Here is a 143681-nt window from a genome sequence, read left to right as displayed (position 1 = left end):
ATGTATCTAATTTGTTTTTTTTTAATTGTGTCACATACAAAAATATAGGTTTCGAATTCTAAACTGTGGCTAAAGTCCATGGTTGTAAAACCCAAGCTACAAAGGGTCATGGCTATTTATAGGAGGGAGGAGGGGGTATGTTTTGGCAGAAGGCAGAACTCTCCAGGGGACTGCTTTTTTACATTCCTGAGTTCGATGTCACTCTCACAAGTGGGCGTTTTGACAAAACCATCTGCTGACCCCCTTTCTGGTCTCTAGGTCTGTTGCGGACCATGTCTCATCTCCAGCAAAGGGATGCAACTTGCCCACCTCTACAGAGATAAGATTTGTAAGCCAGCTTTGAGCAGATAACTTTTATCCTTGGTTTAGTCTTTAAGGATGCTTGCCTGGAGCGTGACACATGAATCTGGGTTCCCTTAGATTGCTGGAGTTAAGAATTTCAGTTCAATTTCAGTTGATTGTTATCTTATTCCCTGTATTATCTTAAAAGAAGTTTTTAATCCTCACCAGAGGATATTGATTTGAGAGAGAGAGAAAGGGCGAGAGAAACATAATCAGTTACCTCCCATATGTACACCAATCAGGGTTTGAACCCATGACCTGTACAGGACCCTCTAATCAACTGAGCCACCTGGCCAGGGCCCCTTCATTATCTTCTTTTTAAAAGATTTTATTTGTGCCCTGGCTGGTGTAGCTCAGTGGATTGAGCTCGGGCTGCGAACCGAAGTGTCGCAGGTTCCGTTCCCAGTCAGCCACATGCCTGGGTTGCAGGCCACGGCCCCCAGCAACTGCACATTGATGTTTCTCTCTCTCTCTTTCTCCCTCCCTTTCCTTTCTAAAATATAAATAAATAAAATTTGTTTAATTTTAGAGAGAGGGGAAAGGAGGAAGATAGAGAAGGAGAGAAACATCAGTGTGTGAGAGATAACTGTTGCCTTTCACAAGGCCCCCAACTGGGAATTGAACCAGCAACCTTTCAGTTCACAAGCCAGCAATCAGTCCTCTGAGCCATACCAGTCAGGGCTATCTTTTTAAACCAAATGGACAAGTATTTATTTCCCAACCTGCTAAAGCACAGTGATGCTGTACAGCATTACCTCTTGTTCAGTCCGCCTGAATCAGAATTTATGGATGGTGGGGCCCAGGAATCAATATTTTAACAAAGCTCTCTAGGTAATTCTAATGCAACCAAGGGTTAGAATCACTGGACTAGACCAGCCTGTTCAAAGCACTAGGATTTTGTGCTCCGGACACACCCCCTATTTCGGTGACATAACTGAGATCCTGAAATACCTGAAGCATTTAATTGTCTTGACAATCTGACTGCCAATGCCATGCGAGTGGGACTCTTTCCCTGGGAGAGTTTTATGTGCATCTTCATTGGAAATGACTCACAGATTTGTTTGAATCACATATTCATCAAAATATATTTGGCCTGCCCTGGCTAGTGTGGCTCAGTGTATTGAGTGCCGGCCTGTGGACCGAAAGGTCACTGGTTTGATTCCCAGTCAGGGCACATGCCTGGGTTGTGGGCCCGGTCCCCCAGGTGGGGGCATTCAAGAGGCAACCGATTGATGTTTCTCATTCTCTTTTCTCTCTCATCAATGTTTCTCTCTTTCTCCCTCCCTTCCCCTTTCTCTGTAAATAAATATAATCTTTAATATATATACATATATATTTGGCCTGAAGTACCCTTACATCATTAATTCTCTTTTTCAACTCCGACAAACTTGGTGCCACTGTTTTTGGCACCAGGAAATCACATGAAAAGAGCGCTCTCCCGCTCCTCCCTCTCCACCCGCACTTATTTTTAAATTTTAGCTTCAGAATTCTGGCTTGTTCTCTGATAACCACTTATTGAGACTGCTATAAATACATTACACCTTTGGGTAATGGACAGACTTGCCACATGGAACATTTTAGGTTTCCTCTCTTATTTAAAAACAAATGTAGCCCTGGCCAGGTGGCTCAGTTGGTTAGAGAATCGTCCCTTACACCAAAAGGCTGCAGGTTCAATCCCGGTTGGGGTGCCTATGGCAGGCAACCACGTCTGATCCTTGTTTCTCTCTCATATTGATGCCTCTCTGCGCCTCTCTCTCTCCCCCCACCTTCCCAAAATCAATAAACATATCCTTGGGTGAGGATATTTTTTTTTTCAAAAGTAAATCTCAAGATATAAAAGGAAAAAATGTAACGGCATTTTCACTAACTGGCAGTTGGGACTTGAATCTCCTGATAGGGAGATTTAAGCAACATCTTTCTACCACCTAATTCCACCCCCTGGTTTACACACTTCAGGAGCAACTTGGAGCCAAAGAAAAACTTAATGCATATCCCCATTGCTTCAGGTTTGATCACTTTGCTGCCACAGCCACAGAACTCAAAGAAACATCTTACTTACTAGATCATTGGTGGTTTATAAAAGAATTAACCCAGGAACAGCCAAGTGGAATAGATGCGTGAGAACACGAGCTTCCACATCCTCTCCCAGAATCTCCACGTGTTCACCAACTCCACACCCCATCCTCCTGGGTTTTAATGGCGTCTTCATTACAACCGATTAAACTCAATCTCCAACCCCCCTCTTCCCTCTCCAGAGGCCAGGGGGTGGGACTGAACATTCTAAGCCTCTATTCACGTGGTTGGTTCCCCTGGCAACCAGCCCCCATCATTGGTGACCTAGGGGCTTCGGAAAGTCACCTCATTAACATAACAAAGACACCTCTATCACTTTCATTATTCAAGAAATTCCCAGGGTTTTAGGAGCTCTGTGCCAGGAAAGTGACAAAGACCAAATTTATTATTTCTCATTATCAATCATAATATCACAGATAGCAAGAGAAGAATTGCTTTATTGAGAGAGAATAATAAGGGGTTGTTTCCTTATATAAGTTATTGATGGCATATAAAAGTACCTAATATTAAGCACACAGCCTGAAAATTTTTACAATATGTAGGTACTTGTGTAACGGTCTCAAGACATGAAACATTACCGGCTCTTAGAAAGAAGGCTTGTTGGTTCCCCCCAAAGGATGACCGTTATTTTAACTTATCATTATAGATCAGTTCTGCCCATTTTAACCTTTATATAAAGAAATCATAGGGCCTTAGCAGGGGTAGCTCAGTTGCTTGGAGGGTCATTTTGGACACCAAAAGGTTGTGGGTTTGATTCCAGGTCAGGACACATTCCTATGGCTGTGGTTCCATCCCTGGTCGCGGTGGGCGTGGGAAGCAACTGATCGATGTTTCTCTCTTATATTGATGTTTCCATGTTTATTTTCTCTCTCTCTTTCTCTCTTTCTCCCCCTCCCTTCTCTCTCTTAAATCAATTACTAAAAAAAGAATTTAAAAAGATTGCTATAAGCCTAGAGTAGTGGTTCCCAACCTTTTCGGCACAAGAAACCAGTTTTGTGGGAAATGATTTTTCCACAGACTGGGGGTAGGGGTGGGGGAGGGGGGAGGGATGGTTCCCGGATGATTCAAGCACACTTGTAGTACAAGTTCACTGCCCTGAGGTTGGGGAACCCAGCCTAGAGGACATTTGATGGTGGGATTCCAAAAAAATGAACATACAAACAGAGAACATAAGTGGTCCTTTTCCAAGTCATAATCACCCTGGAAGTGCTCTTCTTCTCCAAAGACAAAAATAAACCAAACAAACCCAAAAACAAAGCCCGGGTGAGCTATAAAAACCCATCACATAGTAGCTAAGGACACCACTGCTCATTTGAAAAAGGGGGTTTGGTTGTGAGTATAGTGTTGTTGGGGGAGAGTGAACGTTTAATGTTTCGGTGTGACAGTCATCTATCTGCAGAGGCAATAGGACCAGGAAACTAGACTGACTCAGACAGTCGGTGGGATTTATGAGTGGAGACCAAGAGCCCTTCCGAATCAGGATGTCCACACCGCACCCATGAGTCCTAAGGGTTCAAAAACAGTGCTTGGCATTGTAAGGATTTACAATGAGTCAGCCCCGGGCTGTGGCACGTGGACTATTTTGAGTGAAAAGCAACTGAGACCCGTGGGCTTATGAGAAACGTTTGCTCCCACCTTTTGACGATCTAGAAGACTTTAAATTAGGGCCTCGCCCATAAAATAAGAGCTATCGCCAGAAACAACTTTTTATGCCCTCTCTATGGCTTGGGCAAACTTCTCTCACTACTGAACATCTCCCTGCTCTTCGTCTCCTCCTGAGAATGACCTTCCTCCCCTCAGAAGCCCCAGGTGCCCCACCTCAGCCTCAGCCCACAATGTTTACATAGACCTCACTTGAGCTTTCTGTTCCCCAAACCTCTCATGTAGGGGTTCCCATATATATGTAAGTAATTACATTTGGTTCTTTTCTCTTGGTAATCTGTTTTCTGTAGATTTCATGATCAGACCCCCAGTAAAACATAAATGGAAAGAGGGATGTTTCTCTCTCCCCCACAGCACCACACAGGCATTCAACCAACACCTGCTAAAAGGGTGGCAAATTAAATGAATAATGAATAAGTTTGAAGGAAGATTTCTACTAAATAATTATCATATCATGTTTCTACCACCCAGAAAGTGGGAATAAGCTGAAGGACAAAAACTTTATAAAGCTTTTTACAAAATATCCCAGTTCTAAGTCTCTCTTGAGCAAATAACTATAAAACAATATGAATGCAATTCCCTAAGCACTTTTGAAATACCTAACGGCCCCTCCGTTTATTGGTTCAATATTTTCTCTGGGTACTAGGGCAGATTTTTCCTGGGAAAATGTAATCCAATATTGTTTACTAAATGGCTACATTTGGATATCATCTCAACATGCAAGTATGTTTGGATCAGAACGGAATTGCTATATAAATTTTTTGTTGTTGAGCACACTGGATGAATTCTTCAAATTAAAAGAATGCCACAATTAAATATGCTGTGGTATCCTTGATTGAATTCTGGGACAGGAAAAGGAAATGAGTGAAAAAAACTGGTGGACTCCAAATAAAATCCGCAGTTCAGTAAATAATAATGTACCAATATTCATCTCTTAGTTTTGACAAGTGTATTTAGTTATGGAAGATATTAGCCTTAGGGGAAGCCACACATCTGAAACTAATGCAGCACAATGTTGAATGTAAGGTATAATTGAAAAAAATATTGGTAAGATAGATGCTTGGAGGTCTGTTTTATAAAACCAACACTGTAGTGTCCTTTGTATGGCTTTAACAGAATCTAAATCAAACTCTGCTAAGGGATGTTCCCAGCTGCTATGTTGATCTTCCAGGAGAAGGGGCAGCACAGGTTTAAAGAAAGATGAGCTGAAAATATGCAGACCGTTCTTATGTTGGATGTTTGTCTCAGTCAATTTTATAGGGTTTTCCAAAAGAGGGGGAAGAACATTAGGGGAAGCCAGGTGAAAGGTATTTGGAACTCTGTACTGTCTTTACAAGTTTTCTGTAAATCTACAATTATTCTGGCCCTGGCCGGGTGGCTCTGTTGGTTGGAGTGTTGTCCCCAAACGACAAAAGATTGCAGGTAAGATCCCACCCAGTCAGGGGACATACGGAGGTTACATGCCTGGTAGGGGTGAGTATAGGAGGCAATTGATCAATGTTTCTTTCTCGCATCGATGTCTCTCTATGTCTCTCTCTCTCTCTCTCTCTCTCTCAAAAAATAAAAATAAAACAGCTCTGGTTGGTGTGGCCTAGTGGGCTGAACACTGGCCTGTGAACCTAAGGGTCACCAGTTTGATTCCCATTCAGGGCACATGCCTGGGGTGTAGGTCCCTGTTTGGGGGTGTGCAAGAGGCAACTGATTGATGTTTCTCTCCCTCTCTGTATCCCTCTCTTTCTCTCTCTCTAAAAATAAATAAATCTTAAAAAAACAAAACAAAAACAAATCCTCAGGTGAGGATTTTTTCTAAATTATTCAAAAATAAAAAGTTAAAAAAAAATAAAGCAGTAAGCCCCACTAGCCTTTGCTGTAGAAGATCATGAATGTTTGCCATTTGTATGATCTTATTAAGAAGAATTTGACTTTCTAATCACTTTACTCACTAATGTTAAGGGAGGAAAAGAAAAGGATCCCTTACTTCATTTTGTAAAAAATTTATTTATTTATTTTTAGAGAGAGAAAAAGGGACGGAGAAAGATAGGGGGAGAAACATCAATGTGTGGTTACCTCTCATGTGCCCCTGACCTGGGACATGGCCTGCAACCCAGGCATGTGCCCTGACTGGGAATTGAACCAGCAACTTTTCGGTTCACAGGCCAGCCCTCAATACTCTAAGCCACGCCAGCCAGGGTAGGATCCTTTACTTCTTGTATGGTAGGACCACACATTTGACAAGATGCTGGTTTCATTAAATATATATATATATATATATGCATTGATACATTGAAAATAGTGCTCACAGCTGTGTGTTAAGGTGGGGTGAGCATGGGAGGGAGTGGGCGTGGTTATAAAAGGGAACTGTGATGTTGGAAATGTTCTGTATCTTGACTGTAGCGATATGACACAGTTATGACATACTTACACACACTATAGTTTCCCAAGAGGGGAAGAAACTGGCAAAAGGCTACCCAGGCGCCTTCTGTATTATTTCTTGCAACTGCATGCGAATCTACAGTTGTCTCAAAATAGAAACTTTAATTAGAAAGATTTAAAGACAAAAATGGTAAAGAAAGAGAAAAATAGTTGTGCCCAAATAAAATATTGACAATGTTACAGATATAAGATTTGATCATCATAATAAGCCATTATTGATTTTCATTTTTTGGCCAAAGCGAACTTGTAAGGAGAAGAAATTATTAACCATTGTACTTTTCAGAATGCTTAGAAACAATTTCTTTTCCAATTTGTAGTTTATAATATGTAATGTAACCCAAAGGCAACAAAAGCAACATTAATAAGTGGGACTACATCAAGCTTAAAAGCTTCTGCACAGAGAAGAAAACCATCAACGAAATGAAAAGGCAGTCTATGGAAGGGGAGAAAATATTTGCACACCACGTATTCGATAAGGGGTTAATATCCAACATATACAAGAAACTCATATAACTCAAAAGCAAAAACAAACCCCCCCCCCCCCCCCCCCCCCCCCCCCCCCCCCCCGCGCGCGCGCGCGAGCAAATACTCCAGTTAAAAACTGGGCAAACAAAGACACACAAAAGGCCAGCAGATACAGGAGAAGGTGCTTAAGGTCACTAATCACCAGGGAAATGCAAATGAAAATCCCAGTGAGATATCACCTCACACTGGGTAAAATGGTGGGAATGTAAACTGGTGCAGCCACTGTGGAAAACAATATGGAGTTTCCTTTAAAAATTAAAAATAGGGCCCTGGCTGGCGTAGCTCAGTGGATTGAGCGCGGGCTGCGAACTGAAGTGCCACAGGTTCGATTCCCAGCCAGGGCACATTCCTGGGTTGCAGGCCATAACCCCCAGCAACCACACATTGATGTTTCTCTCTCTCTCTATCTCCCTCCCTTCTCTCTCTAAAAATAAATAAATAAAAACTTTAAAAAATAGTTTAAAAAAATTAAAAATAAGGCCCTGGCCGGGTAGCTCAGTTGTTTAGGGCATTGTCCCAATATGATGAGGTTGTGGGTTCGATGCCCAGTCAGGGCACATACAAGAAACAACCAATGAATGCATAAATAAGTGGAAAAACAAATCAATCTCTCCTCTCTCTCTCTCTCTCTCTCTCCTCTCTCTCTCTCTCTCATCAATAAACAAATCCTCATGTGAGGATTAAAAAATAGAACTACCACATGATCCAGCAATTCCATTTCTGACTTTATATCTGCAGGAAATGGAATCACAATATTTTACATTCCCATCAGAAATACATAAGGCTTCCAATTTCTCCACATCCTTGCCAACACTTGTTATGGCTTTCACGATACGTTTTATTCTTGGATGGAAACAATTCAGAAAAGACTCCAACTTCATTCCATCTCGTTTATTGTGGAGTCAGTTCCTTAGGCTGTCGCATCTGAAAAAGGGGATAACAAGAATATCTATAGCACAGGGCCTGTGAGGACAAAATGAAATACTTTCACTGAAATACTGCCTGGCCAGAATTTCATCAGCACACAATACAGTGTATGGATGATGTGTTGTAGAATTGTGCACCTGAAGCCTGTATAATTTTTGAAAAGATTTTATTTATTTCCTTTTAGAGAGAGGGGAAGGAAGGGAGAAAGAGGCAAAGAAACATTCATGCAAGAGAGGACCACCTACTGATTGTCACTTTTACGCACCCCAACTGGGAATCAGATCAGCAACCCCTTGCTCTGGGGATGATACCTAATCCAGCTGCACGGGTCACGGTAAAACCTGTATAATTAAGTTAACCACTGTCACCTGAATAAATTTTTTTTAAATATCAAGGATTTTATTTATTTTAAAACCTGTGATGCTTTGGTTTGCAGCCCGAGCTCAATCCACTGAGTTACGCCAACCAGGGCTCACTTGAATAAATTTAATAAAAAGGAAATAAAAAGAGATACTGCTTGGTCATACATAATAAATGCTCAAAAAACCATTAGCTGTTACCATTACTATTATTATTTTTGTTATAATTACATATAAAAATGGTGTTTTTTTACTTTTCTCAAGATGGTATATTTCTCATTTCAAATCTCCTAACTTCTGAGTAATGTTCAGGTTACCCACATTGTTTTCAGTTCATGAGAGTGTTAGGCAGGAGTACTTGTCCAATGCTCCTGATGTAGCTTTACCTTTGGAGGAATCAGTCCATGAAAGCAATATCCCTGGCCTTTCGCTGAGGGTGGTGACTTATCTGTTGGTAAATCTGGGAGAAGGAACTTGCTCATCTTGACATATGTTTTTCTCCCTGTCCTCAGGTACTTCCTTCCTATACAGAGGGCATATGCTCTACTCTTGCTCCTACCTGCTCTAAATTTCACAGTGGCTGCCTTCTCACTCTGCGTTCCCCAGAGTCTTTCAGTTCAGCCAGGGGCTCTGAGTGAGGTGCAATTCTCAGTCTGTAGATCAGTAGCATCAGGTTCGTAATCTAGGGCACTCCCTCCATTACAGTGAGAGTTTATTCTCCTTTTCTTTTACTCTGGGGCCACTCACTTAATTGGTTTTAAACTTGAGCGGGAGATTGAAGGGAAGGAGGTGGTTATTGATTTCCCTCCAACTCCAACACACAATCTATTTTTGTCATACCCAACTATAATTTCAGTGACTGGTTTTTCAGAATCATTTTCATCTTTAAGCCTCACTAAATTATAAAAGAAATAAATGTGTAGAAATGCAGATATAAAAGTGACAAAATGAACTAATGTATTGCACTTTAGTCCCTTAGAAGCAGACTGTGTCAGGTAGCTATTGCTGTGTAACAAACTACCCTGGAATTTGTTGATGTAAAAGAATAATCATTCCTTTAGTGTAGGATTCTATGAGCAAGTAATTTGGACTGGGCTCAATAGGGAAGTTCTTGGCTGGGTTCATTCATGTTTCTGTGGTTAGCTGCCAGGGTGACTTAGAGCTATTTGGTTTTAGGGGACGGCAGCTAGGACAATTTACCTCTGCTCCTTTGCCTTTTATTCTCTAGCAGGCTAGCCCTGGCTTGATCACGTGGTGGTGAAAGGGTTCCAAGAGCCACAAGAAAGCAAAATCTGTAAGGCTTCTTTAATCCTAGGCTCAGAACTTTGCACATCTCTTATACTGCATTTATTCAATGAAACAGGTCACTTGGCCAGCCCAGGCAGATGGAAGGGGTGAGGAAACAAACTTCACCTCTTGGTGGGAAAAGCTGCAAAATATTGTGGCCATTTTTAGACTTGACTACATAAACACAGCAGAATAAAAGAAAATTGAAGGCACCTGGAACCTTACCTATGCAACATAAAATTATCTGGAGTAAAATTTAGATAGCTTAAACAATATTCATTTAGTACCATTAAAGATTATAAGCCAAAATTTAAAAAATTATCCTTGAATTTAAGCAACATGGAAAGGATATTTTAATGATGTTTAGAGTTTACTTTTTTTAAAGCCATATTATGAATTTTGAAATTGAAACCTGCCTTATAAATGCAAGGACCAATAAGCATAAGAGTAAATATCAGTGGCAATGAAAATGTTAGTCCATCATAATTTTAAAGCATTTTTATTTATTGATTTGAGAGAGAGAAAAAGAGAGAGAGAAACACCAGCTTGTTGTTTCACTTATTTATGCATTCATTGGTTGATTCTTGCATGTGCCCTGACCAGGGAATGAACCTGTAACTTTGGTGTATTGGGATGATGCTCTCACCAGCTGAGCCAGGAGGCCAGAACATCACAACTTTTGGTTAGTTACATGATTTGAAAGTGAGACATGCTGTAATAATACAAATGATATGGAAGAGGAATATCCAAAATAACATTTTTGGTATATAGTAAATATAAAATATAAAATCGAAATATTAAAAATGTAACAACTTATTATTATAATCATAAAATTGAGTCCTTTTTGAAAGATAGACTGCTTAGGATATTTTCTTCACCAAAAAATTATTCTCTACTAAAATGAAAAATGATTTTTGAAAAATAATTTATTCTTTTTTTAATCCTCACCCAAGAATATGTTTACTGACTTGAGAAAGAGAGGGGGGAGACAGAGAGAAAGAGAAATGTTGATGCGAGAGAGAAACATCAACTAGTTGCCTCCCAATCGCGTATTGCTCTGCCCCCTCTCACCACCCACTACCAGCAACCAAGGAGGTATATGCCCTGACCAGTGATGGAACCTGCAACCTGTTTGGTGTATGGGACAGGGTAACACTCCAACCAATGGAGCCACCCACCCAGGACAATAATTTATTCTTTAGAAAGAAGAAACAGCCCTAGCTGTTTTGGCTCAATGGTTGAGTACCAGCCTGGGAACCAAAGGGTCACTGGTTCAGTTCCTAGTCAGGGCACATGCCTGCAACCCAGGCCCCCAGGTCGCCAGCAGGGGGCACGCAAGAGGCAACCACACATGGATGTTTCTCTCCCTATCTTCCTCCCTCCCTTCCCCTCTCTCTAAAAACAAACAAATAAAATCTTTTCAAAAAAAGAAAGAACATTTACCTTGTCACTCCTACTTATATCATGAACTTGTTACCTTCTTTTTTTCTGTTTATATTTTTTGTTTCTATTTCATAAACTTCTTATAATTAAAAATTGTAAAATGATTCCAAGATGCCATATTGTCATTAATTCAATAGTAAGCAACAGTTTAATTCTTAATACTATTTTCATATTCTAATTTCCTGATGTTCCCATCTGTCCCATTATTGACCCAGATTATCAGATTTTGATTACTTTTGCTCTGGCTCTCAGATTTGTCCCTTGTTTTCTAAAATCCTCTTTGGTCCATTCACTACACGAACTGAATCTTCCCTAAATCTTTGGTCTCAAATGTTGTATATTATACAAAGGATAGATTTGATTTTATAGTGAAAAGAAAAAAAAGAAAGAAAAGACCTCATGAAAAACATTTGTTCTAAATTGGGGGCAAGTGAATAAACTCTGATTAGCATATAGCTTCTAAATGTTTCTGGGATAGGCCCTGGCTAGTGTATGTAGCTCAGTGGGTTGACTGCTGACCTGCTAACCAAAGGGTCGCTGGTTTGATTCCCAGTCAGGGCACAGGCTTGGGTTGCAGACCAGGTCCCCAGTAGGGGGCGAGGGAGAGGCAACCACACACTGATATTTCTCTTCCTCTTTTTCCTTCCCTTCCCCTCTCTCTAAAAACAAATAAATAAAATATTTTTAAAAGATTTCAATACAAAAAACATTTTTTAAAAATTAATGCTTCTAACGTCGCAGGTTCAATTCCCATTCAGGGCACATGCCTGGGTTGGAGGCCACGGCCCCCAGCAGCTGCACATTGATGTTTCCCTCTCTCTTTCTCCTTCCCTTCCCTCTCTAAAAAATAAATAAATAAAATCTTTAAAAAAAAGCTTAACCATTTAAAAAAATGAATGTTTCTGGTATAATCTGAGTGTATTTGTTTGTTTCTGAGGTTGTCACAGCAACTTTTCTTCAGCCAAACTAGAAGTGTTCTGTTTGCCCTAATTAGAACTGAACCGTTTGGTTTTCATCAAATATAAAATGACACTGCTCACTGTGTTTCAACTTGCATTTTACAGAATCACTTATGATTTTGTACTGGATGACATATCTGGAAAAACAAACAAACACCTTAATCCTTATTGAGGTATATATCAGTTGAGTGTAGGACCTTCTTTTTTTAGTAGTTTAATTTTTTATTGTATTTTTTCCATTGTTTTTAATCTTCACACAAGGACATTTTTTCATTGCTTTTAGAGAGGAAGGGATTGAGAGAGAAACACCTGTGTGAGAGGAAAACATCAACCCATATGTTCCTGGATTGGGAACCGTATATGCCCAGAGCAGATATCCAATCAATAACCTAGGCATGTGCCCTGACTGGGATTCGAACCCACAACTTTTTGGTTACGAGATGACACTCCCACCAACTGAGCCACACCACCTGGGGCAATTGCAGGTCCTTTTTGAGATCATTCATGCAAAATATCGTCCGTGGTTATCAATGTGCTTAAGAAAATGACTACACTGTAGACTAGTCCCAATAAATTTAATTCAATTAATGAATGGATGAGTAAAATATAAAATGGAACATTAAGTAAAGAGACAGATTCATATTCTAGTAAAAGCACATGAATTAAGATTACTGAGTTCAAGCCTTAGTTCCTTGATTAAGTGCATGTGTGGATTTAGTAACAGATCTCAAAGGTACCGTTAAGTTAATTATACTGGTCAAATAAATTCGGCTAAACCATAGCACCAAACTAGAGGTATCTATGGCATCTTAAAGGCTTATAGACTCTAATGGTTGTGATACGGCTGCTGCAGCTCAGGCATTACCCTCCTTACGTGCCTTGTTCCTTTTGTGAGGGAGGGTAGCATTTCCTAGAACCTCCTAGAATTCTGCTTCTATGTCATTGGCCAGAAATGCCCCCTACAGCTAATTCTGACTGCAAAGTTGGTTGGCTAAGTGAAAATTTGGCATTTTCAGCCTCTGTTGGGGAGGTAGGTGAGGAAGAAGGTGGCTGGGAATGGCAGGCAGCTAGGGAACCAACAGAGTAGGCTACAGTCCAACTCCCTGGTTTCACAGATGATGAAGATGGGCCCAGAGATGGAAAGGGACTTGTAGCAATCCAGTGTTAGGGCCGGAACCGGAACCAGAACCTATGCTTTCTTACTGTGCAGTTCCGAGCATCACCCAGTAGCCACCCTGTGCTTCTTCAAAGGTGCCATAGCCTCACCTCTGAAACAAGGGGGCTGACTAGATGCAATTAACTCAGCAATTTATACAGGACATTCACTGAGCATTTAATATATTCTATGCACTGAGCAAGGTGCAGGTGATACCAGGATGAATAAGGTATGGTTTTATTCCCTGAAAATTGGAATGACTGCTAATATTCCAGATTCATAGATCATGTCAACTAACTTTTAAAAACATTAAAGTAACTACTCCAAGAATGGGTTTAGAATGTACATGTAAATAAAATAATATCACTATTAGCTTCTCTAATTAGTTAAGGCTGAGGTTAGCAAACTGTAGCCTGTGGACCAAGTACAGGTCATTGTCTGGAGGTAAACATAGAACATAGCCATTCCCATTTGTTTATGTATCATCTATGGCTGCTTTTCAGCTACAATGACTGAATTGAGGAGTTGCAACAGAATTCAATAGTTGTGATCGAAACTGTAGAGCCTGCAAAGTCTAAAATATTTACTATCCGTCCCTTTACAGGAAAAGTTTGCCAACTCTTTATCTAAGGGGGAAAAGAAGCATGTTTATATAAAATATAGATAACTGTTATTTATTTCATCATGTCCTCCAAATGTTTTGCCTGCATGTGACTCGATTTTGGCTTCCTGCAAATTCAGGAGACAGTAAATCAGCATGAGTAATATAAGACCTTGATTACTTGTGCCACTGTTGCCTTGAAAACATTAAAAGAATGCTGCAACTAACGTGTTATTTTTGGTGGAGAGAAAAATCAACTCACTCTGCTCAAGGTGATAAAGAATTTGTAACAGTGGAAAATTGTAACAGGGAATTGTAATGCACCCCACCATTCTCTGGACATTGTTTCTGTAAGTGCTGACTCTCATAGGTAGCTTGATCCTCTGCAAGCTTGCAGAGGAACAGCGTGTTTGTATAAGAATCCTAGGAACTCATTTCAAAAGACAGACTCCAACCTTCAGTCACTCCAGCTCTGGGAGATTTGCTGAGCTTCAACCTTGGAGCCAGGGTTATGTAAAGTCAGGATGGCGTGAACCCAGGATGATGTGAAGGCGGGATAACTAAGCCAGGATGCTGCACACCGGACCATCACTTGCCTTATCGGAACGGACTGTGCTCATCTGCACGTAGAGGACTTTGCAACGCCTCCCGTGATCTCTGTGTTCTGTTCCCCTCTCCCTCCTTGTAAAAACCTCTGCGTGCACTGAGAGGTGGAGATGCACTTTGAGACATGAGGTCCCCATCTTCCCACGGAGGTGGGTTTGAGACAAGAGTTCCCATATTCCCAGGAGATGGGCTTTGAGACATGAGTCCCCCACCTTCCAGGTGGCCAGCATGTGAATAAACCATTCTCCTTGTACATCAGCACCTGCCTCTAGAGTACTGGCTTTTGTATCAGCAGGCAGTCAGACCTGCATTCGGTTACGATTCGACTTGGACGGCTTGGATGAAATTTTTTGATAACTTCCCTAGAATCCAAGATATGCATGGTTTTACTTAGAAATGAATTTTAGTTTTTTAAAAAAGAATGGCAAGTCATATGCAGCGACCCCAATTTGCTTTCTGGCCTTTCCCCAGATCCTCAGGAGGAGTCCCTGTTCCTTCTGATGGCTGACTGTTCACACCTGAATGCTTGCCGGTGCCTCGGGCGCAGAAGGTTTCAAGTTCAACTCAACTCTTCCCTAAGTGTCCCAGGCTCATGATGCCACTACTCCCCCACCCAAACAGATGTTACACAGGCTTGGGTCCCAATTCTGGCGTGAAATGGAGCACATTTTTCAAACTCTCTCATGCTTGGGTTTTCTCCTTTGTATAATGGGAAGAATAATATTCACCTCATTTTGGACTGGTGTAAAAAATTAAGGAGGACACTGAGTGTGAAGTGTGTGGCACACAGAAGATACAAAAAGTTACTTCCCCTTCCATACACTTTTTGAAATGTTGGTTCCCCACATGTCTTCTCTGGGTTTCCCCCTGCACACCTACTTAGTCACTAAACCTGATCATTCAGCTTTGATCTGGTGCATCCTTTCCATCAATGTGGCTAGCCATTACTGTGATTCTTCCACAAATGGCCACAATTATTCCCCACCTCTTCTTTTCTTCTAATTGATTTTTAAAAGATTTTCTTTATGTATTTGTTTTTAGAGAAAGGGGAAAGGAGTGAGGAGAGAGAGAAACATCAATGTGTGGTTGCCTCTCACGTGGTCCTCACCGGGGACCCAGCCTGCAACGCAGGCATGTGCCCTGACTGGGAATCGAACCGCCAACTCTTTGCTTTGCAGCCTGTGCTCAATCCACTGAGCCACACCAGCCAGGGGTGACTGCTTGCTTCTTGAGCCATCTTACAATTTTGCTTAGAAATCTTATCTGTTTTTCTATCGAATCAAATACCATTCTTAGTGTGTTGATCAAGCCTATTCAACCATGATCTCCAAGCCCATCTTCTACATCTTACAGGGCCTTTGCACTTCTTTGCTAATGTCCCATTGGGCACAGCAGGTCACGTGGTCTGGCATCAGTGTGGATGAAAGGGTATATATGCAAGATGTACTCCTTTGGTGACCATTACCGCAACAACTGAGCCCAGTCACTTTCTGGCTATATGACAACAGGCATGTCATTTACCCCACTGAGTTTTAGTTTCTGTTTCTTTTTTAAAATTTTTATTTATTGATTTTAGAGGGAGAAAGGAAGGGAGAGAGGGAGGGAGGGAGAGAGGGAGACACATCAATTCGTTGTTTCACTTAGGTATACATTCATTGGTTGATTCTCATATGTGCCATGACTAGGATCGAACTTGCAACCTTGGCGTATCAGAACAATGTTCTAACCAACTGAGCTGCCCGGCTAGGGTCTGGGATTTAGTTCCTTTAATCTGTAAAAATATGGCTAACATTTATATCATAAAGTCCTTATAAAGAAATAATTGTTAATTTTTTATATGTATCTACATATTAAGCCTTTGTATCCCTTGCAGTGCTTGCTTAGCATTGTGACTTACACTTAAACCCTTTATCATGTTACCTAAGTAGGAACTGTGGAGGATGTCAAGATAAATAGAAGGTGGCAGTAAATATCTGCTGTTTATGTAAGTGAACTAATTGCCCTGAGAAAAGGACTGGTTTTTAAAACTTTTTTTAAAGATTTATTATTTATTTATTATTTTTTAGAGAGGGAGAAAGAAGGGAATGGAAACATCGATGTGTGAGAGATACATGAATTGGTTGCCTCTCTCATGCCCCCTACTGGGGACCTGGCCAGCAACCCAGGCATGTGCCCTGACTGGGAATCGAACCAGTGTCCTTTCACTTCACAGGCCAGCACTCAGATTGCAGGTCGGCTCTGAATCTACTAAGCCACACCAGCCAGGGCAGGACTGGTTTTTAATATGGCTTTTGTCAGACATGTTTCCCATTTTAATGTCTGTTTCTCTCCTGATTTTGAAATAGATCTTCATGGAAGAAAAATATAGGAAAGGACAAACATTAAAGTAAAATCAAGTAAAATCCCATCCCTAAGAGGGAACCACTCATAACATCAGATGCCTCTTCAACCTTGTTTTCTATGGATTTTTGTCCTGTGGATTTCAACCTTGTTAATAATGTACAACCAAAGGTAAAATATCATCTGAAAAGAATGGATTTAACTATCCTCCACTTAAAAAATGTTACAGACATTTGTGTGTTGAAAGAAAAACCAACCTAACTGACATACCATTTAAATTTGTGTTAATAGGACCCAAGGAATGGTGGCTGAGAGACCGTGAGGACACAGAATGTTCATGTGCTCATTTGGCAGCCAACAAGAAGTCACAGCTATCACACTAACAACTAGTAACAAGGTATACATAAATATGCTTTATTTTCCGTCTTTAAAAATCCTCATGTAGCCCTGGCTGGTGTGGCTCAGTAGATTCAGAGCCGACCTGCAAACCAAAGGGTCACTGGTTCGATTCCCAGTCAGGGCACATGCCTGGGTTGCGGGCCAGGTCCCCAGTGGGGGGTGCATGAGAGGCAACCACACATGGATGTTTCCCTCCCTCTCTTTCTCCCTCCGTTCCCCTCTCTAAAAAAATAAAATCTAAAATAAAAATAAAAATAAAAATCCTCATGTTATCAGAAACATTTCTTTGACTCATTACAAGGGCCTTGCACCAAGAATACTCCTCCATGCAAGAGTCAAAGGCAACTCCACTTTTTAAAAAAGGTTTCTTTCTTTTTTTTTTTTAACAGACTATATTCTATTCTGTCAGCAGCTTCTGGTTTTTCATGTGCTCCTTATTCCGCTCTTGGCCGCCCTGACCAATTTCCCATTGACTTTCTCACTGAACTTTCAGCAAGTGCATTGGTGTGTCCTTGGGGTCTTTCCCATTCAAAATTGTTACAAATACACATGAGCCACATGAATGCAGTTGAAATTGTTTCAGTTTACCCAATTTCTACTTCATTGCAGACTTTACACATGGCAAAAAAAATCATACAGGCAAAGGCAACCACACATTGATGTTTCTCTCCCTCTCTTCTCTCTCCCTTCCCCTCCCTCTAAAAATAAATACATGAAATCTCTAAAAAGATAATATGGGCAAACAGATCTTTACCCTAATTACAAACCTGCCATTGATTTAGTGACCTGCTACTAATATAAACAAGATGATTGCAGAGGCATTACATTTCTTACTAACTTGTTTAAAGAAAAGATGAGCAGGAAGGGGGAGGAGGAAGGACTAGGAAACGAATTCTAACTTCCCACCATGAAGCTTTAGGTGATCTCTATAAGTCTATATATGTAAACATGCATCTTTTGGGAATGAATTTTCAAAGGTAACACAGTGAGCTGGGACTACTCAGTGTTAGTGTCACGATTATGATGGAATGGGTTTAGAGAGTGTACATAGCCAACGTGGTAGGGTCATAGACAAGAATTGATTTTAGGGAAAAAAATTGGGGGGTGGGCAACCGTTTGGAATTATTTGGCTGGGGGACGTTAGGCATATACTTTCATAGTAAAAAGACATCTGCTGAGTAGCTATCAAATCTCTACTTCAAGTAATTATCAGTTTCACTCAGAAGCACTCTGTGAATAAGTGAGGGCCATTGCCCAGAGTTTCTGTCCATTGTTTAGTTTTTTTTTAAGAAAATATTTTAGGCCCTGGTTGGTGTGGCCCAGTGGATTGAGCACTGGACTGCCTACCAAAGGATCACTGGTTCACTTCCCAGTCAGGGCACATGCCTGGGTTGCAGGCCAGGTCCCCAGTGCGGGGTGCATGGGAGGCAACCTCACATTGATGTTTCTCTCCCTCTCTCCTTTCTTCCTTCCCCTCTCTAAAAATAAATAAAGAAAATCTTAAAAAAAAAGAAAAGTTTCCCATAAGTAAATTCTGTAATCAGTGTTATCAACGAAGAGGTCAAAGTTTAACTTATTGGTAACATAATGTATGCAAATAATAATTATGAAAATGCCCTTCAAAGCCAAATTGCCTGTTTCAAAAAGATATATCCATTGAGCAGAATCAGAATCACTAATTTTAAACCATATTCAAAATTTACAGATACAGAGACTTTTCACATAATATTAAGAGTAATTCAAATACTATTTAATGCAAAATACCTCTTTAACACACTATTAAATAAACTTCATGGTATGTTATGCTTTTTAATTATAATAAGACTTATCTCTTTTAGTACACCACATTTAATCCAAGAATAATTTACTAAAGAAATTAAACAAAGAAGACTTTTTGGTACATATGCTGACTTTAAAAATAACATTGTCTTGTTCTCTTGTTTATGGTCATGGTGCATGACTATGTATTTATGAGCCCAGATCTGGTACTGTAACGATTCTTGTTTGTAATTATATTCTCCCTGTCCTTTAGTCTTGGCTTTCTATTTTATCTGGAAGAAAGGAATGAGATAAAGAGAAGCAAGTTGCTAGAGCACTTTATACCAGAGTAGTGATTTGAACCTAGCAGTCAAATGCATGACCTTAAGTGCTTCTAGACCTGATCCCTTCCATCCATTCAGTTTTTACTACAGGAATATTAGGTAAGCCAAAATCACTGAAATATATACCTAAATGTGCTATTTATTATCTCTTTAAAGCAACACGTGCATTGATGTATTCAAATCTTGATTGTATGTAGTGAATCCAACTTTTGATGGTGATTTTTTTTGCATGCAGCTTTTAAATACTCTGTTTTATACTAGTAAATCAAGAATATGCCCTAAATACATACCTGGCTGGGTAGCTCAGTCGCTTAGAGTATCATCCTGATACACCAAGGTTGCAGGTTTGATCCCCAGTCAGGCCACATACAAGAATCAACCAATGAATGTATAAATAAATGGAACAACAAATCTCTCTCTCTCTCTCTCAAATCAATAAATAAAACAATATACCCTAAAAGTGATATTTTGGAAGCAACAAGCAAAGTATTTCCTAGGAAAGAACATTTTTAGCAGTTTTTAGCTGACTGTACTTCATAGATTAGCTATTCATAGCATTAAGATAACTAAGAATGCAAGCCTTGGTATAGAGGACACCAATTAGCTTTTGTAAGTTCTCTTTTCCAGAATCACCTGTGCATTTCTGTCATGGAAGGATGAGGAGAAAAGCTACCAGGCCCTGAATAGGAAACGTCTTCTATTAGCAAGGATAGTTAGCTTACGCTGCAATAACAACTCCCAAATCTCAGTGGCTAAATGCAACAAAAGTTCTACTCAGAATGGTCACCTGGGGCTAGGCTGACGAGCAGCTGCATCGCGACACTTGGTGCTACCGTCAGGACAGCAGGGCAGGAGAGCGAGGCGGTGTCCCCTACAGGTTATCAAATGTAACCTGAAACTCGGGCAGTTGTGGTAGTCGTAATTTGAACCGTGTGAATTAGAAACAGATAATGCTGGTCTGCAGTGACAGAGAATAAGGATCTTTGCCTGCAGAGAGATGAAAGAGTGACAGGGACATGAAGATGACCTAGATCTTGGCTGAGCTGCCTTTCTGTACTTGGGGTCTGAGATATAACCTAAAGTCTATCCAATAAATGCATTTGTGTTTTTGTGTTTTTGCTTTTGGGGGGGGGGGGGGCTAGGGCTAGTTTTTGTTGCTTACAACCAAAAGCTTTCCTACAAAATCAAAATGCTGTTTAATTCAAGTGTCTCCTTGCTAAGCAGAGGGAGCTCCAATCACAGACTCAGGCCCGTGCATTACTGATGTATATACACTGTCATCTCATTCCGAAAGAAATAAACCATGTAGAGATGTAGACATCTCTTCTGAATTATCCTAATGCATGCTCATATAGACTATGAGGTTTTTCCTCACACTTTCAGAGATTAAAGCTTCCTTTATTAATGCCCTAATTAATATAATAGCTGAGGTATTGAGTGTTTACTGTTTTAGACATTATTCTAGTTAAAGAAATCTGTAACTTGGTTGGGTAAGTACAATGTCAGTGAACTAGAGCACAGGTGGCAAACACAAGGCCTCCAGGCTGAATCCGGCCCTCCGCCTTGTTTTATCCGGCCCGGCACCTTGTTTCTACCCAGCGGCAGCGCCGAGCTCCTTGCCCCTAGTTAAGGAGCAGTTACATGTATACAGTCCTCAAGTTACCTTCGGCCCTTTGAAGGCAACTGTGAGGCTAATGTGGCCCCTGGTGAAAATGAGTTTGACACCCCTGAACTGGATCATGACATAGATAATCTTCAACCTTCTCTGTCAGACTCCAGAGCCCATACTTTTCTTATGGTCCTCTAAACCTCAACCTAAACACCTGTACCTCAAAACTGTGAAGACACATGCATTTATATTCTCCCCATTAAAACTTATTTGTGTTGCCCTGGCCAAGTAGCTAAGTTGGTTACAGCGTTGTCTCTAATACGCCAAGGTTGTGGGTTCCATCCCTGCAGGGCACATAGAAGAATCAACCAATGAATGCATGAATAAGTGGAACAATAAACCTCTCCGTCTCAAATCAATCAAGTTTTAAAATAGATTTTTATTAAGAAAGTTAAGAGCATCATGATGGCATAAGATGCTCCTCCTTTCTGTTCCCATTTTCGACAAAAAATTAGACATCTATCCATGAACAAAAGCCCTTTTGTAGGAGCTGTGGGAACTAACACCAGCACACCAAGGGCCCTGCGGGGACTCTTGTTCATTGGCACTTCTGGAACTAGGCATACGAACGTCAGTACAGAGGCTACAGAACCAGTGGAGCAGCAAACCTGCCCTAAGCTCTCCCGTCACAATTGAGAAAAAACCTGGAGAGGACTGACCTGGGCAGACACCCAAGGAAGAGAGAGAAACTGCCCAAATCCAGCCTTTCAAAGGGGAGATTCCACCATGCTATTGGAACAAAAACATACATATACGTGTATACAAGTTTGGACACAGGAGAGATAGTAAGAACTTTACCAGCACCACCTCCCCGCCAGGCAACACTGTACAGGGCTGTACTACCAGGTGATGCCAACGTTTCCTGCAGCGGGAAAGGAGAGCAGTGAGTGAGTGCCCAGCTAGTCCAGGGGTGTGGGATGCAGTTGGAGCAGCACCCAGAGTACAGCAACTGGATCTCCATGACTGGGAGTGAAGAGATGGAAACAGAAAAGAACATAAAACAGCATTAAAGGGACACTGTTCTGTTGACCACACTCAGCAGGGAGTCCACTCAAGAGCCTTGGGGGGTACCACACTCAGGGAACTCCCTACAAGATCCACTGGCACCCCCAATACCTTGAGTCTAAACACATACGTTCCCGCACTTGACCGCTGGCTCCTTGGGCACAGAGACCGCAAGCAGCTAAAGCAGCAGCCTGAGCAGGAAAACAGGCTTTATGGGCTGGAGAGAAACCACAAACTTGAGGTGTAGCGCCATCTTCTGGAAAACAAAAGAGGTTGCTAGTAGCCAGCCTGGGTAGTTGTTATAAACCAGAAAAGATATAAACGCTTAAGAATTCAGCCACAAGAGGGAGCAAGAAAAGTGTAGCTGGTGTACGCAAACGAAAGCGGAGAAAACTCCACAAAATAACTCCAAGGAACAGAATCCCCCGTTTGAAGGCAACCAACAAATATTTAAGGAGGTATCTGTTGCTTTGAATATAAAAGCAATGATGCAAAACTACAAGGAACATGAGAAATCAAGGAAAACATGTTATCACCAAAAGAATAATCATTCAATAATTCGAAAGGCGCAAATTTTGCTATCTAGCTAATAAAAAATTCTTAAGAGCTGTTTTGAAGAAACTCAAAGAGCTACAAGAAAGTACAGACAATTCAGTGAAATCGCAAAAAAAAAATCTAACAATGCATGTTTAAAATGAGATATTTACCAAAAAGATAGAAATCATTAAAAACAAACCAAGCAAAAATTCTGGAGTTAAAAATAATCGATGGAAGAGATGCAATAGAGATCATCTTCTGCAGGAGAGAAGGGCAATGAAAGACATAATGAGAGTATAGAAATGTTGAAGTACTCAGAACAACAACAAAGAGAATAAAAAAAGAGAAGAAAACCTATGTAATGTGTATGATTCCATCAAAAAAACCCCACATAAGTATTAGAATAATCAGGGTTCCAGAAGAAGAGGTGGGAAAAGGGGCAGAAAGCTTATTTGAAGAAATAATAGCTAGAAAGTAAATGCAAACATTAAAAAAAATGGAACTCCATCAAATTAAAAAGAACTTCTACACAGCAAAAGAAGCCAACAACCAAAGAAAAAGGCAATGCCAACAATACCTCGGATAAGGAACTGATACCCAAAATATAGAAAGAACTCATACAGCTGAACAAAAAACCTTCAAACAATCCTATTTACAAATGGACAAAAGACCTGAATAGACACTTTTTCAAGAAAGACATGTACATACACAACGGACACATGAAAAGATGCTCATTTTCACTAGTTATATGGGAAATGCAAATCAAAGCCACAATGAGACCACCGCACACCTGTTAGAATGGCTACATTGGTAAATCAACAAACAACAAGTGCTAGCGAGGATGTGGGGAAAAGGGAACCGTCCTACATTGCCAGAGGGAATGCAGGCTGGTGCAGTCACCATGGAAAACAGTATGCAGGGCCCTCAAAAACTTAAGACTGGAACTACCATGGGACCCAGAAATTCCTCTTCTGCGCCATCTACCTCCCCAAATTGAAAACACTTATTTGTAAAGATGTATGTACCCTTGTGTTCATTGCAGCATGATTCATGATGACCAAGACATGGAAACAACCTAAGTATCCTTTTTGTTTAATTTTAATTTTTTTAGAGATTTTCTTTATTTATTTTTAGAGAGAGGGGAAGGAAGGAGAAAGAGCGGGAGAGAAACATCAATGTGCAGTTGCCTCTCACACACCCCCTACTGGGGATCTGGCCCGCAACCCAGGCATGTGCCCTGGCTGGGAATTGAACTGGCGACCCTTGGGTTTGCAGGCTAGCACTCAATCCACTGAGCCACACAAGGCAGGGCCCTAAGTGTCTTTTGATGGATGATTGGATAAAGAAGATGTGGTACATATATACAATGGAATACTATTCAGCCATAAAAGATGAAATACTGCCATTTGTGACAACATGGATGGACAGAGTAGTATGCTATGTGAAATAAATCAGATGGAAAGGGACAAGAATATATGATTTCACTCATACGCAGAATATAAAACAAAAAACCAACCAACAAACAAACAGTCCTAGATATAGACAACAGAATAGTAGTTACCAGAAGGGGAGGTGGGTGGGGAGAGGACGAAGAGGGTAAAGGGGGTCAAATACATGGTGACAGAGGAGGCTAGACTCTGTGTGGTGGGTGCACAATAGAGTGTACAGATGCCATATTATACAGCTGCACACCTGAAATTTAAATGTTATTCACCAGTGTTACCCTAATACATTTCATTTTTTTAAAAGTATACAAAATGGACGGTCTTGGGAAACCATAGAAATAGAGGACTCTTAAGAGTGTGCCTCATATTGAAGAAGTATGAACTGAAACTCACTTCAGTGGGGTAAGTAAACACAGTTACATACCATCATCATCATCGACAATGACAAAAAATGAACTCAATAAAAATAAGCAAAGCAAAAAAGAAATGAGAGGTAACTTCCCAAACATGGGGAGAGAATTGGACATTCCAGTTCATGAAGCTAATAAATCACCCTGTTATCCCCATGCAAAAAGGTGTTTTCCAAGACATTAACAATGAAACTGTCAAAGAATCAAAGCAAGAAAATGATCAAGCAGCCAGAGAAAAGTTTAACCTACAAAGGAACCCAGTAAGGCCATCAGTGGATTGGTCATGTTCATGGATGAGAAGAATTAATACAGTCAAAATTTCCACACTATCCAAAGCCCTCTATAGATTTAATGAAATCCTATCAAAATTCCAATGGCAAATAAGTAGGTCATGAGGATGCATGAGGACTATAGTTAATAATATTGTATTGCCTTGGCTGGTGTGGTTCAGTTGGTTGGAGCATTGTACATAAACCAAATGGTCACAGGTTTGATTAGCAGTCAGGGCATATGCCTAGGTTGCGGGTTCAGTCTCTGGTTGGGGAGCATACCGGTCCCTCATTCTTTTTCCCTCCCCCTCTGGAATCAATACCTATATCCTCAGATGAGCATTAAAATAATCGTAATACTATTGTATTGCATATATTGTAACTTTATAATGTGACAGGGAGAGAGGGAAAGTAGGCTTATTGTGGTGATCATTTAGCAGTGTATACAAATATTGAATCATGATGTACACCTGAAACTAATATAATCTTTCATGTCAATTACTTTTCAACAACAAAAAAACTTACCATTTAAAAAAAATCCAACAGCCATTTTTTAAAGAAAGATTTAATTTTATTTATTTTTAGAGAGAGGAAGGGAGGGAAAAAGAGAAGGAGAGAAACATCAATGTGCAGTTGCTTCTTGTGTGCCCCCTACCTGGGACCCGGCCCACAACCCAGGCTTGTGCCCTGACTGGGAATAGAACCAGCGACCCCTTGGTTCGCAGTCTGACACTCAATCCACTGAGCCACACCAGCCAGGGCCCAACAGCCTTTTTCACAGAACTAGATTATAAAATTTGTATGGAACCACAAATGAGTCTGAACAGTCAAAGCGATCATGAGAAAGAAGAACAAAGCCAGAAGCATCATACTTCCTGAATTCAAACTGTACAGTAAGCTATAGTAAAAAAAGAAGTTATAGTAACTTAAACAGTAAGGTACTGCCATTAAAAAAAAAACACACACATTGATTGCCTTGACTGGTGTGGCTCAGTTGATTGGGCATCGGCCCACAAAGTAAAAAATCGCAGGTTGGATTCCTGGCCAGGGCACATGACTGAGTTGTGGGTTTGGTTCCTAGTCGGGGAGCATACGAGGGGCCATGGATTGATGTTTCTCTCCCTCTCTTTCCCACTCTCTAAAAATAAATAGAATATTTAAAAACAAAGTGGGACTACACCAAAGTAAAAAACTTCACAACAAAAGAAACCACCAGCAAATCAAAGAGGAACCTACAGAATGGGAAAACATATTTTTAAATCATAACAGATAAGGGGTTTATACCCAAAATATATAAAGAACTCATACAGTTCAGGAACAAAAAAAATCGCCCAATTTAAAAAATGGAGAGAAGAAGTAAAGAGACATTTTTCCAAAGAATATATGCAAATAGTCAACAGGTACATGGAAAGATGCTCAACATTACTAGCCATCAGAGAGATGCAAATTAAAACCACAATGAGTCCTGGCTGGTGTAGCTCAGTGAATTGAGCTGGGCTGCAAACCAAAGGGTCGCTGGTTCGATTCCCAGTCAGGACACATGCCTGGGTTGCAGACCAGGTCCCTCGTGGGGGCCATGTGAGAGGCAACCACACATTGATGTTTCTCTTCCTCTCTTTCTCCTTCCCTTCCCCTCTCTCTAAAAATAAATTAAAAAATTAAAAAACCACAATGACATACCACCTCGCACCTGTCAGAATGGCCATCATAAACAAAGCAACAAACAAAGTTCTGGCGAGGATGTAGAGAAAAGGGAACTCTAGTGCATGCACTGTTGGCGGGAATACAGACTGGTGCAGCCGCTGTGGAAAACAATACAGAGGTTCCTCAAAAAATAAAAACCTTCCATATACCAGAGGAAATAAAAACACCTTGCTAAGAGACTAAAATTTAATCATTTCAACCACTAAAAAGAAAGAATAATTACAGAATGTTATAGAGGTGCTAATTATCATCACTACAATGGCAATCATATTATACTACATAAATGCATTAAATTAACATGTTGTACACCTTAAGTGTATGCAATGTCAAATATATTCAGTTACACAATGAATGAAGAGCATTGGAAGTGGAACAAAATAAGGCAAATAAGCTTTGTCCCTTAAAAAAAAGAAAAACAAAGGAAATAAAACGGAACATTGAAGAGATCTGCACTTCCACATTCACCGCAGCATCATTCACAAAAGCCAAGACACGGAAACAACCTAAGTGTCTGGCAATGGATGAGTGGACGAAGGTTATTCATATACACAACACACACAATGGAATAGTATTCAGCCATGAGGAAAAGAAAAGAAACCCCGCCGTTTGCAATCATATGGATGAACCCTGAGGGCATTGTGCTCAATGAGATAAGTCAGAGAGAGAAAGACAAATACTGTAAGGTGTCACTTACATGACATCTAAAAAAGCCAAACTCAAACACAGAGTGGAATAGTGGTTACCAGGGGCTGGGGATAGGAGAACTGGGGAGATGTTATTTAAGGATACAGACTTGCAACTTATACATCCCGAGTCCTGAAGATCTCATGTACAGCATAGTGTTTATAGACAACTATACTGTATTATAAACTTCAAGGTTGCTAAGAAACTAGAGCTTGATTGTTCCCACCACAAAAAAAATGATAGTTATGCGACGTGAAGGAGGTGTTAGCCACTGTTGTGGTAATCATATTGCAATATATAAATCAACACATTGCACTTCTTAGACTTACAGAGTAGTATATGTCAATTATATAAATAAAAAATTTTTCAAAGAAATTATAAGCCTTGGCTGCTGTGGCTCAGTGGATTGAGTGTGGGCCTGCCAATCAAAGGGTTGTCAGTTCGATTCCCACTCAGTGCACATGCCTGGGTTGCCGGCCAGGTCCCCAGTGGGGGGCATGCAAGAGGCCACCACGCATTGTTTTTTCTCTCCCTTTCTCCTTCCCTTCATCGCTCTCTAAAAATACATAAAATCTTTAAAAAGTTTAAAAAAAGAAATAATATATAAGGCCATACTCTTTTAAGTATTGACACATTTATTCATTAATGTACATTAATGATATATGTTTTATCCCTGAATTCTGAGGCAGTCCTTGAAACCATAATACATTTTTCTAAAAGTCTATGTGGCCCATGCAGTGACCTGTGTTCATTCATGGAGAAGATTGAAAGGAAACATTCTGAAGGGCCAATAGCTTCTGCAGTGAATATGCATTCACCTTTCATGAATAACCAAACTAGCATCGAGCCCCGTGACGAAGGTTGGAATTGCTTGCATGGTATTTTAGGTAGTACCTGCACTGGTGAACTTGGGCAGGGAAAATTGGAAGGGTCCATCAAAACAGGTGGCTTCTTTTGCAGTAATCATACTGGGAATATTTTTTTAAAGAATTATTTATTTTTAAAGAGAGGGGAAGGGAGGGAGAAAAAGAATGACAGAAACATCGATGTATGAGAGATACATCCATCGATTGCCTCTCGTGTCCCCCCGCCCCCGCTGCAACTGGGGACCTGGCCTGCAACCCAGACATTTGCCCTGACTGGGAATCAAACTGGTGACCCTTTGGTTCACAGGCCTGCACTCAGTCCACTGAGCCACACCAGCCAGGGACAGAGAATATTTTAAAAGCTGGATTTGGAGTTCTATTTGGGTCAACATTAGAGTTTTAAAATTGCTTACCAGCTATATAGAGATACCTTTAAAAATATCTTCACCCTAGATGATGGTGTTATTTTGTGCTGATATTAAAATCTTTGGTACTACTTGTTCGGAACCCCAATTTATCACGTCCTTTCCTTCACTTGATTCAGCCTCACCACACACAGAGGTCTTCCAATGAATCTTTTTTTGGCTGAAGTTGTAGAGCAGTTGGTGTTGATGGCATAACTACTGCAACACTCCGTGTCTTAAAGCCAGCGTTTATTGAGCCCATGATATTGTGCGTCAGCTGGATGATTTTGAGCTGCGCTACCTCAAAATCTGCCTCAGTTGATCTGATGTGAGTTCATTCATGCACCACTCATGCCGACAGCTGCATGACCTAGAAGATGACCTCACTTATAGTCTGGCAGGTGGGGCATGGCTTGACTGGGGCACTATGGAAATGACTGGGCTATGTGGTTTCTCGTCCTCAGTAGTCCAGCTCAACTGGACAAGCAGAGGGTTCCATGAGGTAGGTACAAGAGAGAGCAAGCCCAAAGGTGCAAGCACTTTTCAAACCTCTGATTGCGTCGCACATTTTAGTGCACCTTTGGCCGAAGCAAGTCAAGGGATGGATAAACAGACTGCACCTTGTGAAGGGAGAGAAAAATTTTGGCCATGTTTACAATCTACCACCCTAGCTCACTCAACTTGGGTTCCCATCACTTGTGATCAACTACCATTTGATGCTATTTTTAATTTTTACAAAGTGTTAAGGTGGAATAAAGTTTATAACCATATCTCATGGGCACAACAGTCACATAACTAATCAGGCAAACTTTACCAGAAATATATTTGAAGTTTACATACAAACCAACAGTGATTTCAAAGCTGTCTCCTACTGGCATTTAACAGGGTACAATCTCATTTTCAAGGGCTTTGGCCCTGGCCAGAGTGTCTCAGTGGATTGAGTGATGGTCTGACAACCAAAGGGTCACTGATTGGATTCTCAGTCAGGGCACATGCCTGGGTTGTAGGCCAGTTCCCCGGTAGGGGGCATGCAAGAGGTAACCACACATTGATGTTTCTCTCCCTTCCCCTCTCTAAAAAGAAATAAAATCTTTTTTAAAAATTAAAAACTTTGGACAGGATATTTAATGATTTTGGAGAATACATATATATACATATATATGAAACTACTTTGTAAATTTTTTCAAAGATTTTTAAAAAGATTTTATTTATTTATTTTTAGAGAGGGAAGGGAGGGAGAAAGACAGAGAGACAGAAACATCAATGTGCGGTTGCTGGGGGCTGTGGCCTGCAACCCAGGCATGTGCCCTGACTGGAAATCGAACCTGCGATGCTTTGGTTCGCAGCCCGAGCTCAATCCATTGAGCTACGCAAGCCAGGGCTAATTTTTTCAAAGATTTTATTTATTTTTAGAGAGAAAGGAAAGAGGGAGAAAGAGGGGGACAGAAACATCAATGTATGGTTGCTTCTCATGCACCCCTTACTGGGGACCTGGCCCGCAACCCAGGCATGTGCCCTGACTGGGAATCAGACCAGTGACCCTTTGGTTTGCAGACCAGCACTCAATCTACTGAGCCACACCAGCCAGAATTTCTTTGTAAATTTTGCTGATAATGCTCCAAAGTGCTTTTCTCCTAGTAGGCAAGGAGGGGCAGTTCTATAAATTCTTATTTGTGGAAAAGACAACAACAGCTCACTCATCCTGTTGCAGGAGACAGCAGTTTCAATTATTTTTCACACTTAGGTGTGCATTTTACCAGAAATGCTGGAGGCTTAAACCTAAAACCCCTCCCAAAGTGGTCTAAGTGACTCAGCACTTATTACTTAATCTTCCAGCTCAATAAAACATTCCTATTTCCCCAAGCACTGATGAGGCCATCTGGAGCGCAGAATGACCAGACAAATGGGCAACACTGGTTACTATTGCTTCTCCTCAAGGAACATTAACTAAAATGTCCTTTTAATGTAAAGCAGCTGGACCTATTTATCACTGTTTAACAATGTGAAGGGTGCCCGCATCCTAACCAGAGCACTGCATTAGGATGCTGAAGATGCAAGGCAAAGGGATTCCACATGGAGAAATGACTGCCAACAGCTCTCCTTCCCTATGACTAACTCTCAGTCAGGGTCACGTGTGACAAAACATTCCCAATCTGTGTTTCCATATTTTAGACTCTTTTTGCATTTTCAAAACAAGTTAAAAAGAAGCTTGTCCCTAGATTAGTCTCTACAGAAAGACATGTAATTTCGTGGATACCGAGCATTTCACTGACCCCACTCAAAGACAGATCTGACCAAACTCCTGAATAAATCTTTATTTTTTTAATCCTTGGCCAGGGATATGTTTATTTCTTTTTTAGGGAGAGAGAGAATCACTGACATAGATCAGTTGTCTCCTGTACACACCCCCATCAGGGATCAAACCCGCAATCTAGGTATGTGCCCTGACCAGGGATGGAACCCGCAACCTTTTGGTGTACGGGCCGACGCTCCAACTCAGACACCTGGCCTGGGCGAGACGATGAGGTTTTAAACAAAGTTAATAAAGTGGATGATCAGGGGGCAGGATAATATGCTCTGTTTTGATTTCTATTTATGTTTAAGAAAGTTGAATTCAACTCACGCTCATCCTTCTCCTGGGAAAATTGTGTTCTACAAACCAAGAGAATTCGTCCTCCAGACTATAGAAGTTTTTTTGGAAGACTGAAGTATACTTTACTGTTCTTATAGAAGATCACACAACAAAGTTGTTGTTCAAAGAGACAATGAAAGAGTATGCAGCTAAAAGTAGAAAAAATACTGTATAAGTGTTAGGTAATGAATTAATAAAAACATTCTGTTAATCTGAATTTGTGAGGTTTATAGAATTTATCATTTCTTTGAAATGATTCTTAAATATTTTACTTTCTTACCAAATTATGTGTTCTATTTCTATTTTTAATCTTTATTGTATTTTCCCATTACCATTTAGTCCCCTTACATTCCCCTGCGCCCAGCAACCACCACACTGTTGTCCACGTCCCTGAGTCTTTTTTCCTTTTTGCTCAGTGCCTCCACCCCCTAACCTTCCCCCACCCCACTAGTTGTCATCTGCTCTCCATCTGTGCATCTGTCTCTGTTTTGCTTGTCAGTTCAGTTTGTTCATTAGATTCCATATGTGAGTGAAATCATAGGGGATTTGTTTTTCTCTAACTGGCTTATTTCACTTAGCATGATGCTCTCCAGTTGCATGCATGCTGTCGCAAACAAAAGGTAGGCACTTCTTTCTTTCTGCTGCATAGTATTCCATTGAGTAAATGTATCATAGTTTTTTGATCCACTCATTTATTGATGGGCAGTTAGGTTGCTTCCATACCTTGGTTATTGTAAATAACACTGCAATGAACATAGGGGTGTTTATGTTCTTTCAAATTAGTGTTTTGGATTCCTTCTGGTATATTCCCAGAAGTGGGATCCCTGGGTCAAAAGGGCAGTTCCACTTTTAATTTTTTGAGGTATCTCCATACTGCTTTCTACAATGGCTGCACCAGTCTGCATTCCCACCAACAGTGCAAAAGGGTTCCCTTTTCTCCACATCCTTGTCAGCACTTGTTGTTTGTTGATTGATTGATTATAGCCATTCTGACAGGTGTGACGTGGTATCTCACTGTGGTTTTAATTTGCATCTCTCTGATTAGTGATGCTGAGCATCTTTTCATATGTCCATGTGGTCCCCTGTGTGTCCTCTTTGGAGAAGTGTCTACTCAGGTCCTTTGGTCATTTTTTAATTGGGTTGTGTGTTTTTTTGGTGTTGAGGTTTGTAAGTACTTTGTAAATTTTGAATATTAACACCTTATCAGATGTATCAGTGAATATATTCTCCCATTCTGTGGGTTGTCTTTTTATTTTGTTGATGATTTCCTTTGCTATGCAGACTATAGAAATGCTAAGTAATTGTGACTACAAGGTGTTAGCCCATAGAATCACACTGTTGTTTATAGTTATGCATCCAGAGAAGTACCCATTTAATTTTTTTTACAAATTAGTTCCATGTCTACACAAAAGACCATTTAATTATTTCAAATATAAAGGAAACAAATTTTTGTCCTCTTTTTGTCCATATCCTTATTGACCCCTTTAAAATCCTCCGATTAGATTGCTAGTTATTTAGCTTATGTGCAAGGAACACGAGGCCAAGCAAGATGTGGTTTTTCCTTTTGCTCTCCCCTCCCTATCCCAGGCTTATTCATTCATTCTGGATTCATTCGGCAACTCTGTATTGAGTCTATGTTATGTATGCCAAGTACAGTTACAGCCCTGCATATCAAACTCATTCAGTCAGTCAGCAAATAGACCGTATCAGCACTGTGCCTGGCGCTGTGCTAGACATTAACCCTCCCAGGGCGAGCACAGCTTCGCGTTCTCTACTTTCTGGAGTTTATAGTGTAGTTGGGAAAACAGACACTACACTGAAAACCACACGAACGTGAGTACATTCAGTCGCAAAGTGAAATAAGAGGTAAGAACAATAAAGAAAAAGAATATAGCCTGCACTAGGGGCCTAGAAAAGGCTTCCCTATGTAAGTGAGGCCCGAGGTAAGAGGAGGTTGGGAAGATTCAGTAGGGGGTGGAGGCTAGAGGAATGGAATCAATGGCAAAGCGAGAGCACGCGCGAGGGCTCTAGGAGGAGCACGGCCGCCGCCATTAGCAGCACAGAAGGGCTGGGGCAGACTTGGGTGTGGGAGGTCATAGTGATGAGGCTGGGGGGTGGGGGGTGGCTCACGCTGTGAGGGACTGCAGGTCCTGGGAAATACAGGGGATAAATGAGAGTGACTCATGGGTTTTCAGTGAGAGGGGGACATAGTCAGATGGGTTTTTAAATGGCTGTTCTGTTAAGCCGGGGAACAGATCCGAGTGGAGCCCGGGTGGACGCAGGAAGATGGGTAGGATTCCTTTGTTTAGGCCAGGATTGCAGATTTAAAGGAGGTAAAAACAGACTTGGGTGTTGGGTCTATGAAAGCGGAGGGAGAGAGGTATCAACTGAATCCCAGGTCTCCAGATGCTTCAATAATAACCTTTAGTTAAGTATCCACCAACGATTCTGCATCCAATTCCAATGTGTGGGTTTTCCCCCCAACAGCACGCAATTCTCTCCAACACTAATGGGGTACAATTTAACTCAGTTCTGACACTGTGTACCTGGAGACAAGGACAGATCCCACAGGTTAGGGGCTCAGTCCTACAAAGCTGCTCCCTTGCCCCTACCTCCGACGCCAATCCCAAGTCCAAGTTGTACCTGTGCTTCTGACCCACCAGCCGTAGCTCAGAGGTTCCCAAGACCCCTTCCTCAATGTCCAATTCATTTGCTAGACCAGCCACGGTACACAGAGGAGCATTTTACTTACTGGCTCACCGGTGCATTTCAAAAAGATGTAACTCAGGAACAGCCAGATGGAGGAGACGCAGGGCAAGGCCTGGGGAAAGGGCACGGAGCTGCTAGGCTCTCAGAGCGCCATTCTCCACCCACCTCCACGTGCTCATTTACCAACTCGGAAGCTCTCCAAATGGCTCCTTTGGGGTTTTATGGGAGACTCATTACCCAGGCATGAATGATTACGTCATTACCCATTGGTGATTGATTCATCCTACAGCTGGTTCCCATCCCAAAGATCTGGGGGTGGGACTGAAAGTTTCAACCCTCTAATCACTAGTTGGTTCCCCTGGCAACCAGTCCCCATCCCTTGGTAACTTAGGAGCTTTCCCAAAGTCACCTCATTAACATAACCAAAGACACCTTTAAGGCTCGCAACACAGGAAATTCCAAGGGCTTTGGGAGCCCAGTGCAGAGAACCCGGACGAAGACTAAATATATTTTTGTTATTGTAAATCAATATCACGTTACCAACTTGTCCAAGGTGGAAACAAGGCGCACTTTCTCTTGGATAAGAATTGCAAAGGCAATCCGTGAGGTCATTCCCATCCATGGTCTATCAGTTAGCTTTTCCCATGTCAAACGACCCCGAAAAAATGTAATGACTTAAAACAGCAATCATTCATTGTATGGGTGGTTCCTCTGCTTTTAGCCTCTGAGCTCACACTTGTGAAGACTAACTGACTTTAATAACTGACTATTCCCCCGTGATCTCATCTTCAGTGGGCGAGCCTGACCTCTATACCTGGTGGCCTCAGGGCTCCAGAGAATAACAACAGTAGCAATTCCTTAGGTGCGATCACTTTTCAAGCTTTTGCTTGCATTTCATTTACTGCTGTCTCATCGGAAAAAGCAAGTCACTTCGGCTCTCCCAGGGTCGTTGCATAAGAGGGTCTCTCAGGGGCGTGCATATAGGGAGCTGTGACCAAATTGGGACAAATTACTGAAACAACCTGTTGCACATGGTTTCGTTTCTTTAACTACGAGTGAATTGAAAACTTATGGAAGGGTTTCCTGTGATCTCAGGGATTTATGTGGATTATTCAGAAACAACAGATTATTATCTAGGCACCACCACCATTTGACCTAGTGCTCTTGACCTAGGGTCTAGCTGTGGTGACATAATGTGTGTCCTCAGTGGGCAAGACCAGAGCATAGAGCAGATTGATGCTCAGTGCATGTCTTGGCTGTCCTTCTGAATCACCGCAGCTTTGATGCATTGATTCCCTAAACCAGCTCTCCAGTTGCTGCAGGATCACTTCTTGTGAATTTTGTGCTTCTAATTAGGAAATTTTGAATCACTGTATTTTCTGGTCTCAAATATCTTGTATTTGACTCCGAGTATTCAAAGGGTCACTATACATTTGCTTTCCATTTTAAAAATGTCCTTTTATTTTATAAAGATTTTATTTACTTATTTTTAGAGAGAGGGGAAGGGAGAGAGCAAAACAGGGAGGGAAACATCAATGTGTGGTTGCCTCTTGCGCGCCCCCTGCTGGGGACTTTTCCCACAACCCAGGCACGTGCCCTGACTGGAATTTGAACTGCTGACCTTTTGCTTCACAGTGCGGTGCTCAATCCACCGAGTCATATCCACCAGGGCTAAAAATGTCCTTTCTAACAAACATTATGATTGTATCAGTCAGCTATTGGGATTTAATGACAAAACAGAACATTTCACTTAGCCGAGTAGCTCAGTTGGTTTGAGCATCTTGCTGATAATGCCAAGGTTGGGGATTTCATCTGGGTCAGGGCACATACGAGAATCAACCAATGAATGCATAAATAAGTGGAACAACAAATTGATCTCTCTCTCTCTCTCCTCTCTCATCTTCTCTCTAAAATCAATCAATACAATTTTTTAATGTTAAAAAAAACACAACAGCCCTGGCTGGCGTAGCTTAGTGGATTGAGTGCGGGCTGCGAACCAAAGTGTCGCAAGTTCGATTCCCAGCCAGGGTACATGCCTGGGTTGCAGGCCATGGCCCTCAGCAACTGCACATTGATGTTTCTCTCTCTCTCTCTACCTCCCTCCCTTCCCTCTCTAAAAGGTAAATAAATAAAATCTAAAAAAAAAAGCTGTAATTTAAAAAAACAAAACATTTCTATGGTACACAATAAACATTGATTTTACTTACATGTCTGTAGGGCAGCTAGGGAATCTGCAACACTCAATTCAACCTGGGTCAGCTCTATGTGTCTCTCACTGTCCTTGATCTATAAAGGGTTAGAATAAGGGCTTTCAATGATTTATCTTTTAAATCTACTGGCCACACTGAGTTCCTGGGTTGGTAGGTTTCCTTGTTTGTTTTTTAATTTCTCCTTCTCTCTTTCTCTCTCCCCTCCATGTTTCAAATGTGGGTTTTCAAAAGTTTCAAGACACAGTAGATTATTTCTTCACCTTTTTATTTCCAGTTTTTCCCTAAATGATGGCTGTTGATCTGAGATGCCTTTTCTTTCATCGACTTTATGGATGTGATTTATAGAGACATTTTATTTTGTCTATTATTTCTACACCTGTCAGTTGCCAGAATAGGTGGATATTTGTTCACTAAACTACCAAGTGTATTACTCACTGTGTCCCTTTTATCCTAAGTATACAGAGACATTCTTTCCTTTTCTGTTCTTATTATTCACAGAGGAAGTGTGATCACCTTCTGTCCAACTTTAAATGAAAGTTCTAGACATTTATCACACATCCAGCAGTTTCAAAGGCTGCCTGGGCTATTTTTCCAGTTATCTGAGAAGCAATGGCCATGAAAAGCAGCTCTGAAATCTGCCCCCCGGGGAATCAGTGGTGAAAAAAATGAAGGATTTCTGGAACAGACAAATCTTCTGTGGTGGATGGGATAGGAATTTGCTAATTTAGGGTCACCTACTTAGGTACAATTATGTATGCTTTATGGGTTAATAATAAATATTAATGGCAGAAGTGACTGAAGTAGAAAATAAAGGCTTGCAAATAAATATACCTGCAAATGTGCATCCTAGCAACCTCACTGAGTGAAAGTGAGCCACGTTTCCGGGAAGCAAGCCTGTGTCATGCATTAGAATGTGGAATCAGAGCTAACGCATTAGGATGTCAGGGCAGGTGGCGGAGTTCCACGTCACCATCTACTGTCTCACTGCCATTTCTTGGTTCCATTTCTGAAAGTAAGCAAGAAGTGGTTGCTTTTTGTCTTTTTGGCCCCAGAAATGCATATGGCAGAAGTTACTCATGATCAGAAGAGAGCTAATGATGTTAAGAAGTCGGCTTAAGAGCATTGGTTTTGGAGTCTGACACACTTGGACTTGAGTCTCAGTTTTGTTGCTCACTTGCTCTTTGACCTTCGGCAAATCACTCAATTTCTCTGAGAAGCCTCTAGGGACTCAGGGAGCTCGTCTGTTTCTGGGGAAGATAATAGTTCTAGGATCAGCCTCCTTGAGCACTGACCACTGCTCCTCCCCACTCCTGCCCACGTGAGAGGCTTCTGAAGTTTCCTTCCCAAGTCTCTGTGGGTAGAAGAAGCTGGGTGTCTCCAGTGGTGGAAAATATACAGTAGAAACAAAGCATATTGTAATAGCTTAATAAATTACCTAGGCACAGTGGAAATAGTATTACCTAATTTAAAGGACAATTACTCGAATTAAATGTGATCATGTATAATCAAGTACGCAAACGATAAAGTTGAACATACAGTAACAACTCAATAAATATAATTTTTTGCTTGTCTGTCGCCTCACATGAGCAATGTTTTATAAACCACAGAGTTAATACTTAATATTAATCTTTGTAGGCATTTTCCATTGAAGACTGATCTAGCTTCAAATTCTGGCTCTTCCTTTTTAAGGACATGCAATATTTTTTAACCTTTGGTAACCTACCTCCCAAGAGTTTCTGAATTATTATAGTCTATTCTCATTTCCCAAATGTCTGCTTTGTATGCATAGGATTATGCTAGTGAAGATATTGTAACAGGGGCCTGCATTGCCCCATGGCGACAATCCCCATTCACACAGATTGTGTGGTCTGCAGATTTCTGTCTCTTCCTGTTTTCTTTTCTTTCTTTCTTTTTTTTAAGAGAGGAAACTCTTAAAAAAGAAGGAGAAACATGGATTGGTTGCCTTTCATGTGCACGTGCCCCTACTGGGGACCTGGCCCACAACCCAGGCATGTGCCCTGACTGGGAATCGAACTGGTGACTGTTTGGACTTTTTGCTTTGTGGGATGATGCCCAACCAACTGAGCCACACAGGTCGGGACTCCTTGTTTTCTTTACTTTCCCTCTTGCCTCTGTACATTTCTTGTCTGGCCTCATGGGCCTATGGCATTTTGACCTGGGCACAGGGCACAAAGGGACCAGGAGAATCCAGAGGAAAGAGAGAGAAAAAAAAACCACGACTACTACTTATTAAATGATAATGGTCAAATTAACATTTATTGAGCAGTTGCACATGCCACCTGTTCTAAGCAATTTGTATGTATTGTTTCACGGAATCTTCACAGTTCTAAGAGGTGAAGATGGTTATCTTTATTTTCTTTTTTAAAGATTTTATTTATGTATTTTAGAGAGAGGGGACGGGAGGGAGAAAAGGAAGGAAAGAAACATTGATGTGTGGTTGCCCCCTAAGTGCCCCCAACTGGGGGCCTGGCCCGCAACCCAGGCACCTGCCCTGACTGGGATTTGAACTGGCAACCCTCTGGTTCTCAGGCCGGCACTCAATCCACTGAGCCACACCAGCTAGGGCTGTTATCTTTATTTTCTAAATGAGGGAATGATGCAAACAAGTTAAACAACCAGACCAAGGCCACAAAAGTAACTAGTGTGTCAAACCCAGGCAGAGCCCAAGATCATCGCCTTTTTTCTTTTTTCTCCAGCTCTGCTCAGAGCCAAGGCAGCCTTCCCTGTAGTCTCCTGGGACGGGGGTGACAGAGTGGATCCACACCTTATCCTGGAGGTGTAGTCCTTTGGGTCCTTCTGTGATGCTGGAGAAATGCCCACGAGACTCCCTGTATTCTGAATGTGTCCGAATCTGGGCCTCTGGATTCCAAGTGTGAAGCCTATTCATCTTTGCTGCTCCGATAGCTTCTCTCTCTGATTGTAGGCAATCATTCCCCAATTTAAAATGAACTTGGCAGTTCACTATTATCCTGTCAGCTCTTCGATACTTTTAAGCTATTAACAGTATTTGACCTTTTGAATGAGTGGGTTGATCTAAATTATCTAGTATGATAGATAAATATGGCCACAGGCTATCTGCAGTTCTTCCTACCAAGAGGTGGAGTAGATTTTCCCTACCCTTGAATCTAGGCCAGCCTTATGATTTGGTCTGACCAACTGAAAGAAAGCAATGGAAGAGGGTCCTGGCCAGGTAGCTCAGTTGGTTAGAGCATTGTCCCAGTACAACAAGGTTGTGGGTTCAATCCTCAGTCAGGGCAAATGTGAGAATCAACCAATGAATGCATCAATAAGTGGAACAACAAATCACTTTTTTCCTTTCTCTCTTCCTTTCTCTCTCAAATCAATCAATTAAAAAAAAAAAAACAGGCCTTACAACTTTCACTTGCAACCAGACGGAAAAAGTCTGAGTTACCTTGCTGGGTAGGCGACATGGAAAACAACTCAGGTGCCCTGGCCAACAGCCTGGGCTAACTACCAGATGTGCTAGTGAGGTCAACTGTAGCTGGCCAGCCCCCAGCCAACTTGACATCTGACTGCAGGCCCAGGAGGGATCCAAATGAGACCAACAGAAAAACTGCCCCCACTGAGCTCAGGCCCACAGAACTGTGACCAGTCAAACGGCTATGGTTTCAAACCTCGAAGTTCAGGGGTAATCTCCATGCAACAATAGATACCGTATTTTTCGGACCATAAGACTCACTTACATGTTAGAGGAGGAAGGCAGGAAAAAATTTTTGAAGCAAACAATGTGGTAAAATATTTAATAACATAAACAACATAATATTTCACCAATGTAAATGTAAACAGAACTCAACAGCAGCATTAACAACCATTATTCCTCCCAAATCTGGGGGGGATGCATTTTATAGTCCGAAAAATACGGTAACCGATACCCGCAACTCACTATTTATCAAAAACTATAATAACCCCAAAACTGAAATTTCGATGCTAAAAACATCACTAACTCAATTTTTGTTATTCCTTATTTGGAGAAGATATTTTACATAAAGGTAACAATCTAAGTATAGTTTACTTTAGTCACCAAATATTTGATGGCAGAATTGGATTCTCTCTTTTTTTCCTTTTGATTTCAGAAAATCTTTAAGCATATTTGGTTAGAACGGCCAAGTTCGTTTGAATACACAGCACCAACGTCGACTGACCACTAAAGCATGCAAGGAAAACTCTACTTTCTTTTCTCCAATCTCTTCCCCAAGGGGACTAAAATTAGCTCTGCTAAGAGCAATTTTAGAAACAAAACTCAGTATTCCTTAACCTAGAAACCTGAAGGCAGAGAAAGGAATAGTGAAACTCTAAGGTCATTCACATTATGGCAAGTTAACATCCCACTCACTGTTTGGATACAAATCTTTTTTAACATCTTTCTACAGCAGAGCTCCAAAAAGAGTTTCGGAAGCAAGGCAATGTTTCACTGTGGCTTCTTCCCTGTGTATTTTTAGCGGCTATACATCTACAGTTAAATTTCTCAGTAATAGTACATTGCAAAACAAAATATGATTGCTTAAAAATTAATTTGGATTACTGAGTTCCAAAGTAGTTAATGATTTTTAATGGGAGTATATTCAAAGAAATCTCTTTTTTAAAATGGCTTGCTTTAGCTCTGACCAGTGTGGCTCAGTGGGTTGGGTGTCCTCCCACAAAGCAAAAGGTTACTGGTTTGATTCTTGGTCAGGGCACATGCCTGGGGTTGTGGGTTTGGTCCCAGATTGGGGCACACGAGAGACAACTGATCCAGGATGTTTCTCTTCCTTTCTCCCTCCCTTCCACTCTCTCTAAAAATAAAAAAAAACTTCAATTAATAATGTTTTACTTTATATAAAAAGAATTCCACTTAAAAAACATACTTTACCCAAAAGATACCTAAGAAATTAGGGTGTTAAAAGTTTTGCCTCCGTAATTGTTTTATGATTAAAGAAATTTAATCCTATTTGTGGCTTACTAACATTGAAATAAATCTATTGTGATTATTCTTTTAAAGTATACCCTTTGCCTAATTCAGCTGTATGTGGAAAATGTTTTCACCATAAAATATTCTGTAAGTTAGATTATTCACCATTTTTCAAATTAGTTAAGTTTTATTATTATATTTGGATGCTAAAGTGCTTATGATGCTTAGAACATATGATTAAAATGCTGATGGGCTGTAGTAATAAAGAATATTTTCTTAATAACTTCATAAAGCTTAATATGGAAAAAGCTCATGATGATGATAGAATTTTAAAAGATTTGCTCAGCATCCAGACAATAATGATGGTACCAACATAAGGTATAATTAACACAATTTTGTCTTGATTTGATCATATTTGTGGGTTGTTATAAAGACATTATTTCTTTATAATTCTCTAGTACCAAAAGGATGAAAGGCAAAAACAGGAAAGGAATAATGAAAATTACGTGGTTTGTTTTGGAAAAATAATGTGGGCCTTGGAATTGGTTGGTTGATTTTACTATGTTATCTCCCAAGAGTTAAAACAAAGATGTAATTAGCAGATATGTTCCGGTTTCTAAATTGTTCAATTATAGATTATGAAGAAAATTATCTATAAATCTTTTATCATGAGCTGAAAAGTCTCAGGAAAATCAAAGCTGGAGGAAGGTGTAAGTGGATTGATGGGTTCACTTTAGCCTTTGATTTTTAAGATCCTAGCATGAAAGCATGCTGGACATCTCTCGTAGTCCCTACAATACTTGCATTTCATTATGATTCCCAGAAAACCTGTACCCTAGCAACCTCCGCAGTACACCGTGATGGGAAGACAGACAAGCCCGAGTGTGGAAAACAGCGCCACCTACGGTTAAATTTGTTTCTAACAAGAAAAGAGCTTTTCAAGCTAGTTACTAGATCCTGCTGCACCTGTTCTTTAGCAAGCCGATAAAAGATTTTAATTGTGCCAGAAGATCATTAAGATTTCAACCCTTTTAATTGGGAGAGCTATCAGGATAATCAAAACCAGCTAATGGACAATGAGAGATGAATTTAGACACAATTAGGCTGGCAATGCACCTCATCTTTTTGTTACGAAATATTTCAAGCATACAGAAAAGTAGAGAATATAGTAAATATATGTGTATCACCACTCAGCCTAATCTTAAGATTTTACTACGTTTGCTTTAGTTATTTTTCAAGAACCATGACTTTTCAGGTTCCTCTGAAGCTCTTTCCCTGTTCCCATAGCCTCCCTTCCAGAGATAACCAACCCCGTTAACGTGATAGCTATCAGCCCGATGGAAGTTGTGCACGGCTAGTCCACCTGTATGTGTCCATATACATGACACCTCATCTTGTTGTGCATGTTAAAAATTTAATGTAAAGCTTATGAATGTTCACAATCTGTACAAAAATACTCCCTAAAAGCTTAAAGTGGGGGGGGGGAATCAAAATAACTACAGGCATTATTTTAGGACTATGGATGATTTTCTAGTCTTTCTAACCTTATTATATATTCCAATTATTCTGCAAGCAGTAGTATTTCCTTCCAAACAATGTGATAAAAAATAGATAGACAGAAGTGCTTGTTTTAAAAAGGGCTCCCTTGGGTGCTGATGTACAGTGTGAACGTGCAAGGATTTACCACCATTTCAATTACATTTACAATTAATTGAAGATGTGGATCGCATCCAGGCCTATTGTTTCCTCCTATAAGCTCTGTAGTAAAGAAAAAGATATGCTGGTAAATGAATCAAAAGCTGAAGGTTTAGAGCTCACTTCGGCAGCGCATATATTAACATTGGACAATACAGAGATTAACAGGGCCCCCGTGTGAGGCTGACCTGCAAACTTGTGGGTTTTTTTTTTTAAAGCTGATGGCTTAAATTGAGTTTGGGGAGAAAGATGATAGTGAAAAGCTGAAATTAAACTTTTAAGAAAATTACAAAATGGCATAGAGGGTCCACTTAGGGAAGAGTCAAGTTACTGATCATTATGGTCATATATTTTGGTTAATGCTTTCAGAAGACTGCCTCTTCATTTATCAAGTCTTTGGGGGGAAACGAGTTCACCGTAGCTTTTAATATCAGTACATTCCATTGGACAGACTATGAAAACCTGAGAAGGCGAACAGAACGCCAGATCTGGTTGCCTCCATTTCTTTTTTTTTTTTTTTTTTTTTTTTTAGATTTTATTTATTTTATTTTTAGGGAGGGAAGGGGAGAGAGAGAGAGAGACAGAAAGAGAGACAGAGAGAGAGAGAAACATCAATGTGCAGTTGCTGGGGGTTATGGCCTGCAACCCAGGAATGTACCCTGGCTTGCAATCGAACCTGCGACACTTTGGTTCCCAGCCCGCGCTCAATCCACTGAGCTACGCCAGCCAGGGCTTGGTTGCCTCCATTTCTTATGTATGAGTGACGAAAGTATTTTTCTTTTTCCAATATTAAGTGCTTGAAAACAGTGGAAGTGCAATGAAAAAGGAGTTAAATTGATTGACCTCTGTTTTCAAGGATGAAATAAAATTGATTTCCATCAGAGGACTCATTTCAGGGGTTATAAGCTCACATGCTGTCAAAGAACTGGCCGTCCATCACTCCAAAAGAAACCACGTACTTGCTAGCAGTCACTCCCCATCCCCCCAACTCTGACAACCATTAACCTACTGTCTCTATGGATTTCTCTCTTGCAGACATTTCATATAAATGGAATCGTACACGATGTAGCTTTTTGTGTCTGGCTTTTCTCACTTTGCACAGTTTTCAAGGTTCCCCCATGTCGTAGCATGGATCAGTACCTTATTCATTTTTATAGCTGAGTAATATTCCATTGTACGGAAAGACCACCTTGTTTATCCATTTATCAATTGATAGACACATGGGTTGTTGCCTCTTATTGGCTATTATTAGTAATGCTATGATGAATATTCATGTTGGCCTCTGAATTTAAACTCAGAACTTAAAATTAGCTTTGTAAATAGTTAATATGTTAATATGGTTCAGAATTATACCTGCTAACAATTAAGATGGTTCAAATATATATGTATCTCCTCACATGCTTGATTATCACTGCTGTATACATGAAGAAGACACAAATCATGACCACAGAAGAAAAACGCAGCTTTGATGTAGATGACACAGACACTGAAATTGTTAAAGATTCTGCTTCCCTTGGTTCAGTCATCAATTCCAATGGAGACTGCAGCCAAAAAATCAAGAGAAGGCTGAGAGTCAGAAGGACAGGAATGGAAAAATTAGGGAACATCAGCAAGAGCAAAGATGTGTCATTAGAGACCAAGGCTATCACCCACGGCCTCCTATTCCCAATTAATACGTATGGATACTAAAGCTGGACTATAAAGAAGGGTTTATCGGAAAAAGAAAAAGATTCATTTGAAATACGATGTTGAAGGAGAGTTCTCTGGATTCCTTGGACCCCCAGAAAGGCAAGCAAGTGGGTCCTGGAGCAAATCAGGACTGAAACATTGCTGGAGGCAAACGTGACAAACCTGAAGCCGTCCTACTTCGGGCACGTTATGAGAAGGCAGAGTTCTTTGGAAAAGACAACAATGCAGAAAAAACACAGGCAGCAGGGAAAGAGAAAGACCAAATACGAGATGGACTGACTCCATAAAAGAAGCCATAGGCATGAGTTCACAGGAGCGGCGTGGGGCTGTGGAGGACAGGACAGTGTGGATGTCACTCATTTATACGGTCGCCAGGAGTCAGAGTCAACTCAATGGCACGTAACACAATGAACACTATTATCACCTCCATATATGTCCTTCCAGCATGGGCAAACATCCTAGCTCTCTCTCTCTTTCTTTTTTTTTTTTTTTAAAGATTTTATTTATTTATTTTCAGAGTAGGAAGGGAGGGAGATAGAGAGAGAGAGAGAGAAACATCAATGTGTGGTTGCTGGAGGTTATAGCCTGCAACACAGGCATGTACCCTGGCTGGGAATCGAACCTGTGACACTTTGGTTGGCAGCCCGTGCTCAATCTACTGAGCTACACCAGCCAGGGCTCTCTCTTTCTTTAAAATAAAGGTAACACATACACTCCTCTGCACCTTGCTTTTCCCCTTATCCTGGATGTTTCCATGTTTAGAGACAGTGTCGCCATTTTTTTCTAAAGCTACACATTTTCTGTTTGTGGCCGTATCACAGTGTACTTAACCAGTTTCCCTGTGATGGCTGTTTTGGTGGTAACTGAAATGATTTGATACTTACTAAATGGATGCAGAAAGTGTGGTGTGTGCATACAGTGGAGTATGACTCAGCCTTAAAAAAGAAAGAAATCCTACCATCTGCAGCAACATGGATGGACCTGGAATACATGACACTGAGCTGTTCAACGGGCATACAATTACAGTTACACCAAATGAATAAATCCTAGAGATCAGCTTACAACTTAGTGCCTATAGTCAACAACACGGCACTGTGCACTTAAAAATAAGAGGGTGCATTTGTGTTAAACATTCTTTCCATACACACACACAAAGAGCAAAGGGACACAAGGAAACTTTGGAGGTGATAGATATATTTATTACCTTGATTGCGGTGATAGTATGATGGGTGTGTGTGTATGTCCAAGCTCATCAAATTGCATACATTAAATAGACGCAGTTTTCTATATATCAATTATATCTCATTAAATCTGTAAAAAATCATTTTTATGCTCCTATTTACTATTTGGTAGACACTATGAGGTAAATACTACCTACTCTAAGGTCACTGTTATTCGTTCTTGTCCTGTGACATCTTTCACTTGGTGGTTTCTCCTAAATAACTATCATTCTTCATTCCCAAACAACATAAAACATCCATGAATGAAAGAACTGAGCTTTGGGCACTTCAAAAGAAACACACTGAAAAATTCTAGGATATCATTACGGAAGCAAAGATACATTACTTATTTTACTTTATTAGTTTGGGAATAAAAGATTAAGGTGTTTGCTACTGAACCGGGAGAACAATGGTATGTACTTGACTTCACCAACTAACCCAGGTTGAGAGAAACAACCATGGCATGAAACCAGGAGGTCATAGTTAGTCACATGAGACCCTATTGCTAATGGCTGTTGACCTAGCCAGGGTATTTTCTGGATGCTGAAATGGTACAATGTAGTCGTTTTTAATACAATGATTGAGGTCCTGCTCACCATTCTAGACACTACTTCCTCGGCTGTTGGTTAATTCTTCAGAATGTGCCTGATCAAGTGTTAACAGCCGAGTTTCTTGTTTCCTAAATGTCTTTGTTACTTTAACTTGGATCTAAGTTATAGTCTGCAAATGAGAAATGCAAGTAAGAATGAGGGGTCAATTTATTTTCAGTACATTTATCATGAAATATCAATCATACAATTTCACAAAGTTATAAATATTGCAATTTATAGAAAATTAATGTCATCTTAAAATGATTCGAACAGTGATTTTCACAATTATTTACAATTAACTTAACCTACCTTTGTAAAAACATGATTATGTTTTAAAGTACCCTGCCACAAAGTAGTAATTTCACAGTACCTTTCTATAATATGAATGGCCCTAAAGTGGCAGCACACCTATAAAACCCAGCATATGCAACAATTTAGAAACAGCACAATGCGAACTGCAAATCCAAGTTAGCATTCATTTCAAACAGAACAAATCTTTTTATATCAATATATAAATATTTTTCTATTTTCAGCACTGATTGAAGAAAATAATTAGGAGGCAGTATATTCTTGTTTGTAGTAAACAGTAATTTTAAGGTATTTTAAAAATCAACACTGAGAAGCTAGATTAGGCACACGTAATACTAAATATTTTGAGAAGTTCTTGGTTTCATTGGAAGCCATTTCTAATAGTAAATCTTTTTTAGTTGTAATAACGGTAAGCAGAGGTAATCCTCTGTATTCCAAATAGAAATGATAATTGCTTTCAACAATTAATAACACATTTGGATGGAAAGTGATTTTGGCTTTATTCTTAAAGTGTTTTTTTTTTAAACTTTTCTTCACCTTTTTTTGACATCCCCTCTAAAGGATCTCAAATTGTTAAAAATTATGTCAAAGGAAAATAATGTTATGTGGACCAGTACTTGTGTTTGAAAACAGTATTTACTGTGGTATTCCACGTTTTTTTTTTCTTTAGCATGTATCCAGCTAAAAAAATTAAATAAAAATGTAAGATATAAGAAATATAGTTGAAGTCACAATAAAGTATATTTTCTTCTATGGACATAGAACACATACTTTAAATTTTAAATGTTGGCTCTTTAAGAAAAACTTTCTCCTGGTAAATAATATGTATAACCGTTGCCCTAAAACATATACAGCTGTTTCCCCAAAATATTTATGCACATAGTGGTCCACTTAAGACCAGCCCCATTATAATCTGCTGAATACAATGTGCTCTTAATTTATAAATGGGCTACCTTCAGTATATAAAATATATAGGCATGTATGCAATTATGTACAAAGTAAGAAATATAAAAAGAAAAAAAAAGTGTTCTTCCCTATTAAGATCCAGACAGAAATTCAGTGTAATTAGTGAGGCCATGTAAAATGTACTCTTAATTTATAAATGGGCTACCCTCAGTATATAAAATATATAGACAGGTATGTTATACATATCAAGTAAAAAGTGTAAAAAGGAGAAGTGGGGGAAAAAAAGGAAGACGTGTCTTTCCCTGGAAGATTCACACGGCAACTCCGTGTAATTACTGAGGCCATGTAAAATGTCTGAAGAATTTCCGTTTTGGCAAATACTTTTCAGAAAAATATGTAAGCTATGAGAGTACTAAATTTCCACTTCATGGATTTAGTGGAGGATTCCACTTCGACATTCAGTGAAGACGCTGCGGTCTCCCTCACAGGCAGGGAAGGGGACTGTTGGGGGTCTGCTAAAGGGAAACACAAAGTCACTCATGCTTAGCCCCTCGATCAAGTGTGTGTAGTGCAGAGAACCAAACCCTGGCCCGGCAGCGTGTGACCATGCTCTCGGAAAGCTGCCGGTGGACAGGATCTGGATCCTTCTCAGATCTTAGAGGAAATGGGCCGGAAGTGATGGCAAAGGAGGGGTCAGCTCCAAAGGTGGCTGGTCCAATCTGAACAGCTGATGTTAAAAAACACACCAAATGTTTCTATAGCATTCATTCGGCTGCATTTTCTTTATTTCGAGCCACAGGTCTACTTCGAGGGTCATGCGGCAAGTGGCTTATAAATAAAATCAGAGTCTATGAATGGTGTCATCACATTAAGAGATAGATTCGCTGGAGTCTCTTGTTAGGTAAAGAGCTCCCATTGTTGGAATCCACGAGTTGGTATTATTTATGGGATACCTAAAATGGGGGACAGAAACCACATGTCATTAACAACACACATGCAATTCAGGGGTTAAAGCAATGAAGACTATTTAATCATTTATCAAATTAGAAATTCCGTATGGGTTTCTCAACATTGCTTCATGGTTAAAAAATGCAACAAATATATTGGCCAATTCCAAAATTAACAAATATTAATGCTATTGCTAATTGTTTAACCAAGGCGAACCAATCCCACTGTTCCGATCTCAGCATGTGTTACCAAGAGAGAACCTGAAAATGGTAACCATATCCATTTTGGAAGCCTAGGAATTTGGAAACTTAAAGTATCTTTTAGCTTAGAGATATGCTACATGTCTCAATTTTCATAGAGACCAGGCCTTGTGATCTAGTCGTGGTACCAAAGGGGAAATGGGGAAAAATCAACAAAAACATTTAGCCGCAATATTCTTTCCTTTTCCAGATGACCATTATGCAGCCAAAAATAACCTCAGCATACCGAAAAAAAAAGAGAACTTTCCCCCACTCAGCATAGAAATTTCTTTATAAAATTAAATTACAGTTTTTCTGGGGGAATATTTGGGCTCTTCTATCAGAAAATAGACATCTGCTAATTTGCTATGGATTTATACATATAGAAGCCCTTTGTAAGGTGCAAAGCACTAATGCCAATATAAGGTATTGCTATTATGGAAGCAGAAGATTTGAACGATTTTATCTTAAATGTGAAGAGTACAGAAAAAGGCAATCTTAGTTTTAAATTCTCATGCAAGTAGCCCATATTTTATCATTAATAAAAAATAAAGTGCCCTGGTTGGTGTGGTTCAGTGGACTGAGTGCCGGCCTGCGAACTGAAGGTTCACGGGTTTGATTCCCAGTCAGGGCATGTGCCTGGGTTGTGGGCCAGGTCCCCAGTAGGGGGGCATGTGAGAGGCAACCAATTGATGTTTCCCACATCCATGTTTGTCTCCCTCTTTCTAAAAATAAATAAAATCTTTTTAAAAAAGATAATCTAATGTCGTGATGGAAATAACTTTCATTCCTTATTTTATATAGCACTAACCTGATGATGGCAACCTGAATTAAGGCTGGTCAGATTTCTACAAACAGGTGTCTCCCCCATATCAATAAAGTTTAAATTTTACATTTTAAACCCAGGTCACCATCTGATGAATTAAAAGACATAATTTAACTCTTTCCCTAATCATGAAGCCTTTTAAAAATGATTCACTTTCTTGGCAACATATGGAACAAGTTATTTCACTTTAAGCCATTAATTTCAAGAAAAATGGAGCTATCATAAGGAAAGCTTCCAAAATGATGAATTACTCATATTAATATAGGTTATGCAATATATTTCATCACATGCTGAGCAATTTTACTTTCATAAGAATATTCAGTACAAGTTAAGGTACAAAAACAATAATTCAGTTTTAATTCAACCCCAATTTATTTAAGCAATAATTTTAAAAAGTTCAGTTCACCAAATGTATTCTTTTAAGTAAAGCAAATGTGACTATAAAATTTCCCCAGTTTTAGAGTTTTATAGAAACTCTGCTAACATACTCTGGCCAAAACTCTCACCAAAATTAAAATCTTAAGCCATGCATTGCAAAACTTTCATAGGATGAAAAACATCTTATGTACATTTGAAAGCCAATTTAACGAATGTCAAAAATCTGTCACTCTGAAAGTCCTGTCACTTAGCATGAACAGTAGCACTTTCACTTTTGCTCATTGCTATAGTTGACAGAAGGTAGCCCCTCCAAGAAACCATCATTTACTAAAGATAGAAGAGGTTAAGCAGAGCCACAGTCCTTAACTCTGACTGCTGCAAAGGATTAATTCGTCTAATTAGACCTTTAATAGATTCTCCTGGTTCCTAAGCATAGGAAGAATGAAAACCACTGAAAACTTTCGGCTGAATTACATACAAATACATTAACGCTAACTAATAAAATTGTCTAATTTAAAGAGTAACTGACCTGAGATGTACCTTGCTCCGATTAACATTACCATGCTACTCATTATAAAAAAGCCCAAGGGTAGACTACAGAAGATACTAGGGTCACCTGTGGCCATCCAAGAAGAAGGAATTCCAGTCAAGCAAACCAAAAGAGAGACACATAATTACAATATTTGTGTTAAGAATCACATGATAGCAAAACAAATTAAGTTATCAAAATAGTATATTCATAAAAGCTAGCAAAGAGTTATTACTTCAAATCGAAAAAATATAATCAATATTGAAGGTTTATGACAATTAACAAACAATACAGAGAGCATGCCACGAGTAGCCAAGAACATAATGCATATAGACCATGAGCTTTCCACTGGCAAAGCCAAAGAAAGCCGATGAAGAACTTTTTTGGGAGGCTGTTGATTTTAGCTTTCTTGATTCTTCCCCAAAAGATACAATATAAGCAATTCAAATCCCGCCCCCCCAAATTCAAATTTACAGATCCTCTGGCTATCAGAAAAGTTATATTAGCCCACTGAAAATAAATGTCAAAGCCCATTGGTTCTGTTTTCTTTTTCAAATAGAATTCAGTGTATAAAGAGATGTACTCAAATATTAAGATTACTCTCATTTAAACACTAAATTGTATTAATCTACATTCTAAAATATTGCCTGAGAACATGGTTGTTTTGATGCTTTTTTTTTAAATGAGTCTCAGAATAAAAGATTGAAAGAAAAAAAAAGACATTAGGCTTCTTTAGGGGAAAAAAAGAACAAAAGTTTTAAGTAGGACCATCCAGGACTAAAAATACAGATCGTGGCGATCTGTAGTAGTGGATAGTTCCAGCAGCTTCTCCTAAAAGCCAGACACATTAAAAGTGGTTCTAGGGGGTGGAGGTGGGAGAAAAAAAAAAGCAGTTCTATACCCACTTTTATTTATTATAAAATAAATTATTTTATAAATATTTTTTTACTTCACCTATAAACTCTTCTTCAGTACAGTATATGCTTCAATATATTATTGGTCATTGTGCCATTCATTACATGCCAAACCTTGCATTTAGCAGTAAATTAAAATACCGTGTTATAGTAAAGGCCTGTTTAAGGCTATTTAAATAGCACAGACACATTAAAGGAAGCTTATGGCTGTTTATAACTAAATAGTTTACTTAAGCTGAATACTTTCCTACCTGAATGATGAAAAAAAACACTCCTCTGGTTTCTCCCAAGCGCATTTCCTAGTCTATTATGACGCTTCTAATTTACTGTGGTTGCTACATTTCTCCCACTCTGATCCCAATGAATTCCCATAATGTATACTCGCTAAGAACTTGGAATCAGCTTAGGAAGTAGAGAAATATATTCTGAAATTAATATAACTTTTGGTTGGTTCAGGTCATGAAGACAGCCCCCCAAAAAGGTCAAGTAAAACATGGAGGGAAAAAAAACAACGACTATAGTTGATTTTTTTCCATTAAAAAGAAATTTGAAAAAAAAAAAACACCCAGAGAAATAAACTAGAAATCATTTTACTTTTAGAAAAGTTAGCTATACACCAAAGTACTAGGGATAAACTAAGAAGGAAAGTTGTGGCAGGACGTATGCAAATCAACCTGATAATTTACATTTTATGTTAATAACTTTAAAGTGTTTTCAAAATGTTAGAAACTGTGGATATATAATGCCTTTCTTCAGAGCACATTTGCTAAGTATAAGTGGTCAGATGCTTAACTAAGCTATTTAACATACTAACACAAAGTGGCAATAATAATATCAATATTAATAATAATAATAATAATAATAAAAACATAGTTACCACTTTGAGAAGACTCTGTTGTAACCCAACCCATTGACTTCATCACAGCTTTCTTCCAGGTAGAATAACGAATTTCACTTTCTAGAAATAGAAGACAGGAAACATATATACACGAAATGCAGGTTACTGAGATGCTCTAGGCACCATACTTATGTTCACTCAGCATTCCCGACAAATTGTTACACATATTAAACTGATACAGGGTTTCACAAGGACTCAGATTTGGGAGATTATGGTTGCTACTGATGCCCAGTGACTGGGACAGAGAAGTTTGGAGGCTAGAGGGGAAAATCACCATGGTCTACAGCACAAGTGGCAAACACAAGGCCTATGGGCCCAATCCGGCCCTCCACCTTGTTTCTATCTGGTGGCAGCGCTGAGCTCTTGCCTAACTGTTAAGGAGCAGTTACATGTATACCGTCCTAAAGTTACATTTGGCCCTTTGAAGGCAACTGCGAGGTTGATGCAGCCCCTGGTGAAAATGAGTCTGACACCCCTGGTCTACAGGGTAACTAGAAGAATGGGAGACAGCCTGCCTGTGAAGAACAGGCCATTTGCAGGCAGGTGGTGATGTAGAAAGGGGAATCTCATTTAATCTGATCTCTCTTTTGGGGTTGTTTTTGGGATACAGGGAGGGGTATGCTATAATGTGGAAAGACTAAAAGGGTAATTATTCTGGGTCCAGTCAAAGGATTTGACAAGTCTTGATTTCTCACAAGATTCAAATTGCATTCTTGTGAGACAAGATTTCTTCTCTTTAAAAATGTTTTTATTTTTATTTATTGACTGATTTTAGAGGGACAGGAAGGAAGAGAGAGAAAAACATCAATTTGCTGTTCCACTCATTTATGCATTCATTGGTGGATTCTTGTACGCGCCCTGACATGGAGATCAGACCTGCAATCCTGGTGTTATTGGGATGATGCTCTAACTGACCTACCTGGCCAGGGCTGATACAGGACTTCTTTAAGGTAGAAATCCACAATAAAAGGACTAAAAAAAATGGGCACTGGTTGCCCTTGTCAGTCAGTGTGGCTCAATTGGTTGGAGTGTTGTCCCATGCACTAAAAGTTTGGGGGTTTGATTCTCAGTCAGGGCATATGCCAAGGTTGTGGGTCCAGTCCCTGGTCAGGGTGGGTACAGGAGGCAAATGATTGACGTCTGTGTGTGTGTGTGTGTGTCTCCCCCTTCCTCTCTCTTTAATATCAATAAACATATTTTTAAACATTTTTTGAAAATGGGCACTGGTGCATCCACACACACACAGCACTCCTAGTGATAGGCAACACGCATGAAGCTACCCTTCCTTGAAGCTTCCCAGCCTTTCCGCAGTACCTCATGGCTGCAACTCCAGTGACACACTGCTCAAATATCACTTGGTTCAGAAAGGTTTCCACGGCCCCACTTCTGGCCCCTCATCCAACTTCCCACAGCACCTCCTGCACATCTCAGGGTATTAGCTACTACAGTGAGTTTTCACGGTTTTGTCTACCTCTCCCAATATATTTGAGTCTTGAAGGGCAAGGACTTGATCTTTGTTCATCTCTATATCCCCATGGAAGGACAGTTTCTGGCCTGTAGTTGGCTTTGAACAAATGTTTTAAAAAATATTATTTACTGATTTAAAGACAGGGAGAAGCATCAATTTGTTGTTACACTTATTAATGCATTCATTGGTGATTCTTGTATGTGCCCTGACTAGGGATTGAACCTACAACCTTGGCATATGGGGACGATGCTCTAATCAACTGACCTACCTGGCCAGGGCTCTAAACAAATGTTTGCTCTAAGAATGAACTACCTACATCTATGTGCCTATGCATGCATGTGCATGCACAGGTGTGTTGTGGGGAGAGGGGAGGGGCTGGTGGAGGGAAGAACAATTGATACAACTGGTCAACTCTGGGCTAAAGCTTTAAAAACCACAAAGATGGCTCTCTCTGGAGACAGTAATCCTCAACTCTTTGCACAAAACTTCCTTGATTTAAAGGTGAGATTAGCATCTCAAGACCATATACTCGCTAAACATTATTTGCTTATTAAAAAGCAGATTTTTTTTCAGAATTAGAAAAAGTGTTGAACTCTGCATTTTCTCTAATTTTGTAAAAGTGAAAAATTATTTACAGACAGAATATCAAATTTTGAAACACATTTCTGCATCAAGGTCCATGGCATACTGTCTGACTAGAAAATCATTAGTATTGTAATCCTTTTTCATATGTATGGAAAAGAATCCATTAAATTAAGAGGTGCTGGCAGAGTCTTCTAGAAAACAACAAATGCATTTGAAGCTTATTTCCCAATAGCTCAAAATTTACTTTGATGCTATTTTATGTGTAGGTTTTTAGAAAGTTATAGATAAAACTTGGTATTTTTATAGATAAAACTCAGTAGAGATAAAACCTTATTTTTGTACTCACATTTGTTTAGTGTAAGGGATGCATCATTATACTATTTTAATAAAGGTGTTGCTCAGAGCTTGGGCCTTAGCTTAGTTTATTAGGAAGTGAATAAGACATTTAATGTTCATTTATTTAAACTGTTACTGCCTTTGTCTGGCTAACCCTTCTGTGCTTAAAAGTTACCAGAATGTCCCCTAGCCCAGCTAATCATGTCCTAAAACCAGGCCATTGGCCCCAAAGATGATCCTGGGTAGACATTAGGGATGGGTGGCTGATGTATCGCCTTTCACCCTTTTACAAAAGGCTATTTGAACAAGCTACAGCTGATAGTGTGGCAGTGTTATCCTCCTACACAAAAGGACTGTAAACATGTGAACAGTAAAATTGTGATTCTATGGTTTTTTTAAACATAAGGAATGATTTCTCTCATCCACACTCATTCAGTGTAGCTCCATATGCTTAGTAGCCAAACCTGAAAGAGTAGCATTTGCTATTGTACTAAATTGCTTAGCGTATGAATGAACAGAAAGGGAAGCTCTCTCTCACTGGGGCTGTGTTCACAGAATAGCATGCAAGGTTTCATTCTTTAAATGTACCCTCAGCATTGATCTGGGGTTCGAACCGCTCCATTGTGACAGCAGACAGGTCCTCGGGTTCCAGGCTCCAAACGCCCACGCCTTCTGCGGCCCCCGCTGCCATGGCGGCTCCCAGGGCAGTTGTTTCCGGCATGGAAGGCTTCACTGAGAGGAGACAGCTACATCAACAACTTCGTATTTATTTCTTTTACATACGTCTCAAAAAACCAGTTCTTCCATAAAGAAACGTTAGTCTCGCCCTGGCTGGTGTAGCTCAATGGATTGAGCGCGGGCTGGGAACCAAAGTGTCCCAGGTTCGATTCCCAGCCAGGGTACATTCCTGGGTTGCAGGCCAGAACCCCCAGCAACCGCACATTGAATCTCTCTCTCTCTCTCTCTCTCTCTCTCTCTCTCTCTCTCTCTCTCTCTCTCTCTCTCTCTGTCTCTCTTTCTCTCTCTCTTCCCCTCCCTCCCTTCCCTCTCTAAAAATAAATAAATAAAATCTTAAAAAAAAAAGAAACATTAGTCTCAGGACTGAGACGAATGAAGGTTTACTAACCTACGGGGATATAGAGAATGTCTGCTTGTAGCTGCATAAGAATTTTGTTGTTGGTCATTCCTCCGTCTACCTGCAGATGACTGAGTGGAATTCCACAGTCGCGGTTCATGGCGTCCAGAATCTTCAATAAAGAAAGCAATGTAATGAAATGATCCTAAGTAAACTACTTCATAGTAACACCCCCCCCCCCCAATGGTGATCTTCTATTCAAAAATGCTCAAGAGCTTTCCAAAGCCTACAGAATAAAATTGAGACTTTTTAATTCTGGCCTTCTTAATCCCTCTTTGGTCTGGTCACAGCCAACGTTTTCTCTCCCTACATCTCTGTCCTCACCCTTATATCCAGCCAAACAACTATTTTATACTTGGGTTTCCTGCATGGGTGGTTGTTAGGGCTATTCCCCTTCCCTAATAGAGTATTCCCCTTCCTGAGTAGGGCTACTCAGCACCACACCCAACCACAAAATGCCCAGTGCCTAGCAGATGACAGGAACTCAGATGGTAATGCCAGCTGGAAACAAAACAAAAACTTACATTTATTAGATGGGTGTTCAGGCATGTTTAATTTTTAAGCATTTAATGAATTAAATGTATTAGTAAATTTCTGATACTCATGTGTAATTTGTTTAAGCATAATTAAAGCAATTAAGTATAAAAAAACAAGTGCACATTTATTACCTCTCGAGTTTGGAAGCAAACCGCTTCTAATGCAGCAAAAGCAATATGGCATTTATTGGTGAACTGAGTGAGCCCACAGATGATTCTGAAAATACAGAGAGTTTTAAGGTTAGAGTGGTCAGAGTGAGAAGAAATGAGTCATCAATCTGAAATGTCCTGAATATAGAAAAGCTGAATTTGGTAGACAGAAATGTGCAGAGGGAAAAAATAGGCATACCCCCCCAACTCAAACTGGACATAAACATAAAGTCATTTAGAAAGTCTTTGTGGTCCACAATCCTGCATCCTCATAGGAAACAGTTTATGATCCATCTGAATAGATGACAAAAATATTAAACCAAATCAGCATCTATCTAGAATGATGTCCCTTTGATACATAACTTGCAGATGCCTTAAAGATAAAAGATAGTAACACCAACATGAATATGAATGTGGTGGGGGCTTATTGTCACATGCTTTATAACTTCTTGGAGATGAAAGGTTATAAAATTATATTCTCCAAATAGAAAAGGTTTCCTCAATGCTTTAAAATTATTTGAAAATAGACAGGAAACTATTGACTGCTAAGTTATTAGATCCACCAAGCACACCTTATGCTTAATTCTTACCCTCTCGCACTGGGCTCCCAGTAAGGTGCATATAACCCTGAAAACGCCGGGACGAAATAGCAGCCATAAGACGTACCTACTTCTTTAGCAAGTTTTTCTAACATTAAAAGAGAGAGAGAGAGAAACAGAAACAAAAATCACTCTAATATATTCTACTTACTTTAGTCAATAAACACATCTATTTCAAAAAATCAGGACAGGGCTTTTGGATTCCTATTCATTAATACAGCAAAATGTTCCTAATTATAGCAGCATGTGAGGAGCAAAGCAAATACATTGCCCCGCATTGAATACCACCACTAAAATGTAACCCAGCTTCTCCAAAGTAAAGGAACTGGATTTGTTTTGGTAAGGTGCTTGAGCTCATCTTCACCATTTGTAGATGAAGACGTGGCCCCCAGTGCATCCCTAATCAGAAAGGTGTTTCATGATGATCTCACCTTCAGACAAAATTAAACTAGTTAGAGGAAAGAGTGGGTAGGCGAGTTCAAAATGATGAGCCATAAACGGAAAACACCCATATTAATACTTCAATTACAGGTACTGGAGTTTTCGCGCTCCCTCTAATCTAAGAGTTAAAAGTTACAGCTCTTTCTCCTCAGGTAAATTTAACGGGACTACTCGCCTGCCAGTTCTGGCAATCTTTGGTATTCAATTTTACCCTTGGGTAATTTTTATGCCCTACCTTGTCAGTTTATTAATAACCACCACTAAATATGTCAACTCATTTTACAAATCTTCACAAAATAGTCTTTTATGTATAAATCAAACCCATTATAGGGATCCATATAATTTAATGTCGCACAGGGGGCAAAAGCACAAGTATTAACAGATTGCAAAGGTAAAACATTAAAAGTTTTCATTACTTAGATTTTAACCCTTTGTTAGAACAGACTCACCAATTTCATCCGAGCTCCTTATAATGCCAAGATTGTCTCTTAGCCAGCGAATAACAGCACCGGCTATAGCTACAGAACCCTATGGGGGGAAAAAGGAATCCAAGAGAAATATATGTTATCACTATAAAAAGTTTTACTGGGCGTAATGCTCTGTGTATGGCACTACCAGATGGATAAAATGCAAAAGTATCAGCTTTGGGACTTGCACAGATATAATAGCCTAGGTCTTCTGATGCAAACATAGTTTTGTCTAGGTCATTACAGAAGTTTTTCATGAGCCAGGGAAAAGAGAACCCTCTAATACACTCTTGGAACTGTCCCCCCACAGGTGGACACCAATGTGTTGAGCAGTTTGCTTCTTGTATTAATTGTTTATTTTAATATTTTATTTATTTATTTTTAGAGAGGGAAGGGAGGGAGGGAGAGAGAGAGAGAGGGAGAGAGAGAGAGAAACATCAATGTGCTGTTGCTGGGGGTCATGGCCTGCAACCCAGGCATGTACCCTGACTGGAAGTCAAACCTGCGACACTTTGGTTCTCAGCCTGCACTCAATTCACTGAGCTACTCCAGCCAGGGCATTGTATAATTGTATTACCTGTTGCTAAGCTGCTGAGGTATATTACCACCTAGAATACATTCCCATCTTATCCACAAAGGCATCGGGAGAAGCCACATTACAAGCTCTTTTCAAGGCTATTTCCCACATCTAACAGTATGTTACATCAGGGAACAACAACAGAAAAGTTAGCAAAGAAGATGCCTGTGAAGTAATTATTCTGTGTGACAAAATCACTAAGAGTTGGCAGAGGCAGCTGTGGCAATAAGGAAAAAAAGATACGATTTGGAGTCAGATGAACCAGGTTTGAGTCTGACTTCTGGTTCTTCTTTGCTCTGATCTTAGATTAGACACATTATTAGGCTTTCCGAGCCACCAGTTTTTCACTTAGAAATTGGTTGTGACTATAGAAATACCTACATTTAAACAAACTGCTACGAGGCCCAATATAAGAACATACAGAAAGGTTCTTACTGAATATAAATATTAGCTTCGTTAATTTTTTAAGTGTTTAAAAAAGAGTTTCCACTGCCTGATGAATGGATAAATAACATAGCCCTGATTGGTGTTGCTCAGTAGGTTGGGCGTCATTCCTGCAAACCAAAAGGTCGCTGGTCCCATTCCTGGTCAGGGCACATGCCTGGGTTGCAGGCCAGGTCCTGGTAGGGGCAGGTGCAAGAGACAACTGACCAATGTTTCTCTTGCACATTAATGTTTCCCTCTCCCCCCCTAAACAAACAAAGATATAGATACAGATATAGATCAATATATAAATAAAATCTTTAGAAAATAAATAAAACGTAGTGTACCCACACAATGGAATATTATTTGGGCATGAAAAGGAATTAAGTCCTCCTACAACATGGGTGAACTCTGAAAACATATGAAGTGAAAGAAGCCAGTCATAAAAGACCTTATATTGTATGATTCCATTTATATGAAATGTCCAGAATGAGCAAATCCATAGGCAAGAAGAGTAAATTAGTGTTTGCCTAGGGTTGGGGTGAGTGATCTTAGGGGGAAGGGGTGGTTAAAAGGATAACACTATGGAATTTCCTCAGAAAACTAAAAATGGAACTGCCGGGATTATAACCTAAGAACCCTGAAACACCAATCCTAAAGAACCTATGCACCCCAATGTTCCTAGCAGCACAATTTACAATAGCCAAGTGCTGGAAGCAACCTAAGTGCCCATCAGTAAATGAGTGGATCAAAAAACTGTGGTTCATTTACACAATGGAATACTATGCAGCAGAAAGAAAAAAGGAGCTCCTACCCTTTCTAACAGCATGGATGGAATGGGAGAGCATTATGCTAAGTGAAATAAGCCAGGTGGTGAGGGACAAATACCATCTGATCTCACCTTTAACTTCGAACCTAATCAACGAAACAAAGAAGCAAGCAAAATAGAACCAGAGACATTGAAATTAAGAACAAACTGACAGTAACCAGAGGGGAGGTGGGAGGGGTAATGGGGGAAAGGGGGAAAGGGTTTTCAGGAACAACTATAAAGGACACATGGACAAAACCAAGGGGGGGTGGGATCAGGGGAAGGAGGTGGTCGGGGAGTGGTGGCAGACAACTGTACTTGAACAACAATAAAATAGATTACAAATGTAAAATCTAACTCTGTAGCATTTTTAATCATGTTGAAAACAGAAATAGAGCACAGTTCAATGGGGGAGCATTATTTTTCAAATGTAATCTATATCACTAATGCTTCAGCAACAAATTAGGGCATTAAAATGAACAGTATTGATTGCTCAGAAAGTACCGTATTTTTGCCATAATGTGCACCCACATTTTGTGCGCATTATACACAGGATTCGTGTGCCCATGTACAATGCGCATCTTTCTTTTCCCTCAAGAATGTAAGCAAAAAGGTGCGCATTATACACAGCAACATATGGTATACTTTCCAAGAAAGTACATCGCAGAAGCCCATAAACAATGCTCACTGGCTGTGGCAGACAGGTTCTTAACTAAGGTGGCCCGCAGGATCCCTGCCTCCTGGTGGCCATGCCCTTGCATGATCCCCTGCCCTCGAACAGGGCGGGGCCTATGAAGTGCTTTTAACTAATATCACATGTCAAAGGTGACGGGAGGTACGTGATTACGTAGCATCAGAATATCACGTTAGCAGTCTTCAGGTGGAAAGGCACTGACTGCAGGAGGCCTCTAGGAACAGAGGGCGGCCGATGGCTGACAGCTAGCAAGGAACCGAACTCCTCAGTCCTACAACCGCACAGGACTGAATTCGGCCAATAACCTGAGTGAGCCTGGAAGAGGATGGAGTTGCATATGATATTGCAGCTGCAGCCAACACCTCGGCTGCAGCCTGAGCAGAGGACCCCGCTAAACAGTGCCTAGGCCCCTGACCCATGGAAACTGAGAGATGACAAAAGAAACGGGTATCGTTTGAAGCCATTTGTATCTGTGGTAATATTGCTACACAACAATAACTAAGTAACGCATTAGCTTATACCTAAAATTGAATTGCTGGCTCGAGAGGCCTGGAAAATTAAACACAACATCTTGACACTGTAATTATAAATCATACAAAAGAAGAGATTGGGAGAAAGGACATTTAAAGAAACCAAGGAGCGGGGGAGATCCAGGGAACTCTCTTTGAAGCTCGTATTTAAGTAGACATAAATGGCATAATACAGGATTTAGTATGTAAACAATACTGATTGACTGCCTACCAAATGCCAGCTGGCTGGGATGGAGTGGTGAAAAACACAGACATGTACCCTGGCCTCAGGGTATTTATATATTAGTGACAGAATACAGAACAGAGAAGTCCCAAGTCTTAAATAAGCTCAAGTTCATAATCCTATTAAAAGCCCCAAAAGGATTCTGTTCAGTGAGATCATATGTAGAAACGGACGAACGAGGAAAGGGAGAAACACGGCGTCAGGAAGATGGTGCACTGTTAATAGGCATCAGAGGGAAAGCAGAACAACCCAGTCACCCTCCTGCTTCAGTCTCTCCCATCACTGAGAAAAAACGTGCAACTAGAAAGAGTGGGACAAATTTAAGCAGTTAAATATGAGTTTAAAATCTTAGAACAAGTAAAGAATTATACGACCCAATTCCTTTTTACTGAGAACGAAAACAGGAACCTGGAGATGTTACCGTGTCAGGCCTAGATGAATCACATGCCGGGCGCAGGGAGAGAATAAAAGAATTCTCTTGGTGATGAAAAAAAAAAAAAAAAAGGTGTTCACAGCAACAGAGATGGTGAGTTTGCACTTTAAAAATCCCCTCTATTCTAAACACAGAGGATTACAGACAAAATGTAAAAAGAGAAAACCAAAACAACACATGCTGACTCACATACAGAATAGTGTTGACGTGGACAGAAATAGAAATGCATGACCAGGCAGGACTTGAAGACACAGCATGAAGGGTTCATTTTATTTTTTAAAAATGTACTTATTGATTGATTGTTAGAGAGAAAGGAAGGGAGGGAGGGGAAGGAGAGAGAGAGGGAGGGAGGGAGGGAGGGAAAGATTTGTTGTTCTACTCATTTATGCATTCATTGGTTGATTCTTGTATGTGCCATGACTGGGAATAGAACTCTCAACCTTGGTGTATCAGGACAATGCTATAACCAACTGAGCTACCAGGCTAGGGCAAGCATGATGGGATCTGATTAATTTCTGTATACGTGTCAGGGAGTAGGAGTGGTGGTGGGGGAAACTGGCTCCTCTGGAGGGAAGGGATCCAAAATGTTTTGTGTAAGACAAGGAACAGAATCAGATTCACTGCTCGAAGCCAGGAGCTAGGTGGCGCTCTCTTACCACTGTAGGAATGCTTGCAAACAAGTAACTGTCTACTTGCTAAGGCTGTATAGTTCAGTGGAAGAAGAGACAGGAAGTGAAAGTTACAAAATACAAGAAACCTATGAAGACATCAGCCAACAAAAGTTAATAGTTGGAACAGAATTCACTCCAGTCTGACAAAGACTTTATTTTTTTTAAAGATTTTATTTATTTACTTTTAGAGAGGGAAGGGAGGGAGAAAGAGAGAGAGAGAGAGAAACATCAATGTGCGGTTGCTGGGGGCCGTGGCCTGCAACCCAGGTATGTGCCCTGGCTGGGAATCGATGACAAAGACTTTAAAATAAGTATGTGCTAAAAGTAATCTAAGGGATGAATTAAGGTATGACTTCCATTAAAAAATCATGAAATTAGGAATCAAAAGAAAAGAGAAATAAAACAAACTCAGGTAGATATGCAAAAGAACCAATTAAAAATCCTGGAAATCACCCTGGCTGGTGTGGCTTTGTGGGTTGAGAGCCAGCTTGCAACCCAAAAGGCTGCTGGTTCAATTCCTGGTCAGGGCACATGCCTGGGTTGTGGGCCAGGTCCCAGGTTGGGGCATGTGCAGGAGGCAACTGATGGATGTTTCTCCCCCTCTCTTTCTCCCTCCCTTCCCTGCTCTCTAAAAATAAATAAAATCTTTTTTAAAAATCCTAGAAATGAAATTACTGAGTGAAATTTAAAAATGTAATATATGGGGTAAACTGTAGGATAGAGATGATAAATAAATTAGTGTTACCATACACGGCTGGTGGTATTTTTATATAGCAATGAAAAAAATGGAACAATAGCTATATTTAATAACATGGATGAATCTTACAAAAAAAATGTTGAGTAAAAAAAGCCAGATCGAAGAATACATACTATATTGACCCAGTCTCTCTCACTTCTCTTTCTCTTACATTTAAATATACAGTGTATTGAAAACATGCAAACCTGCCCTGGCTGGTGTATCTCACTGGATTGAGCACGGGCTGTGAACCAAAGGGTCACCAGTTCTATTCCCAGCCAGGCCACAAGCCTGGGTTGTGGGCCAGGTCCCCAGCAGGGGGCGCATGAGAGGCAAGCACACATTGATGTTTCTTTCCCTCTTTCTCCCTCCCTTCCCCTTTCTCTAAAAATAAATAAATAAAATCTTCACAAGAAAAACATGCAAAACTAATCTCTACAGCTTAGACTTGCACATTTCAGTGTTAGCACTATAAAGAAAAGTAAGGAAATAGTCTAGTAACTACGTATGGTGTCAGATGGGTATGAATCACTTAGTAAGTTATATAATGTCAAATCACTGGGTGTACATTTGAAACTAATAATATTGTATGTACACTGTAATTGACAAATAAGAAATGACTTAAATTTTTACAGAAGGTAAGGAAGTGATTATAAGAACGGTCAGGGCAGTGCTGGTCTTTTGGGGGAGGGAGGCGGCTGTGATGGGAGGGGCACAGAGGGGGTTCCTGGGTGTTGGCCGTGTTGTTTCCTGACCTGGGTGAGGTTACCAGGGTCTTCTCTTTAGGATAATTGATAAAGCTGTACATGGTGTTTCATGCATTTTTCTGTATGTGTCTTATATTTCATAATAAAAAAAAGGTTGGTTCTGTGTAATTTGTTTTAAAGACAGAATTTGGAAATGTAACATAGATCATCAGAAACTCCCCAGGAATGTAGCACAGAGAAACAAAGAGACTTTAACAATACAAAAGGGCAGTTAAGAGATAGGGAGGGTGGGGCAAAAGGTTCCAATTTACATACAATAGCAATTTCAGAAGAGAATGGCAATGATGGTAGAGAAGCAATATTTGAAGAGATAATTGATGAGAATTTTCCAGAACTGAAGACAGACTTATATCCAAGCACTTAACAGGATATGTAAAAATAAGCCCAAACATTCCAGTAAAACTAGAGAATGCGGATAAGGAGATAATATTAAGTCTCAGACAATAAACCAGATTATCTACAAAGATACCAGTTACACCAGAGTAGCAGAGATCTCGTCAGCATCAAAATCAGCCAGAGGGGATGTAGGAAAGGTTATTAATCTAAGATTGTTTTCCCACCCTGAACTTCGGTAAAGTAGATTTGCTGTGGACCGGAAAAGAAAATAGTACTAACTATTACATGTTTAAGAAAAAAGGGAAATGAAAACTAAATGCAATAACATGATTGCTCGTGGGGGTGGTGGGGGTAAAGCATTCGAGGTTCCCATCATGGACAGGGGGTTAAAAATACTAAACATCTGTAAACTCTCTTAGGAAAATATGTAATTAAATAAAACCTTAAAAGCTTAAAAGCACTACAAATGAAAAACCCAAAACGACAACAACAAAAAAAGTCAGAAATGCATTCTGTTGCTTCCAAATCAGCAAGAGGGAGAACAAAAAGACTCAAAACTAAGATGGACAGCTACACTTTCAGTTTTTTAAAAGGGCAGAAAGTAAAATGTCCATACCTCAAATTGCCAAGCCCGACACTAATCTGTCCGATTAAAGAAATGAATATTAAACATATCCCTTATAAGCCCTTCGAGAAAAAAGGAAGCAGCAGGACCAAGTGCAATTAGCATGAACTTACTGAGAAAAATCTTACCAATCTAGCTTAATCCCTGCTGTCTTTCTTTATTTGGTTTAAAATTTTTAAAAGTATTTGTTAATAAATTTTAAAAATTAGAAAATATGGGGGAAAATTGCATACCATCATTTGTGTGTGTGTGTGTGTGTGTGTGTGTGTGTGTGTGTGGTATGGATGACTTGCTAGGTTACCAGACTAAAGAAGTGACATATATGAGATGCAGTAAAAAGAACACTGGACTTGGGAGACTGTAGTGCTGAATATTCAGACTTATAAGGAAGGAGAAGGCACAGTGGGATGGCCTAGGCGTCTAGACTTTGAAGCCTAGCAGCCTGGAGATTTGCCTCCTGGATCGGCCTACACACTAACTGTCAAAAGTTACTTCGGCCAAGTGACTCCAGTTTCACTTGTCTATGCTCAGATTCCTTGTATGTAAAGCAAGGGCAGAGCAGGGTGTAGGAAAGCCTGTGGGCATCTCATCTATTGTCCTTCTCAGCTTTACAATGTTATGAATCTGAGCAAAACTACATGATTTGAAACAAAATCAGAAAGGAGGGGTGGGGGGGTGGGAAAGGCAGAAAACTATACTTGAACAACAATAAAAAAAAGTTAAAAAAAAAAGAAAGAAAGCACATGATTGCTCAGTCTCCAAGATGAGACAAAACTGAAAAAAGTAACAGAATAGAGTGAAAAAGAATTCAGTCTGTTTCAGTACAGGCTGAAATCACTATCATGAAATTTACCAGGAAGAAACAAAGGCCTGAATTTAGCAAAAGATCTATGCAAACACAGAATGAAGCCGACTGCTCTTAACATTATTCATTTGGAAAAGCGCTGGATACCTTAACATGCACTCCTGGAACCACGGCTCTGATGAGGTCATCAGACTCAATTCATGAACTCTCAGGCTAGAACAGCCGAAGCAGTATTCATGATCAGAGATGCCCAAATCACTCTAGCGAGTATAGGTCAGGTTGCACGGGGAATATTCTACTCTGCTGTGGAAGTCCCTGGCAAATTGGAATGCATTCAACAAAGGCAGCCCAGAACTAAAAAGCATTTAGAAACCATGTGATATCAGGGCACCGGGAAGTTTATTCTGGAGTAGGAAGACCCAGACAAACTGGTAGCAGCCTCCTAGTATTTGAATGACAGCCGATCTAGGTCCGATGGTTAGTAAGAAGCAATTTTGGCATTATCTGCAAACAGAAGTTAGAAGGATATGGACAGAGGATAGAGGAGAAGGCTTTCCATACTGGGAGGGACGTTAAGGCCAGGTAACCTGTAGTCCTCAGGTCCCTTTCAAGCCTAAGGAATCTAAAATTCTAAAGGGCTAGTTTTCTCCCATATAAGAAAAAAAAGAACATGTTCAATGCCATGTATCCGGTGCGCCTTGTGCTGTACTAAGTACTTTCCATGGGGGAAAACAGAGAGAAGGCTGGTAGGAGTTTAAGTTCTAAGAAGTATTAGGATACCTTTAATACACAGTCCAAGAGTTTTCACAAATGTTTCTATCACCCACAAAAAAGGGATTGGGGCCCAAGTTACAGTGCTTACATAGGGAGATGGCAACTAAAAAACAGAAATAAACTAAAATTCCTCATGTTCTAGGCTTAACAGCTAATCAAATGTTTTAACTAAAAACAAGTCAAAACACTTTTAAGCAAATTATTATTAGCTACTTGAGGAAACAAGATTCAGTATGTTTTTAGATCATATACTGTATTTGTATATTACAAGGGAGCCATTTAAAATTGATTGTAAAGAAATGCTTTTAAGAAATGTACCTGAGCCCTGGCTGGTGTGGCTCAGTGGACTGAGTGCCAGCCTGCAAACCAGAGTGTTGCTGGTTCGGTTCCCAGTCTGGGCACATGCCTGGGTTGTGGGCCAGGTCCCCAGTAGGGGGTGCATGAAAGGCAACCACATATTGATTTTCACTCCCTCTCTTTCTCCCACCCTTCCCCCCTCTCTAAAAATACATAAATAAGATCTTAAAAAAAAAAGAAATGTACCTAAAAGAAGCAGAATACTATACCACTTCTTTGACTTTGGAAGTAAATGTTTCTTATGTTTTTAATCCCTTCTTACCATGCCGTATAGGCCGACATATTCTTACTAGAATTGACAGACATACTTTGAAAGAAATGCTTTCAGTGAAAAACGGTGTAAATCTTCTCATTTCATTTTCCACATTAAAATGTGACACAAACTACTTTTACAGAGAGACACACGAAGAGAGCTGCTCTGCCTTTTTGTGCCCAGGGTTTCTCTTCGGAACACTGGCGCACTGTGGTTGTCAAAACAGCATGTTCACGTGCAAAGCAATTAGAGTGAATCGATGCCTCCTTAAACTTTAGAAATAGAAAACTCTTACACTGAGACATAAACTGACACAAAACTCTTACTCTTACGCAGCTAAGTGATAGCAAAATCGTTAAGGTCCCACTATTAATTGGTAAAAGAACTAAGGAACCGATATACTCAAGGTGACCTGGGAGTCGTGAGCCCCAGAGCTTAGTCCCGTGTTCCTTCCACTCAACCAAATGTCAAGAAGAAAACTGAGGGTTTTTAGTCCTATGTATTTAAATTTACCAGAAAAGGCATTAGGAAACACTGTCATTTTCTTAACTTTGAATGTTTGTCGTATTATCCATATTAACTGAAAAGTACTTACTTCCAGTGCATAGTATACGGGTTTGTCTCTGCCAAGTTTGTAAGCCACTGTGGTCAGAAGGCCATGTTCAGAAAATACGCACTATAAGAAAGAGAACAAGTATTTAGGAAAATAAAAAGACAGCTTTTTTTAAAAGCTAAAATAACCTAGGCATAAAATAATTTAATAAACATAACAATTCCAAAAATAACTCTTAGGAAAATGAACAGTATTAGGAATAATACAGCTAAACGACATAAAAAGTTTATCCTTTGTTCTAAATTAGATTTCTATTAAGAATCTAACAAGGTCCAAAAAAATCTAACAGGGTACAAGGTCCTAGTGTACAAATCCCACTAACACAATTAAAAACATATATATAAAATTCATGCCCTGACTGGTGTGGCTCAGTGGGTTGGGCTTTCTCTTGCAAACCCTCAGGGCACATGCCTGGGTTTCGAACCAGCTCCCGGTTGGGGCATGTGCCCAACTGGTCCATGTTTCTCTCCCTCTCTTTCTTCCTCCCTTCCCCCTCTCTAAAAATAAATAAATAAATATCTCTTTTAAAATTGTAAAGAATAAAAACATATATAAAATTCAAAGACCCTCGAATGGTTCTTATTAGAACTCTTCAAATTTAGTGGCATTCATCATTGGGTGCACTATTTATATGAAGTTAAAGAAGACTTTCACCAATCTTTTATTTTGAAAAACATACCTTACGGCCTGTATTACATAGTAAGAAGCAGCCTGTTCCATACCTATAATTAGGGAAAGAATAAACAGTATGACAATTTTATTATTAAAAGTGGTGAAACATTAATAATACAAATCATTTAAACTGACATTTAATGTAGTACAACAAAAGTCATTATATTAAAGTTTTGGAAAAGTTCCAAAAGCTAACAAACATCACATACTCCTTTCGGAATCACATTTTAAAGATCAGTCTAGAAGAGCACGGTCACAAACAGAAACGCCACTATCTTCTGCCAAGAAAAGGCCAAGTGCAGAGTGCGGGAAAGTGTAGCCGGGCTACGGGGACAGGAGTGGCATAGAGAGGAAGGCTGCTCGAGGTCTAGCTTTCCCATCTTGGCAGCACTGGGTATCCTTTTTATTGATCCATTGATGGACTGATTGATTTTAGTGAGACAGAGAAGGGGAGAAAAATCAATTTGTTGTTCCACTTATTTATGCAGTCATTGGTTGATTCCTGTATGTGCCCCGACTCAGGATTGAACCCACAACCTTGGTTTATTGATTGGGGCATTGTTCTAACCAAGTGAGCTACCCAGCTAGGGCCAGGACTGGGTATTCTAACAGTGCTGGGAGATTGTAACATGGCTGTCATGGAAGAACTGAATTTATTTTGTGCCAGCTTTATCAGCATACGCTTCGGACTCTGCAACAAGTCTGACATGTGGATGTGAGTAGTTCTGACTTGTGCCAGGCAGATAAGCAGCCCAAACTGATACCAGTAAGGGTCACAGGGAAACAGTTTTCAACCAAGTTGGCTGGGACTGTCACCTTGGCTTTCCACAAGCTGTCCTGCCTGAGCTCAGGCTTGCCTCGCAACAGACCCTGCTGCTATGTTCTGTGACAGTCTGGCAGACGGGAGAGAGAAGGGGCAGCATTCAGTCCCAGGGCCGGCAGAGGGACCCCAGCGGAAGCTACTTCCAGTCAGCACTATGTCAACAGACCCCATCTGCTGCCTCTGTCTTGTGGAGCAAACAGAAACCAAGGGCAATTTTTTTCCCATCAACATTTTCCCAGATACCATTGTTCTGAATAAGCATTAGCCCAAGGCATTCTATCTCTTCTCAACCAAATACATTCTCAGCCTCCTTGATGCATAGAAGATCCATTCAAGGAAGATGGGATTAACGGATATCTAAATTTTTTAAGACACCAGTCAACCTTGGCTGGTGTAGCTCAGTGGATTGAATGCCAGCTTGTGAACAAATGGGTTGCAGGCTTGATTCCCAGTCAGGGCACATGCCTGGGTTGCGGGCCAGGTCCCCAGTAGCGGTGCACAAGAGGCAACCACACATTGATGTTTCTCTTCCTCTCTTTCTCCTTCCCTTCCCTTCTCTCTAAAAATAAATAAATAAAATCTTTTTAAATAAATAAAGACACCAGTCAAGTAACATTAGGTACAGTTAATAATACATTTACAAATGAAAACACTTAAATCACATATATGTTTTTACTTGCGCAACACCGAAAAGGCTATGTATTTGAAGTTATACATTTTTTTAAAAGGTTTTCTTTATTTCTAGAGAGAAGGGAAGGAAGTGATAGAAACATCAATGTGTGGTTGCCTCTCATGCACCCTGAACTGGGGACCTGGCCCAAAACCCAGGCACGTGCCCTGACCAAGAACCGAACCAGCGACCCTCCGGTTCACAGGCCAGCACTCCATCCACTGAGCCACACCAGCTGGGGTGAAGTTATACATTTTAATAAATATTCATAAAATAGAACTTAGTGATTTGTTTCATACTTTTAAGAGGAGAAATCTGTATCAATTTAGCACTCATATAAGCACTGTTTGCATCGAACTGTGGTGCCCAAGACTTAAAGCACAGAAGTGATGCAAAGGTTCAAGGCACTTAGTAAAAGTGAGTCCTTAAGTTAGTATACTTAATAAGTAATTCATGAACATTAGCAATGTATGAAGAGACTCCATTGCTACATTGATTGAGACCACAGCTTTGGAAGCAATACACAGGCAATTTTTTTCCCTCTTACATTTTATTACTCTTTCTTCCCAGTCACCCACCAGATAGAGCACTTTTAGCATTTATATGGTCTACCTATCTTTCCTTAAGGCCATCCTGTGTTCCAGCATCCCCAAAAGATGCCTGAATTTTCTGACCTCAGTGAAGGGAAAGGTTGCTTGCTATCCCGCTGGGGGAAGTGTGCCAAGATGGCCGTGGCCAAAGCTGTGAAGGCAGGAAAAGGCCCCATTTATTACTTTTAGTACCTCTGGGCAGAGGAGGCATCTATCTTAGGTTCTTTTTCTTAAAGCAAAATTGATGTTCAAATAACTCATGTTTATTCTAAAAAAACTAGAAAATACAGATAAACTGAAAGAAAAATCGGCATCACCCATCATCTGTTCCTCCACCCGGAAACAGATGGGTTTTCCACTGACTTCCCAGCTGACCGGCAGTAGCTCCCACGGAGGTCCCACGAGATTAACTACATTCTCAGTCCCAATCTTTCCAACCTCTTAGGACGTTGTTCTGTTTACCACTTATCTCCTGTTTATCTGACAGCTTCCATCTGTTCTCTGCTCAGACTCCAAAGAAACATTCTTTAGTCTTGCCGTGACTAAAAACACAAACAAAATTCTCCAAACTTGGTATGATCCTGTTACTGATCTTACCATTCCTGGATGGTTGCATGTTTGTAAGGTGCATTCTGTCTTGCTGTCTTTATTTATTTACTTATTTTACCTACCCACAACACCCATACAACCATTTGCAAGCTGGCCTCCATCTTGGGCATTCTACTAGTTTCATCCTTGGAGGTCCCACTGAAGACCCAATTTTTTTTTAAACAGTGTTTTTTTTTTAAAGATTTTATTTATTTATTTTTAGGGAGGGGGGAGAGAGAGAGAGAGAGAGAGAGAGAGAGAAAGAGAGAGAGAGAGAGAGAGAGAGAGAGAGAGAGGCATCAATGTTCGGTTGCTGGGGGTTATGGCCTGCAACCCAGGAATGTACCCTGGCTGGGAATTGAACCTGGGACACTCTGGTTCCCAGCCCGAGCTCAATCCACTGAGCTACGCCAGCCAGGGCTTGAAGACCCAATTTTTATGTACCATGGTCTGTTCTCATTCTCAGCCTCCATGACCTTTTTGCAGTTTTTTTGCATTGCTGATCAAGCCTCCCTCTTGAATATCTCTACCGTGGATATCCACAAGAATGAATAGTTACATTGTTTTTTTCTGAATTCTCCATCTGTGTTTCTTCCTTTTCCTAAATATCTCCTCCACCTGTATACTTTATGTTCGTAATTTCATCTATTACTATTGCTTCAAAAATCACCTGTAACTAGGGGACATTCAACATCTCTACTTGCATACTAAACTCATTTTGCATTTCCAAATATACGCAATATAGAGTCTACCAGTATCACAAATATTTCCAAAACAGAAATTCTTCTACTCGGATCCATTCCTTATTTTTGCTAAGTCTAACTACTCAGCGCAGATGACTGGACTCTATATACTTCCTGTATCTTGTCCCTCTGCAGTGGCATGGACATCCGCCTGCAGCCTTCCTGTCCCCATCCTTCCTAGTCCTTGCCTTTGTTATGAGTTCATTGTGGTAGCTTCCTCTATGGCCTCTTTGCCTCTAGTCTGTCCTCATTTTGGCGTAGAGTTGTCATATTAAATAAATAGCTCCAGTCATCTCTGAATACCAACTCACAAACCTTCAGAAGTGTCCCACTGCCTATCAAAAAAAGTCTTCAGGCTCCTTCCACTATCTTGGAGCCTGTGGAGCCTTCTGGGAACAGGACCCTATAACGACAAACCCATCTGTCTGGAAGGCTGTGGTCCGAGGCCATTTTTGCCGTCTATAAGCGGGGTCTCTGGAACCAGAGGGAACCAGAGGGAGCACACGGTGCTTCTTAAAATTGAAGGTGTTTGTGCTTGAGATGAAACTGAGTTCCATCTGGGCAAGAGATGGGCTTCTGTGCACAAAGCAAAGAACAACACTGACTCCTGGTGGCAGAGTGAACAAAACCAGCGTCATCTGGGGAAAGGAAGTCGTGCTCATGGAAACCGGAAACCATGGCTGGTTCCTGCTCAATTCCCAAGCAACCTTCCTGCTCAGGCCACTGCACGCAGAATCAGTGTCATGCTGTACCCCTCAAGGATCGGAACTTACTGAAGAGTAGATAAATAAAATGGAATTGTTTTCTTATGAAAGAGAGAGAGAGAGAGAGAGAGAGGGAGAGGGAGGGAGGGGATGGAGGGGAGGGGAGCAGAGAGGAGGGGAGAGGAAAAGGGAAGGGAAGGGAAGGGAAGGGAGGGGAAGGGAAGGGAAGGGAAGGGAAGGGAAGGGAAGGGAAGGGAAGGGAAGGGAAGGGAAGGGAAGGGAAGGGGAGGGAAGGGGAGGGAAGGGAAGGGAAGGGAAGGGAAGGGAAAAAACTCCTTAGGTCCAAATTTCAGGGCTTCATAATATGATACTGACCTATTTTTCTACCATGTCCCTACCCAAATGTTCTCTATAGCCTTTAAACAAAGTCTTCCATTTCCCCATCTGCATCTTTGTTCAATGCTCTGTGCACTCGCCAATATTGCTCATTCCTCAAAGCATCTTATTGCTAACATAATCTTTTGTGATTTTTCTTTCCGCCCTTTGGAACCCAGCAGCCACACTTCAAAGGTTCTTACAGCATTGACGTTCTCATTTATAATATGATTGACCATATATTTGTGTTCTTCCCCCTCAGGAAGAAAAATGTGAGCCCAAAGATCTAATTTGCCACTCCTCGCCTGCAACCTGCAGTGGCTGCAGGGACACTCAACAAGCCCTCCCTGACTTAAATTCATCGTCAAAGCTTGGCTGATAATGTTTAAGGGGGAGGGGAGTAGAAAGGAAAGTCAGGCAATTTTATTGGGTACTGTGTTAAGTACTTGACAAACAGAGATAACATCCATTTTACTAGCATTAGTGTGCCCACCAAAGAGGAACACACGTGTTTTTGTCTGGGGGGTGGGAGGGGTGAAGGGAAGAGCCCAGTTTTCTATCATTTCTCTTGACTCCTGAGATTCAACAGCCTGAAACCCAGACTTTAAAAAATATGTTTCCAGACCCACGCCGACTCAAGCTCTCTTGTTCCCAGTAACCTCAGGATACCATGATCTGCAAAGAATTTTCATTACCTCCCCTCTACCCCCAAAACTCGTACTCTCTCACACTGGGGCTGCTGACCCTGCTAGACTACAAGAACATTTCATCTAAAATGTTAGACATTCCACACTAGCTGGTGTGGCTCAGTGGACTGAGTGCTGGCCTGCAAACCAGAGGATCACTGGTTCAGTTCCCAGTCAGAGCACATGCCTGGGTTATAGGCCAGGTCCCCAGTGGGGGGCGTGCAAGAGGCAGCCAGTTGACATATCCCACACTGATGTTTTTCTCCCTTTCTTTCTCCCTTTCTTCCCTTCCTTGTGAAAATAAATAAATGAAATCTCAAAAAAAATTAGACATTACATTAGTCACAAAACTTAATCAATGAAGTTAAACATTGGTGAGAGATTCAGGAAATTCTCGAGCAAAGAACAATTATACATAGGTAGTCTTTTTCCAAGCCTATGGAAATCTTCATCACACAGGGGACAGTCAAGTGCAGAGGTGAAGAGCCTGGCTAACTTGAATCAAATGGATCTGGGTAGAAAGATGGCTTCTGCCACTTACTAGCTTAACCTCTCTGAGCATCTGTTTTCTCATCCTAAAGTGGGAGCAATCTTATTGCTCTTGGATACGAGGCTTGTTAGACTCCATCTGGGTGAGTAGTAAGGAGATGAGATTAGGAGAAAAATGCACCAAACCTGCACTTCTATCATTCCTTCTGCTTCTTATCTAAGGAGAAACTCCAGACACTGGAGAAAATACAGAGTGCCAGGAGAACAGCATCAAAAATTCCACACAACTATGACTTTCTAGTTATAGTGAGAAAGTCTAGGGCAGGAACATGTTGAAAATTGTCATTTCTAACATGGCTCTTCCTCCTCTCTGCTCAGCCCTCCCTGCCAACCTCCCCGCAAAAAGCATGACTGCTTATAAACCAGAATTTAGCTTCTGGATAGAAAAGGCAATGAATTTTATAGATTAAGGTCTTCGCAAACCTCATCAGTGTGTCTACACAAGGCATAGTTCATTTTATTCGATGGAGATAAAGCTTTTCCTCACTCAAAGCACCAAGGGGAAAACAAACAAAACACCATTGGTTTTTAGGTCTGTTTCTTAAACTCACGTATTTTTGGCTTGTCCATCTCGGAAACACATTTGTCCCACCAGTGCAGCAGACTGGTCCCCCAAACACTGCAAGTGTAAATGACAATAAAGGACACTAAGACAACATTGCTAATTTCCTTTTTAGAAGAGCCATAGGATTTATTTTTCATTTTTTATGTATCAAGGAATGAATTGATTTATGTGTGTGTGTGTGTGTGTGTGTGTTTACATTGCCTCCATCTGGCCATTTTCCTATTTGTTAATATCCCTCTGACATAATAGGTATGGGAAGGGAGTGGGAGTGTTAGGACTACTTTATTCAAAAGATTTCTCAACCCACACAAGCACAAGAATTAGCCAATTTTGCTGCCCTTACTTCTTTTCCAGTTCAGGAAGGGGCACATTAATTAAGACAAAGGCAGAAAGCCTTAACATGCAAGGGGTGAGGGTGGGGAGGTAGCAGGGAGATGTGAGGTGATGAAACTTACCCCAGATATTGGCACACCTTCCAAGGACCCAGCTTTCTAATAAAAATTTAAAAAGGATTATGAATAATCAGAAACTGTTGGCTCTACTAACGTAACTGCAATAGGAACGAACATGAACAGCGACATGCCAGAGCATGTGGGGCAGACAAGACAAAGCAAGTGTTTCAACTACATGGGTGGTTCAGAGACAAATATTAGACGTATTCCTAAAGTGACGAGAAGAGACATGGCATTGGAGAATGGACATGAAACACTGGGCCGGGAGTCAGGAGACGTGGGCTCTACTCCTGGTTAGTTAGTATTAAGCCACTGAGCAGGCTGCTGAAACTTCTCTGCGCCTCGATTTATTCATCTACAAAATGGACCCTGGACTACATGAACGCTGAAGTCATTAGCTCTTTGCTATTATTGTCATTACTAAGAAGACATTCACACATTCTTTTAAATGAACATATAAATAGCTATTATATCAGCATGGACCTTACTTATTTTGGAAGGTTGCATTTTACCAACTATTCTTCCTACCCAAACTGCTCTTAAGATGAGAAACATGACAGTGTTCAGGTATTGGGTTCTATTTGTTCATAGCTAACACCATTCTTCAAGTTGAGATAAGCAAGAGCTAATTTATGTCATGAGTAGTGGTTTTTATTTTGATCAAAGTATGGCCAGCATTCTGGGAAGAAAAACGAGATATAACTGGCTGACTGTGTACTTCAACAACTTTTTTTTTTAAAGAAACATACACTAACACAAAGCAATTTGTCCTAAGGGAAAGGAATGTGATCCCTGAGGTAGGTGTGATGTACTAGGAAGTGCACCAAATAAAAGCTCTGGGCCCACCCCTCAGCCTGCCATTTGTGGGCAGGTCTCCTGGTCACCGGGAGCTTGGGGCCTCCTATCAGAGTGAGGGTAAGAATAGAAGCCACCTCACAAAGCTCTGATGATAAGGAAATAATAGCATACACATGGAAACCCTTTACAGAATAGAAAACACCCTCAGATAGTGGCTATTATTTTCTTTCTTCCATGCTTTCTTGTTCATTCAAGACCTGCTATTTTTATTTCCTGTATATATTCTTAGCAAACTTGAACCTGGATATTAAGAGAAAGATAAATGTCACAAAAGGAAACGTAGAGGCTGTCTAGCTCTGTATATTTAAGCACTAAAAGAAGTATTTGCTTATACTATTGATGTTATTTTCCAACTACCAGCAGGTTCTACTATGTGAGGTCAGGCACGGAAAACGTTCCTTTTTTTGTCACAGGGAAGGGTCTCTGGAAGAGTCTTGGGAACATCCTCTGGTGAAGCATGCAGAAAAAGTGACAGTGCATTTCCAACTAACTGGTCTGAAAGGTTGGTCAAAGTAGATGTTTAGGACATCGAAAACCTCTGTCTAATTCCCCTATTATGCTAAAGTCCAAAGCACATCACAAATGTGCTTTGTAATGGGGACATCAGAATTTCTCACTGCAGGAAACTACCACAGACTTTTATTTTGAAACATCACTCTCAGTCTTATGGAAAAGTGAAAAACAAACAAATGAGATGAAACTTAAACAAAACCTACAGCTTCACTAGAGCTTGTAATAATTTGAAGAGCCATGATTCTAGATCAATCTGTTTGGTAAATGGACTTCTGCCTGTTTCAAACTAAATGGAAGTGCACTGTATCTTTTCCGAGTGAATGGGTAGAATAATTGGTGGGCAACCTACTCACCAGGCTATGAGAGATTTTCTATAGTCAGCAAGGGGGAAAAAGGGGGACAGAAGCATAATGTTTGAAATGCAAGAGAAAACTAGGCCAGTTAAATGCTTTTTCAACCATCCTCTGAAATGGGTTCTCAAGAATTGTTTTATTTCTCTCACTCAGGTCAGTTTGCAGACAGTTAAAAAATCATCAGAGCACTTTAACTGTAGATAGGCAGTTACCTATCTCTTAAAAAGCTCCATGCTGCCTGAAAAGGCTTTATTATGAATGAAACATTCAAGAATTCTTGCTCCAGATTTTTCCAGAGCAAGGAGTGTTTCCCTCGATTATTATTAACTCTATAAATAGAGTTTCTAATATTTGCCATGAAATGCATATATTTTTGCGATCTGAAGTTTTATCATAAATTCCAGATTTTGGTGTTCAAACGTCAGTTCAAACCCTCCTAGAGCTTTTCATCCCTGATGTGCAATCAGAGATACTCAATGGTGCTAAGCACATGTTTTGCTGAAACTGCTTTTTCTGAGTTTCCATGAAAGCAACAGTAAAAACGTCCATTATGGAACCCAGTTTAATTAGCAACCACATATCAGAAGCAGACTCTGCTTTCAGTGTCTTTGCTGAAATTTTGCTCAGGCTAACAAAGGAAGGAATCTAAAACATGGTTTGGCCAGTAAAAGAGATTGCATATCAACTATATTTAAATAAAAAATAAATAAATAGTAAAGAGAGATTCAACAGAAAAAAGAACACCACTAAAATGTGATGAGACCTTCCTATAAATTAAAAGCAGACACCACAACTACTGAACAGTTATTTGGATAATAAAAAAATGGCTCAAAATATTCCCATGCCACCCTCAGTAGTTAGATTATCCCAGTAATAATTCAAAAGTATAATACTCAAAGAAAAGCCAATTCAAGTTTATAAACTGTAAAATGAATTGGTAAGAACTCTACCATTTTTAAGTTATAAAACTATTTAAATACTAAATTATTACTTTACATACTACCAACATTTACAAAGTCACAACTCTCAAACTATTAAGTATAACACAAATGATTTTAAATTATGAATAATAAAGTTCTTTTTAACAAAAATTTATATTTACCATTAAGCCATAAATCTCAGAAGAACTTCGGACATTTGGAAGAATTTTCATTGGAATTCCAAAAAAACTGAGAAAATAAAAGACAAAATTGGGTATTTAACACTGTTATAAGTATGTAAATATCTGGAAACATTCATATGCATTTAAAGGCAAAAAATGTAAAAAACAGTAAATGGATGTATTTGAGTATAAAATTAAATAGTAACAAATCAACACACTAGCAGAACACAGTTGCATGCCTAGATATTTAACATTTTAATTTTATACAAACCAATCAATAAAAAAAGTACACAGAAACCAAGTACTTTGCTAAAGAAACCTAATCTTCCTTGAAATCAAGGCAATAATCAAGGCAATAACCCAGAATAATCAAGGTGATTCCTTAATTGGCCATTTTTATTGGGTATGTGTAGGGGACCGGTTTGTTTCAGTCTGGCAAATGTGACTCAGCTCTGTATGGAAAACCTACAGAAGTGAAGGGGTGGGCAGGAGCCAGACCCTCAAACCAAGTTTTCCTGTGGGAATCAGGCCTAGAAAATGCATACTGACTGTTACAGCTTGCTCTTGCTAAAACTCCATCACCCTGGTCTGAAACAACAAATGTGTATTGTCTATCTTCAAGGTAATTTCCAAAGCCTGTGTGAATTCTCCCAAGGATAGAGCTAATCAGCTCATCACCTTTCCCCTCTGCATGTTATTTTCATTTGCTTGATTGTACCTAAAATGCAGACAACAATATTCTATGTAATAGATAATAAATCTTTCCTTGATGTATGACCCGAGAAAAACAATAAAAGCCTGTTTAGGCAAGGGTCAAGGTGCTGTCCTCTTGAGAGAGTGGCCAAGGCAGTCATAGGCACTCTCCCCTTGAGAGAGTAGCCGTGCCGTCCCCTTTTTCTCCACAGGATTGCTGTCTCCTGTGCATTTATTCTAGTCACAACAGGTGGACTCTGCGGGCTGCAGTCCACCACAGGTATGTGTATGTAATAGTCTCTCTTAACATAATATACAACGTAGACTTGTGTACTGTGGCTAAAATACCAACATTTAAAGTGTGGTGCTTCACTGATGTCTGCAAAGAATAAGATTCAGGTTACAAATAGGTAACATAATTTGGAAAACTATTCTTAGGGACAAACACAACTCACTCGCAGAGCTCTTTATCCCATTGCAAAGAGTGAATGTTGAATAGCATCGTCCTGCTTGCATTTGTGACATCTGTACAGTGGACGCCTCCATTGGTTCCTCCCGTCAAACTCTAAACAGGAGAAAAAGGACATGTTAATAAACATGCACTTACTTGCCATTGCATTCACATTTTGTCAAGGGCCATAATCGACAGCATAGCCTATGAACTGGGAGAGTGGCACGTTTTAATGTCTTAATTTTCTAGTTTTCAGCAGTGTCCAATAGAAATATAATGTGAGCTACATTTGTAATTTAGCATGCTCTAGTAGCTACATTTAAAAAGTATAAAGTAGCAGCCCTGGCTGGTGTGGCTCAGTAGATGGAGCACCGGCCTGTGCACCAAAAGATCATGGGTTCAATTCCCAGTCAGGGCACATGCCTGGGTTGCAGGCCAGGTCCCCAGTAGGGGGTGTGAGAGAGGCAACCACACATTGATGTTTCTCTCCCTTACTTCCCCTCTCTCTAAAAATAAATTAAAATCTTTAAAAAAGTATATAAAGAGGCAGGTGAACTCAATTTTAATAATACACTTTTTCAACCCAATGTATCCAAATATCCTTTCAACACTGAGACATTTTACTCTTTTTTTGGTACTAACTCTTTGAAATGCAGTGTGTGTTTTACACTCACAGCACATCTCAATTCAGACTAGCCACATTTCATGGCAAAAGTGGCTACCAAATTAGCAGCAAGGTTCTAACTAACTGATAGTTAAAGAAAACACTGGTTTTGTTTTCATCCTCTAATCTTTGGAAAATACAGACACTAAATCTGGCAAAGCAAAATACATAGAAATGCCTGCCTCTTCAGGGTCTTACTAAATCCTGGGTTGCTGCTACTGTTTCTTGTTGGTTTGTTTTGGAATAAGAGTTCTCATTTGACTGTGCTTGTAGAGTTTTACACTTTCTGATGTTAATACCCTTGGACTGGAACTGAAAACACTGCTGCTTACTTTTTAAAAATTTTAAAAATTATTTTAAAATATTTATTGTTATTCCTATTTGTTCTGTTTAATTTTTAAATGGCTGCTTTCTTTTTACGATGAAGCAATGAGGTAAGAAAGGAACAAAAGTGGAGAAAGCTCCCCTACAGCTCACAGTTCCCACCTCGTGCCTTATATTTATATCGCTTCCAGGCAATTGTCAAACTGTCAGAACTGTTTCAAAGGTGACTGATGTGTGTGAAAACTGCCACGGGCACAAAACACAACCTGCTAATGGTGCTTTTCAAGACCTGTCATGTGCATCTGGCTAGTAAGGCTAGGGATAGTATTCCCTTGAAGCTCTCCGAATGTTACAAAACACTGATGTATTTACAAGGGACGTTATATGTCTGGGATTTGCTTTACAATGATCTGTGGGGAGAAAGAGTATGTGAGTATAGTTGAAACCAGAGTGGCCAGAGTTGATTGCTGTAGCTGGCTCACTGCTGTAGAGGTTCGTTACCCTATTTCCTCTGCTTTGGGGTATATTTGAAAACAGTTATAATAAAAATGAGAGAGCCCTGGCTGGTGTGGCTCAGTGGATTGAGTGTGGGCTGTGAACCAAGGGGTCACCAGTTCAATTCCCAGTCAGGGCACATACCTGGATTTATGGGCCAGGTACCCAGTAAGGGGTGTGCGAGAGACAACCACACATTGATCTTTTTCTCCCCCTCTCCCTCCCTTCCCCTCTCTCTAAAAATAAGTAAATAAAATCTTTAAAAAATTGAGGGAGAGGGAGATACTAGAGAGAGAGAGAGAGAGAGAGAGAGAGAGAGAGAGAGAGGACATGTACTTTAAAGTCCTATCTGGGAAATGTTTGAAATGTTAGCTTCTACTTATCCATGTTCAGCTTAGGGCAAAAGATTATGTATCAGAAATGTCCACTATGATTTTTCATATTATGGCTTAATTAAATAAGGAACAGCTAAAAAAGGTAGTCTAGGTGTTTTGCCATGTGAAATAGTTATTTCTTCTAAACAATGGCTAGTGGAAAACTTCATGATAGGCAAGAGAGAAAAGCTGCCTAAGTTACCAAGTACTAATTACCAAAATTACTTATTCTAAAGACAACAGATATGGTTTTGGTAATCATCCTCCATTTTTATTGCAATCAAGTAAGAAAAAAATAAACAGGAAGCAGGCAAAAATGCCCCTGTCAAATGGAGGCCAAAAATGTTCTGTTATTTCTTGAGTGACTTTTCTGAATAAGGCTACCCACTAAAAAGTTTGAACTCTTAGTGGAAACCAGATAGCAGACAAGGCAGTCTAAAACTTTCTGAAAGAATTTCTCCACACACGCCTTCTACTGAAACATACCCAAATAAGCCAGGAATCAATGGTCCCAAAAAGAGCTCTATCTTCCTCAACAGCCTTCTGAACTTCTTTCACGTTGTCCAGAAGCCAACGAACTTTCACGGCGCTGAAGTAAGTGCTAAGTGGAAGGCCTGTCTTGGACTAAAAACAATTGCAGGTTAAATTCATAACAGTTTAAAATGAAATAAGACACCAAACCAAAACCCTCCACAAATCGCAAAATAGTCAGTGGCCCTAAAGGCAATCCCACGGTGTAGTGGATAAAAATACTTGACCTATCTCGTGGCACAGGAAAGTGCACTCGTGAACAAAGATCAGTGATATGTTTGCAGTTCAAAGAGCATCCACGTAGCAAAGTAAAGAGAAAATTATATGGCACAGCACGCCGTTATCTAGACTTTTATGATGACTTAGTATTCACCTAGAGCAAAGCTCTGCTGTTTAGTTCAGATTCCATGAAAGTAATATTTAAAGTATTGCAATCAGAGAGTGTATCAAATTATAAACTAATGACCAAACCCAGAAAAATTTGTTTTAAAACATATAAGACCTAACATATATGTATGTACATAAAATATATATTACAAATATATGTTTACTTATTCATATTCAAATAATATAATTCCATTATATATAATATATAATAAAATTTCTGGAGTTCAAAGACACACCAGATGGAAGCAAAACAGAACTGCTCTTTGTAAGAAAGTCGTTGTCTAAATTGGCGAATGGATTAAACAAAGGGAGGGTGGACTGAATAAAGATTAAAGTATAATAATAAAACACATATGGGCTTATTAATCTTCCTTGAGAATGGATCAGGTCCAACTCTTATTTTTGTTTGCATATTAAATACCAACATTTTTATAAGGGCTGACAAAAGTGGATAAGAAAATACATACATCAAAATGCAGCCATCTTTCCCCTCCCTATCCCTAGTGTCCACATTTATTTCCTAACTACAGAAAGTAATTATTGTTTTCTATCTTATCTCCTATGGATATGTTTGGTAAGAAAACTCAAACCATATCCTGGCTGGTGTGGCTCAGTGGATGGAGCGCTGACCTGCGAACCAGAGGGTGGCCAGTTCGATTTCCAGCCAGGGCACATGCCTGGGTTGCAGGTCAGGTCCCCAGTAGGGGGCACGCGAGAGGCAACCACACATTGATGTTTCTCTCCCTCTCTTTCTCCCTCCTTTCCCCCTGTCTAAAATAAATAAATAAAATCTGACAAAAAATATAACTCAAACCAAGGGATTTAATACTTTAATGCAACTCATTGGTTTTCTAGCTTTCCTAGAAAAAAAAATACACCAATGATCAAACATAATGAAAAGAAATAATTGATTGGAATATTCTTCCACAACACTAATAGTGAGGTCATACGCATTGCCTCATTTTCATGACTTAGGTAAAAAGAGTAAAAGTTGCCCCAAATGGCACGGAGAGAAAAACATGCATCCCTTGAAGCAAAGTGTAGCTGGAGGTAGGGGAGCAGATTGGGCAGGGTGAGAAAGAGAAAAGAATACGAAGTGGTAAGGGTATATTCAGGACTAGCCTGAAGTTATGTGGGCAGGTTGGGGAAGGGAATGCCTTGTTAAACTGCTGTAATTAATAAGATTGCAACACCAGTTTCAAAACCAAGAATCAGCTGTCATAAGAATCCCATTGGAAAATACAAAGGGGATAAACCAAAAACCAGAACTTTTGGGGGGATACTACGAGAATTTGGCCTTGACCTTGCTAAGAAAAATACCTTTTGGTTTCCAAAATTCTCTCCCCTTTCATTTATCCCAAGAGAGATCTATATAATATAAGGACTGAACACTAGGCAATTTTTTATTAGCCGTTTTCATATGAAGAGAGTGGAAGTGTTCAATAAAGAGTTCAATAAAATACTTCTACTTTCTCTCCCTGCATCCAGATGCCTGAACACTCTAAAGCACCCAGAACTTTCTTTGATGGATAGTAAAAATCAAGAGGGACGGATCTGAAAGTCAGAGTTCAATTACAGGAAGCACCCCCCCCCCCCCCCCCCCCCCCCCCGGGGAAAATGCCATAACCACGGGGATACTTTGTAGCCCTCTCTAGCCTACAAACCTTGGAATATTATTCCTCCGATCAACCACAGGGCAAGAAGACAGAAAAGACCTGAGTTGTCCTCAATTATGAGAAATACTCTATAAATTGTATCAAATAACTACTGTGTAATAAGATGTAGGGCCCAAACAGTCTTTTTGGTGAAATCTCTACATTTTTAAACGACCATTCTAATAGTATACTTTAGAAGAACTCTCTTACCTTGACAAAGTTATTATTTCCTGGAATTCGTTTACTAAGGTTCTCAACGGTAGACTGGGTTCTTAGGTCAAGCCACACTATAGACCAAAATATAATAATATATATGAAAATCTTCATTAAAGTAAAATCAGATCTTAATGAAATCACTGTCAAGGATAGGAGACTGATTAGTTTCCATAAGCAATTAAAATGCTATAGCTTTCAAAAGACAGAAATTAGAAAATTAGAAATGAATGGTCATATTGTTAGAAGAGAATAAATTTATGAGGGGGAATTTAAAGCTTTTACGCAAAATCACAGACCAAGTTAGAACAATACAAACCTTAGGATGCTTATTTTGTATCCATTTTATAGAAAAAAAACCCCCAAAATTTTGGATATGGAGTTTCAAAGCATACATAAATGCAGAGAAAATGTAAATGCTAGGCAGTCTAGTCACCAGGGCAGAATGCACAGCCCAGAATCACCATACCATGTATAAAGCATGTATGTTTGGAAACTTGGGAGCAATTTGTTACATGGAGAACCTGATACTATTATTGAGGGGAAAAAATAAGATTTAGTCTCTCACGTATGACATGCTTATTTACATTAAATTCTTTCAAAGTAGACAAGAATTTGGACTCGTTAAAAGATTTCACCATTCTTTCTCCCTGCTGGATTGTGAAAAACAAACATCTCCATTTCCACAAATCAACATTATTTTTAACTAAATAACGATTGTCCACTTTCTGACCCCCTAGTAGAAAGTATTTCTGTTCTGCTCCATGTCAAAGGCTTCAGGAAGAGAAAGCATTAAATGGTACACAAAGCAATTGTGAAAGGTAACCAACAGGATCAGCTGAGCATCGTTTGCCAGATTTAAGTTTTGTACTTAACCTTTATAACTTCGAGTGCGTTAGTGGCCACTAGGTATTGTTAGATACTGACTGTGCTCAGATGGCTCCTGAAAAGATTCAGGCGCACAGCCTATTTGAAGGGCACCAGGGAAGATTATACAGGCTGGCCCACTACACCTGTGAATACCAACAATTATTGTCTAGTTTGGGGTACCCTTGACTATACTATTTCTTTCCCTTCAATTAGAAACCAGTAAAATTCCCATAGCGAATTTTAATCAATTCTTTCTAATTACTTAAACTGCCAATTTCCCTTGAGCACTGTCTGTGCTTGATTTTGACAGTGGCTCCTACACACGAGATTTAAATCATGGACTTTGGGACACTCTATTGGTTTCCACAGACGTGCAAAGCAGCAAGAAAAGGCTTGTCACAACCAAGGAAACGGGAGGTGAAGAGGAAGACGGACATGCACAGCCTATAGGTGACATCTGCATTTGCTGTCCAGCATCCATTCTTCTTGCTCCTGGGAGCAGTAGCTCCTATTCTCTTTAGGGAATCCACCATTCTTCTCTCACCCTCAGCCACGTGGTTTGCCCAAGATTCAACCACACCCCTAGCACCCCCAGCTCCAGTCTCCTGTCCTGACCCCCGAGGTAGCTTCAGGAAGAGAGCATGGGGTCTAATCAGCTCAACTGAGATTTGTGCTCAGTCTGCAGGAGTCCCTCTTCTCAGCTCAGGCTGGCAGTGTGTGGCTGGCGCCTGCTGCCCTCGTGAAGACAGAACTGAATTGGCCACATTCGGGGGCATCCTGGAAAAGACAGACTTGTGGGGATCCAGGTGACTGGTCTGAGTCTGGAATAAATCAGGCCCTGAACTAAACTACTCTTGGATCGCTGGTTCCATGAGCCAAAGAATTCCTTTAAAAACATTCCTTTTAGTGTGGTTGAATTTTCTATTACTTGCTCTGTGACTGACGCGAGCCATTAGCAGCAGCATCGAGGAGTTGGCAAGATGTCCCATGTCCGGGGAACAAGGGCAGTCCACTTCATACACAGTGCAAGTATTGTATGACTGTGACAAAAGCGGGCTTTCCTCATGGGGCAAGCAGATGTTAATTGCTTAACAGGAGTAATTGGGAAAAGTAGAGAAATTTGCAAAAAAGTTTTACATCTGTGATGGGTAGAATTAACAAGCCCATCTCAACCTTCGGTTTTTCAAACTACAGTGGGTTAGGGGTTTCAAAGCAACTTAGTGAGTTTCTATGACCTACTTTGAGAAAATAAAAGAGGATGGATTAGAATGGAAAAATATCAGAGTTCATGGAACTTGGTGAGATAGTATTGACTGGCGAAACTTTTTAGTTCTGTGGGTTTGCTGAATCATGATGCAAAATATATTTCTTACCAAGGGAAATGAACAAGAGACATGAAAGCCATCGCTCTAGGCCACTTGTTTAATGATCCAAAGCCTTCTAGATCAGCCTTCTTCTATATTTTAATGAACACAACAACCACTATGGAGCTTAAAGATGACCCTACACCCCCAGAAATTCTAGGATTGGTCTGGGGAGGGGGCCCAGAAACACACCTTTTAAATACACCTCTTTAAGAAACACTGCTAGACTCCAGAGTAGTTGTTCTTACCGAAGCACACCAGAACCACCTGGAAAAGTTTGAAATCACACATCTCAGGCCCTACCTTGCAGGATTCTGGCTGCAGGTCTAGGCAAGGAAGGCCTGAGTCTTTCTACATTTGTTATAAACATCCCAAGTTCTTCAGTATTATATTAGAACTTGAGAACCTCTTTTCAAGGTCATGTTCTTTAGGATACTGGATTTCTTCCAATCATTTATTAAAAAAAAAAACTAAACTAAAGACAAACTGACGACTGGATAAATAGTTCCCTGAGTCTCGGTGGCTCTGTGACTCTGTTGCTCCTTGACAAGGGCCACTTAAGTTTAACTGGGCACTCTACTCCTCACTTGAAAGCTTGCAAGTAGCCACAGTGGTATCCAAAGAATTAACCCCTCACCAGAAAGACTCAAAGCACTTGGTGTGAAATGAAATCAGGAGACCAAAGTTCTGTATTCTGGCTTTGCTACCAACAAGCTATGTGACTCCAGCAAGTGATTTAACCCACTGTGGCCTGGATTTTGTGAATAGAAAATAAGGCAGTTGATGAACTAGATGCTCTCTAAAGTTTCTCTCCTTCCATTAGTCCATGATCACAGAGGGCTGGCATAATATTAACTTTTTTTAAAAAAATGGTCCACAAATTTAAGACAATTAGAATACATACAATTAATTAGTAAGACTGCCAAAGAGAAAAAAACTGTCAGTGGCTGGTATACTACCAAGCGATTCACAAAATGCTCAGAATTAATTCAATTAAGAACACACAAAAATTAGAAGACTCATTAAAGAAGCTAAGACGGCAGAATTAGATTTGCAGAGTAAGAGACCAAAAGCCAAAGAGAAGACACCAAGCTGGAAGACTAAGCCCCTCTGGAGGTCATTTCTGAGAACAATCAGAAGAAGTGCCAGATCCAGATCCAGATCCAGCGGCAGTGGTCAATTTCCCCCAGCACGTCTGAGTGAGAAGGCTGGGAAGTGAGCAGGAGCCAGTGCACCAATACCTGAGGAAGGGCCAGCAGCTGGAACTGAAGAGCCAGAGGGAACAACGGCAACTGGATCTGAAGGGCCAGGAGAAACTGGAGCAGCTGGAGCATTAGGAGAAATAATGGCAATTCATGCTAGAGATGGCCAGATTCAAGGTCTGTGTTCCCTTGTTGACCACTTAGGAAAGGGTTCCTCACTCACTTGGGCAATTTCATCACAGTGAACATTTTTTTCCTACACATGTAGATGTAGAAAAAGAAGAGACGTGGAGTACAAGGGGAACAAAAGCAGTCCAATCAGAATCTCTGGTTCAATATTATTTTCATTTGAACAGAGACCAGGAAGAGACCTGATTTTTTGTTCAGGATGCCTCTCCCCTGCCTGGCCACATGTCTGCGACCTAGTTAGAAAAGTGGCTCAGATGGCTATTGGCCGCTCACTCAACCGCTGAATTGAAAGGCTGCATGATATAGTGAGTGAGCATATTCACAGGGGGCATTAGAAACTAATGCGAAGGAAGTGTCACAGTCTCTGTTGAGGCCACCTGCAGGAAGGCATGAAAGGGCTGCTTCGGGAAGGCACAGCCCCAAGAAAGCACTTCTCTGCGACAGTGGCAGGAGGTGAAGGCCATCGCCACAAACAGCAGGTCCAGAGGGAATGGGAATAGCTAAGTTCCAAGGTGATTTAAAAAAAATTAAGAAAAATAGACTCTGGGGAGTCCAGAATACTATACAGCATGTTTCTGGAAGGTATTTCCCTCATTTAGACCAAGAAAATTGGTATTAAATTGCTCAGGCCATCAATTGAATAGGTAATTAAAAAAAACAACGTGGATGATTGAAAACTTTCATTTGTATTAAATAAACTCACTTCTACCCTGGCCGGTGTGGCTCAGTTGGTTAGAGCATTGTCCCATAGACGGAAAGGTCATGGGTTCAATTCCCAGCCAGGGCACATGCCTGGGTTACGGGTTTAGTCCCCCTTCAGGGCGTGTATGAGAAGCAACCAATTGATGTTTCTCTCCCTCTCTTTCCCCACCTTCCTCTCTCTCTAAAAGCTATGAAAAAAAATGTCCTCAGGTAAGGATAAATAAAAAAAGCCTGGTAGATTTGGTTTGTGCTGAAAAACAAAGCTTTAAGAGTGAAGAGAAATGCAGTTGCCTCAGTGCCCACGGGCCAGGGTTAGTTTAGTGATGTAGTAACAGCACAGAGGGAAAAATTATTTTTAGAATTTTTAGAAATTTGTTACTTTTGGTTAGTCATAACAATAGAAGGGAAAATTATCTAAGGAAACCAATACACCAGAGATCATCTAAATTATTTTTAGCTGACCAGAAACAAAGGCAAATAATATATCCTTTGAGATGGTTTGTTATGATGAGCTACTGGACTGACAGGAATTGAGACGAATGGGAAGCTCCAGGTTATGAATGCGCCCTAAGCGAGGACTGCTGATGGCTACACAAAGTGTTATCGAGTGGTTTCCCCCACAAGAGGCACAATAATAGTAAAACCAAATGTAACTGACACGTGTTACCACTTGCCAAAAGTTAGGCTATTAATTAAGCTGGGTAAGAGGTCATTTGCGAAGGGGGAAGAGATTATATTGATGACTGTCCCTGATGACAGCTTCAGAAATCAGGTCGGGACAAAGGAAAAATGGAGTAGGGGAGGGGATGAGTTAACATGCATGTATGTATGTGCCAAAAATGTGGGGGCCGAAACCTATTTCAGCTGTTAGGTGTATAAATGCCAAAATGCCCATAATGACTGAGACAAGCATGTGTGTCCCTGGGTAGGCTCTGCATTTCCCCTAAGAACATCTGTCATGTATAAATCAATTTCCTCTGGCATCCTGGATTAAAAAGGCTATCAGTCAATTCAGGACAATGACCACGGCTAATGCTTACGGAAGCCCTGCATGTATTAGCTCACTGATCCTCACCTCAGACCTATGAGGTCCGCACTTTTACTTTCTCTAGTTTAATTCTTGAGGGAACAGGCACGGAATGGTAGTGAGTAGAAAAGCCAGGGGCTGAACCCAGAATCTGAATCCAGAATTGAACCCCTATGACATAGGCATAAGCCAGGATGACTTTGTAGTCTTATTAAACAGAATATGAAGAAATACTAAAGATCAGAGACCTCAAAGTTGAAATCTAATTCAGTTATTTTATTTTGCACTTTTTAATTGAACATTTTTTAATTACAGTTTGTATTCAATATTATTTTCATTCCGTTATTTTAAATAACGGCCAGAGTTAAAGAAATCAACCATTGCAAAATATGGCCGTGTTTCTTTACCCAAGATTGAAGGAGACATAAGGCACTCTGAGAACGGAGCTGTGTCATAAAAGACTTGAAATAAGGAAAAAAACAACTGGATCTTGATAAACCTAAATATGCTAGATTTTACCAAAGTAAAAAAATCTGTAAAGCAATAAAAATAAAACCACACTTTTGCTGTTTAAGGCCAAATGTGCTTAGGAGTTTTTGGTGCTTTGCCATTGATGGTTTGCATTTGTGCTGATACTTTGAAACACAACCTAGTCCAGAAAAGATTTTAAAAATTGAGCTCAAGATTCTTTCAGATCACAACAGATGATTACACAGGTTTAATCATTGGCCCAGGGTTAACTAATATGTAAAAAAAAAAAAAAAGGCAAAGATGATGAGCAATGTTTAAAATTGCACACTCAGCCCAAAGAGCTATGTGTCATAGGGACCTTTAAATCCAACCTCTTAGGAAAAAATGTTTTTTTCACTTTACAATTTCAATAAGGAAAATGTATTCAGAGACAAATGTTTCAGCTGGTGGTTCTCTTTCATACACTGAAGGTCTTCAGTTGGTAGCCCTTGCCTCCCTGGATATCAGTCCTACTATGTTCTTTCCAACTTAGGCCAGAACATTTTACTGGTGGCATCAGGGAAATGTGCATATGAACACACTAGATGTCATTGATTCCAGCCTCACCCCACTCAACACTGGAACCACTTGGCTGATTTTGTACTTCAGCAGTTTAGTCTGGGTGTATTTATGAGCCCAAACATTCTTTCAGTAATACGGAGACACTAAGGTATGTAGACCACCAACAAAGTTGGTCTCAGAAGAAAAGGGCTTAGAAAAATGGCAGGGAGTGGGGAGGTGGGAACTCTTTAGAAAAGAATATTGATGAAAATAATGCTAAGAGGGAGAGAGAAAAGTCCCAGAGGGTTGAGGATAACCGAAGATAGGCAAGAGCAGCCAAAGCCCTGTTTCACATCTGGGGCCGCCGAGCTCCTGCAATCCACCCGTGAGGTCATAGCAGCAAATGGCTGCATCATGGCCCAGTGACTGGGAATCAGTGATGCAAAATGACACTTCTTCATTTTAGATGGCACACCAATGTTTACCTTGCTTGGAGAATTAACGCACAGATTCTAAAAGTGTATGAAACTACTAACATGGGCCATTTCAACTTTTTTCTCGGCTTATAATTGTATCTAAAAGAGGTCAGTATACAAACACATCTTTGTGGCAAGCAAAAACAAATAGCCTTTCTCAGTCTTCAGCTTCTTCAACAAGCGTATTTCATGTGCACTAACAGTAACCTGAAATTCTCTTATCTCTCTTACTGTGCTGGGGGTGAGTGAGCTGACTGCTTATCAAGGACTCCTGAGCCATAAAAAAGGCCACATAAAAGGCAATTTTTTAAAAAAGTGAAAGGTACCCTGGCTGGCGTAGCTCAGTGGATTGAGCGCGGGCTGGGAACCAAAGTGTCCCAGGTTCGATTCCCAGCCAGGGTACATGCCTGGGTTGCAGGCCAGAACCCCCAGCAACCACACATTGATGTTTCTCTCTCTCTCTCTCTCTCTCAAAATAAATAAATAAAATCTTTAAAAAAAAAAGTGAAAGGTAGACTCCTCTCATATGCTCATCTATAGCAAATACTGCTTATCAGCTATGTAATTTAGCAAACAGAGGAAAATGAAGAGCAGGGCAGGCCTAGAATGAGTGAGATTTACAGGAGAAAGGGAATAGGAAAGAACACACACACACAGACACACGCAAGAAAGCAAAACCCAGACTCTGATACAAACAAAGGAGCTCATATTGCTATGTAAAGGTCTGACTGTTTCCATCAGTTGTACCTTGTGCTATCTTAAGATAAAGCTGTTAAAGGTTTAATATTATGTTGATATTCTCAACTGAAGACTTGCATGGAGATATGACAGCTTAGTGTTTTCCTGGTGAAATAAGTTGGAGGCAGAATCTGTCCTTGTCATTACTAAGTGGCTCCTCTTCCCAAGGAATAAATGACTCCTCTCCTTTTCTATGACCCCTGCTCCTCTCCTCCAAATTCCTACCCTTAGCCTTCTGTGCTTCCCTGGTTTGTCACTACATGCTTAGGGGCCAGTAACCACAGAACCTGGTACATACAAAGGCACCTACGTTTTTTATTGGATTAATTTCACATTCATTCATATGTTAATTCATGTATAATAAACTAAGACTATCCCCTTTATATAACCTACTTTTACATATACATTTGGAACAATCTCTTTCTAATAGAACCACAAATTTCTAATTACCCAGAAATTAGCTTTCAATGCGAGGCCAATACTCATGTTGCCCCCCAAAAAAAGCCATTTTTTTCCTCTCAGGTTGGCACTCCTTAAATATTACTTAATTTCCTTCTGTTCTCTCAGGCTAAAAATCCTGTAGCCCTGTTTTATTTTCCCTTCACCTTTATGCCCTATCCAATTTACAAACTCACAGGTTGTATCTTCCCTCCAAAAGGTCTTGCCAATTTGCCTTCTCTCTCTATCCTCTGTCTCCATGCGCTAATCCCAGGAATTCATTCATAGTATCCATTTCACTGCCGAGAGATGAATCCTCTGCTTCCTTTATGATTTGTCTTTTTATCTTCAGGTTTCAGCATATGTTTATGCTTGGCTCTCTGTATTCATCTTGCATGGGGATCAAAGTGCTTCTTGATTCTGTGACTAGGTATCTCTCATCCCCTTTCAAAAACTTTGTCATCCCTCTTTCCCTTTTTTCTGGGACTCCAATACAAATATGATGCCCCTTATCTTACTCCATCTTTCCCTTAGATTCCTTAGATTCTTTTCTGTATTTTCGAAACCTTTGTCTCTCTGTGCTTCAGTCTGGATATTGACTTCTGATCTCTCTTCTGGTTTCACGAATTCATCTTTACCTCTGTTTAATATGATGCAAAACTCATCATCTGAGTTTTTAAATACGGTTTTAGAATTCCCACTTTTAAATTTCTAATGTTTGCTAAGGTTATCAATCTTGTCAGTGAATTGCTTGAACATACTGATGATGATTATTTTAAAGTCTGATGCCTCTAACATCAGGATTTCCTAGAGGTCTGTCTGTAACGCCACTCGTTTCTGTTGCTTTTTTAGTCATGCCTTGTTTTCTATGCCTCGTTATTCTTTTGTAAGAAACTAGAAACTGTATAGGAAAACTCTACAAGAAGTCAGACTAGGGGCATTAGCACTTTCAGAACATCTTAATCTAATTGGGGTTTAAAATGATCTGAATCTGGGCTTCGATTCCTGGGGAGGTTGGTATATTTTCAGTTTCTCTTACTTCTAGGATTGGTCCTTCACAGTCCCATTCAAACGTTTGTGATTTTGCCAGCATTCTCCTCCACCTTCGCAGCCCCTGACTCCATCTTTTGCCTCCCTATCTTCATAATCTATGACAGTGCTGCTTAGCCTCTCGGGTACTCCTTTCAGAATCTACAGCTATTTCCAGGGAATAAACAACAGTAAATGCCTGGCCCACCTGTCTGGGTTTCTTTTCTCTCCTGGATCTTGGTCCCATAATTCCTCACTGCCTTGGAAGCCGTCCAGGCCTTCAGATAGTTTTGTTGTTGTTCTACTTCTCTAGCTGGTCCCAGCAGACATATGCATTTGAAAGAACCCATTCCCCCCACTTTTGTCCCACTGTGCCCCATGTTGCTCAGGGCACGGCTTTCAATGCCCTCTCCATTCTCATCGACCCTTCTCTATCCAAGTTAGAACACAGGCTTTGGGGTTGGATGGGTTTACATTCAAACTGGCCCTACCGCTACTTATAACTATATGGCATTAGACAAGTTATATAGCTTTTCCATAACTCATTTAGAGAACAGGGCTAGTAAAACCTATTTCAGAGTCATTGAGATTAATCTGAGTAAAGTGTTTTGCACGATCCCTAGTACACAATAATAGCAGCTAGCACTTATTGAGCATGATTATCACTCTTAGTTCTATCAAAACTCTTTTAAATAAAGTCACCCTGTGCTTGAATTTGATCAATCGTTTCATTCTTTGGTGAAATAAGTGTACACATTTTTCCCTTCACAGCTTACTTACACTCTCCTCCAATTTTCCCTTTTCCTAATGTAATACAATACATTCTTCGAGGCCTAAAATGGAGTTCAACCTTTCCCAAAGATATGCCAAAAATTCAACATCCATACTAACCTGTACTTGCTCTAATTTTCCTTCAACTTAGCAACACACAGTTTATCAACTATTCCCTAATTTTGTGTTAGTATCTTTCCAAAACAAAATTATAAAGTGTTTACACAAACAGCCAATAATCACCATCCTCCATAACATACCCAGTATAGCACTCAACACGCAAGAAGTTCTCAAAACATGCACTTGGCTCAATAGAGAAAAAATTCTTCAAATTCAGTAGGTATGGTTTGAATGAATTCTCCAAAGCACAGAGCATGGGGGGAGGGTGCAGAGGGACACAGAAGAAAAGCAAATGAGTAAATAAGCATATCACAAACAAAGTTTTTCTGGTGAAATAGTTACTTGAAATCCCTCACTAAAAGCATAACTTCAACTAACCTAGTTGCATTACATTAAAATGACAACTCAAAGTCCAGAGGTTGATTCTGAGTTGTCATTTAATTCAAGTTTAGAGTTTAACAGGAAATTTCTGGTTCCTTTGACTAGGCTCTTCCTTTCATTAGAAAAAGAAAAAAGTAAAACTCGGACTAGTTCTAGCAGTTGGCTAAAACTGATCTGTGAAAGAATACTCTCTTAGGTACTAGTACTAGTCAGCAGTATTGTAATGTCCTGTTTTACTAATTTTCAAAATGAGCTGCTTATGAGCATAAGGACAAAATAAAGATTTAAAAGACGTACTTTGTGTAATAGGAACTTTGGTTGCAATTCTTCAACAGTTTTTGAGTCTTTTGAAATCATAAGTGCAGAAGACATACAAAATGGCTTCTTATAACACAGTAACATTCAATGCCTTGGTTTGTTTTGTTTTTTTAAAGATTTTATTTATTTATTTTTAGAGAGGGAAGGGAGGGAGATAGAGATAGAGGCAGAGAGATAGAGAGAAACATCAATGTGCGGTTGCTGGGGGTTATGGCCTGCAACCCAGGAATGTACCCTGGCTGGGAATCGAACCTGGGACACTTTGGTTCCCAGCCCGCGCTCAATCCACTGAGCTACGCCAGCCAGGGCAATGCCTTGGTTTTTAATAAAGTTTCCAAAGGATTTATGCTACTCTTACAAGGCACCCTTTTTAGTATATTTCCTTCTTCAATATCACTTTCTTCCAATGGCTACTGAAGTAACTATATTACTAACGTCAGTGTGAAGTAAAAATAGCTCACTCTATAAATCATCCCATTTCCGACTATTTCTGCTTCCATTCCCCACTCCACAACCTGGTATTTTATTGACAAAATTTGTGCTTTGCTATTTGTGACAGAATGATGCCTTTTGGTGAGTATATATTTAGAACAAAATTTTCCTTTCAGCAAGTGACAGTATCATCCGGTGCTTAATTGGCATGTGCTAAGAGTGATACTAAAATATACCCATGGTCATTTACACTTAATGAGATGTGATATCTAATGGTGGTATATTTGAGATTTTGACCTCCTACCAAAATAGCCTAATTTATAGCAGAAGGAGCTAAAACTTTGAGATTTTGTTTTCATAACCTCAGAAGAATTGACTCAACATCCTGGGTGGGAAGACCAAGTACATAAGCGCTTTGCTGAGAGATGACTACGAATATTTGTGCTTTTGATTTTTGAAGGGAGAGGAGGAACTGAGACTCTTTTAGGTGTCAGAAAACAGCAGTGATTATGAAATAATTCTGGCAACGTTGAGCCACTTGTATAATACAAATAATCAGGAAAGGGGGAAAGCATGGCAAAGAGTTCATTCAAGATGCGAATAAATGGCTAAACATGGTGTATATATAAAACAATGAATGTCTTAGAGGACTCTTCTGCCCATCCCATCAAATTATAGGAATCACGATGCATGCTTTTTTAGCCAGAGATTTTAGTATGATAACATCCGCAAGTGGAGAAAGGCCTTGCATTTGCCATCCATGCACCACAGCTTACCTACGGCGTTGTAGAGTGGCTCTCCAGTTATCTTGTCCCAGACTACAGTGGTTTCCCTCTGGTTACTGACACCAATAGCTTTAAAGAGAAAGTTAAACAGAAGAGACTAGAATATTAAACAGGGAGAAAACTACTTCAGAACAGTTCTTATTTTTTTTTCTTACAGGCACAACTAGACATAACAATTCAAAAACAATTTGGAACGTCTGTAGTGGCATTGAGTTTATTTCCTTTGAGTAGCCCCAGGAAAAATGAACACCCAATGTCAAGTGTTTCTCTTTCATACCACAGACTCCTCCCTGCTTCGCTACCAGCACGTGATGACATGGACCCAGATCAATATCCAAACACAAGGCTCCCAGGTGGCCTTATAAAATGGAGATGCATTAGCTTTCCAAATTTACAATATCCACTTTATTATTCTGAGGAGACCAACAATCACTTCACTCATTTATTTACTAACTGCTACAAGAAATTTCCTTTTATATGCATACAAGTGTGTGTGTGTGTGTGTGTACACCTGTGTTTTAAGAAGATAGCCACAGGTAAGGTCCCTCACATTGGGCAAATGCATACTATGGTTATTTAGAAATTAAATTTTATTCCTGTTAATAATATAATACAAGATATGAGTTTGAGTCAGGCATAAGAACACTATGTGATGGCATTTCCACTATACTGACCTACATACGACTCAAGTGCTACAGTTACAGTAAGTTATTATAAGTGAAATACGAATCCATACCACCTTATTCAATTCAGCTTGATTCAGCTACATCAGAGGTTCTCGCATTTGGATGTACATTAGAATCAGCTACAGAGTTTTTTAAAAATATCAATGCCCAGGACCTGGCCCACACATTCTGACTTAACTGACCTGAGACAGGATCTGAGCATTAATATTTTTTCCTAAAATTCGCTAGGTAATTTTACAGTATAGCCCAGGTTGAACATCCTGGGCTAAAAATAAATCAAGCTCTTTCAGAATTTAAGATCAAGATAGACCATAAAGGCTATATAATCAATGACACATCTTGTGCTCAAATCTTCTCTAGAGTCACCTGTCATGTACCATTCAGACAGCACTCCTAGTGACAAGATACTCACTACCTCCCCCAGGAGGAAAAATCTCTATGGCATAGCTTTGCTGTGAAAAATAAAGTCCTTTTCCTTGTAGCTTCCACCTACGGATCTTATCTATAGCCTTTGGAGATGCACAGAATAAGATTAATCCTTCTTCCACGTGTCCCTCTTTCATAACTTGAAGCAGCTATTTTGTCTCTCAAGTCTTCTCTTCCCTTGTCTAGGCTAAACAATCCAGTTTCCTTCCACTGCCCCCGCCTCCATATGCTGTACTCCTCCTCTCCTAGGAACGCGCAGCTATCTGTATTACTCAGACCGTATACCCAGAATAAAACACAGTAAGAATATTCTGACCAACACAAAGCTAAAGGGGACCAGCAGCTCCCTTATTCTAAAACATCTTTATCCAACGCAGATTTACTTACTCGGACACCTTTTCTAGAGGTACAAAGATGATGGAGATTCCGTTCTGAGGAAACTTAGAGGCAGGGGGTAAAAGGAAGAGATTTGGGGGTGTTTCTTTTTTTTAAAAAATAAGGCACACATGTTTGTAGGGCTAAAGAAAAGAAAGGAGAAGGGCGGGGGGTGGGGCGCTGGTATCAATGGGACACGGTCCTGAGGTTTATAGTAACAGGAGGGGAGGAGATTAATACACAGGTGGAGGGAGGAGCCTCAAGGAGGACAGAGGCCTCAGTTTCCCTTGTGATGGAAAAAAGGCGGCAAGAGATCCAGACATTAAGTACAGAAGAGCAAGCTGGGGAATTAAGGCCCGAAAGCCTCAGCTTGCTCTGTGAAGCACATAAGGTTATCTGCTGAAATGGGGCCCAGAAAAATTTGGATCTCAAGTTTGGGGAAGCATTCGGTAGTGCTGAGGCTCTGAAGCCTAACGGCTGGGGTTCAAATCCTACTTCCTCTGCTTCCTAGTAGCGTGACCTCGGGCCTCAGTGTAATCTTCTATAAAATGGGGATAATAATAGTTTCCACCTTACAGGGTTACAATGAAGAACCCCTGAGTTAATGCATGTGAAATCAGTGCCTGGCACAGAGTAAGCACTTACTGCTGCCATTCATTACCATCATTATTGAGTTGAGAGTGAAGTAAAAGTGGCAGAGAATGGGAGTGGGCACAGCAGGACCCCTGGAGGAATTTCCCAGCAGCACTGTGGGCACAACAGAGGCTAGAGACCTCAGTGGGACCTCAATCCCAGGCTGCTAAAATGGAGTACTGTGCCCTGGCTGGCGTAGCTCAGTGGATTGAGTGTGGGCTGTGAACCAAAGCGTCACAGGTTTGATTCCCAGTCAGGGTACATGCCTGAGTTGCAGGCCACGGCCTCCAGCAACCGCACATTGATGTTTCTCTCTCTCTTTCTCCCTCCCTTCCCTCTCTAAAAGTAAATAAATAAAAAATCCTTAAAAAAATAAAAATAAAATGGAGTATCGTGAACATGACAACTTTACAAGGTGGGCTAACAATGAAATCATGGTCTGTTAAATCTCCTATTCCTCCCCACTCCATGAATTTTCCACAAACATGCTGGCGGCCCCCTTTGCCAATATCCACCAGTCACTATTCTATGCCCTGCACAATACCTTCTTGTACTGCCTCATTCTAACTTGTATTGAGAATGCAATCTAGAGCTATTTGCATCTAATTCATTGGTCACAGGCTCCTCCCTGCCCGCTCCTTCTTTCCCCTCTATCTTAATTCCTTTGTGCCAAGCAAAACTGTTTTGCTTCTTGCAAAGCCCAGTGAAAGAGCTTCTCAGGATTCTCCTCCAGCCACAAACACGCCTATTACTGATTGCTCTCCAGAGCACACAGGCCTCATCCAGTGCCTCTGAGCTTTTTCAATCTTCCAACTTCTTGTCACCTTTACCCTGAAATCCTATTTTTCTTTAAAAGAAAACTTTACTGATTGCTAATCCCAGCACATGTGCTTCTCTTAATAGTGCTTATTTTAACTTTCTCTTTCTCAGAATAACACATTCAGGTTTTGGAATTCTCCACACTAGTTCACTTACCATTTAAGAGCATATGAAAGTCACTGTATTTCCTGGCCCCAAAGTCTTTCAGTTACAGATGCTATAATCGTCGGCATATGTAAACCCAATTTAGCACTCTTGTATCTCACAGGTTCATGCTTCACTTATACATTCTGTCTCAGGGGGAATTTTTGCTAACTGACTATTTCTAGTGAAATGAATGAAATTCACTAGTTAAATGTTACATTCAACATCTCTGGTTCAATTTTGCTTGAAAGTCCCTATAAAAAGTTATCATCAGTTAAGGAAATATACTTAGGAAAAAACCTTTGGAAACCCTCCAGGATGTTATAATTGTCTTGGTAGAATTATGGATGATATATATCCTTATTTACAAATAAAAATCTTGCCCTGGCTGGTGTGGCTCAGTGGATTGAGTGCCAGCCTGTGAACCATAGGGTTGCCGGTTCAATTCCCAGTTGGAGCCCCTGCCTGGGTCGCAGGCCAGGTCCCCAGCACAAGGCACGAGAGAAACAACCACACACTGATGTTTCTCTCCTTCTCTTTCTCCTTCCGTTTCTCCTTCCCTTGTCTAAAAATAAATAAAATCTAAAAAAACCCTTTAATTTGGAACTAACACACATTTTAAAAAGTAACAACACACAGAACAATAAAAGTGCCATGTGGGAGGAGGTATACGGGTTGAAGAAAATAGTCTGGAAGTTGTGTGCTAGAGCCAAGTTTTAACAATTGCAAAGGAGATGTGGCCACTGCTGGAAAGTTCTTTAGGAGACTGAGGGGTCTTCCTGAGACCCCTGAGACTCACAGGTGACAGAAATGCACGTGACTACGTAGGGCAGGGCCAGGCAGTAGAGGAATGAATGCGGCCATTTCCTTTTTCTTAACACACTGAGATAACTACTTTTTTAATTGCTGAGAATGTTATACTCTCATCTTTGTGAGTATATGTTGTCCTTTGATTTTATCACATGAGCGAGGATGAATGAAGAGTATGTGGTACTATAATTTTTTCTTCTGAAGAATAATTCTTTAAAATTATCTAGATTAGTGACTCCCTGATTGAAACACTAATTTAATCATGCTATGTGGGCTTAAGGATGGTTAGAAATGCTACTTTAGATGTGAAAGTTGTAAATTAAAAATATATCAACATAATATAAATTTTAGTTTGTTTTATTTTTAATCTGGCATCATTTTTCTCATAGGTGATATTATGGGCTTTGATTAGTAGAAATATGCACTTTCTTAAAATGAACTGAATAAAGTATTTCTTTATACAGGGGTGGGCATGACTAGGTATACAGTCATTCATATGGAAAAATAATACAAACACAAGAATAAACTGTTTCACATACTCACAGCTGTAAAACTACAGTGATCCCTCACTTATCAGGGGAGTTACATTCCAGAGACCCCCGCGATAGGTGAAAATCTGCGAAGGAGCAGCATTATCTTTTATTTTATTACTTATATATATTTTAAGGCTTTACAAACCCTTCCCACACTCCTATAAACCTTTCCCACATTCCTATAAACACTTCATATGCTCTTAAATACTTTCTACATGCTTAAACCTACATAATTTTAACAACATATAAAATTCTATATGGGTGCTCACCTGTGAAGTATAGTCGTTCCTTGCTATATCAAGGTTCACTTATGGCGGCTTCACTGTATTGGGGATTTAAAAAAAACCTGTGATACAAGTGAAGCCGCCATAAGTGAACCACGCTATAGCAAGGGAAGACTGTACTATCGCTCACTCCCTGCACTTTATAGCTCCTTTAGTCCAGTGACAGGCAAACAGAGCTGCCCAACTCTCTAAGAAAGGAAAGACACAGCCTATCTACTTGCCTTGTGCTCACCTGTGCTGTTCAGCTAGAGAGTGAACTTTAATTTCTGCAGGCCTTGTTCATAGCGACCTGAAATCAGCCAACTTTCTGAAAGATGAAGACCACTAAAAACAAAGGAACTGGAATTTGCAAAAGAAATACAACCAGCTCTGATGAACCCTTACTGATTATCGGGTAAGACTATGAATAACGAATCACTCTTGAGCTGGAATACGAATTATTTATTTGCAACATTGGAACTAAAAACTGAAGTGGTTCTGGAGGTTATCATCAGTGTGGCTCAGGGAAGACAGCACAGGACCAGGAGACAGGGAGCACCTGTTACCTACCTGTTTAATGTCATCTAGCACGCACAGCTACGTGACCTGCAATAAGTCCCCTTCCCTCTCTTGCAACTAGGTCTAGTGACCAAAGATCCTTAATAGCATTAGTGTTTGTGATGCAGAGTTTTATACAGGCAAGCAAAAGCTTGGTCCTTGGCAGAGTCAATCAATAAATTATCTGGGGAAACATTTGGCACAATTGGCTTGGTACGGAGGGGCTTGTGGAAGGTTCTCTGCCTTGGCCATGCACTGGCAGTGCTGAGAAGGAAGTGCTGGGTCACTCTGGCTCGGGCATGGCTTTCACACTGGCCAGACAGAGGAGTGTAGAGCAGAGAGCAGCATGTTCAGTATTCTTCTTACAGACCAATTAGTTCAAGTGAAAGACAAGTCACTTGGACTGGAGTTTGTGTATCATCTTCACATACACCACAAACAAGAGAAAAGGGCATGGTCCCCAAGTGGGTACAGAAGGCCAACATGTTGCACCCCACCTTACCTTAAAGAGGTAAATGATGTCAAAACCATGGCCAGTCGCCCTGGAATCTATATCCAGTACATGGCTTTAAGCCACCTACATGATTTATATCACCGGTAATGAGTGTTTTGACAACAGAGTTGTGCTACCGAGGATGCTGTTTAGACTGTGAAAGCTGTGAGAACAATTCAAGGAAACGTGATGCACAACTCATCTGAAATCTGGTGGATGCAACCCTAAGAGAAGGTTGAAACACTTCCACTTGTAGGGATAAAGTAAGGGTAGGATATTTTTAAATTGTCAACAAAATATCAAGTCTACATGGGTGTTCGTTTCTCTTCAAAATCTGCAATAACAGAAATAACTATGTTACTGTTACAATTTTCCATTAACTGGCAATTATTGTGATTATTGGGTTAACGTCTGTTTCTTCCATTTGACTGTTAGCTGTACAACCCTATTTGTGCCCCACTGTCTCCCTAGCACACCCGGCACATGGTAGGCACTCTATAAGGTTTGCTGAGTGAACGGTTTTGGTTATGTTTAGTCTTTTAAAAGTGAGTTTTATTTATACAAATAGGGGAAAGTCTGAAAAAAAAAATAAAAGTGTCATCTCAAGAGTGCTGGTAAATCTCAAGAGCCAAGAGAGATGATGTGAACCTCAAGGTACTGCCATCACCAGTTGATGGCTTCCCCTACTTTGAGTCAAACTACTTAATGAAGAAAACAAACAGCTCTGAACCATGAACTTGTAAAGTTTAAACTATAAAAATATGGCAATTACCACATTACGCTGTTGCCCTTTATACCATCTTATTGATTTTGGATGATTGGGTTATTTTTTTTTCTCCCTGCATAAATGATGCAAAGCCCAACTTAGGCAGATATCCTATTAAACCTACTAGAAATGAACAAAGAGATCTTTAATAGTCTAACACTTTCAAACAATCACTTCAGGGAGATTTTACAAGCCAAGTGTTTTGATTTCAAACAACCTCCTCCCTCCCCTGCTGCTCCTTATTCTCACCTTTTTCTCCTTAGGAAAAGGCATCCCTACCTATCCAGCAGCTCCAGCAAAAACCCACGCATCATCTTTGACCCATCTTCCTCTCACCCCACTACTCTCTCTACTACTCCGACATCTGGTCCATCAGGAAGTTCTGGCCCTTTCTCCCCATCTTCACAGCCATCATCCTTTCTCTCAGGACTCTCACAGGAGCCTCTACACTGGCGTCCCTGTGTCCACTCTTACGCCTTTACCACCCACTCTCCACATGGCTCCACACGGCAGTCAGGGAGTTGTCTTCAAACCACAAGTCAGATTCTGTCATCCCTTGTTGTCTTGCTTAAAACCTCTTCATGGCTCTCTGTGATACTAAGAATAACATCCGAGTTCCTGATTGGTGCTACTTCCTGTCTACTTCCCTGGTTTCAGCTCCTATTGAAACCTCTTAACTACCCACCCTCACCCCTCACCCCTCTTTTACTCTATTTTCGACATGCTGGCCTTCTTTCTGATCCAGAAATGTGCCACAAGCATATATCCCTACCCCAGGACATTTGCATGTGCTGCTTTCTTTTCCTCAAATACTCTTCCCCCAGCTATTTGCATGGCAGGCCCCTTTTGGTCTTTGAGACCTCAGTAACAGTGTCACCTTCTCAAAGAGGCTTCCTCTGGCCATCCAATCTAAAGTAAGCCTCTCTGGTCACACCCTACCATATTACTCGGTTTCATTTTCTGCATGGAACTTAACAGTACCTGAAATTAGTTTGTGTGTATGTGCACTAATTGTTGGTCTCAAACCCACCAAAATAAAAGCTTCATGAGAACCAGGACCTAATCTTCCTGTTCATTGCTGCATCCTCAGTTCTCAAAGAAATGCTTGGTGCTACATTGACACTCAATTATGTGTTGAATGAATGAATGAATGAGTGAATTTGATTGAGATAATCATACCATGGAGAAAAATATTCTATTAAAAATACCTTTTATGTTGGAAATGTCAATATTGAGTTGTTCAAGTTTCTCACATGTTTTCTCTATACACTCATAGACAGACATCAGAATTTCCTTAGGGTCTTGTTCCACCCATCTTTGAACAAAAAGAATGCATTTGGTTAGTTCACAAGAAAGCAATACAACTTTAATTTATATCTCTAGAAAAGAAAGCATCTCTAGAAATGTTCACTTATGAAGATGTGGCTGGTGTATAAATTAAAATCAGATGAGCAAAGCATATTCAGTACTCTAAGGAAATGATTTAAAGAAAAGCCAATTTTATTTCCCTTACATTTGTATTATTCTTTATACAGTCATCGATCATTTGAAAGGAGGCAAGTAATAGATCACAAAATAGCAAATATTCTACCTACTTTTAAATCATTTTTTCATATCCAATAATTAGGTTCCCCAATTCTTTATACCTGTGGGTTTGATAAACTGATAAACTACCTGCATGTTTCACTAGTCAGTAGTTATTTTTTCCAAAATTATTTTTAAGTAGACTGATATCTATCTATCTATCATCTATTGATCTAGAAAATGAATGCTGAAAAGTCAAATTAGTATACTAATGACTTTTGTCATTTTTCTCAAAATGTTTTGTTTAGTATTTGGGGGATAATTTAAATTTGTTTTCATAACTATTTCAAATAGATCCAATTTTCATATCCAATCCCAGCACAATTTTGGGAAGGTACCAGGGCCTCAGAAGGCTGAAAGGCTCATAATAAATAATGAGGAAGGGAAATGCGGGAGAAACAAATGGTAACTGAGGAAACCCCAAAAGCAGAAATGACACAGACTAAAAGAATTCTACCCTAGGATAGGATCTGCAAGTAGCAAGAGAATTCCACATGCTTTTCTTCTCTGCCTTCCTTAGGCCTGCCTGGCTTTTCTGAGCTTTGAGTACTGTTTCTAAACTCTCTATTTCCAAAAATGCAATCTCCTCCCACATATTTCTAATTTTCATCTGTCCAAGACACAAAAGACACAGGTATCCTCTCTCCAAATTGCACTGGGATCAGGCCCGTGGACAGTCACTCTAATGCTGCTAACGTATCAATAGCTTTTATTATTAAACAAAGGAATTCTTTAAAACAGAACATCTTTTCATAGAAAGAAATTACAAAATTTGATAGGACACCCATCTTTTCGCTTTCTTAAATTGAAGTCAACTTCATAGTGAAATGCACAGATCTAAAGGGTACCATTTGTTGAGTTTTAACAAATGTATATACTCATCTAACAAACAACCCAGTGAAGAGATGGAATGTTTCCATTATTCCAGAAAGTTCTTTCATGCCTCCCTCATGTCAATCACATACTCCACAGGCAACCCATTTCTGGATTTCTGTCATCCTCCATTACTTTAGCTTCATCCTGAATCTCAGATGCAGCCATGCAGTATGCATGTTTTTGTGTCCAGCCTTTTCCACTTTCCACGATATCAATGAGCTTCATCTATGTTGTTGCGTGCATCGGCTCACTTTTTACAAACTGTTGAACAGTACTTCATTGTTACGCATTTTACCGATGACAGACATTTGGGTTGTTCCCAGTTTGGGTTATTATGACTGAAGCTGCTAAAAACACTCATGTATAAGTCTTTCTTTAGACATATGCTTTCACTGCTATTGGATTAATTCCTAAGGGTGCAATACTACAGATGTAAGAAACTGCCATAGCCTGGCTGGTGTAGCTCAGTGGATTGAGCACGGGCTGTGAACCAAAGGATTGCTGGTTCAATTCCCAGTCAGGGCACATGCCTGGGTTGTGGGCCAGATCTCGAATGGGGGACATGTGAGAAGCAACCACACATGGATGTTTCTCTCCCCCTCTTTCTCCTTCCCTTCTCCTCTCTCTAAAATAAATAAATAAATAAAATCTTTAAAAATAAAAAATAAAATAAAATCAATAAGCATGAAAAAATGAAAAAAAAAAAAGAAACTGCCATATACTTTTTCAAAGTGGTTGTGTAATACACATCATTAAATTTTAAATAGGTGATTTTCAACCTTTTTCACTTCAGGGCACACATAAACTAATCACTAAGACTCTGTGGCACACCCCCCAAAATTTTTTTGCTGATCTGACAAAAAAATACATAATTTTGATTTGTTCACACCAGATGGCTATTGCTGTGCTGGCTTTGGTGATTTTTTTTATTTGACAATCTAAGGGGAAAGAGGTCAGTGCCCCTGACTAAACAATCAGGTATTGTATGTTTTAAACATTCTTGTGGCACACTGGTTGAAAATCGCTGTTTTAAGTAATATACTTAACATTCTATTTAATCACAATTACCACATATGAATATTATTCTCAAAAAGGATGATTTTAGTATTAGATGATAAGATATACGAATACTCTTTAGAAAAACACATCTTTATTTAATTTAAAAAAACCCTCAAATGAGCAAACCGCAGTTTGGCAATGATGAGGACACAGAACTAAATGACTTTAAAATTAATACAGAATTTCCAGTATTTAATACATCTTTGCTTTATTACTTGATCATCCTTTTCTTTTCTGTCACTGAATTCCTGAGCCTCATATACCCAGATATTTTGCCGAGCTACAAAGTTATTGCTCCTTTTCCTGATTAATACCTATCCCTTAAGCCTTCTCAGGACAGCGTTAGGTCAAGTTTACTTTAGAAAGCACCAGAGCAGGTGGGGTGAGATGGGCTAGTAAATGCGCTATATCTTTACATATTAAATTAGGAAACATACCCTTCTTTTGGAAATTCTTGTTTTATTTCCACTTGATGATGACTGAGTAGTTCAGCTGTTTTGGAATTGAAAACCTGAAATATATATTGCAATATTATGGTCAAAAGGCAGGCAGAGAGTGAAGATGTTTAAAGTTATTCAGCAACTCAAGTTCCTGTTTACTGATGGAAAAAGTCCAATCAGATGAAATGCCATAACACAAAAGTTATACAGTAGCTTCAGAACTAATAACTTCCCTTTAGATAAATAAAAACCTATTGAAGATAAGCTACAGAGGCAATTCCTGATTCTTTAGAAAACAAAAATGACTCCACATGTAGGCGCCAAGCAATTAACAGCAAGGATTTCTTTTTGAGAGTAGGAAGACCAAGAATAAGAGAGAGCTGGCAAAGTGCTAATAGCGATGGCGCAAAGTTCCATTTGGCATCCATCGTGGGCGTGGAGACAGATGCCTCACAGGGAAGTGTACTGTGAAACTTCCTTTAAAGGGAAGTGCAGCAATGCATGTGGCAGTCAGAGGTTAATGGAAGTATATCCTGGCACCCAGCTGAGGGCTCTCAGTGATATCCTTGTCATGACTTGCTGACCCTTGATATAGAACATTAAAACCCCACGGGTGAATGCTAACAAAGAAGGGCTGTACCATCCTCCATAAATCTAAGGCTACTAAAACTACACTTTCAAAAACTTAGCAACCTTTGTTGCATATAGAATGGACTCTTGAATAATTCAGGGGGGTGGGTGTTCCTCCCATGCAGTCAAAAGTCCACGTGTAGCTACACCCACACACTTGGAGTCCCCACTTTGGAGTTGACCCTTGAACAACGTGGGTCCTATTGCACTTAGACCATTTAAAAGAAAATCTTTGTTCTCCAAGAGTCAACTGTATATTGTTGTCACCTGGGAGTAGCTGTATTGAAGTACCAAAGCACTTAAGTCTTTCAGAGTAAGGATTCATATTTTCATTAATGTTAACTTCCAAAATCACTGTCATTGCAGTGGTGGAGTCACATCCAATTAGGTAAGAACATACTTCCATGCTTAGCTTTCCTGTGGGAGAAGATTACCTGAGCACTGAAGACTAAGAAAGAGAAGGAAGAGAAAACACACCAGGGTGAGTTGCTACTCTGCCCTCTCACTCCCACCACCACACACACCCCTCCTTTTTGGGAGGAAGCGATAAACATAATGAAAGCAAGAAGGCAAATTCTCACTCTGGCTGGTGTGGCTCAGTGGATTGAGCGCAGGCCTGTGGACTAAGAGACAGGTCACCAGTTCGACTCCCAGTCAGGGCACATGCCTGGGTTGGGGGCCAGGTCCCCAGGAGGGGGTGTTCAAGACACAACCACACATTGATGTTTCTCTCCCTCTCTTTTTCCCATCCCTTCCCCTCTCTCTAAAAATTAAAGAAAATAAAACTCACTAAGTTTATTTTTAAAAAATCAAGGGAAATTCTCAAGCCCTTTGAGGAGATAAAATATCTTACAACTGAAAGGTTAACTTAACACATCATAAGTAAAGGACAGGACACTTGGCAGAAGCCCATGTAATTCATGACTTAGCATTATAGTGCCTTTAGCATATCTGCTCCATTTGTCCTATTTTATTTGCTGAAGCATCTCTGTCTGATACAGAGTTGGTGCTCAATGAATATTTGTTGCATGTTGGAAAAAATTTGGTCTATCGGGTACTTATTAGGACAAAAATGAGCAAATAAGAAAGTTATGTTCCCTAAACTCTAATAGGAAACCACAGTTGTATTTTTATTCATATTACTGCTGCTCCCAGGGTCTCTTCTCAAATCCCCAAGGGACTCTGGCGCCATAACAATCTGTCCCTTTTTGCTGGCTGGATTCATAAAAATCTCAATACCAAGACTTAAAGGGCTATGAATGAAACGTGACACTTCTTTCATCACCTCCTAGTTTTAGCTAGGCTAACTTCAGGACCCTCACACTAAAAATGGATTTATAGGCCTTTGAAATAGGCAAAGGAGGAGGAAAGGTTTTGGTAAATCCTATTTGCTATGTAAGAGCATGATGTCATCTGATCACACAGCATTTGGACACAGCAGGAAGGAACCTGGACCTCCCTACTTCTCTAGAGCACTGAATCTGAGCAGGAAGTGGATCCCATCTTTAGATGTTTAGAATTGGACTGTGTGCACCACTCCGAGGCTTGTCAACACTTTTGGAAAAAGATTTTTATTTATTTATTTTTAGAGAGATAAGGGAGGAAGAAAGAGAGGGAGAGAAACATCAACATGTGGTTGCCTCTCATGAGCCCCACACTGGGGACCTTGCCTGCAATCCAGGCCTGTGCCCTGACTGGGAATCGAACCCGCGGCCCTTTGGTTCATAGACCCGTTGTGCTCAGCCCACTGAGCCACACCTGCTAGGGCTCAACACTTTTTAGATTTAATGTTTTTAGAACGTGCAACTTTCTTAGTGCAACACCATTCTTAGTGCCTTGCAATGCAAAGTACAAATGCAAGCCACATCTGTAATTTTAAATTTTCTCATTAAAAAAATAGTAAAAAGAAACAGATGAGATTAATTTTAATAACATTTTATTTAAGCCAATATAAGGTTATTATTTCAGCACATGACCAATATAAAATGATTAATGAGGGCTTTTACATTTTTTTTAGTACTTAGTCTTTGGAGTCTGAGCACAGAATGGGTTAGATTGGCATCTGGTCACCCACCACCATCAAGAAAAATTTCTGTGCACCCAGGAATGCTGGAAAACGGCACACAATCCCCAACCCCAAGGGCACATCCCCCCTAGGTACTATTAGTCTGACTCCAAGAGACCTAAGTCCTACTAAAGCTGTTAATGTGCAAGTAAAAAAATGATAAAAGTTTTTCTCTCATTCTGAGAGTTGACTCACTACCTGGGTCTTTTATTTTCATCTCTTTTGTCATTTTGTGGGTCGCCTGACACCTTTCAGGGGAATTTATCTTTAACATGGGATCTTCACCCTCTAGAAAGTTCCTTCCTTGCTTTATTAAATAAGATGGACCAACCTAGCCAAAAGAATTTAAAACTTAAACGTTTCCTTTTAAGCTGACCTCAGGGTACTCTCCCCACCCTTAAAGAGGAAGATTCCAGACCTCTTGGGGACAATGGACTGCATTCTTTGATTGATATGCAGAAGCTTCTAAAAGACAAAATGACTTGAAAAGACAAAACAGCTCTAAAGTGCTCCTAAAAGAAACTTCTGGCATCTGGACTAATATTTTAAATTTCCTTGTTTTTCTGACCGGAAACCTGACAAGATATTTAAGAGGACTTAACTTTAGCCAGAAACTTGGCAAAATCAGAAGCTAAAGATTCAGAGACTAAGAGAAATAAAATTTTAAAGCCTTCCCCTCTAAGGTAAAATAAACTATGTATCCAGAGGGAAAGAAGCAAATTTGCAATGACGTACTTAGACTGGTAGGTCAACCTGCCATGTCACATAACTTACAACCAAATCCTTGGGGAGTGGAGAGCAAGCGTACTTATCTCATACATCTTTGGGAAACTGGTAATGCAACTCTAGAAGCAGTTGGAAGCCCACCTATCTTTACCATCCTCAAGTCCTAAGACTGAAAATAAAATATAGCAAACGAGGATTATTCTTGTATTTGTTTTTAAAGCCCAAGGGTTATTCGCATGTTTTTAAAGCCCAGACTGCTGCTTTGACTCCTAGGCTCCTTGCCAAGAAATATTAATAAGAAAAAGCCTTCGCCATCTGAATAAACAAACTTAACTTATTCCAACTGTTATAAATCAGGGGACTTATTGTACCTGTCTCGATGGCTATAACTTTTTAAAAAATCCTCACCTGAGGACATTTTTTCATTGCTTTTAGAGAGAGACAGGAAGGGAGAGAAAAACATCAATGTGAGAAACATCAGTTGGTTGCCTCCCTTCCACATCCAGACCCGGGATCAAACCCCAACCTAGGCATGTGCCCTGACAGGGAATCAAACCCATAACCTTTCATTTACAGTACAATGCTCCAACCCACTGAGCCACACCAGCCAGGGCTAAATTCTAAAAACAAAACCATCAGGTGTCTGGTTATATCTAATATTAGTGTATATATGTCTACCTCCAGAGAATATTACTAGAATTGGTTTGCAAAGAGCTCTGTTTAATCAGCTTAAAGGAATTAAATGCTTATATAAAAATCCTCAAAAATATAATAGAGCCCTGGCTGGTGTGGCTCAGTGGATTCAGTTCCGGCCTGTTTACTGAAAGGCTGCCAGTTTGATTCCCAGTCAGGGCACATGCCTGGGTTTCAGGCCAGGTCCCAGTTGGGGTGTGTGTGTGGGGGGGACAACCAATCAATGTATCTCTCATGCAACGATGTTTCTCTTCCTCTCTCTGAAAATAAGTAAATCTAAAAATATATATAATAGAAAACTAACCCAAATGCTTTTTCAGGATCATGTGATAAGAGTAAACATTTGATCTTAAGGCTGGTTTGAGATTGGTTTGGTTAAATAGGCATGTCCTTAGAGTATAATCTTTAAGTATAATACTTTCTGCCTGGGCTTATTTTGTCAAGTAAGTCCATATTTTCTCTGTTGCAAAATTTGCCAACAATAAAAAGACTCAGTATGATGGAAATTTCATAACTAACCTAAACTTAATTGTTGAGGACAAGTAAAATAAATAGATGTAGATGGATAAAAACTTTTTGTAGGTGAACTTGTCAGCAATATTTGCTTTATGGCAAGTCTGCTTAAACAGGTTCCCAAAATCTTTTGGTAACTTGAAACCTTAGAGTTCTGCCAAGCTGGATGATGAGTCAGGCTAAATTCACTGAATGTGTAAATCATTTCCGAATATGATAAAATACTAAAACATTGTTAAATAAGTCTAAGTTTACCCTTGACTTCTTATTACAGATAAACTAAAAGATACATTTGCCACCTGTTAATAAGGCAGACTTGAGAACTTCATGCTGAGTATAACAGGGAGGCTAAGAGCACAGAGCACAGACTTGTGTGTGTGTGTGGGGGGAGCATACAGCTGGGGGAGAGGGGTCAAACCCCAGCCCTGCCCCTGTTGGCTGTTTAACTTCTCTGAACTTCCATTTTTCGGTGTGTAAAAGACTTAAATGAAATCATTTATGAAAATTTTTTGGCTCCCGAAAGATTCACTCCTATTGCCGCTATTACTGCTATTTGTATTACTGTTAGTACTATCACCACCACCACCACCGATAAGTGATAGTGTTAGGATTTGAACTCACCAGTTCTATGTTCACCTGTAAGCCTAAGTCATGTATCCAGATTTTGTTTGGCAAGGAGGGCAATAAAAAATGGGAGAAACAAGGAACGTCACGGTAGGAAAAAGATTTGAGCACCGTGTAGGCACATGCCATACACCCAAAAGACGTTACCACCACCCCTGCTATACTACTGCTGCAGCTTGTTTTTGTTGCTGCTACTTACCAGGACTCGTCCTTGTAAATGGTAGGATTAGAATTAGGAGCCACCAGCTGTCTATCCACCTCTGTGCCCAATTCATTACTCAATTCCCAATTTGAAAGAGGGGGGTAGTTAGAAAACTAAAAAAGAAGGAACATTATTTTTCTAAAGAATTGTTTAAAGAGAACTTTCTGAAGCAACACATGCCCTCTCTTAGAAGAAGAATAGTGGAGAGACAAAATGCTCTCCCTTCCTAGTAAGTAACTGACTCAGGCTGGTCTCACTCATCATCCTATGACTAATTCAGCCCTCCCATCAGAAACATGCACACTCATTTCCCTCCCCATGTGATTTCCCCACTAGCCTACTCTTCTATGCCACACTCAACTTTACTATGTGATAAGACTATTCTCAGGAATGTAAATTCCCTCTCTAGGACACTATGATGCTACATAAATTTCAATGACCTAAGATAAAAATATGTTACATTGCAAATTTGACCACAAAAAGCACAGTGGTAAGTGAAATAAGCCAGGCGGTGACAAATACCATATGATCTCACCTTTAACTGGAACCTAATCAACAAAAGAAAAAAGCAAATGAAATATAACCAGAGACACTGAAATGAAGAACAATCTAACAATAGCCAGAGGGGAACAGGGAGGGGACAGTGGGGAGAAGGGTTTTCAGGAGCTACTATAAAGGACACATGGACAAAACCAAGGGGGGGGGTGGAAGCAAGGGAGGGAGGAGGGTTTGTCTGGGGTGGGGAAAAATGCAGATAACTGTAACTGAACAACAATAAAGTAATTTATATATATATATAAAAAGCATAGTGGCATCTTGCAATAAGCCACAGAAGAAAGCATAGCAAATGACATTATATATATGTTTCTTCACAATGAAATTGTGTCAAATACTTTAGACATACATCTACTATATGTATAGTTGCCAAATTTTGCTCTTTCTGAGACCCCACAAGGTTTACCTTCCTAGTCTCCCAATACAGCATTTCTTTTTTTTTTTTTAAAGATTTTATTTATTTATTTTTAGACAGGGAAGGGAGGGAGAGAGAGAGAGAGAGAGAGAGAGAGAGAGAGAGAGAGAGAGAGAGAGAGAGAGAGAGAGAGAGAGGCATCAATGTGCGGTTGCTGGGGGTTCTGGCCTGCAACCCAGGAATGTACCCTGGCTGGGATTGAACCTGGGACACTTTGGTTCCCAGCCCACGCTCAATCCACTGAGCTACACCAGCCAGGGCGACCCAATACAGCATTTCTAGTCAACACCTCTGAGCCCTGTAAGGTCCCTCTCCTCGAAGGTCTAGTCATGTGCTGAGCACCTAGCACATAACAGATGTTGTATTAGGCTTTGGGGGAGGGAAAAAAAAGACACCATTCTGCCCTTCAAGGAGCTCAAAATTGAAAGCTCAAAATTGAAAGAGGACACAAGAAGGTGGCAGAGGAGGACACAAGAAGGTTCTGGTGGGAATGTGTTCTTGCTCTTTGTGTAATGGAACAGTCAAGAAAACAAACCAACTTAGAGGGGGAAAAAATCCCACAAAAAGAATCACAACTACAGTTGTCACAAGAGTGGTCTCCTGCCCTGGCTGGTGTAGCTCAGTGAATTAAGTGCAGGCTGCAAACTAAGGGATCGCTGGTTTGATTCCCAGCCAGGGCACATGCCTGGGTTGCAGGCCAGGTCCCCAGTTGGGGGCCTGTGAGAGACAGCCACACATGGATGTTTCACTCTCTCTTTCCCTTCTTCTCTAAAAATAAATAATTTTTTTTTAAAAAGAGTGGTCTCCTTTCAGCTATGAATCAAATTAGTTTTTACCAAATTTACTGTGCATTAGTCCCTGGCCCCTAATGGCTGCTTAATGAGTGTGTTGAATAAAGAAATGAGAGAAAGCGGAAGTCCGTCCCTAAGCCTTATGAGGTCTCTAAGTATAATGAGACACCTGGGGCCAAGGCAGTGTTTCCTGCCAAAACAAGCACAGAACTTCAGTTCTACTCATTCCTCATGTTGGCTATTGGAACGAAATGGTTACACAACCATATCCGTGGTGACTACACCTGAGCCCCGCCCAGGACCTGCCCAAGTCACAAGATGATCAAATCATCAGTACTTATTCAAAGGCAAGGTTTTTCACATATTGCAAAACCAAGCTGCAAGTATACTTTTCTTGGTGAAGAATCATTTACAACCATAACCAGAACTGACATTTGAGTGCTAGGTGAAGTAAGTGGCCTTTTCCAGTATCCCATCTTCCCCTCAACGTACTCCAGGCTGCCAGGGAGCCAAGGCAAGGAGTCAGGACAGGCTTCTGAGTGCTCTAGACTTGGGCTTGAATCCTAGTTCCACCGGTTACTCTGGGACCTTGGGCACCATCCCCAGGAGGGTCTAATTAACTGTGTGAAGGAGCTTAATAATACTACCAGTTGTTATAAGGGTTATAAGGGTTAAATGAGATAATGCTGGGAAAGTCCTTTCCATAATACTTGATACATTTCCAGTTGCAACACATTCTAAGCCTGTTTTTTCTTTTAACATTCAACATAATGGGGGGGGGGAAACAAAGTTACCAAATGAGAGAAGGAAGTTGACTGTTTAAGCTGCAACTTTTGTCTTATAAAGAAATGGCCCCTCCTTAAAACCTGTTACAGTAATTATCTTTCCAAGAAGTCGTGACTCTGTAATCTCACTAACCACGTGCCAACTGCAGTTCACTTTCCTATGGGACAAGTTGGAAAATTTCCTTTAGTACAAAGCATATTCATTCATAGGTTGCCAAGAGTAATTCTTTGACAACTAGAGGAAGACATGAATATGTTCTGAAATGGCAGGTCTACTGCTAATATAGAAGAAATTAAGTTATCAAACATAGCCAAGTTAGAAAGCTTTAAGATTTTTTGACAGGTAAAGAAGATAACGAGAATCAAAATTCAGCTGGCCTATAAAGAGAAAGAAAATCTATTCAGTATGTGCAAAGTGCTCCCTGTAGACAAAACAAGTATTTGTTGTGTTGACCAAGATGTTTTCAAGAATGCAAAGATGAAGTAGACTTAAAAGGAGTTCCCTGCTCTCAAGTACAGCAGGTATAGAATTCTAGCACCAAGCAAGTAGTAAGAGCTACTGAGAGACAGAAGAAAAGTGCTATAAAAAGGGGGAGGAATTCTGACTAAGGGGTTGAGGAAGACTACTAAGAGATGGTAGTTGAGCCACTATTTGGAGGCAGAATAGAATTTCAAGAAGGTATGGGGCATAGAGGAGGAGGCATTTCCATTGGATAAAAGACCATGAATAAAGAAAACTTGTGTCCTTTATGAGAGAAAGGTGAGAAGCTTGGAGAGGTTATTGGTCTTTTGAAAGTTGAACTGGACATGCAAATTGAATGAGCAATGTCCAGGAAGTTATTTAAAGACATTTAACTTTATAAGCTTCCTTATGATAGTTCTTATCTACTGTAGTCTTGGTGAGAAAGCAAGCAATTATTTTTGAGTCATAATTACAACTTGCAACTTACAACGTGGAACAATACAATTGGGACGACTCCTGGGAATCACATTGGGATTGAAGCACTTATTCAGCAAATCTATTATCTGCATTTTGCAGGGAGTGGTTTAACAAGCCCTTCCCTTTTAACCAAAGGAAAAAAGACTTTGCTAAACCATTCCTAAGTTCTTCCTGACTTTGCAGAGGATCTCTACATCCTTTATTTACCTGTGAAGCATTCTTTCTTTAGTTGTTTCTTAGGGAGCAAACACTTCACTGATCGACTTTTACACATCATACTATAAGCAGGGTGGGAATCTCCTGAATTTGCACCTTAGCTTCCTCATTGAGATCATGCCAACAGAGCCCAATAAAAAGAAACCAACTTTTGATGGCTCGTGTTGTTCATGTCACATACTGAGCAACTGATTGCGAGAACATGAAGTTGACTTATTCTTTCCCAACCAGCATGGAAAGACATCTCTTGGGCAACAGAATGTGAGGGACCAGGAACAGCCTGCAGTGGACAAAGAAGATCTTTGGGCCATGTGGAGAGCAAGAGCGAAGAGTGAAGACAAGCATGCCCTGTCTGGTGTAGCTCAGTGGATTGAGTGCTGGCCTGTAAACCAAAGGGTTGCCAGTTCAATTCCCAGTCAGGGTACAGAAGTGGGTTGCGGGCCAGGTCCCCAGTAGGGGGCGCACAAGAGGCAACCACACATTGATGTTTCTCTCCCTCTCTGTCCCTTCCCCTCTGTCTATAAAAATAAATAAAATCTTAAAAAAAAGAAAGACACAAGCACAGTTAGGCTGGCTCCTAAAAAGCGTATAAAGTTATAAAACGTTTTATAGGCTTTCATAGAAGGCAATGGCTGTATAAACTTGAAAACAATCACTATGTTTGATTTGGCCCCCATGGGGCTTTCTGAGGTAGTTGCCAACATTCAAGACTAGGAAGCTTTCACTGAAAACTCAATAGGACCACCTTTTCATAGAGAATTTGAAGATCTGGAAATCCTGGGCTTGTGTTGCTGCCTGGCAACTATAGACTATTCCATTGGCCTGGGTTTGCTCTCTCCAGTCCAGTCCCCTAACCTCCACCTGCCTGGTCCCTGCAGGCATTTGCACGGGCGATTGGTGTCAAAACTCAATCCACAAGTTAGTTAGCACTCATGTGTCTTAATGGCCCTTTCTTCATTTTAAATACACCATGATGCCTGTATATATTAATCAAATCAAGCCAGGCAAACATTCTTACATCTGAATCAGGATTACTTTATAAACATTTATGAAAAGAAGACAAAGCAAAACCTGCCCTGGGTGGTCAAAAGATAAAGAATGTAAGAGGTTGTAGAACTGTGTCTTGGCAGCTCAAAATAAGGTCATTCTTGAAATAAGATTCAAACTAAAATTGCACAGAAAGCTTTCCAGTGTAGACAAGAGAGCAATATCAAAATAAAGGTGCAAATGAAGGTTTTAGTCAAGTGGTCAGCTGAACAGAAGTTTGGATCAACATGTACGTTGTATGCATAATGTATACATATAGTATACCTCCGCATACATACATACTAAATAATGCGTGAAAATATGATTTGAGGTAAAGTAATGAAGATGAGCTAAATAATCATTAAATATTCACATCAACTTGCCAGGTTAGTCTAATGCCCATTGAAGTATGGGCTCTTAACCAACAACCGTTTATTTAAATTATTTTAAAATTATCTTACTGAACTCAGAGCTAGTTCGATTACTTTAAGAGTAAGATTCCTAGCACAAAGTCACTTAAATAGCAGTCTGGTACAGTAAATAAAATGAGAAGCAGAATTTCCCTGTCACTTTACGCTGTGAAGCATGAAGTGCTTGTAATTGGCAAAGTACGAGAACTGAAATTTGCGATTCTGGTAAAGGCGAGGTACTGTCTTTCCTAATGTGTTCTGCGCCTCCCCCCCCCCCCCACTCCCCGGTAGCATTCTACCTTCTACAATTTCTGTGAGAAAGGATGACAACGCATCATCACGCTAATACTATATTTGTTCTACCGCTCCAAAGGACGTTGTGTTAGGCTCTCACAGCCGTGACACAGCTTTCCCCCCATCCAAGGACGTCCTGTGCCCCGCAGGCCAAATGCTCAAGGGGAAGACCGCAGCAGCGGTCAATGTGACCACCTGTCCCTGGCTGCAGGCGGGCGGATGCTCGCCGATTCCTAGTTCCTTTTGGAGGAGGAGTCCCCTATTAGTAGGTGACCCGGCTCCACCACCGAGGCCGGAGCTGCTCAGCCCCGGGACCCCAGGACCTTGGCCGCCGGGGTCTCGAGAAGCCGAGGTCCCCAGGCCCAGGCGGGGCAGCTCCAGCGTGGCAGGTCCTGTTCTGGGGGCCTTGGCCTCCTTCCCTTGCCTGGAGGCAGGAAACCCGGGGGGCCGAGGGAGGCGCGGGATGGGGACGCGACACCCAGCGCCGGCGTCCCGGGGCTCCCGTCCTGGCTCAGCTCCTCAAATGTCACTCGGGGCTCACCAAAAAGCGCGTCGAGCTGGTGCCCTGGTCCACTGCCCCCACCAACGGCCCCAAAACTGCTTTCTTCGCGGCTGCCATGAAACCAGCTTCGGGTCGGCGGGAGATCGTGGCCGGTTTCCCGGGTGACGGCGGCCAGCGGAGGAGGGGAAGGCAGCGTGTGACCGCAAAATGATCAGTCGGTGCTCTAGACAGCCCCTTTACCCGCGCGGAGTCTTCTCACTCCGCCCCTCTGGCCCAAGCCCGTCCCCAACCTCATTCCCCAGGACTCCAGAGGCGTGGCTGCAGGGGCGCTGTCTAGCAGACCGGCCAATTGACAAACGCAGAAAGACAGTGCACGTCCGGACAATCAGAGGGCTCTGGGACGTCACGGGGGCGGGGCCTGGGCGCGGCGGGGGCGGTGGCCCGCGCGGTATATCACGTGGGACCCGGCGGCGGCGGCTGAGCCAACCTGCGGCGGGGCCGGGAGCGGAGGCGGGTTCTGCCCATTGGCAGGGAGGGCCACTACCCGGCTGCAAGGGCACGGCCCCACCGACGCCTTCCGCGCCCTGGGCCTACTGCCTGCGAATGGGTCCCAAAGTGCAGAAATGCTTGTTTCTCCGAGGATCTGTGCTCTGTGCGGTGTGAATCGCTCTTTAGACCTGAGCGACCCGCGGGGCATTCCCGCGCTCCCGATGCCCCGCCCACCTTACGAACTCCTGGTCCCGGGGTAACGATAATAATCCCCCCTACAGCGACAGACCCCAGGTAATGTCACCTGCAGGAACAGCGCGAATCCCTTATCTTTGTTAGCTTTTCAGGGACGGGGGACGCGGAAGTTCTTTTGATTTACCATTTAAAGGAGGCGCTCAAAGTTAACCTCCCCAGGTCCCTCAATTGACTATCCTGGCAGAAAGCACCTTCCTGTCCCGAAGCGCCCTCTCTTCCTCCTCTCTTGACCTCACTCTGGTGCCTTCCTCACACGCCGTTTCCTCTCCCTCTTTTAACTACTTCGGTCCACAAACGCAGAGAAAAGGGGCTCTCACTTGACCTTGAATTTACCTTGCCAAGGTCCTTTCCGGTCTTGTGTTTCAGGAGCTTTCAAACTTTAGACCAAGGCCCACTGTAGGAAATAGTTTATAGAGGAGCCCCAGGCGTGTGTCCACGTGCATTTATTTATAGTATATGTTACAGTTACATATACAAAACTACATTTTATTTATTTATGTATGTATGTGAGGGTGGAAGAAACTTTTCTCAATCCTAGGTTCTTTCCGCTCGTCTAATAATAAAATCCACATGAAACAGAGTAACAAGAGAAAATAACTACATTCAATTGCATACATATTGATACAAACCCCACATGCATGACAGAGTCAGAGACCTACATGCATGAGAGGTTCAGAGACAGAAAAGGAAAACGAGGCCTCTATGGCATTCTTGGTTAAGTTTAAGGTGAGGCACCTGAAGCTTCAGAGGGGAAGAAGGTCATTCTCAGAATTATAAGAAGAGCAGATGCTGTGTGATTAGAAATTTGCCCTACCCTATAGATAGGTCATAAAAAGTAATAACGCATAAGGAACAACCCCCCCCCATCTGAATTATTTAAGGGAGAGGTAAATGATTCTCCTGAGCTAGCAGGGTCTCCATTGCCTTCAGCCAAAAACAATTCACATGTCAGAGGAAGACAAATACCATATGGTTTCATTTATATGTGGAATCTAGGAAAAATGAACAAACAAAACAAAGGCACTCATGGAAACAGAGATCAAATGGACGGTTGCCAGAGGGGAGGGTGAAAGGGGGGTGAGGGATGGGTGAAAAAGGTTAAGAGGAATATAATCAATAATGTTGTGATAAATTTGCACACTGACAGAGGATTACTAGACTTAGAAGGGTGATCACATTGTAAGGTATATAAATGTCAAATCGCTATATCTAACACCTGAATCATAATAATGTATACCAACTATACTTATATAAAAGTAAATAAAGCTTAATGAACAAAGCATTTTTTTAAATTAAAAATAAATAAAAGTCATTCACCCCTGGCTGGTGTGGCTCAGTGGATTGAGTGCGGGACTGCAAACCAAAGGGTTGCTGGTTCAGTACCCGGTGGGTCAGGACACATGCTTGGGTTTCAGGCCAGGTCCCCAGTGGGGGGCACGGGAGGGGCAAGCACACACTGATGTTTCTCTCCATCTCTCCCTCCTCATCCTACCCCCATCTCTAAAAATAAATACATAAAATCTTTTTAAAAATAAAATAATTCACATGCCGAAGTGTCACACCTGGGGGAAGACTGTCCTGAACCTCTTCATTCACATATGTTAAAAATGCTTCCAAAACAATATTTATTCTTCCGTGCTATGTGTTCCACATTGTTTTATTCTATTGCATAGCATTTTAAAAAAATGCTGCTTGAAAACCACTACGTTGATTTTGTAAACCACCATGCTTTCTATCAATTTCTAAAGCACTCTGCTATTACCACTCTCTCCCTTTTTTCCATCCCTTTCCCCAGTCTTTCAGTGTTCTGAAACACCAGTTCCTTTCCCCCTCTAGCCTTACTCTCTACGCTACCTCACCTGTCCACCTCTGTGTTTTACTGCACTTACCCTGGAAGTAAATTGTCCTAGACTCTGTTTAGAAATCAAATCCTGGTGTTTCAGATGAGGCCTGCTTATGGAGATGCTGCATTTGATAACTACTGATAAACTGGCTTGCTTTTAGGACAGGGATACAGATGAATCAGTATTTCTGAATTTCCTGGAAGAGGAAAAAACACAGATAGGCACACAGGCTTGGAGAGTAGGTAGGCTAATGTGCCTCCAAACACCAGGAAAGACATTAATTGAATGATGTGGATAAGGATTTCTGAGAGTCTAGAAAGCCATCTAACCTACTACATTGATTTCATTAAAAAAAAAAAAAATTCCTGACCATGCTTGAACTTTCACACACTTTTGACTCTCAGATTCTAACAGGACAGCAAATTATTTGTTCAGCAGTAGAGTGGGACTGGAATTCAGACATTCAGAATACGTTGGGCTAGATGTACACGAGAGATTCTCAAATATATTATGGTCTTCACAATAGTCTGTATTCCACGTGTTCATTTCTTTCACCGAAACAAAACTGGCAGGCCAAAATATTATTTGAGCTTTCGGGAATCACGTACACCTAAGCTTCCTTTTAGAGATCAAGGAAGGTCAAAGGGAAGGGTCCTAAATGGGAAGAGTCTAACCCAGCCTACCTCAGCTCCACACCCTAAATATTTATTCTGACTCTCATAGACCCATTTTTCTTTTTTCCTTTTGGAATTATTCCCATTTATCTGCTCTTTCTTGCTTCTTTAAGCTACATCTGCAGTCTGAAAACTCAGATTTAAATAAATGTAAAAATCAGTCAATAGATGTTCTTGTAACAGGGTGCAGCCAAGGGAGGGCCCCAAATAGGGATTTGTAATGGGGTCCAGAACTTGGTGTCCAGGAATATTAGAAAAAAAATATATAGGATGTCCTCACCCCCACAAATCTGAGCTGGGGGATGGGACACATGGAGCAGGGCCATGGAGAGCTGTTTTGAATAGCAGCAATTTTGCAGATAACCTGTAGAATGGTCATTTAACATATCTATAACCTTCAACTGGTTTCATAGATATGTTAAACAGCTGTGGTCATGCTTTGAGCCAGCAGAATGGGAGTGATGCAACTAGGAGGCAAATCCCCCTGGTTACGGCGCTGCATAAGAGCTTGGAGATGATTGGCTCCACACCACAGGGGCACACCTGCCTGGACTTACTAAGGCAGCCCAGTAAAGCTGGAAGAATATGGGAATGCTGGCAGCTGTGGCCAATTGTGGGAGGAGTCGGAAATGGTGCAACAGAGGAAGATTGGTGCTGGGATTTAAACCCAGGTGTGGCAGCCATGCAGGGTCTTTTTGGGGCCATGCAGCTTGGGCAGAGAAGAATCATGGACTTCTATTTCTTTTCCTGAGATATGGTATCCCTGACTGAGCAGAGGGGGAAGGAAGGACTGTGCATTTGTGGGTATTCTAAAGGACTTTGGGATCTCAATGAAGACATTAAGTTATTACACTTAAGTTTGTATAACTCTTTAAATAAACAATCTCTTTGCTTTTCACCAATCTCTGGCATCGAGAGACGTCTTTCCCTGGTAGTGGGCAAGGTGAACCTAGTACAGTGTGGGCGACCCCCAGAGCACAAGGGTGGGTCTATTCAGTAATAGTATATCGTTCACCCCCCGCCCCCTCCACCGGGTCTGTTCTGTAACATTCTCATTTCATTTATCATGCTACCATTGAGACAAAGTTGGAAGTATCAATGGGGCACCTGAGGCCAGAGAGCCTGGGTGACTTGTCTAAAGGTTCAGCCCTTTGTGGCAGGGCCAGAACTAGAATTTTGATTATCTGACATCAAGCCTAGTGTATTTCCCAGCAGCCTGAGGGAATGAAAGGTGAGAAATAGTAGGAAGGAAAATGGATAAAGAGAAAGAAAGTAGGATGCTGGTCTACCTTGATGTCCCTGCCACCCACCCCAGATCTGAAAGACAAAGCAGTGGAAGAAATATTGGATTGGAAAGCTAAGGTCTGATCTTGGCCCTGCCATTCAACGTTTGATCTTCCTGACCTTAAGTAACTCATTTCCTCCCATGGCTTCTTTTTGCTCATTGGTAACACGGGGAAAATGTCTCTGATGTGGGTGGGTTAATGTGACGTAATGCCTGTGAAAACACTCTGCAAGCAGCGTGGTTAATCATGAAAGGCAAGATGTCTTCTCACTGGCAAGTCTGTTTTCACCAAAGAAAGCTAAAGGTGAAGATCAAGGTCTTTCATGCAAATGATTTAAGTAGCTTAGCTTGAGTCATCTGAAGCTCACTGTGGTGATTTCTGACTGGTAGAGCAAGAAATCAATGTTAATCCCCATTTACTCCTCTGACTTTTCCTGTTCTTTGTTAATTTACACAACATAATTTATATAAGAAGGAACACTACGTTTCCCTAGAGAATCCTTTTTGTGTGCATGGTAGAGTAACACTTCTTGGTCTTCTTATATTTGCCTGACTTATTTTGTCTAGCCTAGTCTATTTGGTAAAGTAGCCTTTCCTTAATCTCTCTTTGCTATGCTAATGACAATTTGGCAATGGATTGACGTGGATGTGGAAAACATAACATGGAAAGTTATTGCTGGAAAGATGACAGCAAAGAGCACAGACACTCCTTTATTTTATGGGATTGGGATGATTTAGGCAGATATAAGAAGTGATTTGCTCAAGGTAGCAGAGTTAAAGACAGATTAAGAATTTAAATATACTTGATAAAAATAGCCAAGTCCCCCCCCCCCCACACAAGCAAACTGGAGAATCTACTCAGATGGATGTTAAAAATAGCCTCCCTCCCTCCCTCCCTGCCCCACAGGCAAACTGGAGAATCTACTCACATGCATGTTAAAAAATTTCAGTGTAACTATCTAAAATTATGTATCACTTCATGCAATGTTGCAGTTGTAACAGAGTTAGAATAAGGCCATGAATCTCAAACTTCACCTACATCAGAACCACCTAGAGTACTTGTTAAAATCTGGTTGCTGGGCCCCAACCCCAGACATTTTGGTTCAGTAGGTGAGATCTGAGAATTTACATTTCTACCAAGTTCCCAGGTGATGCTGATGCTGATGGTACAGGGACTGCACGTTGAGAACCACTGGGCTATGGCTCTGCAGGAATCTCCCTTTTCCTAGGTGTGGATGAGAAGGGGCCACATTCTAACAAGCTCAGGGGAGGCCTGCATAGCGGAGGCAGCATTACAAACTCAGAGACCTGAAGTAACCACATAGGATGGTCTGAAGTGAAAACTTTTTAACAGAAGCAGTTCATGCCTCAGAGTCTTGTCCTAGGGCAGTATTTTTCTCTAACAAAAGTCAATCTTCAAGTGAAAACACACAATTTCCACTTTAACTGAGACTGTTGTCTTTTGGCATCTAGGATAACATACCTGATAAACAAGCCTTTGAAATATCAAAGCAACTTCCTGCTCCACCCCACCATCTCTCAAAGTAACAGCCACACCAAAGCAGAGACAACAAATCCCCTCATTGTGATTGTTATCATGTTAGTTTTTGCCTGTTAGCTATCCTGTACCCACCTAGTTAAAAGATGTGCCCATCATTTTACTTTTTATCCAGTCTCAGAGGTTCCCCCTCCACCTTTGTTTTCTCCTGCTTCCCTAATCTATCACCAATGGATTTCATGTAACCCACTTATGCCTCCTTTAGATTGTAATGTTATAAAATTCTGTGCAAAACTGCCATTTCCAGAACAGTTTCTCAATCCATTGAGGTTTGGCTTCCTGGCAATTGTCATCAGTTTGGCTCAAATAAACTCATAAAAATTCTTACAGGTTTGGACATTTATAATGTTGACATAAGAGGTGACAAAACTGAGTAGTAAGAGAAATCTGTCTTACAACTTGTGTTAGTGCTCTTTTCTCACAAATCTTAATTTTCTGCTAACAATCAAGTAATCCACTTAGAATATTGATAGAGAAAAGCTTAAGGCACAAGCTCTCAAACATTTGTCTATGTCAGAATCACCTAGGGTACTTGTTAAGGATGCAGATTCCTGCTACTTTCTCCCTACCCCTACCCCTCAAATGCAAGGAGCTAGGCTCCCCAAATGCCAAGGATTTTGCTTGGGCCATCATTATAACCCTAGGGTATGCGTGTTCTATAAGTAATCGAATGAATGAATGTGATTGACTTATATAGGTGACTCCTGATGAGTCATGCTTTCTGATAATAAAGTCCTTGTGTTGTACCTTCCCACATTTTTGATTGTTGTAAAGTTTTATTGCAGGCTTTGCTGCTGGATACAAAATAAAGGCATACAGCTGCCACAAATAGGGCTGTACCTACAAAGTCTTAAGCTGTAAAAAGCATTTCAAACTATAAACTTGATTTTTGGAGTACATTGCGTCAAAGGCTGCCTATATGAATCCTTTCAGTACAAAACACTAAATTGTCTCTTGAAAAGGCGGACGAAACCCATCCATTACCTTACACACATTCCCATCTCCTCATAACTGCTTTACGTGGTCTAGCTTCAACCACCCTTATTGGTCACAGCCCAATGTCTGTCCCTTTATGCGTGCAGAGAAGACTGGACTTGTGCCCCATGACTTGCATGAACAATGGGATATTAGTAAGCATGATGTAAGCAAAGGCTTGATACGTGCTTATACTAAAGTGGGTCTTTTCCTATTGGAACCCAGCTGCAGTGCTGTAAGAAAGCCAATCTAATCAACTAGTAGATAAGAAGCACGGTGCAGGAGAACAATGGCACTCCAGCTGACCAACACCCACTTCCAGATATGTGAATGAAGCCATCTTGGATAGATCAGCCCCAGCAGAGCTCCCATTGATTGTAGCTGCTAAATGGGTGGCTTAGTTGAATGAGTGACCTTAACCAATCTCACCTAGATCACAGGGAAATCACCCAGCAGATCCCAGCTTGTTCATAGAGTCATAAGAAATAATAAATGATTGTTTCTGGCAACTTGGTTCTGGATTGGTTTGTTATGTGGCATGGCAACAAATAAATGACACAATGAGTACATTTTGGTGTGATCTCTATTCCTCACAGAATTTAATTCATGGTCATTTTTGGTTACAACCAAGACATTGGGTCTTTGGGGAAAATCACAGTATGAGCATTCAGAACTTTTCTCATTTTCCAAACATGTTTGGAAACTTGCAGCTGATGCAAGTTGAGAGGTTTTCAAGGTTCTGGGGCTTGGAAGATACCTGAAATGCCCTTGAGGTTTTGTTAAGGACAAAGTGGTGCTTAAAGGCAGGACCATTGTCACTGGCTGTTTTTATTTCCTTCCCTCAGCATCCCTTTGGCTTTCTGGTGTCACATTCCTCTTATTTTCACCATGCTTTCTCTTTCATGGGCTTTTTTTTTTTAAAGATTTTATGTATTTTTAGACAGAGGGGAAGGGAGGGAGAAAGAGAGGAAGAGAAACAGAGAAACATCAATGTGTGGTTGCCTCTTGTGGGCCCACCACCAGGGACCTGGCCCGAAACCCAGGCCTGTGCCCTGACTGGGAATCAAACCTGTGACCCTTTGGTCCACAGGCTGGTGCTCAATCCACTGAGCTATACCACCCAGGGCATGTGGGCTTGTTTATTTTGTCTTTCTTTTTTTCACATGTCTCTAAGCCTCCGGTGGCTAATAGCAGAGAAACAAAGTTGTATGTTTCTTTTTATTTTCTGTCTTTTGTTACTATATATAGGGACACATAAAAATATGGACCCCGGACTGGTGTGGCTCAGTGGATTGGATGTCATCTCACAAACTGAAAAGTCACTGGTTTGGTTCACACTCAGGGCACATGCCTGGGTTGCGGGTTCATCCCCAACTGAGGGCATGTACAGGAGGCAACTGATGAATGTTTCTTTTTCACATCAATGTTTGCCTCCCTCTGTTTCTCCCTTCCTTCCTCTCTCTCTCTCTCCCTCTAAAAAAAAGAACGCAATAAAATCCAACCTACAATGAATCAACAATACACTTCTTGCAACTATACTATAAATACATAAACATTATATGTATAAATAATTAAGCCATCACTGAAACATCAAAAGCTGGTGAGGACATTGAGCAACAGGAACTCTCAGCCACTGCTGCTTGGAATGCAAAATGCTTCAGCCATTTTGGAAGACACTTGGGCAGTTTCTTACAAAGCTAAACATACTCTTGCCATACAATGCAGCAATTGCAGTCCTCATATTTACCCAAAGAAGTTGAAAACTTATGTTTATACCAAACTTGCACCAGATGTTTATAGCACCTTTTTAAAAAAATAATTGCCAAAGTTGGAAGCAACCAAGGTGTCTTTCAGTTGGTAAATGGATACATAAACTGTGGCACATGTACACAATGAAATATTCAGTGCCCAAAAGAAATAAGCTATCAAGCCATGAAAAGGCATGGAGGAATCTTAAATGCATATTACAAAGTGAAAGAAGGCAATCTGAAAAGGCTACATACTGTATGATTCCAACTATGACATTCTGAAAAGGCCAAAACTGTGGAGACAGTACAAAGATCAATGCTAGCCAGGGGATATTTTGGGGTGGGAGTGGGGAAGACTTGGTGGAGTACAGAGACAGAGGATTTTCAGGGCAGTGAAAGTACTCTTGTGTTGATATCACAAAGGTGGATATATGTCATTCTACATTTGTCTAAACCCATAGAACGCACACACTGAAAATGCACCCTACTGTTAATTATGGACTCTGGGTGATAACAATGTGTCAATCAATGTAGGTTCATCAGCTGTAATGAATGTACTGATGTGGACCCTGGCTCGTGGGGTCCACAACATTGTGGATGAGATACGAGACAAATTCACATGGACTACTGAGTCCTGTGGAGGAAAAGGGATAGTGCGGCCACCCTCTCAAGAGGAGAGCGCCCCAACCTTTGCCTTGACAAGCTTTTATTGGGTTTAATTTGCACAGGAATAAAGTTCATCATTCATTGTCAGGCAGAAATGATTAAACAATAGAGAGCATTCAGAGAACTCTGAGGGCCTATTCTGAGTCAGGGTCAGATAGCTAAAGGGTCATGAAACTTTGGGGAACAAACTCACTTCCTGCTTGGTCTCTTATTATTTAAATTGAGGGTATTAGCAAAGTAGGTTTCTTAGGATTTAATGCAATCTTTCTTAGGCCTGACTGACCTAGGGAACTTGCCCTTTCCAGCACAGGGCGGCACCCACCTCTGGCATTGTTTCAGGCTTAAGTCAGGCAGGGGAAGTAAGGCAGCCAAGAGATTAAGAGACTTCTTACAGACAGAAAGAGGACTCAGGCTATGTCAAAGCCTAGGGGTGAGGGTCCATCACCCCCTTTTTCTATAGTCCCCCAAGTCCTTCCCTAGGGGCTCCCATGATCATGCCTGTCTTAGATCACCCCTCCCTTGAGGAATCTTACCCATCATTGGCTAACCGATCAAGCACTGGGGGCCAGGCAGGGTGAAGTAAAAGGAGCAAAGGTGGCGTCCCTGCCAAGGAGATAAGCTTTGTCTGCTTAATAGCTTATGGTCTCAAGATCCCTCAGCCTTAGCCATGGGGGGTGGTTACAGTTTCTGAAACCAGGCAGGGCAGTTCCCAACAATGTACCACTCTGATGGGAGATGTTGAGAGTGGGGGAGGCTGTAGGTATCGGGGTAGGGGTCATATGGGAATTCTCTGACCTTTCCATTCAATTTTGCTGTGAACCTGAAACTGCTCTAAAAAATAAAGTCTATTTACAAGAACAGTAGAGACAATTTGGATAGATTTGGATGGGTCTGTCTGCTACTTATTATGCTTAGCTGACTGCAATTACTGGGCCTGCATGACCTTGGTGGAGATATGACCACTCTTTCCTTCCCATGGCCATTTTGATTCTCTGGTCTCGACGTCTTTTCCTTTTGACCACATTGCTTTTACTGGTACATCTTGCATTATGATAAAATAAATTTTATTAGAATTCTTTTCCGTTGTATTTAAATCAGTTTATGAATGTCATACTTTTTAAAACTAAGTCTATTTTAAATATTTTGTAAAAAAAAAACAATTGGCACAACATGAAAGCACAAACTTATGGGGAATAGGGGTGTATTTTTTTGTCCTTTTAAAAACAGTTGGTTCCAAAATTCCTGCTCTTTAGGGAAATTTTATGTACGCTTTGTACTAACATTTTCAAATATACCTTAACTCCTCTACTCCCCTTCATGCCCATTTCCCTAATCGCTGGTGAATGACTCTACACAAATGGAAATTTTTTCTTTGTAGTTTGTGTCTGTCTGGCTGCCTGGAAATGATGGTGGTGTCACAATCGTTGGTTGGCAGTTAGGCAACATAGCAAGAGGAAACTTGTTAAAGGGGAAATGACTTCTATTGGTAAATTAGCAGTTGTGCAATGAAGAAACCATGTTTGTATGACTCTCATGACTCCCTCTCCTCTTGGATGGGGTGATATGACCTCTCTGTCTATTGGAGAAAATGGGCTTTGATGTAGTGCCTATGATTAGACATTTTGGGATCCTTGCATACCCCACAGGTGTGACAAAGTCCCTATTGCTTTAACCTTGGGAAATCTCCAGTCTACCAATCTCATGTCTATGGGCACCCAGACTAGCACACGTGTTCAGGAAAAAGGAACAGAGTGATGACTTTTAACTTATGATTCATGGCTCTGCGATTTTGAAACTTAAAGGAACAAGCCCCATTTCAAGTGAGGGTTTGCTACCTTCTGTGGTACCCCCAGTGAAATGTTTTTTTTTTTTTTAATTCTCACCTGAGGCCATACTTATTGATTTTTAGAGGATAGGGAAGGGAGGCAGAGAGAGGGAGGGAGGGAAACATTGACAAGAAAGAGAAACATGGATCAGTTGCCTCTAGCAAGTGCCTGGACTGGAGACCAAACTCGAAACCTAAGCGTGTGCCCTAAATGGGAACTGAACTTGCAACATTTCAGTTCAGGGAATGATGCCCCAACCAACTGAGCCACACCAGCAAGCCCCCCGCGCTGTCCCGGCCCAGTAAAATATTTTGCAGCAAAATAGTTTTGCTACCTATAATTATGTTTATTATTTAAGAACATTTTCTGCTATCAAGTGTAAGAGGGCTTGTTATGAGGACTGTATTTCAGGATAGACTTGATTTTCATTTATTTTTTATTTTCCCCATTAGTTCTACTGAAATTTTTTTTTCTAAAAGAGGAAAGACAGAATATATATTCCAATAAGAGTGAAAATACTATAGATATTCACTGTATATTTTATAACTATTTAGACCAGTATTTCTATGGCTTTAGAGTCGTGAGTCTTTCAATTAAAGTCTGTACTCTTCCAAAAGTATGTAGGTTAAGTTACAGCAAACTAAAGGTTTTGTTAGACTCACTCCCTTAAAAATACCACTCCCCTGACCTTTGGCCTTTGCTCACAGGGTCTTCTTTACCAGTACTCATTTCTCCCACCATCCACTGTAGTTTGTGGTATCTTGTTGCAATAATGGCTTTCCATGTGTTCATCCTTCCTGTATCCAAGCCCTTGCTTACTCTCCATCACCCTGGGTCTACGCTTAAGCAGGTGACTTGTTTTGCCTAAGGGAGCAATAGTAACTATGATGTGAGCAGACACTTAAAATGAGCTTCCTCATTTGGGCTATAGCCCATTTGCTGCTCCTATAACCCTGAAACCACCACGTGGAGGAGCCTGGGCTAGCTTTCTGGAGGATGAGAGACCCCATGGAACACATAGACATCATTGCAAGCAAGGCCCTACTAGAAAAACCAGCTTAACAATCACCAGATATGTGAGTGAGACTATCTCAGACCATCTAACCCCAGCCTACCCAGCCAAGACCAGAGAGGCCATCACAGATGTACCAGATGTCCCTGACAACACAGTACACGGAACCATGAGCTAAATAAGATATTTTATTATTGTTCTAATCCCCTAAATTTCAAATGGTTTGTTATGCAGGAAAAGCTATGTGATACCAGCTACACAACTGGTTGCTCATCTTTCCTTTTCTTCCATTATTGAAAATATAGTAGTCCAGTTCTTTAGTTACAAGGAACCAAACCCATTTGAGTTAGCTAAAAACAAAATTCTCTGTGTGTATGTGTGTGTGAATGTTCACAGGCTGAGTGGAAGGTAAGGGATGGTTTCAATGACAAAACAAACCATTTATTAGACAGAAGACCCGAGACCTGCAGCTCAGTGAGGCTTCATGTTTTTTTTTTTTAAATTTCATTTTTTTCTTCTGATTTTTAAAAAAGATTTTATTTATTTATGTTTAGAGAGTGGGGAAGGGAGGGAGGAAGAGGGAGAGAAACATCAATGTGTGGTTGCCTCTTATGTGCCCCCAACCAGGGACCTGGCCTGCAACCCCAGGTATATGCTCTGACTGGGAATCAAACCAGTGATCCATTGGTTCTCAGGCTGGCACTCAGTCCACTGAGCCACACCAGCCAGGGCAAGGCTTTATATTTGCTGGTATTGGGAAGCCTCTGAGAACTGAGTCTACTCTAACCGTGTGTGTGTGTGTGTGTGTGTGTGTGTGTGTGTGTGTAGGATTCTTAAACTCTTTGAACATCTGTTCTCCTTTCCTACTTCATTCTGAAGACTGGCTTTCTGTTTGTTCACCAAGTTGCACAGGGTTCCAAATGACACCTTACTCTCTAAGTCTAGAAGACTCTATCCCTTATCGATTACAACGTTTTTCTAAACACAAACCCTCAAAAAGATTTGATTGGCTCAATTCATTTGCTACTGTTGACTCAAATGATGACCTCGATCTAGAAAGCAGAGGTAACACAGGACAGATGGGTGAGCAGGAAGGCTTCGTGCATTTACTGGTTAGCTGGAGTTCTGCTGATCTAGGCTGGACTCAGCTTGGTGTCCCTGCCTCAGGCTATGGCAGCTAGAGTAGGGTTTTTTTTAACCCTTCAGGTTGTGTATTGGCTAGGATGGCTCTGATCCATATGTGTTATCATCGTCCTTGGTCCAGTGGTATAGCTGGTTCTTAGTCATCTTCATCTTGTGATGATGGTGAAAGTACAAGAGAACAAATGGAAACATGCAAGGCCTATCAAGGGCTGGGTTAGAAATCGTCACACTGGCACTTCTCTCTAGATATCACTCACTGAAGTGAGTTACATGGCCAAGCCTCAAGTCAAGGGGCAGGGAAGTCCACTCCACCCATGATGAGACCATGGCAAGTGTCTGCCCATAGTTAGGACTGAAGAATTGGAGCCAGCAATGCAACCTAGCATACTTTCTTCCCCTTTTATGTCTTTTTTTAAAAATAAGCATTACATATTATTTCTTAAAAGCTGATTTGAGAGAGAGAGAGAGAGAGAGAGAGAGAGAGAGAGAGAGAGAGAGAGAGAGAGAGATATTTGTAGTTCCACTTATTTATGCATTCATTGGTTGATTCTTTTATGTTCCCTGACCAGGGATCAAACCCGCAACCTTGGTATATTGGGATGATGCTCTAGTCAATTAAGCTACCTAGCAAGGGCCTTCATGTCTTTGACAGGCTCATTTTTGGATGAGCAGAGATGGTAGTGTTGTTGACTAATGTTGAAGAGCTGGAAAAGATGGGTCTAGGACTACAGAAACCAACTTGTGTATAGACATAGCTTCTAAGATTGTCAAAATGACAGAGTTTAAAGGGACATGATGAATATGGGCTTGCTCTGGATCAATGTTATTATTCCAGGAGATCAAATCTGGCACTATAACTGTAATCTCTAGGCCATAACAGGGCCCAATAGTGGAGACAGCCAGCCAGGTTGTTCTCCTGGCTATACCCTGGAATGAGAACACTGCTCAGCACATGAGGAAAGCAACACAGACATATATCTGGCCAACAGAAGAGGCCAGAGGCAGGTTGTCAGCACAACAGCAAGCACTGGCCCAAGACTAATAGAACAAGACTAGTTCAGGTCCCAGAAGTTCTGCTTTGGTCAGGCTTGGCTAGGGCCAGAGATGAAAGCTTATTGAAGGTCCTCAGGGCCTGAGAAGAAAGAACACCCATGGACTGATCGTGCTAGCTCACAGTGCCTTTTCTGCCTTGTGAGCTCACTGCCTCTCACCCCCTAACCCACCACACCACTTGTCTAAATGACTCAGTTGGCAATTCCTTATGTGTTGCCTTATCTGCTTCCTTAATTTGTTATGTGTGAATCATGTGCAAAATCATATAACTATTTTAAAGAATAAAATTCAGAGGAGGACCTTGTCTTCATAGTTGATTCTGATTGTTTAAGGTATAGAGCTCAGAATAACAAGGTCAGAAGACCCAGTAAGTGTAAACTGATGGTAGGAAGGAGAGGTAATAAAAGTAAATAATCAGCAGGGCTTTTACTCTGAGAGCCCTGGAAGAGGTTCCTAATGCAAGCTAGTCACTCACGGCCCAAAAGGAGGCTGTGACCTGACTGGAATTGTTAGGAGAAGTGTGGGAGGAGCTTCCTCCAAGCACTTAGGGGAAGAAATGGACAGAGGCCAAAGGAGCAGTAGGAACTCTTTAAACTTCCTCATCTCTGAATTCAGAGTAAGCTCCTGTTGATCTTTCCAGCCTCATTCCCCACAACTTCCCCATCTGTACTCTACCCATTGCCAATGAGTGGGCTTTCCATTCCCCAAAGTCATCCCACTCTTCCTCTATTCTGTGCCTTGACTATGCTGTTCCCGCTACCTAGGATGCTGTCTTTCCAATTTTTGCCTATCAGAGGCTTATCCTTCAAGGCCGATCTCCAATTCCACATCTTCCATGAAGGGGATTACTGAAGCAAGTATAACCTGTTCCTACTTTAACTCCCACAGTCCAGCCCACAGTCTTCTTTGTATTACCATTTTACCTGTGCTTGTTTTATCCATCCTTTCCTTCCTCTTCCCTCTGTGTTCATTATGTCTTGGACATCTGATATTTTATGTAAGACTATAAAGACACATGTACTCAAAATGTTCTCTCAGAAGACTCTAGTTGGTCTAAAAGGAGATGCAGACAGGTAAATGGGAATTGTAACATGTGGTAAAGATGGAACAGAGGTAAGTGTAAGTGCTATTGGAGCCTCTAGGAAGGGAAATCTCAACCAGCCCTTTAGACTCAGAATCCTGAGAGTAAAGGGCAGAAGTCATTCCAACAGAGTCAGTAGCACGTACAAAGGTCCTGGGGTTCTTCCCAAGTTGCTGTAAGGAGAAACATATTAAATATTTATGTGTAGATGTTGGTAAACTCATAACCTAAATGTATATGTTACATGAATAATTTCCTATTATGTCTTCTGAAAACCTTCACTAAGCTATCATTCATCCCAATGTATAAATAGGAAACCAGGCTCAGGGTTTAATGATTAATCTAGAGTCAATCAAATTCAAAGTAGAAGAGTAATGATGACAACATAGGTTTTCTGATGCCAAAGTCACGCTCCTTCCTCTACATTCTGCTTCTCTGACCTGGCTCCTCCTAGTGGGAGACAACTAGGCAAAAGTTCAAGGAAAGGTTATAAAAGAAAAGTTAGGAACTGGAGGATAAATGACATGACCCTCACAGTTTTTGCCCCAGACTAATTCTGCTTAGTAAAGTATACAAAGTCCAACGACAAGTAGGTAGACCAGAGTGCCTTAATCATTCCAGAAGACTCTCCTCTACTTTTAATGGTTGACATTGGCATTCACATAGGTAATAAAAAGGGGAAAGGTACAAGATGACCTCTAACCTAGTTAAAGAACCAGTGTGGATGCAGTGATGGTAGCCCACAAGAATTTCATAACAGTCAAGTGTAAAGGTTTGGCTTGAAGTTGCACAAATCACCAGAGTGAAATTTGAACCTTAGTACCGGTGACACCCCAATGGTGTACCATTTAAAAAGAAAGGGATAGTACTATGTTCTAATTTGAAATAAAGTTTCCCTTTGTTTCCACTTAAAATATATACACATGCCATATATGACATTTAGGAGAGGTCACAGATTTTTATAAAATCTCAGATTGCTGAAACTCCGAAAATTCTGGTCTCGACAGAGACCAGCACTGCCACCCTCAGTAAAAGATGGAAATTACATGATCAAGTCAGACTACAGTAGCCTTAAATTCAATGTAAACTGCTCCCTTAAATTAGCAGCCTTGAATGATGGAATATTTGTGTTGGAAGAAACTTTGGATCAATGTTCTACATTAATCATTGGTTTCAACATTTTCCACATTAAAAATTAAATTAAGAGAAATTTGGTGACTGTGCCAGGTAACATGCCTTTGGGATTTTCATATATATACATGATGCCATTTTATCTTTTGAAAACTTGTGAAGTAGAAATGACAGGTGCTATTCAATTTTGCAGATGAGAAAACAAAGCTCTAACAGTTTAAGCCTTGGTGATTAGTATAAGGGTAACAAATGACTGTGCCAGGATTTTTGTGCTTTTTCCTTGTACCATGTGACCCTTCATGAACTTTTACTTTGAAGGAAATGATAGTAAGGAATAACAACAAAGAAAACACTTGGCATTTCACTGTTTCCTTGTGTGATCCAATAAGGAGGTGGAAAGTGTTTTAGATTGGAGCCTGAGACTTATTTCTAGCAGTTACTAGCTGAGTGACCTTGGGCTAACTTCTTACTTGTGTTCTTCCCTGAAGTCACAAGCCCGAAACTTGACCTGTCTCATTGGGTTGGTGTGAGGCTCCAACGAGATAATGGTTGGGAAAGCACTGTGTAAACAACAAAATGTTAAGTGATGAGATGGTGAAAACCAATTCTGGATGATCCAAGCTGTACAAATGTAGGGGATAATAAAAATACTACCTGTCTAGTTACTATTCTAATGAGGAACAGCTATAACTTTTAAAGGACGATTCAACAACTTCAACAGCAGAAACGATAATCTTGAACACAAGAAGAAATATTTGTGCTCCTATTCAGGAAGACAGTGTGATAAGGAAGGTATTTCACAAGCTAATTTACAGATTCAATTCATTACCAGTTAAAATCTCAACAGAGTACTTAACAGAACTTGACTATCTTTTAAACCTTTTACTGAGAAACATTCATCCGAGCAATATTTTTATAAAATAAGATAATAGCACAGGATTTACTCTGCCAAACTTTGAAATGATTGTCACAATTTTCTGCTATTATCTTAAGTAGAGAAAATAGAATGATGATGTAGAGTAGATATAAAAAAGACTAATAACATTTTAAGATATCAATACATGGCATCACATAGTACAAAGTAATAAAAAAGAATTACTAATAAATGTGTTAAAGAAAACAGATATGACTATGGAGAAAAATAAATGTGTAGCAATATCTTATATCACATCCTAAATATATTTCAAATTAGTTATAGGGTTACATGTAAAAAATCCATCTGCAAACAAATCGAGAAGAAAGGGGAATCAGAGATCTTAAATGGGTTGTGGAAGAGAGATAATTTCTTGGTAATTAAAGTAAAAATAATATTTGTGGTAAAATGGATACAATAAGAAGTGTAACAGCCCTGGTTGGTGTGACTCGTTTGGGTGTTGTCCTGCAGACCAACAAGTAGCTGGTTCAATTCCACATCAGGGCAAATGCCTGAGCTGCCGGTTGGGTCCCCATTTGGGGTGTGTGCTAGAGGAAACCAATCGATGTTTCTCTCCCTCTCTTCTTCCCTCCCTTCCCCTCTTTCTAGAATGAATTAAAAAAAAAGAAATGCAATATTTTCCCACAACAATGAACAACAAAATGAAAACAAATGAGTGAAAAAGATATTTGTAATTCATATGTAGGAACAGAAAGTTTAGCCCTAATATATGTAAGCAAGTCAGATATACATTTATAAAGGCAGTAACTACTTTCTAATAGGTGAAAAAATATGAATGTACATTTACATAAGAAGAAATATATGGAGCAATCAAATGTTATTCAAAAGTTTAGCCTTCAGAAGAATTTAAAATTTTGTAAATTCAAGCAACTATGAGGTGTCAACTATATTTAATTAGTAAAAATAAATCAATTTGAGTAGGTTATTGTTGACAGATTTGTGGGGGAAAATGATATTCTTATATATTGCTGATAGAATTTTAGCCATCATTACCAAGGAAATACTTCCAAAGAAAGGAAAAAGACCCATTTGTACAAAGACACTTCTATTTGCATATTATATTCCAGAACAAACTGAAAAGTATCTGAAACACTACTGTGGAGAAATTGCTAGGCAAATTGTGATGTGTTTGGGCAATGGATTAATATTCCCATTACAAATGACAAATGTTAGGACCATATAAATATGTGGAAATACATGTATAAAATAATGTTAAATAAAATAAATAATGCACGTACATTGATATTGGTCTTATAAAATTTATAGCATAAGCAGTAGAGTTGGAAGGGATCCTGTTGCTAAGTAACAAATAATTTTTAAACAAATATTTTCCCCCTCATGTAAATATATTTTAAAAATATTTAATGTATTTATTTTTAGAGAGAGGAGAAGGGAGAGAGACAGAGAGGGAGAGAAACATCAATGTGTGGTTGCCTCTCACACACCCCAAACTGGGGACCTGGCCCACAACCCAGGCATGTGCCCTGATTGGGAATCGAACCAGAGATCCTTTGGTTCACAGGCCAGCGTTTAATCCACTGAGCTACACCAGCCAGGGCTCATTTAAATATTTTAATTTGACTTTGTTTTATACTGTGTATCTAAAAACTTAAAAACAAAAATTTGAAAATATATTAAAAAGCCAGAAATAAATAAAATACTCCCCAGGGCTGTGCATTATTATCTTTAAAATTTTTCACATCTGCATATTGTGATTATTTATTGCTATAGACTAAATGTTTGTGTATCCCAAAATTCATGTGCCACCACCTAATTCCCAATGTGATGGTGTTTGGAGGTGGCGTGTTTAGGAAGTGATTAGGTTGTAAGGGCAGAGGCCTCAGGAATGGGATATAAAAGTTTCCAGAGACCATTGGCTGGTGTGGCTCAGTGGAATGAGCGCTGGCCTGCAAAGGGTAAGGTCACCAGTTTGATTTCTGGTCAGGGCCCATGCCTAGATTGTGGGCCAAGTCCCCAGTTGGAGGCATGCGAGATGCAACCAATCACACAATCCATGTTTCTCTTTCTCTCTTTTGCCCTCCCTCCCCCTCTCTCTAAAGAACAAATAAGTCCCCAGAGTAGTCCCTGTCCCTTCTTCTACATATTGTTATAGTGAGATATGAACCAGGAAGGGGTCTGCTCGTTCCTTGATCTTCCCAGGTCTGTTTGTTGTTTATAAGCCACCCAGTCTATGGGATTTTGCAGCCCAACTATTTACAATTGTGATATCTTCTGATACTTTTGATCCTTTTTAAAATCAACTCAATTTGTAGACTTTGAATTAGATATAGTCTTAGAGATTATCTTGTCTTCCCTTTTCATTTTGGGAATTGAGGCCCAAAGAGATAGAGGGACTGCTCAAAGTCACAGAACTTGTCAGTTGCAAATTAATTTTTAGATTATATACAGGCATTACTTATTTTCTATCAACAGATTTTCCATATCTCAAAATGGGCATATGATTCATCAAATAGAGTAACTCAATGTTAAAAGTTGTATTACCTCAACCTTGCTCATAATTAAAGAAATGAAAATTAAAATAATAAAATGCTATGCATCACTTAAGATTAGTAATAAATTAAAACTATATTATGATATCTAGTGACAACGAGAGTTTGAGGAAACAGGCATTGCTGTATTGTTGGAGGGAGTGTCAATACACAGAGCGATTTCTGGAGGGCAATTTGGCAGTAGCTATGAATCATTTAAATGTACTTTTCATCCAGAAATCACATTGCTAGGAATTTACCCCAGAGATAGATTTACAAAGATTCTTCAAAGTCTGTTCAAAAGGATGTTTATTATAACATTATTGTATAGGAAAAAAAGAAATCACAAATGCATTGATTAATTGGAAACTGTTTAAATAAATTGGGAGTATCCTCCACATGGAATACTATACGACCACTACAAATGTGATTGTGTATGTCAAACTGAGAAAGGTCTGTAGGGTAAATCATGAAGAGAAAAAAGGAAGGTGTATAGTCATGAATGGGACACACACACACACACACATAGACACACATGTATGTATGAATTCTAGAATAAAAGAAAAGAAACTGAACAGTAGTTGCCTTTGGAGAGAAGGATATGGAGGAAGGGAAAGTGGATAGCATTCACTTAATATCTTGTGCCAATCTGTACAGAATTGATTTTCTACCTAGTTACATCTGTTACTGATATTTTAGAATAGTCAACAGAATTTATATAGGTTGTGGAATCATGGGTCAATATTTTTTTCTTTATGTTTCTTGTTGCAACTTTATGTTCCTCTGCATATTTTATTTATATTTCTCTGATAAAAAGAATAAATATTTTAACTTTTATATTGAGTTATACCCATGTGAACTGACCTGGAAAAATGTTCAAGGAATTTTCAGTGAAAAAAGCAAGTTCCTTCTTCCCCTCTGGCAATTATCAGTTTGTTCTCTGTATCTATGAGTCTGTTTCTGTTTTGTTTTGTTTGTTCATTTGCTTTGTTTTTTAGATTCCTCATAAGTGAAATCATATGGTATTTGTTCTCTGAGTTATTTCACTTAGCATAATACCCTCTAGGTCCATCAATGTTGTTGAAAATGGCAAGATTTCATTTTTTTATGGTTGAGTAATAAGAGGTAAAAATTTCCAGTTATAAAATCAATACCATAGGAATGTAATATGCAGCATAGGGAATATTGTCAATAATATTGCAATAATTTTGTATGGTGAGATGATTACTAGACTTATAATGGTGATCACTTTGTTAGGGATATAAATGTTGAATAACTATGCTGTTCATCTGAAACTAATAATGTTGCATATTAACTATAATTTAATTTAAAAAAGCAAGTTGCAAAGTGAAATTTTTATTAAAAAAGCTAGGAAAGGATAACTATTATATTATAACTTTAGATGGGCAGAATTGTTAAGGAAGAACAGAAAGCCTTTATTTTTAAAAAATAAAAATTTAATAAAGTACAAAGTTAAATTAAAAATACCACCATGAGCCCTGGCTGGTGTGGCTCAGTGATTGAATGCCAGACTGCAAACCAAAGGCTCACCAGTTCGATTCCCAGTCAGGGCACATGCCTGGGTTGTGGGCCAGATCCCCAGTAAGGGGCGCTCAAGAGGCAGCCACACATTGGTGCTTCTCTCCCTCTCTTTCTCCCTCCCTTCCCTTCTCTAAAAATAAATCAGTAAAATCTTTCTAAAAAAATCACCATGAAGCCATAGGGTACCTGTATTACTTTCCTATTGCTCCTGTAATAAATTACCATAAATTCAGTGGCTTAAAGCAACACACATGTATTATCTTACAGTTGTGAGGTCAGAAACCCCAAAATGAGTCTCACTGGGCTTAAGTGAAGGTGTTGTCAATGCTGCTGTCCTCTGGAGGCTCCAGGGGCAATCTGTTTTCTCTTCTTTTCCTGCTTCTAGAGGCTGCTTGCATCCCTTGACTCAGGCTATCTTCAAAGTCAATGGAGGCCAAGCCCGCCTTTCCCACATTGCTTCATTCTGATGCTCTCTTTTTCAATTTTTGAGGACCCTTTTGATAATATAGGGCTCACCAAATTATCTAGGAAAACTTCTGTATCGTGAGATCAACTGATTAGCAACCTTAATTTAACCCATAACCTTAATTCCCCTTTACCACGTAAGGGTATATATTCAAAAACTCCAGGGATTAGAACATGGACATTTTGGAGGGACCATATTCTGCCTACCACAGGACAGGAGGACAGTGGTCACTTCTAGGACTATACAAGGATGCTCCTAATGTGAGCCAGAGGGGCTGGAATGCTAGTAATACATCTGGAGTGGCTGAATGTGGCTTTACAATCTCTTGCTGATAATACTTCAGTCTAAGGTAGCCTGCTGGAAAACCTATTACACTAGTTTCCTACCTGATTTGAATCTGGAACTCCCAATTGTTTAATTCCTTTAGCTTTTCTCCCCTCTTTTAAATTTTAGGATGTATTTGCTGGTGCTACATCTGCATCGATGCTTTTGCCCTTTTATGGAGTCCCTCATACACCAAGACAATCACATTCCCAGTGGGAGACTGCTGCCCAGAACTCTGCCCTTAGCACACTTCCTATGCAAATTCTACTGCTCACCAGAGCCCCTGCTGAAATACACTTACCGTCACTACTCTGTATATACAAAAAGTACGTTAGCAACACTGACTTTGTAGTAGGCAGTTAGACAGACATGATCAGAGTAGGAATGATAGGCCAATATGGCATGAGGGCAGAAAGCCCCAGGTATCTAGGAATGGGCAAAATTTGGAAAACAAAGACCTGTAGGGTAAGCTTTCCTCCCCTAGCTTATTGCTAGTCTTGAGTTTAGCTCTGGGTGCCTAGCCATGGACAATTTGAGGTTGGGACCTTGCCCCAGGGTGACCTTTCTTCCCCTAGCATATTGCCAGTCATGTGATTTAGACCCCCTGAATTTTCATATCGCTGGTCTTGCAGTTCAGCACCTCTCGTGACCTTTCTTCCGCTAGCATGTTGCTATCATGTAGTAGACCCTCTCAGAGGAGGAACAAGGGGGCCAGAAAATAATAGCCTCACACAACTCCCATATGGGCCCTTGGACAACCACTCCCTTAAACATTAAGCCCTCAAGACAACGAGGTTCTGACTCACATCAATTAATCTCTTTTTTACTCTTCTTTATTGTTGTTCAACTATAGTTGTCCCAATTTCCCCCCTATTAGTCTCCCCCCACCCTGCCCACCCTCTTACATCAAGTATGGAGTAAGAACTAAACCTCGGGTCTGTTGGCCACAGAGACAGAGTTTTGGATAAACTAGAGATAACACCTAGGCCACCATTGTGTTCCAGCTCCAGGCCCAGAAAAGCAGCAAGGCAAGGCCAACCTGCTCCATGGCTGATGTCAGGACCAGATGTAATGACCAATGCCCTCAACCCTAACACTGACCAATCTGTAGAGACCAGGACCCAGAAAGGAAAGTTGATGAATTCTCTATGGGGATCCTCCTCCGGGAGCTCCCCTGAAATCCTCGCCTTTGGAAAGCAGATAAAAGCCTTCAAGAAGAAGAACTCAATGTCCTCTCTCTCTCTCTCTTTCTCTCTCTCTCAGTGATTTTCAACCTGTGTGCCCCAAGAATTTTTAAAACATGCGATACCTGACTATTTAGTCAGAGGCACTGATCTCTTTTCCCCTTAGATTGTCAAATAAAATAATGACAACAGCCAACACAACAACAGCCATCTGGTGTGAATGAATCAAAATTATATCTATTTTTTTGTCAGATTGGCAAAAATAATATTTTTCGGTGTGCTGCAGAATTTTAGTAATTAGTTTATGTGTGCCATGAGATGAAAAAGGTTGAAAATCACCGCTCTAGAGCTGCCCAGCACCCTCTGTTTTTAAGCATGTCTCTTTGCTTTTTCTTTCCTAAGCTCCAAGGGCCCTTCTTTTGCCTCTGTAACTTGTTTCCTGAGCCCATGCAGCCCAGCTGGCTTACTTCTTCCAGGGCTCACTTCATCTGCCTCTGTGACTTTCTAAATAAACTTTTGCTCGTGTCTGAGTGTTGGCTCTGAATTCTTTCTTGGCCAGAACTCATGGACTAAGGTTGCTGAACTGAGGTCCAATTGCTAGTAACATTCTGGTGCCATTTTGCTGCTAACAATTTGAGTTGTATGTTTGTGGCACAGACACACATACACGAAATTTACTCTGAAGGTTATAGGATAAGAGTGGAGACTTCCAGCAAGATGGAGGAATAGGTGGATACACCATACCTCCTTGCACAACCAAGAACAGAACAATAATTTACAACAATGATTTGCAATCATAATATCAGAACTGTCAGAGGATTTATCTAAATGGAAGTTGGACAGCCAAGAAGTTAAAGTAGACCCGTACATCCAGACTGGTAGGGGACGACGAGCCGAGCGGGCGCGGGGCTGGCGCGGGTTGCCAGTGCGCGTAGGTCGGGGGAAATTTGGTGCAAAATCAGCGCGACAGCAATCCGGCGCGCAAGAGCGCAGCGGTGCAGCGGTGATCCCTGAGTACGCAAGCAGCAGCTGGGGGAATCAGTGGGGCAGCGACTGTGGACCAGGGCAGAGCTCACGGCCCAGAAGCCCAGGGAAGTGTCTGACTCCAGGAGAACGGAACGGTCACCATTGATCCCTCCTGTTCCTGCTCCCGCCCCTGCCCCCACATCTAACGTCACAATCTAGCGTCTGGGGCGCCCAGCCCTGGTGAACACCTAAGGCTCCGCCCCCCAACGTAACAAGAGTGACCAGAACGGAGAATAAATAAACAAATAAATAAAATAATAGGAGAGATAGGGAAAGACATAAGATATGTTTCCAGCAGAACAGATCAGTCCCCCAGGACTCATCCTTTTGAGTGACCAAGAAATAGCCAATCTATCAGATGCACAGTTCAAAACACTGGTGATCAGGAAGCTCACGGAACTGGTTGATTTTGGATGCAAATTACATGAAAAAATGCAGATTACCATAAAAGAGATGCAGGAAGACATACGGAGGAGAGCCAATTCTGAAAGGAAGGAATCTGAGTCTCAAAACAACACAGTGGACCAGAAGGAAGATAGAATCAACCAAGCAGGAAAGCAGGATGAAATAAGAATTCAAAAAATCAAAGAAAAGCTTAAGACCATCGAGGACACCTTTAAACGTTCCAACATCCGAATCATAGGGGTACCAGAAGGGGAGGACCAACAAGTGGAAAAGTTATTTGAACAAATAATAAAGGAGAACTTCCCCAAACTGGCAAAGGGAACAGTCTTCCAAGAAATCCAAGGAGCGCAGAGAGCCCCAAAGAAGTTGGACCCAAGAAGAAACACACCAAGGCACATCATAATTACATTAGCCAAGGTAAAAACGAAGGAGAGAATCCTAGAAGCAGCAAGAGATAAGGGGACAGTAACCTACAAAGGAGTTCCCATCAGACTGTCAGCTGATTTCTCCAAAGAGACCTTACAGGCAAGAAGGGGCTGGAAAGAAATATTCCAAGCCATGAAAGACAAGGACCTACATCCCAGATTGCTCTATCCAGCAAAGCTCTCATTTAGAATGGAAGAGAAGATAAAGTGCTTTTCAGATAAGGTCAAATTAAAGGAGTTCATCATCACCAAGCCCTTACTTTATGAAATGCTAAAGGGACTTATCTAAGAAAAGAAGATAAAGACATGTATAGTAAAAGGACAACAAACTCACAATTATTAACAACCACACCTAAAGCAAAACCAAAAGAAACTAAGTAAACAACTAGAATAGGAACAGAACCACAGAAATGGAGGGCACATGGGGGGCTAGCAGTAGGGGTGGGAGGAGGAGAGAGGGGGAAAAGGTATAGAGAATAAGTAGCATAGAATGTAGGTTGAAAATAGATAGGGGGAGGGCAAGAATAGTATGGGAAATGTAGAAGCTAAAGAACTCATAAGTATGACACATGGACATGGACTAAAGGGGGGGAATGTGGGTGGGAGAGGGGGTACAGGGTGGAGGGGAGTGAAGGGGGAAATGGGACAACTGTAATAGCATAATCAATAAAATATATTTAAAAAAAAAGGTTATAGGATAAGAAAAGGAGGCTACAATTTGACTGGAAATGGAAACCCCATACAAAATCTAGGAGTACTCATAGACACAGACAACAGTATTGTGAGTACCAGAGGGAAGGGAGTGGGGGAGATATAAGAGGGTAAAGGGGAAATAAATAGTGATGGAAGGAGACTTGACTTGGGGCGGTGAACACACAATACAATATACAGATGATGTATAATAGAACTGTACACTTGAAACCTATATAATTTTATTAATGAATGCCACCTCAATAAATTCAATTAAAAACTCAGGAGTAAAAGTTAATTTGGGTATAATAAGGAAAACTGCTTCTATAATTAAACAAAATCATACTGTTTAGCAATATCAATTCTTTTCTAGGGTCCCAAGAGTACCTTTTTTGTGAACAATTATGTAATTTCACCCCCACGGCTTAATCTTCCCTTCTGATGTCATGGTAAAGTGGACCAAAATTTTGTCATCCAAAATGTGCTTTTGGAGATACTGATTTTAAGCTGGTTATTAAGAAACAAAAGATCAAGAAAGAACCTTTTCCCT

The 143681-nt window shown here is 40.5% G+C and overlaps 1 protein-coding gene across 5 annotated transcripts; it reads right to left on the bottom strand.

The window, feature by feature from the left end:
• Positions 1 to 46729: 46729 nt before the first annotated feature.
• GK (glycerol kinase) lies at positions 46730 to 117223 on the bottom strand. Of its 5 annotated transcripts, XM_036016927.1 has the most exons (22): positions 116946 to 117223; positions 105517 to 105590; positions 102769 to 102875; positions 95046 to 95123; positions 86677 to 86760; positions 83199 to 83275; positions 80902 to 81039; positions 78563 to 78672; positions 77415 to 77481; positions 76313 to 76330; positions 74592 to 74627; positions 74123 to 74190; positions 67851 to 67893; positions 67154 to 67234; positions 57529 to 57607; positions 56630 to 56726; positions 56022 to 56106; positions 55345 to 55465; positions 54807 to 54950; positions 51809 to 51889; positions 50018 to 50104; positions 46730 to 48050 (listed from the first exon to the last, which is right to left on the bottom strand). In XM_036016927.1, exons 1-22 carry the CDS (start codon positions 117021 to 117023, stop codon positions 48040 to 48042), a joined length of 1764 nt encoding a protein of 587 aa, XP_035872820.1. In that variant the 5' UTR covers positions 117024 to 117223; the 3' UTR covers positions 46730 to 48039. The 5 variants fall into 5 exon arrangements, with proteins under 5 accessions (XP_035872820.1, XP_035872821.1, XP_035872822.1 ...); XM_036016928.1 differs by lacking the exon at positions 76313 to 76330 and having other exon boundaries at positions 116946 to 117220; XM_036016929.1 differs by lacking the exon at positions 50018 to 50104 and having other exon boundaries at positions 116946 to 117219.
• Positions 117224 to 143681: the final 26458 nt, after the last annotated feature.

This window comes from Phyllostomus discolor, chromosome X, assembly GCF_004126475.2.
Source record: "Phyllostomus discolor isolate MPI-MPIP mPhyDis1 chromosome X, mPhyDis1.pri.v3, whole genome shotgun sequence".
Lineage (NCBI taxonomy): Eukaryota > Metazoa > Chordata > Mammalia > Chiroptera > Phyllostomidae > Phyllostomus > Phyllostomus discolor.
This window is presented reverse-complemented; position numbering and strand designations above follow the sequence as displayed.

What these genes read in the sequence shown, in the direction of transcription:
- GK (XM_036016927.1), bottom strand. Translation starts at nt 117,023, where the DNA reads ATGGCAGCCGCGAAGAAAGCAGTTTTGGGGCCGTTGGTGGGGGCAGTG. An exon ending in TTTGCTTCCAAACTCGAGAG is followed by an intron (nt 55,466 to 56,021) that starts GTAATAAATGTG and finishes TCTTTATTGAAG; the next exon opens with ATTCTGGACGCCATGAACCG. An exon ending in AACAGAGTCTTCTCAAAGTG is followed by an intron (nt 50,105 to 51,808) that starts GTAACTATGTTT and finishes GGATGGCCACAG; the next exon opens with GTGACCCTAGTATCTTCTGT.